This window comes from Cryptomeria japonica, chromosome 11 (genome assembly GCF_030272615.1).
Source record: "Cryptomeria japonica chromosome 11, Sugi_1.0, whole genome shotgun sequence".
NCBI classification, from domain to species: Eukaryota; Viridiplantae; Streptophyta; class Pinopsida; order Cupressales; family Cupressaceae; genus Cryptomeria; species Cryptomeria japonica.
In genome coordinates this window covers 624,841,302-624,985,480 of record NC_081415.1, presented here as the reverse complement: position 1 = coordinate 624,985,480, position 144,179 = coordinate 624,841,302, and positions in this window count along the sequence as shown.

Sequence of the window (144,179 nt, the reverse complement as noted above, 5' to 3'; positions counted from 1 at the left end):
TTGATTGGATTGTACCTCTCCCTTAGGGTTTGATATGGCATCATGTTATTTTCATATCTTTGTGTGAGATTCATAACATTCATTTTTAGATTTATAATTATGCTTTAGATCTCTAGTTCAATTGTGATTTGAAGCATTTACACTTACATTTGTTAGCAGTGGGCCAGCGTCCCTCGCGGGGATTCACGACATGGTTTAACAACCTCCTGTGGATTCTATAAGTCTATTGGTTGTATCGGGCATTTATAGGTCGATCTTTTGGTGCAATGGAAACGCTATCTTGTAACAAGTGGTATCAGAGCTTGGTCATAGGCTCGAATCATGCAGGCAACAACGAGTGACGCTGGGAGGGGGATTGTTGGCCATGGGCTAGCATCCCTCGCGGGGATTTGCAACTTGGTTTAACAACCTCCTATGGATTCTATAAGTATAGTGGTTGTATCAAGCATTGATAGGTCAATCGTTTGGTGCAACGACAACCCTAGCTTGTAACAACATTTACAATCAATTAGAGTTTTATCTCCAAAGCAGAGGGTAGAACTCTAGATTTACTTTCTTGTTCATTTAGGATCTTGCATACACACAAGATTCTTGAACACACATTTTCAATACATTATTATCTATTTGTAGAGGTGGAAATCACCAAAACAAGGGGTTTGAATAAGGTAAAACCTTATATAGCCACCTAGACACCATTTTTCAAGTTATAGCAAGTACAGGAATCTGGCAGATGTATGAATTTTGGGCTCGACAGAAGACATAGAGATAGTCTCAGGGCCAAAATCTGATCTTAGATCTTAAAGATAGGGGTGTGGCACCCTGAGATAGGACTAGGGCATGGTGCCCTGGTCCCGAGGGTTTTGTAGTTTGATGCAACTATAACAGGTAAAAACCCTCAGAAGAGTCAACTAACTTATGCAGCGAGAGAGACACAATGCAAACAACAAGAAAACATAAAAATTCATATAGACATATCATATTCAAACCATATAACTTTCGGAAATCATCTGGTAATCATTAGATTATCATCAAAGAACATCCAGTAGTTAACCAGTTACATGCAGGCTTCAAGCCAGATACAATCCAATCACGACTCTAAGAATGAGTTAGATCACAACGTGCAAATCTCAATCCTTATTCTCAGTTCTACTTCCTCTACCCCCATAAATGATTAAACAACATCATATTTATACCCACCAAAACATATTCGGGTCAGCCTCAAAAGATTACATTCACCAATGCAGGAAAATGAAACGTGTAATTAGGTCAGCCCTAAGATTTTAGAAATCTTTCCAGAAAATAACCACCAAGCGATGCGGTTCAATAGGAAGGTCAGCCACATGCCAAGGAGCATTGGACAAGACACAAGATAGATCCACATGCCAAGGATCACATCGGTAATGAAGGAAAACCAATCGATAAGCACAAGACCTGTCCTGGGAACCTAGAAACAACCAACCGGAAGCGATCAAATACCGAAGAAGAAATCAAATGAACTAGAAATCTGGAATCAACCACATGAAACTGCCAGGAAACTGCAAACAAAATTTTCCATGAAGAACAAGCAACTATCAGTACACACCAGTAAGAATAATGAAACTGCACAAAGAACTAAATAGGAAAGGAAACATTTTTGGTTGATGCAAAATTTCTCATCGACTGGGGATGCTCCTGCATCAGACAACCTAGGTAGAAAAAGAAGATATTCCATGAGAGGAAACTCATGAACATCTAAAAGGATTCGGGATGAAGATCCCATGCTCATATCTAATCCTAACATCTTCTTTATCTGCTAATCTCTGCTCTATCTCTCTCGGTGCTTCAACCAAATTCTCGAACCTATGACCCTCTTCGTTTCTCTTTCTTTGCTTCAGATCTACACATTGCCTTTGTTTTTTCAATTTGATTTGGTTCTGCCACAAGACCTTATCTAGTTTGTTACCATCAGCTCCCTATCATCCAATTCCATTTGTCCATCTAACTCATCTGTCAGATCCTTCTGCCAACTCATGTCACCCTCTGATATAATCTCTGCAACTGGTTCCATCAGATCTTTCTTCAAAACCTCTGGTATAACCTATGCAACCGATTTTCTCAAACCTTTCAGTATAACCTCTACCACCGGTTCCTTCAAACCTTGCGGTATAACCTCTACCGCTGGTTTCCTGCTTCCTCTGAAGACTCAAATTCTTCACCTCCTTCTCTTTCTCCTTCAAAGAAATCAAAGTGAACTTATGCCCATCCTTTTCAATAGCAACTAGGTTTCTTCTCCTATCATCAATAACTCCTCTATCATAGTGCCAAGGTTTTCCGAACAAGACATGACAAACATTCATTGACACAATATCACATAAAACTTCATCTCTGAAAGGCCCAACATTGAAACTCACCCAACACTGCTCCTTTATCTCTAACTTCTGATCATCTTGTAACCAACTTACCTCATAAGGACAAGGATTCTCAAGCCTCTTCAACCCAAGATTCTCAACCATCTCCCCAGATACTAAATTATCGATACTTCCACTATCTACAATGACCTTGCAGCACTTACACCTGATTTGCATACCATTCGGAAAAGACTTTGCCTTTGAGTAGATCTGGTATCCTTTCTTCTAAACATAAGGGATTCTCCTTGCTCTGGTGCACATTCAGATCCAGTATCATCCTGTTCTTCACTTTACACACAACTTCTTGCCATTACTTTTTTAAATTCATAAGATCCATGTTCAATTTCTCCACACCTAAAATATTTGCCAAGAAATTCTCTACCGGTATTGCTGCTACCTTTCCTTGGCACCTTTTGCTCCAATTCTTTACTCCACTTAAGCTTTTCCTCCTCTTATTCAACTAGTTTCTTCATACTATCATTCATCTTGAATTTCTCCTTTCCCTTATTTGGTTGTCTTCTTCTCACCTTCTGCTCAGCCTTCAAAGCATAATGGTAAGCTTCTTTAACTATTTAAACCTTCAACATACTCATCTCATCTTGAATGTTAAAATCAAGTCCATTGATGTACCTCGCCACCTTTTCTCTCTCCATCTCTCTATGTCCAGATGTGATTACCACCTTGTAGAATTCCTTAGTATATTCCTTTACAGTCATCTTCCTCTATTTTAGGTTCTGCAACTTCTCGAACAACTCCAGTTCATAGTCTCCCAGTATGACCTTGGCCTTTAACCTTGCAACCATTTGTCTTCAATTCACCATTCTCCACTCTGTCTTTCTGCAACTCTTTCCACCATAAGGCAGCATGCCCTTTCAACTTGGTCTATGCCAACCAGACTCTCTGTGGGTCCTTGACATGCTCAGACTCAAAGTAGTCCTCCAACTCTCCGATCCAATCGATTAGATCCTTCGGGTTCAACATTCCAGAAAAGTTAGAAACCTCAAATTTATGCACTTTACTTGCTTGCACATCTTCTCTTCGGAATATTTCCTCTCTCATCTTCCGGCCCTTCGACTTCCTCAAGCTCTTACCGGCTTCCTCATACTCATCCTTAGAGTTAGGGTTTCTTTGCAAACTGGCCAAAGCATTCTGGATTTCATTCCTCAATTCATTCTTGAAGTCTTCCATCATCTATTCTACCCTTCAGGGGTTTGTTCTCCTTAGCAGAATCTCTCCTTCCACTCTGGTGAACTGCCTCACCTTGGCGATCTGACTACCGATTTCAATTGCCTCCCCTCGGCAATCTATGGAACACCCATGCAGCCTGCCTCTAATCGGCGATCTGTCCACCTCAAGGAATGCCTCAATGATCACAAATGATTCTTCCACCAACCGGTCCATAACCAACTCTGATACTAATTGATGCAGCCGTAACTGGTAAAAACCCTCAGAAGAGTCAACCAGCTTATGCAACGTGAGAGACATAATGCAAAGAAAAGAAAACATAACAAATTCATATAAATATATCATATTCAAGCCATAGAACTTCTGACAATCATCCGATAATCATCAGATTATCATCAAAGAACATCTAGTAGTTAATTGGTTACATGTAGGCTTCAAACTAGATATAATCCAACCGGGACTCTAAGAATCAGCCGGATCACAACATGAGAATCTCAATCCTTATTCTCAGCTCTACTTCCTCTGCCCCCACAAATTATTACATAACATTATATTTATACCCATCGGAACATATCTGGGTCGGCCTCAAAATATTACACTCACCAATGTAGGAAAATGAAACATGTTATTAGGTCGACCCTAAGATTTAAGAAATATTTTCGGAAAATAACAACCAAGTGATGCGGCTCAGTCGGAAGGTCAACCACATGCCAAGGAACATCGTACAATACCCAAGATGGATCCACATGTAAAGAGTCATGCTAGTAATGAATGAAAACTAACCGGTAAGCACAAGAGCTGTCTCGAGAACCCAGAAAAAGCCAACCAGAAGCGATAACATACTGGAGAAGAACCCAAATGAACTAGAAATCTAAAATCAACCACATGAAACCACCAAGAAATTGCAAGTAAGATCTGCCATTAAGAACAAGCAACTACTGGTACATATCAGTAAGATTACTAAAACTGCACAGAGAACTAAATAAGAAAGGAAATGTTTTTGGTTGATTCAAGATTGCTCATGACTGGGGATGCTCCTAAATCATAGTTTTAGGTGTCAAATCTACATATCAAGCCCTCAAGACCTCAGATTCAGAAGATCAAATTCTTGTAAGCAGAGGGACAGGGGTGCCTAGTGCCCTAGGATCTTTTAGTTTTGCATCAAGTGCACCTTTGAGTCTGTTTTTCAATCCTTCTTTTACTATTTTAGTTTCAATTTAGGCAGAAACTACATTTTTGGTTTATGTGCACTTCATATCTCATCTCCTAGCATAGTTGATCATTGCATTTTGCACATCTCCTCTTCATTACAACAAAGGAATAGAAACCCTAAGAGATATTCTTTGACCCTCTCTCTCTTACAAGAAGTGTTCAAAGTGAAATATCTCCCTAGGAGCTTTTGTATTCCAATATGTACACAACAATGGAATTAGGTCATAGCTACTTGGTTCCATTTTTATGCTCCACACTTTGCATTGATTGTTTTTCACATTCATATGTTGCCATCAATGCCAAAGGGGGAGGTTGTTGGATATTATTGAGAAGTTTGCTGGAATAATGTGTTGCCATTGATGCTAATATATTATTCTGTGTACTCTAGTGTTGTAGTCAGATTGGATGAGTTGGCTCGATCACTATGTTGTAGATGAGCTATTGTGGTTTAATGGGTTTTGATATAAGTATCTCTAGTTGATTCAGCTAAAGTTTTAGTGATCCATATGGTGATATGATCGAGTTATGTGATTTTCTATTAAGGTTGGTTTTCCAATTGTCAGTAGTGTTCAATGTTCTAGATTATGCTCCATATTGCTTTAAAAATGCAATATCTTCGTTTGCAAATTTGGTAGAGTGTTTGGGACGTTCATATGTTTCCTCAATTCAGATGGTTTGTGATTTGGAGGTCCACAAGTGAACTTTTTAGTTTGACAATCATCTCACTGTGTGTTCTTGAGGTTGAGTATAATGATGATGAAGATTCTAGCATGTGGTGATGTTGTAGTTGTTGTTGTGGTAATTCACATTTCTTGTCGATGTTTCTATATCGCGTTCTATCAGTGTTGATAGTCCACATTGATCGTTGTGTGCGTTATTGATCATTTTATTAATCCAGTGGTGTTCTTCATGTTATGCAACACTCATGTTGATCATAGCATGTTGCGGATGTTCGAGGCGTAATTCTTGATGTTATTTATTGTTTGTGGTATTCATTTAGGTCCAAACTATGTCTTAGCTGACATTGTTTTGATTTGCATGTATTGTTGTAGCGTGTGAGGTTATTGCTTTGTAATTTGTGATGAGGGTTGAGCTGACCTTGAAATATACATTGATGATTTGTTTAAATATATAAAAGAATTCATTTGAGAGATGTACCTATGTGTGCAAACATCGATTTGATATTTTAGTAGCATAAGAGAAGTGTGAAGAAGTGTGAATAAATGCAAAAGAGTAGAGTTTTGTGTTTTGTGCTTAACTAGAACTGTAACCAGGCATATGGGTATGTTAATTTATCAATTCATGATTCTTTGGATGTAATACAATTGTTTTGTAAGGCAGTGAGCCTTGCCAAGGGTTGTAGCCCTTCTTGTTTTGTGATTTGAGCAATGAGCTCTAGGCAGTGTGCCTGAATGCATGTGCATTCCCCATTATAATATTTCACTTCCTCCTAATAGGGTGAGGGTATTATCTCATTGTGGGTAGGTTCCCACCATAGTTTTTCCCTTAACTGAGTTTTCCATGTTAAAAATGTTGGTGTTATGTGTGTTATTGATGTGGTGTTGATTTATGCTTTCATTGCTAATTATCAGATCTGAATTTACGTTTGAGTTGTGTAGAATTTTTGAGCAAATTCATTCACCCCCACCCTCTCATTTTTTTGCATTGTTGCCAACAATTTGTACATTTGTCAGGATTGTATATCAACACTTTATTAATTATCCATATAGTAATTTGAGAAAAGTATCAATATTTCCTTCAAATTTATGATTATACTTGCCTCCATATTTTCTAACATGTTGCCAATTTATTTCCATTTAATATGTTTTTCTAGGCTTAGTGATCATAATTTCATAATGAGTAATCACCTCATTATGCATCATCATTACCCAGATTATAGAGGTACTCCACAAAATATTGATTAATTTATTTCCTTGCATGTTTAATTAAAATCACTTTCCTATCATCGATCAAAATATTCCATGTAAGAGGGGGTATAATCCTATCGTTCTCCCAATAGTTGCATTCAAAATATTATAGGTCTTCATTAGCCAAACCAACAACTAACATATTTCCTTTCCTGTATCTATGTTTAACTCTCCATTATGGTAATAAGTAATGAGTCATCTACTATCTTCAATAAGGTTTCATATTTTCCATAGGGGGTGTGAGGAAGATTTTAAGAGATTGACTCCAATCTTAGAATCACCTTCAATTATCACTTTCTAAAAACCATATGTAAGGACCCATTTGATTCCCCACCATAGAAACAATGCGTTTGTTTCATTATTTTTCTTTATCCACTCTAAGATTTTTTGGCTACATCCGTCAAAGTTTAATTTGATCCATCCCTTTTCAAGCTTTCTCCATTTAATATGTTACCTTAGAATTATCTTAGTGATTTTGTTTTTGTCCATTTGGCAAGTAATTCCCCAATTCAATTTGAAAAATAACTCAACATCGGTTGGGGGGTAAGAAACTTATTTACATTTCAAATGGTTAATAATTTCTCTTTTCCCATTTTTGATCATTTGTAGGAGGTCCTTGTTGTTCTTCATATCTTCCCTAAAAATCCATTTTTTTCTTTTCTTCCAAATTCTCTAGGAAAGAAATGTGAGAATTTGGTTCCATATTCTTTCATTACAGGATGTTTGAACGATATATTATCCCTCCAAATTTCAATAAATCTTCTTTTGGCTACGTAGTTAACCCAATTAACCTGAAAGGAAGACAACACATCATTCTAGACTTCTCTAGTGACCTTACACTATAAAATTAAATGGTCCACTGACTTCTCCTTGTTGTAACGTAAAATATATTTATTAACTAGATTGAAGCCCCTTTTAAAACTGTTGTCAATACTTACATTTTTATTGTGATTTTCTATCCACCAAAAATGAGTAATTTTAGGAGTGACTTTTTTTGTTCTAGATTAGAGTCCATCTAAAATTATGTTTTCCTTGGTTTTGCTCTATCATGCAATAGGCTGAAAAGATAGAGAAGATGCCTGAAGGATTGGGTCTCCAAATGGCTTCATCCATTTTGTTAATATTAAAAAAGCAACAGTCCCTTAAATGTTGCACAAATTGACTTTTGACTACATCAGTCATGAAGAATTGCCAAGGAAAAAACTTCTATTTAGGTTGTCTCTCATTCCAGTCAATATAATCAAACTATATAATGCCAAAGTGTCTTGATGTGGGGCCTTTGAAGGTAGTGAATATAGGTATAGACTCAAGAGCAACATTACTAATCCAGATATCATCCCAAAAAGTAATTCATATTCTATTTCCCACTTGCTATCTGATTCCTTGACTTAGAAAGTTTTTAATATTTAATATGTTATTCTAGATTAATGAGCTGGTGATTAAAGATCTATAATTACTGATATTTATGAGCCATCATATTTCATATATAAATACATTTCACTTTAATTAATTGATCAAATATCTTACATTACAATATATCTTTTATTTTTTATTAAAAAAATAAAAAATTATGTTTTCCTTAATTTGAATCTAAACAACTCTAGATAATAAAAAATTATTAAGATATTGATGATTGTTTAAGACATTTTGAAGTGTTTATGTTTTGGCTAAACCTTATTTTTAAACAGTTGAAAATAGCTATGGCTTACCCAACCCTAAACGCCAGCCAGATGTATATTCTAAGTGTGTTTTCAACCAAAAGAAGAAACAAATAAGTAAATAAATAGAAGCAATATGAAACAAATAACGGAAGGGGGAGTTTTTCAAAAGAAGTTTAATCAAGGAGCTTTTTAAAGGAAGTTGAGTCAACGAGTTTTTTTAAACAGAAAAAACATCGGGGAAAAGACATCTCACAGAAGTTTGGCAAAAGTTAGCAATGCTATAATAAGATTCCTATTATAATATTCAGAAGAATTTGAAGCACAAAATGATTTTCAATAGAAAAGATAGCGAGAAAGAATAAGAATATGTGCAGAGATGAACATATGTTGTCTGTAATAGGAATCATATGATTTAGTTATGGAATGTGACCAACTTCAGAATTCCTGTCTATTTCAAAATCTGTGATTAACACCAAACTAAAAGTTAACGTTCTGACGTATGCCTTGCAATGCAGTTGCATGTGGATTGCTGGACATAGTTCATGATGACCACATATAATAAAAAAAGAAGTTGGTTGATCATTTGAAGAGTGAATTTTAAGATTGAATATTTCTTGTAAGTTTTTCTTATGGGTATTGTAGATCACATTCTATTCATGGTAGGATGAATAAAAGGATAACAAAACATAGATTATATTAAAATTATTGATGATTAAAAAACTTACACCAAATATTCAATATAACACTATGAACTGTAGATTGCTTGGTTCTATTAAAAAACAGGCAAAATTTATGCATTTTAAAGTATTTGCACTATACATAAGTATCAGTAATGATGTCAAGTCATATTCTTAAGCATGTCATCGTCATTCACAGCCAGAAAAGCCCAGTATAACTGTTTTTTATGCTGGATTTATATACATTCTATTCTCCTACATGACAAAAATTCAGAGAGACGTACAGATGGATTGGTAGAACATACAGCTGCGAGCAACTTTCCTTATTAATGGGCTTTTCACCATATGCAGCCTCTTTTCAACTTTACGCTCAATTTGAATTGTTTGTCTTTCTTTTGAGAAGGCTTTTCAACTGGCTCGTCTATCTCCGTCAAGATTACCTAGTCGTTGCAGTGAAAATGGTTTCAGCTGGTACGTACCCCACAATTGTCGTGGACTATACAACACAAAGTAATAGCAATATATAGGCTAGGCTCTATATTTCCTATTTGGGAAAACTTACAATTCCATATACCTATTCTTATACTTATGCCATTCAAGTAAGTTCATTTGGGTTTGCTTATTTTACCCGAGATCGAGGGGTCGATTCCATAGAGGCCACTGTATATTCTTCCGACATGATCACCGTGCTGGAAGAGGTTAAAAATCAGTACGATTCGTCTTCAACGTACTTTGCTGGATAGATCTTAGATGTCGAGAGACTTTTCCTTACAAAGATTATTGGGGAGTGTGCCCGGTTTCTTAAATATAAATAGTAAAATAGACCCGGTCGTCAAAGATGATTGTTTTGAGAGGAAAGAATCCTTTCATTTTTTCAATAATTACATCATATGAAACATAAGGAATATATAGAAAACTGTTTTAGTGAAATAACAAATTGTTTAATGGTGAAATGGTTGATTGTTTTTTTTTAGTTGTTTTATGTTTATTTTAGGTGAATAGTGTAACTGGTTGGTATTGAGAGTATAAGTTTGGGTTACACAAATGATCAACTTCTTTTTATTAGAGTGAAGGATTGAAGGATAGATATTCTCCTAAATTAATCTCACATGGTCTTTGGCCCCATCTCTTATTTATTGCAATTTGGAGGGATTCAAACATTCGTGGGTGGCTTAATCAAGGAATATAACATCACTCTTATCAATTATGTTCAACCAAATGAACTGCAACTCTTTGGTATTATAAGTAAATTTAATCTTCTATGTTTAAAAATGGCAAATAGTTGTCTTTTTTATTAACAAAATAATATTTTGACTATTGAACCATCTGATATTCTAGAGAAGGGGTTGTGCTTAACCAAGAGGGTTTAGTTTATAATTTTTCAATAAGCATCATAGTTGTAAAGAGGATTTACATCTTAGAATTGAGCCACAAAAATAATGCTATCGAAGAGATATTTTTGTAGGTTAGGGCATCAACAACTTCTCTAATTGTGTTATGTGTTATCTTGCATATAATCATGTTGTTGATAACCATTTTTTTCTCATCTATTTGTGGATGGAATGTTGTGCATTCTCTATTTATCATAGACCATAAGGAAGCCAAAAAGTGACTAGGAAACCTACTATTTATATCATATGCAGTGGCCTATGGTAGGTCAAATGATATTGTACATATCCAAATAACATCTTGTAATAAATTTTATAGGGACCCATTATTGCAAGGCATCTAGATAAATCTATCAACCTCCACACACATGCACACACACACACACACACGAACATACATATACATACATCTATATAATACATTCATACAAACATGCATACACATACATGTATACATACATACCTATGTGTGTGTGTGCACACTAGTGCTCCTAGGGAGATGTAACATGAATTCTATTTGAGGATACTAAGACTAGAAAATTTAATATGAAGCTAATTTAGCATGACAAAATTCTTGCCCCATTCTTTGAACCTTTGATATTTTATGGATATAGATCTTTATATAACTATTTATCTTTTTCCTTTCATGTTATGTACATAGATAGCATGTGAATGGTGCAATGGTAAACATGTTGGTACAAGTGACATTGAACACATCATATGTAGTTCATTATTACTTTTTCCTTGTTTCATCTATGTTTTTTTTTTGTTACTTTGTAAGTGTTTGAGATGATGCAAATGACCAAAGTGATTGTTAATTAATCTCATCACATGGAAATAAATAATAAAAAATTTTGTGTTAAATTTTATTTGTTTTTTTGTATTAGACCATACATGTTGTGACTTACTTCTCTATTATCTTTTATTTTAATTTTTTCTAGATTATTTATTAAGTATTATTTGTTGAGATTTTTTTATTTTTCCTTTTTCTCATATCTTATAAATTTCTCATATCACCTTCCATATTACATCATGTGCGTTGTCTCATATCCTTGACATGTCATGTTTCATCATTTAGGTGCATCCCATTTATGGTAGTTATTTTAGTGAACTGTGATTATTTTAAATTAAAAATTATCTCATGTATCATATCTTTCATTGCATATCATGTATCATGCTTATATTCTATTATGTCTACATGATCCATTAGACATCTTTTTACATCACATTCATTTTTAAATATCTATATTATGTTGATCACGTCTTATAATAATTACATGCTTATATCTTGTGATCGTATGTCTACACATGTTTATGATTATATCTTATAATCATGTGCATGTTTATGAGGAACACACTTGATCATTTTAACATCTTAATTTTCTATAATTACATTTAACCTTATCCAGCATTCATGTCTCATTTCATTTATTACTTTTCTTAATTGTGGAAAGAATTAGTGAGCATCTTAATTTTTTTTACATGGTTTAAAGATCATATATTACTATATTGTTAATAATTTACTACGCGATGATATTTTGACATTTTGTAAGATTAATGGTTTTAGTTGATCATATATTATTCTTTTCTTGTCTGATTCCTTGCCTTTGTTGTATGTAATCAATTGGGAAGGGAAGAGTCATTTTATGAGTATGCTTGGAATGACTATCTCATGATCAATTCCATTTTAAAATGAAGCCACTCTATTTTTAATTTGATATCAAGATTATTTCTAATATAAGTAGCATACCTTAACCACTTTTTTACTTTTTAATTTTTGATCTTTTAGGTTTCAAGAAAGTTGTAGTTCAACATATTACTCACCAAAATTCTCATTTTGTATGTTTGAAGATGGATCACTCATTATAATGAACATGTACCACATTGATACCCTTATTTGTACACATTATAAGTGTTTGATCTATATTTTAGTTTCATTTTGATTTCTTGTTTTACTTGGCTTGCATCTTCATAGTAGTTGAGATGCAAGTTAAAATGAGAAAAAAAAAATTAATAATGAAAAATGCAAATCTTATACATTTTCTTTCTTTTTGGTTCACATTGACTAGTTTATTCATAGTATAATGACTAGCATACAAGTGACACATTTAAGAATAAAAAATAAAAAATAACATGACCTCTTTATTGAATCCATCTTATACACAACCCTAAGAATTGGTTCCGACATTCACTACACCGATCCATTTACTTGAGTGATACTTAAAATCATGGAATTGGAGGTATTTTGTTGAACTCTTCCATCTAATTATTATGAACCAAGTTAAATTAGATATTTATTATTTTATGTGTTAGAGTGTTTCACTTAAGGACAAACCTTACTTTAAATCATATCACCCATAAATAATAAATAATTCTTATTCCATTTTACAAGTGATCAGTCAAGAAGTATTCATAGAACACTAACATCATATCATTTGGTTGGATCACCATACTCACCATACTTAAGAAAGACTGCATATTTGTCTATTATATCGGATCTTTTATTCTATATTGTTGAGTTAGTAAAAATTATTTCACTAGAAAATAGGATTAATCCTCTTGCCTAACAAAATCGTAAACAACATCTACAAACAACATCTTTTTTAAATATAAATAAAAACACTAAGACCAAAAAAGATTCAAAAATTATATTTAACAAAATCAAATCCATATATGCGGATTTAGATCTGCAAGCAGATTTAAATTGCACTTGTAGAAATCAGTAACATAATTACGAAAGTGACCGAAATCAATCAAAAGTTTATATTTATATAAGAATGTTTGTTTGATATCAAAAAGTACTATAATAAATCAATGAATCCATTCCTACGAGCTATAACAAAATATCTTCATGAACTTTCTAACGAACTCTATTTTTTAATTTAGGTCCCATACATATAATTCAATGTCACTGTCAATTCATCTGGTGAATCTAAAATAATTATATTTAGGAACGAATCTCCACCAGAGCAATAAGATGGATCCATACAGGGCTTTCCAGCAACCCACTCCACCTTTCAATCAAACTTAACGGTATGAGATGTCAGAGTGGAAATTTGGTCCAATAAGCTAACGACCATATGCCTCCAAGAGTTAATATGTGGAACAGTCCAAGGTATCAGAGAAGAAATTAGAAAAATCGAGCACCATCTTCATTGATTTATTCATCATTTGTTCCAGTTCTAATTGGATGTTAGCTTTATGCTTTGCTTTTTTGGTACCTTCATGTTTTTATAAAACTATGATTCTTATTGTTTTTTTGTTTATATGGATCTGCAGGTACTGTAAAGATTTTGAATTTTATAAAACTAAACATAAAGTTGTTTATATATAAATTCCAGTTAGGAGTCCAGATCAGTTCATCTGGAAACAACGGAGTTGTTAGTACGATAGCAAGGGAAACAATGATCAATAGTATGAAGAGAATAATGAAAAAAGACGAAACTATTAAAGCATAGCATGGCAGTCAGTTGTTCTAAACCTGTATTTTGTTCGCTCATCATTTCAATATGATAGTCAGGGTGTCACATATTCTTCTAGGGGATATACAAAGAATAAACCCTTCGGACAAGGCAATGTAATTACTATATCACAAACTCCTAAGGTTCTAAACCACATTTCAACAAAGAGAGAAGTTCTCTATACTATCTGAAAGCTATTATAGTATTCTACAAAGTATATAAGAATAAATTTATTAACCTTTTAGAAATTAGATCATTACCTTCAAACAAGTCATAACTAAGGTAGTATGATGCACAAATATTTAGTCAATATTATCATGTTTATGATATCGAAAGATGTGTGCATCTTTGACACATTGTCCAAGAACATATAAAAGATGGTACCATCTAGAGAGTTGATAAAAAGAAGAATATGAATAAATCAGTTATGTATCTCATGGAATAACATCATGCTTTTGTCTCTTTCTCTTCTCCTTAAAATAACCTGAATACGAATAAATCAGTTATGTATCTCATGAAATAACATCATGCTTTTGTCATGCAATGTAGCTTGTAGAAATCATGGTTTGATCAAATCATCTTATGGTCTCAAGAATAACATAGAGCTTGCTAGCCATACTTGTTAATGTTGTCTTTAGTGTGTTTGAATCTCTATTTGTTTCATTGTATTTTTCCTAGTATGTTTAAGAACCGAATACACAACTTAAATTATCAGTCTTATGTAAGATGTCTCAACTCTTCTGTGAGTCTCTTCCTTGGGGTCAAGTCCACATAAATTGAAAACTTTCCATCCTCTAAACATCCTAGGTAAACTTCTTTTAATCTCATGATTTTCTACTTTAGCTTCTGTATCAAGTATAGTACATACACTTGCTATAGTGGGGGTAATGTGTAGTGTCAAAAATTACATACCCCTACATTTTTACACTGCGAAATCCTCCCTTTAGCTTAGTAAAATCTATTTTGTAATTTTCTATAATTTCTTCAAATAAATATAATTCCAATGAATTTGTAATGTCCTATGATTTTTGAGTTTGAATTTCTCATGGTAAGTACAATGTGTGGACATCTACACAACACACTAGCATCTCGCCAAAATGCATAATTCAATAGACTATCGGAGCATTACAATTCCTAGAATATGCTAGCATAACATAGCTCTTTTAGCTAGTTTGAATATTGTAAACAATGACACACATTCAATCTTGGGGTATTTAAGGCTTCCATTTTCAACATAGAAGATTCAATTTATCATTCAGAAACTATCTCATTCAAACACTCTATGATTCAAGATCTCATGCATACAAATCTCTTGTAACTTGAATGTTTGAACACAAAAATATTTCATACTATATCTATCTCGAACTCTTGCATGCACTTGCTTTGTAGTGTCTTGGTGTAGGATTGCCTTTTGGCACTATCTATCTATATAATTCACGTTGATACAAGTGATTTTGAACAAATCATATGTAGTTCATTTTTACTTTTTTCTTGTTTCATCTATGTTTTATTTTCTGAGAATTTGAGATGATCCAAATCTTTGAGTGATTGTTAATCAATCTTATCATATGGATAAATCAAAAAATATTTTTTTGGTGGTGAGTTTCATTTGGCCTTTTGTATTGGACTATGTGCATTGTGATCCTACTTACATCTCTACTATCGTATGTCTCCATTTTAGGATTTTTTATGTCGTATATGTTGTAATTTTTCTTTTTTCTCATATTTTCTTATAAATTTATCATGTCACCTTCCATATTACATCATATTTGTTGTCTCATATTCTTTACATGCCATGTCTAAATAATTAGGTGCATTTCATTTATGGTAGTTGTTTTAGTGAACCTTGAAGATATTAAACTCAGAATTATCTTATGGATCATATCATTTCAATTTTTACACATCATGATCATGCTTATATTCTATCATGTATACGTGTTCCATTAGATATCGTTTTACATTGCATTCATCCTTAGATATCTATATTATGTTGATCATGTCTTATGATGATTACATGCTTACATATTATGATCACATGCTTACACATGTTTATGAGGAACACACGATCATTTTAACATCTTAATTTTATAAAATTACATAACCTTGTCCAACATTCATGGCTCTTTTCGCTTGTTAATTTTCTTCATTGGGAGAAGCATTAGTGAGTATCTTATGTACTTGTTTGTACATGGTTTAAAGATCACATGTTACCATGTTGTTATATATTTACTACATGATAATATATTTGCACTTTATATGATTAATGGTCTTAATTGATCATATATTTTTCTTTTCTCCTTTGAATGCTTTCATTTGTCGTATGTGACCAATTAGCAAGGGAAGAGTCATTTGATGAGTATGGTTGCAATGACTATCTCATGATCACTTCCCTTTTTAAAATGGAACCACTCTATTTTTTCTTTGATTCAATGTTTATTTCTATTATAGGTATAATATCATAACCACTTTTTGCCTTCTTACTTTTTGATCTTTTAGATTTCAAGAAAGTCATAGTTACTATGTATTTTAAATTTTTAAGATATAAATTTGACTAAAATTTTCATTTTGTATGTTTTAAGATGGATCACTCATTGTAATGAGAATGTACCAAATAAATACTACTATTTGAATACATTATAAGTGTTTGATCTATATTTTAGTTTCATTTTGATTTCTTGTTTTACTTTGCATATATCTTCATAGTAGTTCAGATGCAAGTCAAAAGGAGCAAAAAATTTAGTAGTTGAAAAATGCGTATCTTATACTTTTTCTTTTATTTTTGGTTCACTTGGATTAGTTTATCTATAATATAATAACTATTGTACCAGTGACATATTTAAGCATAAAAATTAGAAAATGTCACGAGACTTTCTTTGAATCCATCTATATACAACTCTGAGAATTGGTTCTCACATTCACTAGACGCATTCATTTACTTGAATTAAAATTTAAAATCATGAAATTAAAGATATATAAATTATCCAAAAAAAATCAAAATCAAAATTAATCTTTATTGAACTCTTCCATCTGATTACTATAAACCAAGTTGAACTTGATATTTCTTATTTTATGGTTTAGAATATTACATTAAAAGATAAACCTTACTTTACATTACATCACCCATAAATAATCATTAATTCTTATTCCCACTTTGCAAGTGATCACTGAAGAAGTATTAATAGAGCTCACCTACATTGCATCATTTGGTTGGATCACCATACTTAGAGAGACACTGCATATTTGTCTATTGTGTCTGATCTCTTGTTCAGTATTTTTGAGTTAGTAGCAATGATTTCAATAGGGATGAATCCTCTTGTCTAACAAAATCTTAAAGAATTTCTACATACATCATATTTTTGTCAATACAAATGAAAACACTAAGAAAAAAAGTAAAATATACATTTAACAGAACTCAAATCCATATCTACAGATTTAGATCTACGAGAAGATTTAAATTACACTTGTAGAGATCAATACCATAATGACAAAAGTGACCGAAATCATTTGAAAATTTATAAATATAAGAATGTTTGTTTCATATATAAAAAAAAAGTACATTAATAAATTAATGAATCCCATGAACTTTCTAACTCACTCCATTTATTAACTTAAATCCCATACATATAATTGAATGTCACTGTCAATCCAACTCGTGAATCTAAAATAATTAGATTTAGGAATGGATCCACCAGAGCAATAAGATGAATCCATGCAAAGCTTTCCAGCAATCCACTCCAGCTTTCAATCATATAAAAATCAAACTTGATGGTATGAGATGTCAGAGTGGACATTTGGTGCACTAAGCTAACGTCCATATGCCTCCAACATTTTAATATGTGGGTCAGTGCAAAGTATCAGAAAAGAAATTAGAAAAATTGACCACCATCTTCAATGATTTATTCATCATTTGTTCCTGTTCAAATTCGATGTTAGCTTTATGCTTTGCTTTTTGGTATCTTCATGTTTTTATTAAACTATGATTTTTATTATTATTTGTTATTATTATTTATATGGATCTCCAGGTGTTGTAAAGATTTTGGACTTTTATATGAATATAACGTACCTACAGCTATGTTGCATCTCCGTCTTTGTAAATCCTTTCTAGAAACCATATTTAAGGACCCATTTGATTCCCCACCATAAAATAATGCCTTTGTTTCATTATTTGTCTTTATCCCAACTTGTTTATCGTAAATCTCTATTATTTGTCCTTTGTCATCTCTTATTATACCTCCTTTTACGGCAGCTCTAGGAATTTTTGCTACATCCGTCAAAGTTTAATTTGATCCATCCCTTTTCAAGCTTTCTGCATTTAATATGTTACCTTAGAATTATCTTAGTGATTTTGGTTTTTTCCATTTGGCAAGTGATTCTCCAATTCAATTTGACAAATAACTCAAGATCGGCAGGGGGCTGAGAAACTTATTTACATTTCAAATGGGTAATAATTTCTCTTTTCCCATTTTTGATCATTTGTAGGACATCCTTGTTGTTCTTCGTATCTTCCCTAAAAATCCATTTTTTTCTTATCTTCCAAATTAATGTTTAAAAGATATATTATCTCTCCAAATTTCAATATATCTTCTTTTGGTTATGGAGTTAACCCAATTAACCTGAAAGGAAGACAACACATCATCCTAGATTAATATTTGCATATGTTATCTCCTTTGACTTAGAACATTTTTTTGCAAATATTAAAAAAGTTCTAAGTCAAGGGATTAATCTAGAATAACATATTAAATATTAAAAAAGTTCCAAGTTATCTCCAAATTTTAATTTTTTTGATCCTCTAATTTTTTGGTAATCATTTCTCTTTACGGTTGGAAGTGGGTGACTTTGCCATGAGGTTTCGTATCATAATGGTTTGAATTGGTCCTTCTTTTGAATCATTTTGCATTATGTGCATTCTGCTATTGAGGGAGTTGCTTTAATGATTGGAATTGTTGTGAGATATGAGGTAGTTTCATCATTTGGTGTGTAGCCTCTTGCTCATTGTTTTCTCTTATGATGAAAAGATAATCATGATCTGATTATTTTGTTCTTGTTATATTCCAGATGGTGTGCAAATATGGTATTCATTCTATTTCTGTATTTTTTCTTTCTAACACAAAATGCTCTGCATTTTATGGAGAGTTCTTGGCAAAATCGATGGATGGTGACTTTTTTTGAGGAATTGGAAAGTGCAGTTAATATGGTGGTGCAGATGGTTTCTTATCCTGTTGTTACTATTGTGGTTTTTGCTATGGACTATTCTGTGGATTGGTCTCATCTTGCTTCCTGAGGGTTTTCATCATCCTTCTCTATTTCTTATATGGATGGGCATATGTTTGCTCACCATTTTTGTGCTGGTAGGATTGCTTATTCTTGGTTCCCTTCTGGCTCTGTGTTTTGTTCTCTTCAGAGCCTTGGATTCATGTGGTATATAGACAGATTGGTTATTGGGATGGCAGCACTGCTTATGTTTAGGCAGCGGTGGTTTCATTTTGGGATGTTCTCTTCTTCACTGGGTCTCACAGCTTCCTTTATATCTAATGCGGTTGACTATGTAACTGGGGTTTTTATTTGGGATGCCTATGGGTTTTTGTAATGGGTAGATTGGTTTTTGTTCTTTTGAGCAATACTGAAGGGTTTTCTTCCTGGTTCTTTCCCTTCAGTGCTCATTGAACCAAACACCATGTAAAAAATATATAAAGATTTAATATAATTTTATTGGTTCATCCACTTTTATCAAAAAAATAAATAAATTATGTTTTCCTAAATTTGATTCTAAATATAACTTTAGATAATAAAAAGGTATAAAGATATTGATAAATGTTTAAGACATTTTGAAGTGTTTATGTTTTGGCTAAACCTTATTTTTAAAAAGTTGAAAATAGCTATGGCTTACCCAACCCTAAACGCCAGCCAGATGTATATTCTAAGTGTGTTTTCAACCAAAAGAAGAAACAAATAAGTAACTAAATAGAAACAATATGAAACAAATAACGGAAGGGGGAGTTTTTCAAAAGAAGTTTAATCAAGGAGCTTTTTAAAGGAAGTTGAGTCAACGAGTTTTTTTAAACAGAAAAAACACCGGGGAAAAGACAGCTCACAGAAGTTTGGCAAAAGTTAGCAATGCTATAATAAGATTCCTATTATAATATTCAGAAGAATTTGAAGCACAAAACGATTTTCAATAGAAAAGATAGCGAGGAAGAATAAGAATATGTGCAGAGATGAACATATGTTGTCTGTAATAGGAATCATATGATTTAGTTATGGAATGTGGCCAACTTCAGAATTCCTGTCTATTTTAAAATCTGTGATTAACACCAAACTAAAAGCTAACGTTCTGACGTATGCCTTGCAATGCAGTTGCATGTGGATTGCTGGACATAGTTCACGATGACCACATATAATAAAAAAAGAAACTGGCTGATCATTTGAAGAGTCAATTTTAAGATTGAATATTTCTCGTAAGTTTTTCTTATGGGTATTGCAGATCACATTCTATTCATGGTAGGATAAATAAAAGGATAACAAAACATAGATTATATTAAAATTATTGATGATAAAAAAACTTACACCAAATATTCAATATAACACTATGAACTGTAGATTGCTGGGCTCTATTAAAAAACAGGCAAAATTTATGCATTTTAAAGTATTTGCACTGTACATAAGTATCAGTAATGATGTCAAGTCATATTCTTAAGCATGTCATCGTCATTCACAGCCAGAAAAGCCCAGTATAACTGTTTTTTATGCTGGATTTATATACATTCTATTCTCCTACATGACAAAAATTCAGAGAGACGTACAGATGGATTGGTAAAACATACAGCTGCGAACAACTTTCCTTATTAATGGGCTTTTTACCATATGCAGCCTCTTTTCAACTTTACGCTCAATTTGAATTGTTTGTCTTTCTTTTGAGAAGGCTTTTCAACTGGCTTGTCTATCTCTGTCAAGATTACCTAGTTGTTGCAGTTAAAATGGGTTCAGCTGGTACGTACCCCACAATTGTCGTGGACTATACAACACAAAGTAATAGCAATATATAGGCTAGGCACTATATTTCCTATTTGGCAAAACTTACAATTCCATATACCTATTCTTATACTTATGCCATTCAAGTAAGTTCTTTTGGATTTGCTTATATTACCCGAGATCGAGGGTTCGATTCCATAGAGGCCACTGTATATTCTTCCGACATGATCACCGTGCTGGAAGAGGTTAAAAATCAGTACGATTCGTCTTCAACGTACTTGGCTGGATAAATCTTAGATGTCGAGAGACTTTTCCTTACAAAGATTATCGGGGAGTGTGCCCGGTTTCTTAAATATAAATAGTAAAATAGACCCGGTCGTCAAAGATGATTGTTTTGAGAGGAAAGAATCCTTTCATTTTTTCAATAATTACATCATATGAAACATAAGGAATTTATAGAAAACTGTTTTAGAGAAATAACAAATTGTTTAATGGTAAAATGGTTGATTGTTTTTTTTCGAGTTGTTTTATGTTTATTTTAGGTGAGTAATGTAACTTGTTGGTATTGAGAGTATAAGTTTGGGTTACACAAATGATCAATTTTTTTTTATTAGAAAGGATTGAAGGATATATATTCTCCCAAATTAACCTCACATGGTCTTTGGTCCCATCTCTTATTTATTGCAAATTGGAGGGATTCAAACATTGGTGGGTGGCATAATCAAGGAATATAACATCACTCTTATCAATTATGTTCAACCAAATGAACTGCAACTCTTTGGTATTATAAGTAAATTTAACCTTCTATGTTTAAAAATGGCAAATAGTTGTCTTTTTTATTGACAAAATAATATTTTGACTATTGAACCATCTGATATTCTAGAGCAAGGGTTGTGCTTAACCAAGAGGGTTTAGTTTTCAATTTTTCAATAAGCATCATAGTTGTAAAGAGGATTTACAACTTAGAATTGAACCACAAAAATACTGCTATCGAAGAGAAATTATAGTAGGTTAGGCCATCAACAACTTCCCTAAATGTGTCATGTGTTATCTTGCATATAATCATGTTGTTGATAACCATTTTCTTCTCATCTATTTGTGGATGGAATGTTGTGCATTCTCTATTTATCAAAGACCATAAGGAAACCAAAAAGTGACTAGGAAACCTACTATTTATATCATATGCAGTGGCCTATGGCAGGCCAAATGATATTGTACATTTCCAAATAACATCTTGTGCTAAATTTTATAGGGACCCATTATTGCAAGGCATCTAGATAAATCTATCAACCTCCACACACACATGCACACGCACACACACACAAATGAACATACCCATATACATACATCTATATAATACATTCATACAAACATACATACACATACTGGATACATACATACCTGTGTGTGTGTGTGTGTGTGTGCTCGTGCTCCTAGGGAGATGTAACATGAATTCTATTTGAGGATATTTAGACTAGAAAATTTAAGATGAAGCTAATTTAGCATGACAAAATTCTTGCCCCATTCTTTGAACCTTTGATATTTTATGGATATAGATATTTATATAACTATTTATCTTTTTCCCTTCATGTTATGTACATAGATAGCATGTGAATGGTGCAATGGTTCATGTTGGTACAAGTGACTTTGAACACATCATATGTAGTTCATTATTACTTTTTCCTTGTTTTATCTATGTTTTTTTATTATTACTTTGTAAGTGTTTGAGATGATGCAAATGACCAAAGTGATTGTTAATCAATCTCATCATATGGAAATAAATAATAGAATTTTTTGTGTTAAATTTTATTTGATTTTTTGTATTAGACCATACATGTTGTGACTTACTTATCTATTATCTTTTATTTTATTTTTTTGTAGATTATTTATTAAGTATTATTCGTTGAGATTTTTTTATTTTTCCTTTTCTCATATCTTATTTATTTCTCATATCACCTTCCATATTACATCATGTGTGTTGTCTCATATCCTTGACATGTCATGTTTCATCATTTAGGTGCATCCCATTTATGGAAGTTATTTTAGTGAACCTTGATTATTTTAAATTAAGAATTATCTTATGTATCATATCTTTCAAATTTTTGCATATCATGTATCATGCTTATATTCTATTATGTCTACATGATCCATTAGAGATCTTTTTACATCACATTCATTTTTAAATATCTATATTATGTTGATCACGTCTTATAATAATAATTACATGCTTATATCTTGTGATCGTATGTTTACACATGTTTATGATTATATCTTATAATCGTGTGCATGTTTATGAGGAACACACTTGATCATTTTAACATCTTAATTTTCTATAATTACATTTAACCTTATCCAGCATTCATGTCTCATTTCATTTATTACTTTTCTTAATTGTGGAAAGCATTAGTGAGCATCTTAATTTTTTTTACATGGTTTAAATATCATATATTACTATATTGTTAATAATTTACTACGCGATGATATTTTGACATTTTGTAAGATTAATGGTTTTAGTTGATCATGTATTATTCTTTTCTTGTCTGATTCCTTGCCTTTGTTGTATGTAATCAATTGGGAAGGGAAGAGTCATTTTATGAGTATGCTTGGAATGACTATCTCATGATCAATTCCATTTTAAAATGAAGCCACTCTATTTTTTATTTGATATCAAGATTATTTCTAATATAAGTAGCATACCTTAACCACTTTTGTACTTTTTAATTTTTGATCTTTTAGGTTTCAAGAAAGTTGTAGTTCAACATATTACTCACCAAAATTCTCATTTTGTATGTTTGAAGATGGATCACTCATTATAATGAACATGTACCACATTGATACCCTTATTTGTACACATTATAAGTGTTTGATCTATATTTTAGTTTCATTTTGATTTCTTGTTTTACTTTGCATATATCTTCATAGTAGTTTAGATGCAAGTCAAAAGGAGCAAAAAAATTAGTAGTTGAAAAATGCATATCTTATACTTTTTCGTTTATTTTTGGTTCATTTGGACTAGTTTATCTATAATATAATAATTACTATACCAGTGATGCATTTAAGCATAAAAATTAGAAAATGTTACAAGACTTTCTTTGAATTCATCTATATACAACTGTAAGAATTGGTTCTCAAAGTCACTAGACGCATTCATTTACTTGAATTAAAATTTAAAATCATGAAATTAAAGATATATAAATTATCCAAAAAAAAATCAAAATTAAAATTAATCTTGATTGAACTCTTCCATCTCATTATTATAAACCAAGTTGAACTTGATATTTCTTATTTTATCTGTGAGAATATTGCATTTAAAGATAAACCTTACTTTACATTACATCACCCATAAATAATCATTAATTCTCATTCCCACTTTGCAAGTGATCACTGAAGAAGTATTAATAGAGCACCTACATTGCATCATTTGGTTGGATCACCATACTTAGAGAGACACTGCATATTTGTCTATTGTGTCTGATCTCTTGTTCAGTATTTTTGAGTTAGTAGCAATGATTTCAGTAGGGATGAATCCTCTTGTCTAACAAAATCTTAAACAATTTTTCCATACATCATATTTTTGTCAATACAAATGAAAACACTAAGAAAAAAAATAAAATATACATCTAACAGAACTCAAATCCATATCTACAGATTTAGATCTACGAGAAGATTTAAATTACACTTGTAGAGATCAATACCATAATGACAAAAGTGACCGAAATCATTAGAAAATTTATATTTATAAATATAAGAATGTTTGTTTCATATAAAAGAAAAAGCACATCAATAAATTAATGAATCCATTCCTACGAGCTATCTTAAAAATATTTTCATGAACTTTCTAACTCACTCCATTTATTAACTTAAATCCCATACATATAATTGAATGTCACTGTCAATCCAACTCGTGAATCTAAAATAATTAGATTTAGGAATGGATCCACCAGAGCAATAAGACGAATCCATGCAAAGCTTTCCAGCAATCCACTCCAGCTTTCAATCATATAAAAATCAAACTTAATGGTATGAGATGTCAGAGTGGACATTTGTTGCAATAAGCTAACGTCCATATGCCTCCAATATTTTAATATGTGGGTCAGTGCAAAGTATCAGAAAAGAAATTAGAAAAATTGACCACCGTCTTCAATGATTTATTCATCATTTGTTCCTGTTCAAATTCGATGTTAGCTTTATGCTTTGCTTTTTGGTATCTTCATGTTTTTATAAAACTATGATTCTTATTATTATTTGTTATTTGTTATTATTTATATGGATCTCCAGGTGCTGTAAAGATTTTGAATTGTATAAAACTAAAAATAAAGGAGTTTATAAATTGCAGTTAGAAGTCCAGATCAGTCTATCTGGAAACAATGGTATTGTTAGTACAATAGGAAAAGGAAACAATGATCACTAGTGTGAGCAGAATAATGAGAAAAGAAACAATTGTTAAAGCATATCATGGCAGTCAGTTGTTATAATCTTGTATTTTGTATTCTATTTTGGATTTTTATATGAATATAACGTACCTACAGCTATGTTGCATCTGCGTCTTTGTAAATCCTTGAATGGCTCCTCGTAATCATAATGTATAAATATTCACATGTCATCTTCCATCACATAGCCACAATAATGTGAAATTTTAATATGCACAAGTTCATCTAGGTAGCGATATAATAAACGACTATACAAATGACATGGTTGAGCATCATTTTGATTTTCAATTATGCTCAATAATGGATTCAGTTTTGGGTATGGCTCATTGTAAAGATAGCAATGATTATATTTTTGATGATAAGGTTTTACATAATAGTTAATATGGGTCATTATATGTTATAGGTTGTGTAGATGGCATAGAACGAGATAACATCTTTATAGATCTATCATGTCAATTTAATAATAGAATAGATGAATTATCGTCAAATTATCATACCCAACAATAAATATATACATGTTCACAGTTACTACCCAAAATGACAAATAGAATATTGGTTGAAACTATGGGATGTATTATTTTACTTCTAAAGGTTGATCCAAAGAATGTATACATTTTTTCATTCCATTTCTTCTCTAGAGAGATTCAGCATTTTACTTGGTTAACCATGGGTAGAATAATGATAGTAAAGTAGTTAAAATTAATAGATATAATACAAGCTTTACATCTTTTTGATTCGCAAACTTTTGCTAAGAAACAAAATGGTCTCCATATAGAAGATAATTTAATTTTTAGGATGTGTAGAAATTTATAAAGAAGAACAATGACATGAAATATAAAGAAAAGAATCAATAATTTACAAGACATAATAATCATATAATGATGGATCCAAATGCTTTTATATGTAATATTATAAAGTCCTAATCCACATCAAGTGATTGGATATTTGCATGTCTTTAGGAGCTCCTTACGTTCACCCTATTACACATGTGCCATGAAAGAATGGTAATAAAAAATAAGTAGTGTATGATACATCATGCTACATATTCTAAGGGTATTACAACTACATGCAAGCCAAATAAAGAGTCAAATTTTAAGAAAGTTCAAAGTACATAGATGAAGCTAACTCCAAGGAAACATGAGCAATTTCACCTATTTCAATTATTTTTAGTAGGGAAACTACTTCGTATAATGATGAAATCCATATACTTGAGGATATTGAAATTAAAAAAGTTGGGAATAGGCTAATTCAGTAGGGCCAAATTCTTCCCACCTTACCTCTCATATTTTATTGATATAGATCTCTATATAACTCTTATTTATTTCCATTCATGTTGTGTAATTTAATGGGCATAGTTAGCATGTGAATGATGTAAACATTACATTTATTGTCAGTTTTTTCATGTGTTATCTATGTCTCTTTTTTGTGTTATTGCCTATGGTTTTTGGATGATGTAAATCATGGAGTGATTATTAATCATATTCTTATCATGTGGACAATAATGTATAGTTTTCTTTTTGGTGATTTTGATTTGGCATTTGTTATCACGCCATCCACAATATGAGACTTCTTATATCTTTATTGCCTTATGTTTCCATTTTGGATTTTGAATTAAGAATTGTGTGTTGTTAATTTTCCTTTTCTCATGTGCATTTATACATTTAATTCTCATTTCACCTTCCATACTAGTGATGTGTCTTTTCCAATGTTCTTTACATGTCATGTTTCACCAATTGGGTGCATCCTATTTATGATAGTTATTTTAGTAAAACTTGATGATATTAAATTCACTATTATCCAATGGGTAATATTTTTCAATTTTTCTTATATTATAGTATTGTGCTTACATGATCTCATGTATACATGTTCTATTCAACACATCCTTTTATGTATCACATTAATCCTTACATGTATATATCATGTTGATCAAGTCTTGTGATAATATCCTTACCCATGTTTATGATTATATCTTACAATTTCATGTGCATGTTTATGAAGATCGAACTTTATCTTATAACATATTAATTTTTTATAATTGCATCATCTTATCCAACATTCATGGCTCTTCTCACTTGTTACTTTCCTTCATTTGGGGAAGCATTAGTGATTATCTTGCCTCCTTGTTTATACATGGTCCAAAGACCACGTCTTACTATGTTGTTACATATTTACCACAAGATGATATCTTTTCATTTTATATGATTAGTTGTTTTAATTGATCATATCTTTTTCTTTTCTCATTTGATTCCTTGTATCCATTGTATTTAATCAATTCGGGAGGGAAACATCATTTGATGATTATGGTTGGAACGATTATTTAATTATCACTTCCATTATAAAATTAAGTCACTCTATTTTTTCTTTGAGTCAAATCTTATTTCCATTATAGGTAGAATATATTATACATTTTTGCTTTCTTACATTTTGATGTTTTAAATGTGAAATAATTTTTAGTTACTGTATATTTTATATTGTTAGGATGCATTATTCACTAAAATTTTCATTTTGTATGTTTTATGGTAGATCATGCATTCTAAAGAGAATGCACCAAATTGGTACCCTAATTTGTATACATTTTAAGTTTTTGATATTTTTTTTAGTTTCATTTTCATTTTTTTTTAATTAAATGCATGCATCTTCATAGTAGTTCAATACAAGTCAAAATAATGAAAAAAAATTAATCATGAAAAACACATACATTACTTTCCCCTATCTTTTTGGTTCACTTTCACTAGTTTATTCATATTGTACCAAGTAGTGTAAAAGAAAGACATCTAAGAAGAAAAAAGAAAAACAACATGACTTTTTCTTTGAATCGATCTATACACACCCCTAAGAATCAGTTCCCAAATTCACTACACCCATTCCTTTACTTGATTTAGAGTTCAATTCATGGAACTGATGGCATGAAACTTACTCCAAAAAGTAATGATAGAGAGATGTCATGGAGCATAGAGGTAGGAAGAGGGGATAAGGGGTCGTGAGGGTTTCTTTTAAGGAGGGAGGTGTTGCAAATGGGTAAAATGATGATGCAAGTGGGGGTGGATCTTCTACTCAATCCTTGTCTGTATGCGGTATGTTAGTTGCAAATTTTCTTGGTGCCAATGTTGTGGCTTTCTCTGCAACCCATTCGTCTTTGGGTTGGATGGTTATTTTCTCTTCGTGGGAGCTTTAGATGGTTGTCATGGATGGAATCAACTTACTTGGGTTAGGACTTATGCATATGCATTTTTCTTCCCTTTTTGGCCCTTTTTAGTACTTTTTCCTTAGCTATTTTGGAAGGATGGTTCATGGATGTTGTGGTATCTTGTAGGAGAGGCTTCAGGGTTTGTTGTGGTTGTAGGATATGTTTCATTGACCTGTATGGTTTCCCTCTGCTTCTTTGTGCATTGGAAGAAAAAAATGGGGACCTTGTTGTGGATGTCCTCTAGTTTGTGCCTTGTGCAGTTGGGGTTGTGGTTGAAGGTCTTCTGGCATCTTGTGATCCCATTTTGGGGGTATTTTCTCTCTGCTCTCTTTTCCTATGATGTTGTAGAGTGACTATAGGGGTTTGATGCCCCACTTTATTTTTTCATGGTGTTGCCCCTATTTTCCTAGTCTATGGTGGATTTATCTCATTATTTTACATGTGGCTATTATCTTTGGCCATCTATGACTATTTTTCCGGCTACTAGGTCTTTTGTGGGTATGCATTATTTTTAGGGACCCAATGCTTCTTTTGGTAGATCTATTAGGGTTTGGTCCCTAGCTATCATGGTTGAGGCTTTATCTACCCATTTTCCAGTTAGCCTCTTGTTAGCTTTGAGGGGTATGTTTTTCCTTAATGCTTTTCTTTTCATCCCCAATTTCATTTCCCTTGAAAAAGCTTCCCAAAGTTTAAGTTTTTTGGCTCTTTTTCTCTTGGAGCCTTTTTTCAGTGGGGCTCTTTGGTTTTGGTTAAGGGTTCAATTTGGTTTTGAGGAACTGTCTAACCTTGTGTGTTTAGAAGGAGATCTCTAGTTTCACAATTCTAGACTTCTTATATAGGCTCATCATGCTTTTTTCTATTCCTCCACCATGACACTTCTATTAAGGTGGATTCTTATCCTATTGAGGTGGATAACCTTGTTGTGGGTGTGGCCAGGTCTTGGTTATCTCTAGTTCTTTCTTCCCTTTTCATGGATCCTGTGGAGGTGGAGAACATGATTGTAGGAAAGGTTGGAAGATGCAGTTGCATTGCTGATATTGATGCCTTTCATCCTCTTCTCCATCATTATTCTTCTATGGAGGTGGAGAGTTGGGTGGGGTTTGAGGCTTTTGTTTTGAATGGGACAGTTCTTTAGCTTGAGTTGAAATTTTTGGGATCTTTTCCAAAACACATTATTTGAATAAGTTTACTGTGTAATATTTTTATGTTACTGAAGGTTAAGGTTATGGGAGCCTAGTTAAAAACCATTGCTAAGATTAAGGGAGCTTGGAAAAATCCTTTACTCAAGACTACTTGAGTAGTTAATGTTGTTGGCTTTGGCATTTGGTACTTACAACTACTTCTTTATTTTTTATATTTTGTGTATGGTTGTGGGTCTACTGTTAGTTGTGTGTGTTGTATCTAGTTACATCATTATGTAAGTGGGATCTAGATCCCCACCAAATCTAAGGGTTCTCAGTCCCTTCAAAACCTATTGTATAGGGTTTTAGGTCCTCTCAAAACCTTTTTTACCCTTAGTAAAAACCTTTAAAAAATTAAAATTGGTCTTTGTTGAACTATTTCATCTACTTTCTGCATTCATCAAGTTGAGCTTAACATTTGTTAATTTATGTGCTAGGATGTTTTTAATTAAAGTAAGTGGGGAAGGGCCCCAATCCATTATAGATTAGAAATGAACTTTCTAAACAATAGGTTGTTGCATGATAGAACAATAGAGTTACTCAAAATGTAACTAAAATACAACACAACATTGCTAACAGAAACTGAAACTTTCCTTGGAGAAGAACAAAAATCTAGGAAATTGTTAATCAGAGTTGAGACCCTATAGTGTGCCCAATTGGACAAACTGAGTTTTCTAGGCTAAGAGGGATTGACTCATTTTCTTGTGGTGAATAATAGGTCAAGAAGAAACATATTTTTCAGGAGAGGCTAAAGGAGCAGTGTTGGAGGGACCATCAGAGGAAACATATGAGTCAGTCAGGTGGGCCAAAAAATGCTAAGGGGGAACATAATAGATAGGGGCCAAAGAGTTAGGAAACATAGATGGAATGAGGCCAAAACATGAGGGAGCACTAGAAAGGACCTTAGGAATGACCATACGAGCAAGAACATCACAATCCATTGAAACAAAGGCCACCAAAATAGGTACAATGGCCAAAGAAGGAGGTACAAAATCCATATGAGACTTTGAACCAAAATATAAGTTAGCAGGAATAATTGTGATATGGCATCATTCAACATCTTTCCACCAAGTACCAAAAAAATGTAGGCAAGAACCTAGGGGGCACGCAAAGGCTAAATACCTTGTAGAAAAAACAACATATGCACGAAAAATGGATCTGTTTTTAGTTCAGGATCATTATCCATGGCAACTCACTAACCTTTAGTGAGATCTTAGCAAGAAGTGGGTTAGAAAGGTCAAAGTCCACCCAATTCCTAGTGTAGGAAGTATGGGAGAAAAGCCATGTATAATGGTAAACTTTGATGAAACTAGGTCAATCATATTACCAATATCTCTATAGGCAGTGTTGCAATAGAAATGGAGGGGACGGTGGGGATGTGTTACCTAGTTAGGGGAAAACTCAATAGGTTCCACCAATGGGTTGAAAGAGGGTTATCAAGGGCGGAAGGATAGAGCATGTGAACCATGTTTCTAGACTCTTATGGTTAAAACCAAATCCCTATCTTTAGGAAAGTCAAAGAAAACAACTAAGTAGCCACAAGAACACGAGTAAATCTCAACTTTACTTGAGATCAATGGGTTCTAGTGCTCTATTATCTAGGAATGCATTGTAGGGAGTGAGGACCACAAGTGGTTAAACCTACCAATAAATGACACCTTTTCAAAATAGGAAATGCAATCCAACATCACATGTCCAAGCAACACCTCCTAAATATAGAACACACAAGGGAGGCACTTTGCAATTGGTCTAGAAGGCCCCTTTGATTGTTTGAGGAGTAAATCTGCAAATGAATTCTTAAGAGAGGAGTTGATAGATGCATCTTGGATGACAAAGAAAATCAATGGCTACCAGCAATATTTTCCTAGAAGGTGACACAAGGTACGAGTTGGAGATGTCTACCACCAGTTTACTCCTTGTAACCAAGAGAAAAAGATAAGCATTTTAAATTAAAGAGTAGGAATCCATAAACGAAAGAGGACATAAAATGTTATTATACGCTGAAATGTAACATTTAAAAAAAAGCTTACCTTACTTTTACATCATCCATAAATAAACGAGACTTCTCATTATCACTTTATAAGTGTTCACTCAAAAAATATTCATAAAGCACTAACATTATATCATTTGATTGAATCACTATATACATCATCCATAAATACCAGACTTCTCATTGTCACTTTTTAATTGTTCACTCAAAAAATATTCGTAGAGCACTAACATTGTATCATTTGATTGGATCACCATACTTGAAAGAGACACTGCATATTTGCCTATTGTTTCTGATCTTTTGTAACGTATTGTTGAACTAATAAGAATGATTTCACTAGGGACGAGCCGAAGATCTTAAACAATATCTAATATATCATCTTTTCGTAGATACAAATGAAAACACTTAAGACCAAAGGAAAACAAAAATTATATTTAACAGAATTCAAATCTTCAAGCAGATTTAAATTGTGTTGCAAAGATCAGATCACTAACCTAATCACAAAAGTGACCGAAATTATTCAGAAGTTTATGAATATAAGAATGTTTGTTTGATATTAAATAGTCGTCTAATAAATTAATGAATCATTGCTACGAGGTATTGCAGAATATCTTCATGAACTTTCTAACTAACTCTATTTTTTTAACTTAGATCCCATACATATAATTGAATGTCACTGTAAATCCAACTCATGAATCTAAAATAATTATATTTAAGAATGAATCTCCAGGAGAGAAAAAAGATGGGTCCATGCAGGGCTTTCCAGCAACCCACTCCACCTTTCAATCATATAAAATTCAAACTTAATGGTATGAGATGTCAGAGTGGAAATTTGGTGCCTCCAAGAATTTAATATGTGGAACAGTCCAAGGTATCAGAAAAGAAATTAGAAAAATCGACCACCATTTTCATTAATTTATTCATCATTTGTTCCTATTCTAATTGCTTGTTAGCTTTATGCTTTTCTTTTGGGTATCTTCATGCTTTTATAAAACTATGATTCTTATTATTTATTTATATGGTTCTGTAAAGATTTTGAATTTTATAAAACTAAAAATAATGGAGTTTATACATTCCAGTTCAAAGTCCAGCTCAGTCCATGTGGAAACAACGGAGCTGTTTGTACGATAGCAAGGGATATAATGATCGAGAGAATAATGAGAAAAGACGAAACTATTAAAGCATAGCATGCCAATGACTTGTGATAACATTGTATTTTGTATTCTATTTTGGACTTTTATACAAATTTAAGGTACCTCTAGCTATGTTGCATCTCCTCTTTTGTATATTCCAGTCCTAGCTTCCAACAAGAAATCGTATGGTGATAGCTGTAGAGTTATAATAAAGTGCTCATAATAGGGAGTTCATATATTATTCGAAACGAATGTATATATTATATATATAAACATATCTTTAGCATTGTAAAAGATTTTTTATTTGGGATGTTGTATGAATTATAAATTTTTGGTTTGTTTCAAAAATATCGTGTGTCTATATAAATTCAAGTGCAAGAATATAAAGTTGTACTTGAAGCTGTTTATCTATAAATCTTGTTAGATAGTTAGGCAATTTGTCATGTATTATTGCTAGGGTCTTTCTAACAATCATTTCTAGTAGAGGTCACTCTCCATCTTGTGAACATTATTGACATAATAGCTAGTCAACACATGACAATCAATTGGCCCATTCTCAAGTCTCTTCAACATTAGTAAGAAGAGATTATGCTAAAAAAGAATGGTCATGGCCTCCAAGACACAACTTAGATTCATCATCACCTATTTGTGGTTGGATTCATGCTTGAGAAAATTTTAGCAATTTTCCTTGGTTAGCTCTCGTTATTTTTCATATTTGTGTTTCTACTAAAGATAATCAATATGATAATGATAAAGATAAAAATGATGGATGAGACTTGACTATAGACACTTTAGACACCACTTATGTATGGGTCAAATCAAATGACTAGGATCAAGCACCTCTTCTTATTGATATTTCTCTCTCTATTTATTGGCTATTTGTAATTACTCTTTTATACATTCTAATCTAGACATGACCCATGTTAACTTTTGAGCTATATGACTTCTTTTATTCATCTTTTATTTTAATGTGTACCACAATATTTATAAATGATATTATAAATATTATGGATACAATTATTTAATTATAAATTAAAATATTATTTTAAAATAATATATATTATTTTAAAAAAATATATATTATTAATTATTTAAGATATACAATATATTTTTAAAATTTTGAGTTGGTGACAATAGGACCATAACTTTTTAACATCTTAGATTTTAAACTTATGATGTTCAAATAATTCAGTAAGCCCACACTATATGTTATCCACTTTCATATAGTTTCTTTACTTTGCTAATATTAAAATGAGGGCTTAGCCTATAATTATTAATTGCATATTTTTGGTAACTCAGATGATGTGGTTTTTTGTAATCTTAATTTTCAATAGAAGAATAATGATTTCAAATTGATTGTATTTAATATTTTATAAATTAATTAATATTTTTATGATGATTAATATTTTCATGAATATTTACGAGAAATTTTTTTTTTAATAACCCTGTGGTATCCCCAGAAGATACAACAAGTGTTGGCCCCATGCAACTCGACTTAGTGTCTAAATAGACCTTGCCTAAACCAACCACATGCCATTTAACTTGAAGAAACATGAATTGATCTTGGGACCTATATGAGAAGAACCCAAAGCCCTTAACCAACTATGTTGCTCCTTATTTAGACTAATATTTATAAAAAAATATTTTTGATCAAAGTGTTTTATATTTCTTTTTGAGAAAAATGCAAGCTCTAATATCAAAGGTTGAAATTTCAATCTCTATCCAAATAGTCAATTTATGACTTCAATGGATGAGATACAAGGATTTGAATTATACAATATGAAAATCTAAAACTTATATCCAAATCTAAATACTAGGTTGTCTTAAAATGGAATTGCCATTATTAGATCCATCTCCTTTATGATCTTAAAAACAATCCATTGTATTCTGTTTATCAATACTACCTTTTGCGAAATTATAAAGATAATAAATCATGCATATCATCACCATAAGATAGAAAAAATAAGGTACAAATATTGATAAGCCAATTTGTAGAACACTTCATAACCTAAAATATTAACTAAAACACTGCACATGTTCCAACTCGTAGCACTAGAATCAGCAATGTGGATAAATGCAAAGCATCTTTTGGATCAATCCTAACAAACAACCACCCTACAAACATACTGCATATTCCAAACAACATTTGCTACAACACCAAGGACTTGAAGAATAGGAGTGCAATGTCCATATTAAATACACATTAAATATCAAACTACAAGACCATACTTGTATACATGAAGAGATGATGAGCATTCTCCTAAAAAAAATTCAATATACTTACCTACATCTTCAACCTTCACCAAATTATAAAGACTAGAATGTCCTTGTAACATCATTTGCTCATTTAAGAGCAACAAAGGAGCTGACCCATCATCTTGTAGCATACACAAGATCATCACCATCACATCCACTTCATAACCATTCTTATAATATTCACATAAATAAGATATCATCATGATAACAACTCTTTTATCTAAACATGGGAATCAACATTATTTTTATTCATCAATTCATTATCACAATCATCATCATCAAAGAATTATTAAACATAGTGGGTATAGACATTCACACCATTAGGTTGAAAATGAACCATAAATGTCATCACATCTTTACACAACTATATACACAACTGGACATATCATGATGAAAGAACCATCACCTTAGCACTTATCTAGACTCTACATTAATGCCAACACAATACTGATGGTTAACATCAATGAAAACACCATGGACAACACATAGACATCAATGAAAATATAATATGTAATATACTCTTTCATCACAACAACGTTTAGGTGAGATTCATCAACCAATTACACCTTCCCACCATTAATCTATCAACCACACATCTTCTTATGCATGACTTGCCAAGGTTGTGACAAAATAATCTTCTTCAGCCTAAGAGGATTTTTCAAAGTTAGAACCAGAGAAATCCTTTTTATCTTTCATTTTCCTCTCCTCGAATCTTTTTTGGAAATTCGTAGATTTGTTGTAGTTCAAACATTTCATCTTAGAATTTTTACTAGGAGACTTAGATCTCCTTGAAGACTCATATTTAACCTTATTGTCCTACTTCTTGCCTTTCTCCATCATTCTACCACAAGAACCTAGGGCCTCCTTAGCCATATCAAAAGATTTTCTTCGCATCTCTTAAAAAAAAAATGAAGCAATCACATAGTTCATCTTGAAATTGGTTGGTGTGCTTCCATTGTTAGTCACAAGGTAATCCTGTAGTACCCCTGCCCTAATCAATTTCTAATCTTGGTTTGCCCTGAGTTAGTTTATCATATTATAGTGTTATAGTCAAATGTTTTGATTTTAGTGCATACCTGTTAATGTGGTTTTCACACCAGTTTGTATGCAAGTTCATTAGTTTTCCTATTTTGTGTTATAATATCGAGCTAACACTTTCATTAAATTTATATATGCATGCATGTATGACTCTTGGTTGCATGAGATTTTAGATATAGTGCCGCATGGGTGCGAGGTTTGTCTCCACCTGGATTCGCAGGTTTGAGTGTACCTCTTTGGTCCTTAGAATTTGGATTAGGTGGTCGTAAGACCCTCGTTTGACCATAGTCATGCTTAAGTGAGCATCGTCAGTCATCGTTGGTATTCCCTTTGGTTGGGTTTGCAGGTCGTCTGTCCGTTTGGCTTCTTGGGTTGCTTGTTTTGTGTGTATGGTTAAATTGAGTAATTAGTCCTTAGTATTTAATTTCACTAAATATGTGTTTGTGCATTAAAGATTATTGGACTAAATTAAATAGGGTTTCTTTATGCGATTATCATTAATTTGAATTGCTCGATTTAAATTAGGAGCAAGTTCAATTAAATGGTTAATTTTAATGTTAAATTTAATATGTTTACACTATTGGAAAAGAAAGATTTAAATTTAATTGAAATACAATTAAGTTAATCTTGTTGGCTTTTTGAAATAGAAAGGTTAAATTTCAATTATTTGAGAAAATCAATTTTTAGATTGAAAACCAAGTTAATATATTGATATAGTTGGAAAAGATTGAGTTTGTGATTTATTTTAAATAAAAATATTTTGATTCCAAAAATAAAATTTTGGTCAAACTTCTCCCATTTAACCTAGGTTTTGGGAAAAATATGGGAGATTGATTTTTTTTTTTGGAAAATATTTTAGATGGAAAATTTGGGGATTTTGGAAGGAGAAGGATTTCTTGAGCTATAGGTTGGGGCTCTCCATTAGATCCTTTCCAGGAATGCTTATTGAGGTAGGAAATTTGTTTATCAATTTAGTTATTGTTTAAATTTAAAAAAAAATGGGCTTGAATGTTCTTCATGCAATTTTGGTTTCAAAATTCTCCATTGATTGCCCAAGATGAAGAATTATAATGGAATTAGTTAAAGATTGGCTTATTGCTCGAATCCTTGCATGAAAAATGAGCTTCCTTATGCGCAAAAAGATTATTTATTTGGATGGTTATTCCAAAAATTTCTCTGATTTTGAAAACCTCTATCATTCTGAAAATATTTATTTTAAGTCTCAATAAGAGACTGGTTTTTTTTTTTAAAATGGGGGTTTGTTTAAAAAAAAAGAGAAATATAAAACAAAACAAAAGTATTAAATCATAATAGATTTTATGAAATATTAAAAAGAGGGCATTTATTTGGGGATTGGAGGAGCGGGGAGCAAAGGCTCATCCCGGCGCCTCCTTCCCCTACGCGGGTCTGCGACTAGCTACGACCCCCGCGGTGGCCGCAGGGAACTGCAACCCCCACGGTGGCATCGCCCGCGGCTAGGGTACAACCGCCCCCAAACCCCCGTAAAAGGGAGGTGGGCCCAGCTACCTTATCGCTACCCCCCATTATTTTGGCTTTTTAAATATTATTATTTTAATAAAAATTATAATTTAATATTATTAAATGTAAATTTTAATTAAGTTTTTAATTAAGTTTAAGTATGGGATTTAATTAATAAATTATGATTATTGGAAATTAATTAATTGTATAAGTGGCAATATAATTTAATTAATTTTCAAATTGTATTTTATTATTAATGCATATTTTTCTAATTAGATACTTAATTTGTTATTTGCTTATTATTAATTGTATATATTTTAATAATTGCGGATTAATAAATATATAGTAATTAATATTTAATTTTGGTAATTTTCTATATATGCACAAGGAAATAATTGTTAAGTAGGAATGGACTATCTTTATTTGGATTCCTTATATGTTTAAGTTTCCTTCATCCGTATAGTGTAACTGGGCTTGGAAAAGATGAAATTGGAGAGATTGTTTTTGAGCCAGTATGAGAACGATGTTTTATTTGAAGAATCAATATCTTATTTAGTTGGTTAATGATTATTTAATTATATTCATGTGAACTTAGTTTAAGAACTCATAATGATGCATCTATGTATGTTCGATACTAATGAACCCCAGGGAGTTAGAAAACCAAGTATCAAATTGTACCTAGATGAGGTAGATACCTGCAATCAAACTTAGATCATTTAGAAGACTTGATCGACATTTAATGTTTAAATCAATTTCAAAAAAGATTGTATCTATTGGTTATTTCCTATGCGAGTTTAATTTTTGTATTTGCTTTTGCTTAAGTAATGGCAAGTCGTGCTTTGTTTGATAGGACCCTGTCGTATGGAGTGATTTGGGGTACCCGTTTGAGTACTCAGTCTCGAGTTTGACTGTTACTTTGTGGTGGTGTCGTAATTGGTCATATCCTTTATGCAGGTGTTGAATGATGATACGTGGTTGACCATAGCTGGTCAGGTCTCTGGTTAGAGTACCGTCTATCAGAGCACCTCATATGAGTCGTGTTTGACCAAATGGTTGTTCCCTCCATTTTGAACTCCATTTGCTTGACCATGTGTATTCCTTTATTTTTGAGTTCGTCTGAGTATAGTCTAGTGTCGTATGGAAAAGTCGCTTTCGATTGGGGGCCATTCCCAAAGTGGCTACTGGGTAACCCATCGAAAGTGTGTCTAATAAGTGCTAACCTAATAGTATATTAGAGTGTTGTTAATGATTCACTAAGTAAGATAATTGTGCCTCACACATGGGATTAGTGCTAACATAGACTCGACATGCTGTGAGAAGGCCTGAAATGGAAAACCATCATTCTTGTCTTCATGAAAGGATGTGTGGGTCCACATGAGGCTTGGATGGGCCGGAGGTTCAGATTAGGTTGCCAGGGTAACCCAGTGTATGAGGTGGAACCTATGAAGACCTGTCATGTTAACCATACTAGGTTGTGTGATGACATGTGTCCCTACATTCGCTACTGTGTGGTTGTATTGTCTTGATAGGAGTACCTTTGTGGAGTCGTCTTATTTCTTATGCCCCTGTGAGAACCTGATTTCATGCTAGACCTTGGGTTGCGATGTCTTAGTTTTGTGGATGCTCTAGTGGACATTTGTATTTTCTTCGTTTATGTTTCAGATGGATCCTTTCCTTTCCAGGGATCAATTATGTATTTATTGACTGATGTGGTCGTTTGTATACTGGTTATGTTTCACCTTGATGGCAGGATGGTAAATAATGAGAACCTCATGTATTTTTAACTTTATTAATTATCAGATGGGTCTTTTAGTTGAGTAGACCCGGAGATGTATCCCTTTAAGGGTGAACTCCGAGATCATCTTGGTGTTATGTGATGCTTTTGTTCTTATGTTTCATGTTTAGTGTTAGCATGTATGAATGGCATTTTGATAGAATTTATAAGTGGATAAGATGAAATTAATTTTAAATGCATGTATGCAGTCCTCTCTTGAATGCAGTAAATTGGACCATTAAAGAATGTAGCTTAGGATAATGGAATATATTTAGTTATTGTTAAGGAAATTAAGTATGCATGGAAATATCTCATTAGTTTATGATAAAATTCAAGTGTGTTGTTAAATTAGATGCATGACTTAAATTGTAAATGAAAGTTTGAATGACGGGTATAGACAAATCTTAATGGATGAACCTTATATTGTGATCTATATTTTCATCTATCTGAAAGAAATTATCCTTGTTTAATAATTATCTCGTTATAAGATAATCAACTTATTGGATTTATTAGTGTGAGTTAAGTTAAATGTGTAATTAAGTAATCATGTTGGGAAACTCTGTAGGTGTTAGTTGATGTCTTCTGCTATGTAATCTGAATTTTGATATCTCGTTGTATCTTAATGTTGTGTTTATCTATAAAAAAAAAAATTATTGCACTCTATTCTTGTGTTTTAGCTTTATCCCTTCGGGGTTTCCTAGTGGGGCATTACAAATCCCATGAGTCTAGTAAATAAAATAACGGAATAATGCATTTTTCTTGTTCATAAATCTTGATATCGGTAGAACCCAGATGGGAAACTAGCATGCTAAAAACATTCATGTGATCTACAATAGATCCTCCTTCCTCCATCCTTAGAGAATACAACTTCTTTCTCTGGAGTACCTAATTTATCAAGGATTTTCACTAATAAATACCACCAAGCTTCTTCTTGTTGGCCATTTGGTGGAATTGATTGTGTTGCATTAATGTTTTGTCATTGATGTCAACACTAGCTATTTGGATGCTTTATTGACACCCTTCTAGTCTTGGTAGGATGAGTGGTTTCTGGTTGCTTTGGATAGGGCATGATCTGGTAGACTCTGATACAATCTGGTGATGGAATTGGCTTGTTCATGATACTCATACTCATATTTGGTCAATTGGTTTTGGTCTGGTGATTGGATGCTATCCTACTTGCTTAGAAGATTGGTTTCTAGTTTCGGTGAGGGTTTCACCGGAAGAGGTTTTGGTCAAGATATTTGATGAGTTTCATAAGTGGTGTTGGTGCAACTTACGGTGGAGTCTCAGGATGTTGTTGGTGATCATGTTTGAGACTTGGCATTTTGAGATCATTACTAAAGCGTGTGGACCTATACTTGGTCTCGAAAGATCTAGGTTATGGACCGACATTGATGTAACATGTGGATAGGACCTATTAATGTATTTCTACGATATCTTATATTATTTTTTGGTCTAAGGCCAACATGGTTCGTAATTACATAATTGGTTTATTGTCTAGTGTTTGACCTAATTGTTTATGGTCGAGGGTTTGTATATATAGATGTAAGATCTCATTGTAGATCATCATGGTTAATGTAAGAGGTCATAGTCAAGGAATGTAATGTATGAATAATGTAATATCATTCAGACAGAGGAGGTGGTCAATCATTGGAGATCCAATTGGGTTTGTGTAAGAGGATTTAGTCCTCAGGTATTGAGCTTAATTGGAACTGTACTCAGGGATAGGAGATGTTATCTTTTGTAGTTCAACACTTCTTCGGATTGTAGTTTGGATTCATATGTAGTTAGTGAGGCTCCTTTTGTGATGAGCAGATATCTGTAGGTTGTTGGCCTTCCTGAAAGTACAGGCCCCTTCATTGTAAATTACGTACTAACTACAGAAGTATTATCTGACTGTGGGTAGACTTCCCACTGTGGTTTTTCCCTTTACCAGGTTTTCCACGTAAAAATATGGGTGTTGTGTGGATGTCTTTCATTCAATGATTATTATTTATGCTTAATTGGATTAACTACTATTTTGGTATTAATGTTTTGGGTTCCGATATTAAAGTTTAAATTTCTAATGCTTTCGATAATCTGTAAAGGAAAAAATAAGAGAGTCAAACTTTATTGCATTTTCTTTAGATGAAGTTACAGCAGTAGACAATACTTCATGGGTATGCATGCATGTTTATACTGTAAAGAATCATACCCGCTAACCTCATCTACTATCTATTTCTAAAATGAAGGAGAGTGTGACAGCGGAACATTTATTTCAACTAGTAAAGAGAATTTTAATTGAATATGGAGGTATGGATGACATGACGGTTGCCAAAAAAATGGTTTGTGTTGGAGTAGATGGAGCTTCAGTAATGCGAGGTCACAATTTTGATCTTTGTACAAAGATTGAAACTTCATTTGCACCATACATTACTACAATTCACTGCATGAATCACAAAATGAATCAAGCTTTTGGAATTGTGAGCAAGTTTGCTTTGGTAAAAAAAATTGAAATTTTAATCAGAGAGCTGTACTGACACTTCTGTCAAAGTCCCAAGCAAATTTTTCATGTCAGCGACCTGGAAAATGGCGAATATTTTGTACCGACTGGGGGTGGCCATGTCGCAAGAACATTATCATTTTTTGTCAAATTCACATCTCAATCGCCATATATTTTATGTAATTAAATGTTTCTATGTGAGGATTTTGCCAATACAATATACGATGGACACATGGTAAATTTTTTTTTTTTGCCATCACTCTTTGAGGTTGCCTTAATAGAAAACCATAATTCGCCTATAAGCATGTGAAGGTTTGTTAGCTAGGAGGACCCAATTCACTTGACATTTTACCAACGTGTTTCTCCATTGACCCCAATGTTCGCCAACTATATTGTATTTGCCAATTATTTAGACGACCCATAATCAACTTGAAAATTACATAAGTCGTGTTATAGTTACGCGAGATTCACCAAATATTTGTATACCATATAAAATTCCCACAAAATTTTCCATATAAGGATTGGTATAAATAGATGCAAAGATAAGATCTATCTCTAGACAATCTGGTAGGTTCTAGGCTTTGAATTCTGATCAATAGGGAAGTTTCAGACTAAGAAAAATCATTGATGTTGACTGCATTGGTTATTTCTAGTGACCTAACTTAGGTGAGCGATCATATTTTTGAAGTGCTATAATGTTATTATGAATTTATCTATATTTTTTTGCACTATTGAGTCCATTTTTATTTAGTGGCAACCCATTAGTGCCAAGTGGTCAGTCGGGACATTCAAACCTTAGACATCTAGATTGTAGATCATAGTGCCAATGAAACATATATTATACTTTATAGTCTATTATTGCTTCTTCAACAGTTGATATTTTTCTGGCAGCCTTTATTTCGTTGGAGATGTCGAACAGGAAGAAGGGTAGGAAACCTAAATGTTGGGAAGGCCATGAGAGGCCAACAAAAAGAAGAACATTGTCTTTGTACATTGGCTTTGGAAAATATTATGGTGAAAATCAGGAAGGTACATCATCCCAAGTACAAGTACAAAATTCGCAACCTACATCACATGTTGAAGACAACGACAAACCTAATATCTCACATCAGGATGATCTTGAAGAAGATTATCTAGTAGATGCCCAAGTTAGCCAAAATGATACAATTGACTTGGGTGATAATGCCATTGATGATAATGCACAGAAGGGGAAAAGAAAAGCTAGATCAAAAAAGGATCGGGAGTGGGATATGTCAGTGAGGAATTTTCAAATTAATTGGGCATCAAAGTATCCACTCATTGAACTAGTTGAGAATCCAAATGAAGGTGAGCCTCCAATAGAATGCAGGTGTAAGATTTGCACTTGGAAACATAACAAGGAAACTAGGTTGTAGCTAAAATTTGACACCATAGAAAAGCATATGGGTAAAGTGTATGAAAAACAAATGATAGACGGGGTTGAGAAATCAGTGATAAGATAGAAAACAAAGGAGGAATGTAAGCATGTGAGGAATTCCGAAGAGTATTATTTTCATGAGAAAATATAGACGAAGTCTGCTGAAGTTAAAGGTTCTATTGAAGCTAGTTTGGAAAAGCAATGCAAATAGAACAACTAGGAAAAGTTGTTCAGTTATGCGTTATTTTTTATATTTTGAGCAGAGGGCGTGCTATGACATATTTCTCATCAATTAGTGGTTTATTACACTTTTTGAAAGTTCCTAACTATCCTAATAGACACTGGTCAGTAAACAGTGGATGGGAATGAGCAAGTTGTCTTGCTGAGGTTGAAAAACAAGATGTAAAGGAGAAAATAAGAGAGTCAAACTTTATTGTATTTTCTTTAGATGAAGTTATGATAGTAGACAACTTCATGAGCATGCATGCATGTTTATACTGTAGAGAATCATACCCGCTAACCTCAGCTACTATCTGTTGCTAAAATGAAGGAGAGTATGATAGCGGAAAATTTATTTCAACTAGTAAAGAGAAGTTTAATTGAATATGGAGGTATGGATGACATGACGGTTGCCAAAATATTGGTTTGTGTTGGAGCAGATGGAGCTTTATTAATGCAAGGTCACAAGAATGATCTTTGTACAAATATTGAAACTTCATTTGCACCGTACATTACTGCAATTCATTGCATGGCTCATAGAATGAATCTAGCTTTTGGAATTGTGAGCAAGTTTACTTTGGTAAAAAAATTTAATCAAAGAGCTCTACTCACACTTTTGTCAAAGTCCCAAGCGATTTATGAAATTTCAACACTTTGCTGATGAAATAATTGATGGGAACAAGATTCTCAAGGATAATGATACCAGATGGATCTTTTTGGATGGTCCAGTGCATTGAGTTTTATCAAAATATCCATCCTTGATTGGACTATTTCACACAACTCGCGATGAATCAACTCAACCAAAATTTCCTAACCTTCTTTGGAGGTTAAGTAATCTAGAGACACTCTTAACTTTAGTAGCTCTTCTGCTCATGCTATAGGAAATGAGGAATATTATGAAGGCCTTCCAAAAAAGAGCTCTGTATATTACAAAATATGCTATGCTACATAAGATGACATGCATGACCCTCGACAATCTCTATCAAAATTAACCAACACTATCTGATGAAAAATTTGTTAATTGGCAGACACTCACAGATTTGAACAATCCTAATAACTTTTTACAAATCGGTGTAGATAGGGAGGTCTGTGCCAATGTATAGGGAGTTGAGATACCAATGTACTTGTATGCCACAATCGATCCCGAGGAACCAAAAAAGTGCCCCAGGAAGCAACTAGCAAGAGTTACAAGGGAATATTTTGACAAGATTGTTGAGACTGTAACTACTTCTATGAAGAAAATTGCGTACGACCTTTCCTCATGAATTAGAAGTAGATTCCCTCCTGACAACCTACTCGAAGCCATGTCTATTTTGTTTCCTCAATATTGGAGCCTCAAGTGCAGCTGAGTTTTGAAGTAAGCTACTGATTTTGATAAAATAATTTTGCATATCCAAAGAATTGAACAGAGTAACTATAAATGGAATATTAGATGAAACTCATCTTTGAAAGAAATCATCTCATTTTGCATACACTATGAGAGAGCAATATGGGACAAAGGAGAACCCCGTGAAGAGAGATCAGTAACAAGGCTTTAGAAATATATAGTTGAGAACGCAAAATTGCACGATTCAATGCCAGAATGTTTGAAGCTTGCTGATTTATGTCTTACCATGATATTGGGTTTGGTGGAAGATGAGAGAGTTGTTCAGTGCTTTGGGGTTCCTAAAATCAAAGCTAAGAAACAAACTAGACAAAAATTTGGAAAATTGCTTGAGGCTCTATACATCTAGGTATGATGTCCACACTTTTCCTTACGATAGGGAATTACAAATCTGGAGGTCCAAATGTGAAAGAAGTGGTATGGGAAACACTTCAAACCAAAGTGCCAGTGGGACTATTGAATCATATATTGGTAGCATTGAAATTTAATTCAACGAAAGTATGCAAACTCAGAGTGAAGAAACCACAGACAAGAATCAAGAAAGCTCTAAATTTGATGAGGATGAATGGCAATTGTAAGAGATTGGTATTTATTAATCTTATTACTATATCTCATCATTCATATTACAAAAGCATATTACTTTTTGCAATTAGAATTTAATATTGATTTGTAATTGTATTTTTTAACTTTCTATTTCTAGATTTAAAATAGCATAATAAAATCTACCATAATGCATTTATTGATACAAAGATGTTTATTGTTTATTTAGACATGTTTGAGAACTTAGATTTTCATTAATTCTTTCAAAATATAGCCATATGATACAATTCATTCAATAGTAATACACCAATCTGTGTGATTCTCCATTCAAAATTCAATACAAAGTTTTAGAACCCTTTGCAAATGACTCTGAATTCCCTTTTATAGAAACAAGGGAGCAACAATAGCTTTAGGTCAAATTGCAACATGTGAAGACTCAACATCAAAATCACAAACTCAACACAGATTTACATGCCCATCACAGGCCAAATTGGAAATTTAACAACTGCTACATGTCTGATGTCTCCTGTTCAAAAAATAGAGTTCAAAATTAAATATTAATTCACACCATGACAAATTAAATATAAATAATAGCAGTGCCCAAAACCTAGTAATCAGAAATAGAGAAATGCAGAAATGTTAAAGCTTGGGAGAATTTGAGAATACAAATTTATAGGCTGAAGTTTTGCACTATGCATCATAGATTCATAGGCTAGATTAGCAATTTAGCAATAGTGAGTGCTGGTTTTTTCCTATTCATAAAACAGAGTTATTTCAAGTGATGCCAAATTCCAAACAAAAAAAACATAAAACCTTTAAATTAAGAGTAAAAGAAGAAAATTATGCAATACATACTACGATTCTTAAGATTTCTATGCCAGTTTTTATAGGGTGCTCCACTCTTCATCTGATGGAAGGTCAATATTATGTAAACTATGGAAAGTCAACTGCAACTTTGTCGACATTCCATATTTAGAAGAGTGACTTGACATCACTATTTCACCCACTACTGAATTTAGAGTTGTAAATGGTTGGATAAATTCTAGAAAGCTTTGGGGAGTTGTGTCCTTAGGAAGCAAGTCTAAATTAGACTTCATTTTTATCTCCATGCTTTTTTTGTAAGCTTCTTTTCCAATAAATTTATTTGATGGGTCAACAGTCTTAGGTAAACCAAGCTTAATCAAATTAGTTTTCTTTTCTTGCAGCTTCAATATCTTTTTGCCACATTTATCCATAACTTCTGATGTTTTCTTTAGTTTCTGGCATTTTTGAATGATAGATGATTTCTTAACTGTGGCATCAATGCGGCTCCTAATTACCTTGGGTGACAAGTAGCTATCACTGGTATTGTAGACTACTTGCAAAATCTGTTTTGCCATATCCTCTTTTGAATAAACATGTATGCACTTCTCAAAGTGCCCTTTGATTTTCATATAAATTACTCTCAGACTTTCATTCAATTCAAACCATTCACACAACTTGTCACTCCTCTGCATTATTTGCCACCAAATGTTTTCTTGTATAGAACTTGTTGTATTTTTCATATTATCTTTCAATCTATCCTCCAAAGTTTTAATTTTATCATTTGCATTGTGCAGGTCTTCTTTCATTTCTCCACATTTCTTTCTTTCTTCCTCTACTTCCTCTTGCAAATGTTTTTCTTTTTCCTTCTCATGATCCAGTAGGTCCTATGTTTTTCTTATTTTGGTAGTAGACTCACAAATTTTGTATAATTTTTGAAAATTGCCTCTTTTCTCATCAATTTGTTTACTGCTTTTAGCCAGTTTTTCTCTCAGTTCCTTCAACTCTGCATCCATCTTTTCTTGCTCTGCAATTTCTACTACAGAGACTGAATTTTTATCCTTTTTTGTAAATCATTGCACTTATTATCTGTTGCTTTCCTCTTTGATTTTTTCATTTGCCAGGTCTGCCTATAATTTTTCTATTTGTTTCTCCAGTTTATTTTTTTCTCTCTCCCCCTTTAGCAGTGAAGTGTAGACCACTTTGTTAATCCTTTTTGACACACTAATTTTGTCCACATTATGTACTTTGGAAAAATCTATTTGGAGGTTTCCAATGATAACTTTAAGAAACCTCCCCTCAAAGAAAGATATAAAATATTGGCGAATTTTTATTTATTTTAGATAAAAATAATAATTTTTATTGGCAAATATTTCATTTTTTAAAAGAAAAATATTAATTTTATTAGCGAATTTTTTTACATCAAAATTTTTTGGTAGAAAATCTTGGCAAATCTTAGAAAATAACACAAGTATGCATTAATTACTATTGCAAATAATTTCATTTAAAAAAATAAATTCCTATAGAAAAGTAGATGCTTAAGGTGGAAATCATTAATGTGTTTAAAGGGTAAACACTACTTTATTTAGTTACTAGCATTAATTTAAATTAATCTAATATCCCTCTTTGTATTTCATTAGATAAAATGTACTTAAAATTTGTAATACTCATGGGGCCCAAAATTGTTGTTATACTATTGATTTCCATTGAAGCCAACAATTGAAAAGAAACTCAACTCCCATGAGCATTACAACTTGTAGGTACAATTTACCTCATGGAATGCAATGATGGTCATTAGATTATATTTTGAATCAGTGGTGGCAACTAAATATTACTGGTAGAACCCTAAAGTAACTAATAATTATGATGTATTATTGGTGAATTAATTTTTTTTTACAATAAATAATAAAATTTAAGTGAATCTGATTCAACCACTTATTGAATATTTTGGCGAATCTTTGAGTTCAAAAATTTAATAAAATAAATTCTTTGGCAATTTAAATAAGACTGATTTTTTTAATAAAAATGTGGTGATTTAGGTTACCTTTAAACTTGAACTATTAGCCAAATTTTGATTTCTAGATTTTAAAAAATAGCCAATTGGTGAATTTTAGCCACTAAAAAAATTACTGGAGGTTTCTAACTTGAAATTCAGAGGGATCTATCTGACTGTGTGGTGGGCTTTTATCTTTAGTTGGGGGCATAACAACCATGAACTCCATCATATCTTTGTGTGGGTCATATGTTGGAAATAGCTTGTTCCTTGCAGGATGTTCGTCTAAAACTTCAGTCAGGACCACCCTATGAAATTCTCTTTTTTTCTTTATTTGCATTTGTTGTGTTTAAATTTTTCATAGTAATCATGAAATTGAAAATTTCAGCTTGTTGAAGCAATTGAATGTTTGAAAGGTGACATAGGAATAATAGAGGCTCCAATTCCACTTATGCTTGTGGTTTTAACTAATGCATTACTAGGATTACCAACAACCTTTCCTGATCCTCTCCCACTAACACTTTCATGTGTAGTTTTCATAATATTTTGTGGTGTGTGATCTAAAGCTATAAACGATTGATTTTTAGTGTCAGTGGCAGTTGATATAGGATTTTGAATAGTATGAGTATCTACTAGTAGCCTCTTGCGAGAGATATTTTGTTGTAGCCCTTGTCCAACACCAAGACAACTAGTATCAATAGTAGTACCCATGCCAACCCCACCAATCACAACGGTACTTGACTGAACAATAATAATAATACTATCCCCAGATTCCCCACCAGTGGTAGTGGCACTTGATTCACCACCAATGGGAATACCATGATGGGGTGGTGGTTGTGGATTTGAACCTGAAACAACTATAGGTGGACCCTAAGGGTAATGAGTAGTACCTTTCCGTGATGAATATGAAGAATCAAGTCCAATGAATGGTTTAACATGAGCTTTTGATTTTGAATCTGATGGAAGTTTTACCTCAAGTGGATACCAAATGCCTTCTCCTCTAGGACCTAGATCACCACCTTCAAAACCCATTTTTCCCATAATGTTTGCCCCTTTGCTATATTTTTCTTTCTTGGAATCATTGACTCCACCTAATATTTTAAGGACCATAGTAGTTTTTGGAGTGGGCTCAACCTCATACTCATCATCATCTTACTCATGTCATATGATGCTATGGGATGCTCCATATTCCAAAATTTTCTAAACTCTTCATCCTTGTCGATGGTCTTAAAATCTGTATTGGTCTTTGGTTCACTGAGATTCTTCCTCATAGTCCAAAAATCATTTATTTTGGCTTGAGTCCAATAACTCTATTTACATTCTTGCAAAACTAATTTGGGAATAGATTTGTTAGATGGATTAGCAGATTTTTGGTAGAAATTGTAGGACCTCCTATTTTGGATGCCCTGGCCCTCCTCTGTTGTCCTCTGTGTGTGCAAAGCCATAATTTGTGATGACATTTCTACTATTGAAATGTTATTGTCAGCGGCAATTTTCTCCATCTCTTTTTTTTCCTCATCCTAGGAGTCCATGTTTCTAAGCTTTTCTAGCAATGGTTTACTTTCATGTTGAAATAACACTAAAGATTTCCCATTTTTCTTAAGCCTTGCTTGAACTACACCGATTGGATCATACTGCCAGAGACCCTCATCACCAAAGATAAAAACTATCAAAAAATCATGTGTCACATTGAATGCTTTTCTCTCAAATGTGAACACTCCACATGAGAAAGGTAAGGAAAGAAATATGCTCTTCTTTTGCTGACCATGGAAGTGCCTATTTGTGCTCTCCAACTATCGTACATATTCCAATGCAAATACCCTCTCTGTCACATGTACTGGAAGTTTGTATGGTTTTACTGTTCATCCATAAAACCTTAACATAGTGAATTCTTCCATGAAGAGCCAGTCAGCCAATTGTATTTGACTTCCGAGTTGAATGAAATCTCTACAAGATATAGGCAATTTAGGCATTGGAGTGCTTGTAATTTCATTATACATTGGTGTGAAAAAGAAGTCTACAAAATGGTTGTAGTTCTTTCTGTTATCATGTATCCTTATCTTTGGTATCCATTCATATATTGGACACTCTGTTCTGTTCTGAGTCTTCTCATCAATCTTATAGTTCACAATTTCAAGATTGTTGGTCTCGAATATTGCTCAATACTTGGATAGAAGGAGATAGCATAAGTAGGATGAGAACCTAAATGTCTTACATGGACCTTTTTTGATCATTAGTAATTTTTTTTGCATGGATTGAACAATGTGCTCAATAAAATTATATCTTACTAGTTGACCTACACAATGGATACTGAAAATCATTTCAAGAAGGCTTGCGCCCACTTCCCTATCATTTTCCAATCCCAGGAAATATGACAACAAGGAAATAGTATCCCCAACCCATGGAACAAAAATGTTAGAATCAGAAGAAGGCTTATGATTCAGATCCAACAGAGTACCACGCTTTATTAGAGCTTTGATAAATGAATCTCTACAAATTGGATCAAGACTCTCATAATTATCTACTAGCTTTCCTAGGTCAATTTAGATGTTTGAGTTTTGTGCTTAAAACCCTAGGTTCAACAAACGAGCAAATTCTCCCATGTTTATGGATAGAATTTCCTCTTTTGTATTTTTATTGACAATTTCTTTTCTATCTTCATCATAATTTTTGGTGTAGAGCATGACAAAATGAGGGCAAGGGAATACTCCAAGTAACACCATGCTTCCCAATCCAACATCCCATGATGTGATTTTATTTGTTCTTAGTTTTAACATTGAGTTGAAAACAGTAAATTTTGCCTTGGATGGATCTGCCACCTGAATAGACAATGCATATCTAATATCTATGATACACTTTTCACCATGGATAGCAGGGTCATAAATATCATGGTATTCATCAATGAAACTTGGTGTTTTAACCAGTTCGGTTAGGTACATTTTTTTTTTCACTTGGCTTCTTGTTGAACTACTGCTTCCTATTTTCCCCATCATTGTTATTTTTAATAATTCAAAATAATGCTAGATACAAACCTGAAAATGCTAACTCTCAAATTGGACCACGAGATTAAAAAAATTAAAAAAGGCGGGATGTGTTCTAGATTTTACCCGAAATTTCTATTTCACTAGATTGGTGCAGACAATCTCTGTTGTAACTTGCATTCCTCAATCTAGTAGTTGTTTCTGAATCTCCCTCGGTTTACTAGTTTTTCCATGAAATGAAATTAGATTATGATTTATGAGGCACTTATTTTGAAAACTTTGGAAAGTAAAAAAGTAATACTTAGGGCAAAATATCTAGAATCATGTTGTAATTTTATTAATTATTATTAATTATTAGTAATATAAAAAAGAAAACATTCAATATTAAATCTAAAATATTAATTTAAAGTTTAAAAAAATTCTTTAAAAATATATTTACGATATATAATTTTAAAAAATAGTTTATAAATATATATAAAAGGTCAACATAAATTTAGTGTAATATAGATTTTAATTTAATTTAATTTAATAAATAAATTAAAATAAAGACTAAAAATATATATAAAAGTTCAACATAAATTTAGTTTAATATAAATTTTAATTTAATATAATTTTAATTTAATTTAGTTCAAATTAATTTAATAAATAAATAAAGACTATTAAAAAATTATATGATTGTATTTACAACAAAGTTTATAGCCTCTAAGCTATTGATCTAGTTGAGTCTAATCTTGTTCTCTAATTGAGTCTAGAATCTTGAATTTTCTTCTAATGACCTTGGCCTTGAGTCTAATAATGTGGTGAATCTTATTGATAAACTTGCACCTCCTAAGGACCTATGCAATATGCATTACCTTTGACCCTAGTGAGACTATTGAAATTTGAAACACCTGATGGCCCACTATAAGTCTATATATCACTTGCAAAGATCAAAGACATACTCTCATGAGAGGTTCTCATTGATGATTGATCGAACATGTATGGTGAATGTAATAACTTAAGAATATCTTTATACTTTACAATTGTATGAATTAACATATTGATATGATAAATTTGATTTAGTGGTTAAGATCTTTGATGGTTTCTCTTGTCCTACTATAGGTTCTATTACTCTTCTCGTTAAGGTTGGTACTAAGGGCTTAGATGTCATTTTTGCTATCATTCATAAATCCTACTTCAAATCAATTTTGTGTGAAGTTAGGACATCCTTTCCCTTGGTTCTCTTCCATGAAAGCGATCCCATCTACCCTTCATAAATGTCTCAAATTTATTCATTATGACAAAAGCTTAATTATAAATCATAGCATGTACCCAGTGCCAACCCACACATGCACTAGTTCAAAACTTCAACAACAAGTAAGTTGGACTTTTAGTTTTAATTCACTTGTTTTTCACGAGATAAACTTCTTTTTTTATATATATTTATTAAATTATAATCACCCATAATCAATGTACAAATAATTAATGGAACAAACTGATATTTTTTTTTATACATTAAATATAGAGGAAGAAGGATTACGTAAAAAAGATCACAGTATTAAATTTATTTCCATTGTTTAATAAAATATTGAAATAACTTAGCTCATAGACAAAAAGAATTTGAAAAACTTTCATTAATAAAAATAAAATAGAAAGAATTTTTATATCCATAAGACTCTAAGAGGCAAACTGAAACAAACTAGAATTTGAAAAATTATCATTAATATTTATGCTTTGGAAATTTACAATTTTTACGTCTGAGACTTGAGTCCCTCAAATACTTTAAAGCCAAAATGAGTGAGCCACTGAGCCTGCGAGGTTTCGAGGACATAGGCAAAAAAAACTACTAGGGGGACAGGGCTAGGGCACAGGTAGTGGATGGTTTACAACTTTACCCTAAGAATCTGGCCCTCCTTCCATGTAGAATTCTTTAGAGAGCATAAGCTGAGAGAATTCTTGAAGCCACATTTAGTTTGTAAAGTTGTGCAGGAGAAACCATTTCTGGAGAAAGTCCCTGCCGATCCGCATCCATTTCCTGTAATGAGTCAAGTGCTCCATATTCAGGTTCAGAAAAAATGGTTGCCTGGCCACTAGCACTATTTGGTCAAGGAGGAGAAGCTTGGATAATTCACTCACCCAAGGGACCCCCACCCCTACTTTAGCAAGGACGACAACAATAATGTCATCTCCAAGGAAGTCTTCCTTAAACATCTTCCTCAACAACATCAACATATCCACCTTGTCTCCTCTGAGGTCCAGAAGAGATGCGAAGAACTAGGATGTAATTTTCGTGTTAACATGATATCTATTTTGTTTTGCAGAAACTCTTTGCCCAGCACCATCTGCACAACCTCATTGGTGAATGACCCAACCTCTTTGTAGACTGATTGGAGGGTTGGGTCTCTAACGGAGCCCTGAAAAGCCCTCTGGTGCTCTGCAAAAATGCTTCTCAAGAGGATGAGAGTTTCCATCTTGAGAAATCAGATTAACAAATTAAACAACCTGAGCCTATAAACCTAAACCAGAGGAAGAATTTAAATACCGTGAGCTCTGACGATTTATCTACCAAATGGCAAAGGCTAATTGAAGATGAAAGAACCAAAGATCATATATAAATAGTTGAAGCTCTTGATTGTAATAATTAATTCTCTGACCATATTAATTTCTTTAAATTTTTTTAAATCTTTCATATCTCTACAAATCTTTCCCATAAATGCACTAGTGTGTGAAATTGGAAATAACTATAAACCAGTACCAAGTTGGCAACTACCACATTGGAAGTCATGGGGACATAGTGGATTGCAATTAGTGAATGGATATATATTAAATGACCAAAATTATCGATCGTGACATTTGACATGTGTCTATTGAGTCCAATTCCATTTCAGGCACTTTTTGGTGAGCTATGTTCTCTTCTGAAAATTGGGCCAAAATAAAACTTCAGCCATTGATCTACGATCATCGAACGGTTTAAAATCATTGATGGATTTTAGGTATGTGTCACCCTTCACATGTCAAAGAGGCCGCGCTTATTGATACATCATCCAGAGTTCGGACTCAATGTAATGTACTGATGTGATGTGATGTGCCTTGTCTATTAATGGCAATGAATTCATGAAATCGCCAATAAATTATATATTTTTCCATAAATAACAAAATATTCGCCCAAACAAATTAAATAATTTTCAAGCGGTGGATAAAAATTGCCAATACATTTAAATAATTTTTCATTCAGAGTAAAAATTTTCGCCCATACAATTATATATTTGTTCCTTTTAACAAAAATTATTCGCCTCCTACAATATATATTTTCCCCATAGAACAAGGTATTATTCGCTAGAAATTTATGGAGTTTTCATACCCTAGAAAAAAATGGCCAATACAAAATAATTTTTTTCCCTATTTTAAAGAAAAATTTCGCCATCAATATGAAAATCTCCTAGCGAAAATAATGTGATTCGCTAGGATTTTACATAGTTGCCCGGGGGGTGGTTTCTTATAGTTATCCCTGACTCACAACAATAACTAGGTTGTCTAGGTTTTGATGCCAATTGAAATGAATCAAAGTGAGGAATAATTATTCGAAATTCTTAATCTAATAAGAGAGTGAATGCAAAAACAAAAATTACAAACCCTTGCAAATTATATAAACACATACAAATTCAGATAAATAAACAAATAAAACTATAACACCATATTTACATGAGAAAACCTTTTCAATTAAAAATCCACACTCCAAAAGCAAGACTCAATTGTATTAATGGCAACAACCCATAGGGTTAGTGCAGGATCATGGGGGGCCAAAAAGTGGCGATGTAAAAAAAAATAGCCTTTTCCACTCGCCTAAAAATGCAAAAAACAGTGTTGACTTTTTGCTTGGCCTCGGTGTCAGTACACCTTGGCATGGTAAACACCTAAGCAAATCAAATATCGGATAAAATTGAATATTCCGTTAAATCGGATATCCGATATTTATAGGTAATTTTAAATTAAAAAATAAATTATATAATATATAATGGAATATAATAATATATTATATATTACATATTATATAATATAATATATTATTATATTATATAATATAATAATATATATTATATAATTATATATTATATATTATATAATATAATTTTATTTTAAAATAATTTAACTATAAAAATCCGATATCCAATAAAATCAGATATCAGGTTTTATCGGATATTCGATTTTGTTGGATATCCAATTTTCAGAGACAATATAAAAGGACTGTGACAGCCCGTGAGTTATTTTTCACCCATGGGCTATGCGATTTTTTAAAATCCGATATCCGATTGGACTCGATATCCAATTTTTTGACCCAAATTTACAAAAAAAGCCATTAAAAGGTAGAATTTTAATTTTTTTTCATCATTTTCATTCAAATTTATGTATTTTTTTAATGTTTATTTGTTTTTCCATTCAAAATATGTTTCTTTCATGAAAACTAGGTTTTTTTAAATCAAATACAAAATTGTTCGAATTTGTTAAGTAAATTCAATTGTTTACATTCAATTAGGTTAAAAATAGTGGATAACAACGAAAAAATTGATCAACCACATCTGCAACAACCAAACCCTCTTGCACAAAACTCTCCTTTGCCCAACCCCCCCTCAATTCAGGATTTAATTGCACAAAATTTGAACCAATTGAGGGGGAATGCAGATGTCTACCGTAGGATCCCTCACCTGAACGCAATGTTTGATCCCCTCATGTCGATCATAAGAGTATAGAAACTATCACTAAGGAGCACAATGTCTCTCTTCTGTGGCGCAATTCTATGAGGGAACAGTATGCAGATGGCTTTCTGTATAAGGAGATCAAGGATCTCAAGATATCAAAAGCCGCTATCGCCGCATTGTTTGTGAATTGTCGCACTGGTCAACCCGTATACCCCTTCCCCCCCCAAAAAAAAAATTCTATTAAATGGTGCACAAATGATGGTATTGTGAAAAACTTTTGGGATTGTTGGTGGATGGTTTTCGATAAACCACCCAAAAACAATCTTGATGTCCCCTTCTACTGCATCAAAAAATTGTATGTTGAGGTTGTTTTAGGAAAACATGTGAAATACTTTGACATCCAACCTTTCCAGGGTGTGGGTTTATGTACGCCCCAAAATAGACCTAGGACAGTCAGAGTAGTTGAGGGCCCATATGTCCCCCTTCCACCTGTTGATCCCCACCTCCAATGTAGCATCTAGATATCATTTGTGAGGCAACATCATAGATCATATCAGCGATTCACTCTTTGAGTATCCTTTTGGTTTCTCAGGCTGGGGCAGTAGCTCAACCTACTTTTGATGGTAGTGGTGAATCCGGTGACGCTGACACATCCTCCTTAGATCCACACATTTGTGTGCCCCATAGTTGTGTCATGTCTGGGCACGTATGCTTGGGTCGAGTTGGACAACCTGTTGATCCTCCTGCGTACACTACAGATTATGAGGTGCATGAGATGCATGATGCACTAGATGTTATGACATAGACTGGAGGATACCCTGGAGATTCCTCACATGCTAGAGGCGAGGAGGCACCTTCATCATACATTGATGATGTAGTGGTAAGATTTGGATTTTCACAGTTCATTCTATATTTTAAATGAATATTTATAATCTAGATAATATTATGTACTAATTTTTATTTACATGGTTTATTTAATAGTTGATGACAGAGGAGGAGTTGACACAGATCTAGGAGGGCACCTTGACAACCATTTAATTTGGCCTTGACAACTTTACGGTACATATATTATTGCACCTAGTCATTTGTATTTTATTGTACATACATGCTCATCATTTATATTGGTATTAATTAGATTATGTAGTAACTTGCATGTATATCTTATTTTACTCTTGTAGGACACAAGTAGCACAAGTGTGGGGCTGTGTGATTCGGGATCTGGTAGTGCAGTTGGAGACAAGGGAAAGGTAATTGAATGCAAATATGATTGAATGAATAGTTTAAATAACTAATAATGATTATACATGTCTAGACATAGATTGATAATTTCATATACTTGTTGTGTATATGTACAGAGAATTATTGGCTTCATATCCTTGATGACTATGATAGCCCTGAAAAATTAATGGCATGAAATTTTCAAATTTTAAGTCCAAAACATTGATTTTTAGGTTTTACTTGTATCCTCTGGGAACGATTCAAGGTCTAGGGTTTACGGTTTATCAAAACTTCTTACATTTAGTGAAGAAAATCCTAGCGATGATATATTTTTCTATTAATTTTTTCCCACTTAATGCTGAGGGTACCATTTCCATGAGCAGGGCCATCTTATTCCCTAAGAAAAATGTTGATCAACCAGTTCGTGAAATAATAATTTCCTTAAGTCAGGAGCATGAATATTCCTTAAACCGGTCCCCTTTTAAATATTTATGCCCATGATTGTATTTTCATAATTTGAAAAGGTCCTAAATATGATTACTATCTGTTAAAGAAAGGATAGATCCAATGGCTAGCGCTTCCCCGTGATCAAATGTGCGAGGATTTTAATGACCGCAGCATTGCGAGATGGTGCCACGTGTTATCAGCAAAAACCAATAGGGTTAGCAGCATAACCGATTGAAAGTATTGTGTTACTAATTCCCAGGCAGTAAAGATCGATCTACTAATGGTCCAATCAATTTGCACGTGCTTAGAAAGAACAGAGATGTTTTATCCTGAGGTAAAAGGTGCTCTATTTTTAAGTTGAAGATGAGTTGATGGGAAGTATGTAAAGCAGTAAACATTGAACAGATCGGACAGACCTCGTATTCCTGCAATCAAAGTTGCAAGGAGATTACAGACTACAGCATCACGAGATGATGCCATGTGTCTAGGGCTGATCAAGAAGGCTTATAGGGAGGTTGCTGATGGAACTTGGTTGAAGGATGATATGGCATTGTTCAGTCAGGATTTTGTGTGTCCACAGATATAGTTGTAAAGTCAGGCAAAATGAATGGGACTCAGACTTGTCAATTCAGGATTGATTTAATAGTAAAAAATGATAGCTTAGAGATGTGAAAGGATTTGGATAAGCTTCCAATTCAAGTGTAACGAATCACGAGTTCTCTGATGAATTTAGAGATTTTATTGTTGACAGAAATCCTGAAGCATGAGATTGTACATAGAAAAAAGGAATAAGATTAGAATAAAATCATTCGAATCAGGTGAAACTTGATAGAAGAATGCAGTAGATGTGATATGCATGAATTATAGTGTCCATAGCTGGCAGAGTAAATTCAGAACACTAGAGTGATGATGTTTTAAGAACAGGCACTACTTGATGAAGTATTGTTTAACTATAAATACAACAAGGTGGGGATCGAATTGGTAGCAGAGTATGAAGCCTTTTCATTTTCTTAGTGCAGTTTTTCTTTCTACAGAAGAAATGATATTTGACAAAGCTTATAGATGGAGGGGTGAACTCACAAAGCTGGTTCCCACTTTTTGGTACGACCTGATTTTTACTGAAATCATACACTCTTTAAAAAATATAATGATTTAAGTTTTAAGAGGTCCCATTTGAAGTAATTAATTGAAGAGAGTTAAAGCAAAGGCTCTTACATCAAAATTTCTTAGATAGAACCTTTCTACTTCTAAATCATACTTGCAATGGAGTCTCCTTTGCATCTATCAAATGCTGATAAAACACCAATTTTACATTAGCTTTTGGGGGGTCAAATTAATTCATTTAAAAGTTTTTTTTTAAAAAGTATTTAGTCCTTATTATAAGCTTTCCAAATAGTATAACTTTTAATATATTTAATTTCATTAATAGATTTTTATTTAATTTCTTATGAATGTAGGTTTCTCATCGAACATGAACTTCTTTGTTCAATGCATTGGGAAAAATAGTAAACTAATTCAAAAAAATTCTGAAAATATCTATGCACTAGGTATTGGTGTTTTCTTTCTAACCAAAAAAAGAAAATTGAATTTTGATATATATAGAACAAGTTATGTGTTCAAACGTACACCTATATCCAAAGTATAATTAGTTGAACTTCAAAACTTAATAAAATAAAAAATATTCAACATATCACTATCAAATAAAGTGCATGCCTTGGGTATTGATGTTACAAACCAAAACTCAAAAGAATTAAGTTTTTATCATTTATAGAAAAAAAATTATGCGTTTAGGGATACACATCACTTTTAAAAAATATTGTTTGCTGTAAACAACTACTTTTTGAGGGAGATGGAAAAATCAATAAAATTTTATTCAAACAAATTTGCAAAAAAAATATTTAGAATCTAAAAACAAGATGTTAAAAATTAGTAGTTTATATCATCTTCAAATTCTTAATGGTTTAAAAGTTATAGGTGTTAGAAAGTGAAGGTTTTTTTCAAAATATTCATCTAAGTGTCAAAGTTGGTTAAAAAGTGGGAACCAGTATTGTGAGTTCACTCGGAGTTGCAATATACTTTGTGATACCAGATGGATTTTTTCTCTCATGTGTGACTATATCTATTGTCATAGGGGATGTGAAAGTGGGGAGGATTTCCAGAGGGGGATTGAAAGCCTTTCTCGTGAAGAAGGGCCACACATGGAACAGTCTTTGTGTCTACTCGGTCTCTGGGTGGCAGAGAGTTCTAAGAAAGAACTTGCAGAGAAATAAAAAGGGAACATGTCTGGGTAGGGAGCAGAAACAATCCATCCATGTACCTGCTTGGAAGCTATGACCCCTCCCCAACATATTATGTTTCCCCTCTAACTTCACCTCCCACTACCTCTGATCCTAGGTATGAAGGTTGAGTTCCTCCTCTAGCTTGAGGGGCAACTTTACTTATTGTTAGGATCCTGTTTCCCTTTCTAAGGAAGGGAAATTCTCTATGGGACAAAAATGCAACATCTCACACTCCATCCAAAGATGTCAGGGCGATAATTACATGGCTCAAATGTTTTTTCTCTTACCAATTTTCGGTTAGAAAACAATGATTCACAAGTGCCATCGCATGGACGTATAAACATTCGGTAACAAGAAATGTGTATAGCCTCTAAGGCTTAGTTTTGTTGACAAGTGTCTCATGGCCTAAAGCTTGTCGGTACCTTGTTCTCTATAAAAGGGAATTCAAGGCCATTAGTTAGGGTCTGAATTTTCTAAGAAGGATCTTTGTAAAATAGATATTTTCTGTAGGGTTAGGTCCAAAATAGTTCTAGAGAGTTGTAGTTTTATTTTGCAAAGCAAAAAAGTAATAGAACAGTTGCAAGTTCTCCCTTTTCAAGTGGGTCATTCTGTATTTGAATTTTTTTGGCCATCATCTGATAAAAGATAGCTTATGATATTAATGCAAATATATTTTTCCTAATCTTTACTCTCCTATGTGCAGTTTTGTCTTCTTTTAAGCAAATGGGATCAAGGGTTTCATTTGTTTATTGCATTGTTATGATGTATGTATTCTTATATTAAATGCTTTAGTCCAAGGGGTTAATTAAAATGCTTCAATGAGATTACAAGGGAAATAAGGCTCGCCACAGGATTTGATAAGCAGATCAGATGAAGGATTATAAGAAGAACAATATTGTAAGGCTGTATTATTTCAGGCTAGACCAACTATTAAAAGAAGTATTATCAAGTTTAAAGTAACACTTTTCATAGACTCTGTAACCCAAATGAATAAGGCACTAGTATCCGCTATCAAATCTGATTAGGTTATCAGTTTCCGGTTTTATCTTCTTTATGATCTCTCAGAATGAATCTAATAAATATCAGAACAATCGTTTGCTAAGATTTATGTATTTTCTAAAATTTGTCTCACCCTCTCTCATACTCGAGCTTAAGGTTGAGGATCACTAAAGGATTTTCCATCCTTGAGAATTCTCCCTTTCTGTTGAGTCTTATTATGAGATAATCTCCCTTGTTTTCAGTAAGTTTCTTGAGTATTGTTGTAGAGAGCAAGATATCTTACTAAAGGGATCACCATCCCTGGTTCTGTAGAGCCTAAAGCGCAGAAGGACTTTTTGTCCTTGTTATTGTTGGTCCAAGCCTGATAGATATTGATAGTTGGAGGTGGCTCTCCATAGATATTTGGAGAAAATCAGCCTGGTCTCTGCCTTGTAAGGAGTGTAAAACCGTCATCCATTTTGGGAACCAACAAAAATTGGCAACTCTGTTGAGGATGAAAGGAACTGTAGAGAATCTCAGGCTAGAAAAATTTGCTAAAACATAGTGGATATTTTTCCCATGGAGTGAAGACACTTCTTAATCTGTCCCTTGTCGGTTTGAGTCAATTCTCATAAATGTCGCTGAGAAATATGCTATAGTTCTTGTTCTATAAAGAGTACGGTCCAAATCTATATGTTTTTCAAGATTATATGTAATACCTCATAGTTGTGAGTGGCAACTCTGAGACACTGAGATCTATGCACTAGTGTGTGTCTGCTTGAAGAAGAACTAAGAAATTTGTAGGAAGGACGAAGAATATTCGATCTCTTATGATGAAGTACCCTAACAAGTTGAGGATAGAATCTCTAAGGCCATTTGATGATAAGGAAGTGTTGTAGTGCTGTGTTGAAGCAAATCTGACCTGTGAAGAAATTTTAGTTGTTTGAGTATTGGTCCTCTATAAGAAGGTGGCGACTCTGTCAAAAGATCAGTGTTAAAGATTTCAAGGATTAAAGGTGATTTTTTCAAATCCTAGGTTGAAGAAGGCAACAACGATTTCAGCATTTCCAGGTATTTAGATTTTCATGATTCAAGTGTATTTTCATGAAAATTATAAAAAAAATATTCCCTAAATAGTGGAAGAAGTACTGAGGAAGGGAATGGTAGTGATAATTTTACATACTCCTGTGATTCAATTATTATCTTTCTATATAAGATTAGATGGAGTATGTTTTGAGATTTCTAATGAAATAATTCAAGAGAAGGGAAATAAATAAGGAGATGAATGAAAATATGTATCATGTGCCTTTTTTTCCTTATGAAATGTCAAAAACAAATGTGAAATCTATGTCGAGTCATCATAGAGATTTATTTAGGGAAAGATATAAACCATTGAATTTTGATAGTATAGGTTTCCCAAATCCTTTTCCTGTAGGGGTCAGGGAACAATTACTAGGATTTAATGGGAAGAAATTAGAATCAACACGACATCATTTGCAGGAGTTTTCTGAATTAATTAATTTTTTTGAAATAAATCAAGAAGATTTTTTCATGAAGTTGTTTGTTTAGTCTTTGAGGGAAAATGCCAGAGACCAGTTCTCCTACATCCCAGTATGCTCTATCTCATCATGGGATGAGTTGAAAGTGGAATTAATTGAATAGTTTGGTGAGAGAATTGATCCATGATCAGTTATGAAAACATTCATGGACATTCAGAAGGAAGAAGATGAGTTAGTACCTGCTTTTAATCTTAGGTTTGCTAGGGCATTGGACAACATTCCTAGCAGTTTGATGCAGAGGAAAGAAAAAACTTCTTCCCTATCTGCATATTAAAATATCAATATCCATTTAAACTCATTCTTTAGAGGCAAACTAACAACTTCTTTCAATCATCTCTTGATTAATATCAACTTAATGCAATAACCCATATTCATGTTTCACATTTCAATCTTTAAAGTTCCCAGTCATAGACCTATATTCTGTCATTCATCACTTTTGAACCATCTATTATTTTTCAAATCCCTTTGGTGAAATTGTATATAACTAGCCTTATTGAAACATATCCAAAAATTAGGAGAATCCAATGGTTAGATTAAAAGTTATGTCCTCTGCACCGAGACCCAATACTGTTGTCCCCAAATTAGACATGTGCATGCTCAGTCCGTCTAAGGCATCAAATATCTTTCGCAAAAAATAACCAAAAGACACCAAACCAATTTCATATAAAATATATATGAATATATATTCATAATATGTAATCCATTAAATTTTCCAATGATTAAATCATGAGATAATATCAAACCATTTCCTGCAGCTCCATTGAAGATAGTTTAAAACCAGTTTTCACCACAATCTTCATAACTTCCATAAATATAAATAAAAATGACTCAAACCAAATGGAAATGAGAGAGGATTCACATATCTATCCAATGAATCTATTTAGAGGTCATAATAATTCCATATGAATCCGTACCATATGCTGCAACATGACTCCTCTCAAAAAACCTCAAATCTGCAATCAACAACTTTCACCAAAAATATCATAACTTCTTCATTTCTAAACATAATCACTCCAAATAAAAAGGAAAAGAAAGGTAATTCACATATCTAACTATCCATTATACATTTTACAAATGTTCCCAGGCCATACATGGTCGTACAAGGCCTGGAACCAACATAAAAATTGGAAAGCCAATCAAAATAACAATAGTAGAATGCACCAAAATGTATCAAAATGTTCTCCTTTCTTTCCTTTTTTTTCTTTATGATTTGGAACGACCATAAAATGACTTTTTATAGATTTTTGGTTAGTTTTGACCTTACAACTACCTCTCATAACCAACTTTTAACCCCTTTCAACTTTTGTTGCATTTTTGCAACTTTGCTTGACAACATTTTATTGTCAAGTTGACAACTTTTACACTTTTGAATAAATGACTTCATGGCTTTACAAAACACATCACATGACTCTTAAAATGACAACTAAATGACAACTTTATAATTTTGTTTTCCCTTAGGCATTACATTTAATTTTATTACATTGAATATCATATCCAAACATATGGATTAAAATATCTCTCAGGATCTCCTCCAATGTCTTGATGTCTAGGTGCTTCTGCACCACAGTTATAGACCTGTTGGTGTAAATACTTATTCATCTTGGATATTATTACACCTTACTTAAGTTTTCTTAGGCACATGCATTTCATAGTAGTTTGGGTATGAGACACTTGGGTGTTTGTGCCACATTGGGATAATTTGTGTAGGAGAATTTCCACCTTTTATGATGTTGATCTTGTTGTTACACTCCACATTCGGTGGGTGATCCACCTCATGTGGAATATTATATTGTTTCTCCTACCTACCCACACCTATTTCCTACCTACCCTTGTTTCTTATTGAGCCACGTGTCATGTTTGTGTGCTCACATATCCCTAGCCTTGCCTATATAAGAAGGCTCATCTACGTTGTTTGTGCGGGCAATATATCTATATCTTGTAATGATCAAGTTGATCATAATTTGCATCTTGATAGAATACAGTTTATTCCTATCATCTATTTTGTCTCTCTTATTTGTTCTTTACATTTCCTCTTGATCTTGGCAAAATCTCCCATGGTATCAAAGCCATTAGAGTGCCATTGGTTTGCCAATAGAGAGAAATTTGGGGTTTGCATTTTGGAGCTTTCTATTGTAGGTTATTATTGGAGCTTGTTGGGTCAAATGTGAGGTCACTATTGGATTGAGGAGGTTCAAACAATTAAGAATCGCCTTTTATTTTGCCAAATCCAACATCCAAGGCCAAATCTAGAGCCATTTGAAGGTGGAGGGTGGTGACTTGTCCTAACACTGATCTGCAATTTTGGAGCATTTTTGGCCAAATCCGCCATCGCCATTGCACTGAGAAGGCCCAAAAACCCCAAGATCGACTATCAGTTTGTCAAAAGCGGCCTCCGTCACCCCAAGTTGAAAAAACCCTCCCCTTACCGTAGGTGGTACCTGCGGCCACCTCCGCAGGGTACCTATGAGTACCGCAAAGTATTGCGGCCCACAGGCTCTGCAGTAACCATAGGCCACCTGCAGTGGTCCCCACAGGGATGTATTTAATTTTGTTTTTTAAAGTTTTTTTAAGTTTTTTTAAGATTTTTTAAGTTTTTTAATAAATCAAAAGAAATTCTTTTTTCTTATTTTTCTAAAATAAGTTTTTTTAATAATTAAAAAAAAATATAATGATTTAAGTTTTAAGAGGTCCCATTTGAAGTAATTAATTGAAGAGAGTTAAAGCAAAGGCTCTTACATCAAAATTTCTTAGATAGAACCTTTCTACTTCTAAATCATACTTGCAATGGAGTCTCCTTTGCATCTATCAAATGCTGATAAAACACCAATTTTACATTAGCTTTTGGGGGGTCAAATTAATTCATTTAAAAGTTTTTTTTTTAAAAGTATTTAGTCCTTATTATAAGCTTTCCAAATAGTATAACTTTTAATATATTTAATTTCATTAATAGATTTTTATTTAATTTCTTATGAATGTAGGTTTCTCATTGAACATGAACTTCTTTGTTCAATGCATTGGGAAAAATAGTAAACTAATTCAAAAAAATTCTTGAAATATCTATGCACTAGGTATTGGTGTTTTCTTTCTAACCAAAAAAAGAAAATTGAATTTTGATATATATAGAACAAGTTATGTGTTCAAACGTACACCTATATCCAAAGTATAATTAGTTGAACTTCAAAACTTAATAAAATAAAAAATATTCAACATATCACTATCAAATAAAGTGCATGCCTTGGGTATTGATGTTACAAACCAAAACTCAAAATAATTAAGTTTTTATCATTTATAGAAAAAAAATTATGCGTTTAGGGATACACATCACTTTTAAAAAATATTGTTTGCTGTAAACAACTACTTTTTGAGGGAGATGGAAAAATCAATAAAATTTTATTCAAACAAATTTGCAAAAAAAATATTTAGAATCTAAAAACAAGATGTTAAAAATCAGTAGTTTATATCATCTTCAAATTCTTAATGGTTTAAAAGTTATAGGTGTTAGAAAGTGAAGGTTTTTTTCAAAATATTCATCTAAGTGTCAAAGTTGGTTAAAAAGTGGGAACCAGTATTGTGAGTTCACTCGGAGTTGCAATATACTTTGTGATACCGGATGGATTTTTTCAATCATGTGTGACTATATCTATTGTCATAGGGGATGTGAAAGTGGGGAGGATTTCCAGAGGGGGATTGGAAGCCTTTCTCGTGAAGAAGGGCCACAGATGGAACAATCTTTGTGTCTACTCGGTCTCTGGGTGGTAGAGAGTTCTAAGAAAGAACTTGCAGAGAAATAAAAAGGGAACATGTCTGGGTAGGGAGCGGAAACAATCCATCCATGTACCTGCTTGGAAGCTATGACCCCTGCCCAACATATTATGTTTCCCCTCTAACATCACCTCCCACTACCTCTGATCCTAGGTATGAAGGTTGAGTTCCTCCTCTAGCTTGAGGGGCAACTTTACTTATTGTCAGGATCCTGTTTCCCTTTCTAAGGAAGGGAAATGCTCTATGGGACAAAAATGCAACATCTCACACTCCATCCAAAGATGTCAGGGCGATAATTACATGGCTCAAATGGTTTTTCTCTTACCAATTTTCGGTTAGAAAACAATGATTCACAAGTGCCATCGCATGGACGTATAAACATTTGGTAACAAGCAATGTGTATAGCCTCTAAGGCTTAGTTTTGTTGACAAGTGTCTCATGGCCTAAAGCTTGTCGCTACCTTGTTCTCTATAAAAGGGAATTCAAGGCCATTAGTTAGGGTCTGAATTTTCTAAGAAGGATCTTTGTAAAATAGATATTTTCTGTAGGGTTACGTCCAAAATAGTTCTAGAGAGTTGTAGTTTTATTTTGCAAAGCAAAAAAGTAATAGAACAGTTGCAAGTTCTCCCTTTTCAAGTGGGTCATTCTGTATTTGAATTTTTTTGGCCATCATCTGATAAAAGATAGCTTATGATATTAATGCAAATATATTTTTCCTAATCTTTACTCTCCTATGTGCAGTTTTGTCTTCTTTTAAGCAAATGGGATCAAGGGTTTCATTTGTTTATTGCATTGTTATGACGTATGTATTCTTATATTAAATGCTTTAGTCCAAGCGGTTAATTAAAATGCTTCAATGAGATTACAAGGGAAATAAGGCTCGCCACAGGATTTGATAAGCAGATCAGATGAAGGATTATAAGAAGAACAATATTGTAAGGTTGCATTATTTCAGGCTAGACCAACTATTAAAAGAAGTATTATCAAATTTAAAGTAACACTTTTCATAGACTCTGTAACCCAAATGAATAAGGCACTAGTATCCGCTATCAAATCTGATTAGGTTATCAAATTCCGGTTTTATCTTCTTTATGATCTCTCAGAATGAATCTAATAAATATCAGAACAATCGTTTGCTAAGATTTATGTATTTTCTGAAAGTTGTCTCACCCTCTCTCATACTCGAGCTTAAGGTTGAGGATCACTAAAGGATTTTCCATCCTTGAGAATTCTCCCTTTCTGTTGAGTCTTATTATCAGATAATCTGCCTTGTTTTCAGTAAGTTTCTTGAGTATTGTTGTAGAGAGCAAGATATCTTACTAAAGGGATCACCATCCCTGGTTCTGTAGAGCCTAAAGCGCAGAAGGACTTTTTGTCCTTGTTATTGTTGGTCCAAGCCTGATAGATATTGATAGTTGGAGGTGGCTCTCCATAGATATTTGGAGAAAATCAGCCTGGTCTCTGCCTTGTAAGGAGTGTAAAACCGTCATCCATTTTGGGAACCAACAAAAATTGGCAACTCTGTTGAGGATGAAAGGAACTGTAGAGAATCTCAGGCTAGAAAAATTTGCTAAAACATAGTGGATATTTTTCCCATGGAGTGAAGACACTTCTTAATCTGTCCCTTGTCGGTTTGAGTCAATTCTCATAAATGTCGCTGAGAAATATGCTATAGTTCTTGTTCTATAAAGAGTACGGTCCAAATCTATATGTTTTTCAAGATTATATGTAATACCTCATAGTTGTGAGTGGCAACTCTGAGACACTGAGATCTATGCACTAGTGTGTGTCTGCTTGAAGAAGAACTAAGAAATTTGTAGGAAGGACGAAGAAAATTCGATCTCTTATGATGAAGTACCCTAACAAGTTGAGGATAGAATCTGTAAGGCCATTTGATGATAAGGAAGTGTTGTAGTGCTGTGTTGAAGCAAATCTGACCTGTGAAGAAATTTTAGTTGTTTGAGTATTGGTCCTCTATAAGAAGGTGGCGACTCTGTCAAAAGATCAGTGTTAAAGATTTCAAGGATTAAAGGTGATTTTTTCAAATCCTAGGTTGAAGAAGGCAACAACGATTTCAGCATTTCCAGGTATTTAGATTTTCATGATTCAAGTGTATTTTCATGAAAATTATAAAAAAAATATTCCCTAAATAGTGAAAGAAGTACTGAGGAAGGGAATGGTAGTGATAATTTTACATACTCCTGTGATTCAATTATTATCTTTCTATATAAGATTAGATGGAGTATGTTTTGAGATTTCTAATGAAATAGTTCAAGAGAAGGGAAATAAATAAGGAGATGAATGAAAATATGTATCATGTGCCTTTTTTTCCTTATGAAATGTCAAAAACAAATGTGAAATCTATGTCGAGTCATCATAGAGATTTATTTAGGGAAAGATATAAACCATTGAATTTTGATGGTATAGGTTTCCCAAATCCTTTTCCTGTAGGGGTCAGGGAACAATTACTAGGATTTAATGGGAAGAAATTAGAATCAACACGACATCATTTGCAGGAGTTTTCTGAATTAATTAATTTTTTTGAAATAAATCAGGAAGATGTTTTCATGAAGTTGTTTGTTTAGTCTTTGAGGGAAAATGCCAGAGACCAGTTCTCCTACATCCCAGTATGCTCTATCTCATCATGGGATGAGTTGAAAGTTTAATTAATTGAATAGTTTGGTGAGAGAATTGATCCAAGATCAGTTATGAAAATATTCATGGACATTCAGAAGGAAGAAGATGAGTTAGTACCTGCTTTTAATCTTAGGTTTGCTAGGGCATTGGACAACATTCCTAGCAGTTATAGACTTGTTGGTGTAAATACTTATTCATCTTGGATATTATTACACCTTACTTAAGTTTACTTAGGTACATGCATTTCATAGTAGTTTGGGTATGAGACACTTGGGTGTTTGTGCCACATGGGGATAATTTTTGTAGGAGAATTTCCACCTTTTATGATGTTGATCTTGTTGTTACACTCCACATTCGGTGGGTGATCGACCTCATGTGGAATATTATATTGTTTCTCCTACCTACCCGAACCTATTTCCTACCTACCCTTGTTTCTTATTGAGCCACGTGTCATGTTTGTGTGCTCACATATCCCTAGCCTTGCCTATATAAGAAGGCTCATCTACGTTGTTTGTGCGGGCAATATATCTATATCTTGTAATGATCAAGTTGATCATAATTTGCATCTTGATAGAATACAGTTTATTCCTATCATCTATTTTGTCTCTCTTATTTGTTCTTTACATTTCCTCTTGATCTTGGCAAAATCTCCCATGCTATCAAAGCCATTAGAGTGCCATTGGTTTGCCAATAGAGAGAAATTTGGGGTTTGCATTTTGGAGCTTTCTATTGTAGGTTATTATTGGAGCTTGTTGGGTCAAATGTGAGGTCACTATTGGATTGAGGAGGTTCAAACAATTAAGAATCGCCTTTTATTTTTCCAAATCCAACATCCGAGGCCAAATCTAGAGCCATTTGAAGGTGGAGGGTGGTGAGTTGTCCTAACACCGATCTGCAATTTTGGAGCATTTTTGGCCAAATCCGCCATCGCCATTGCACTGAGAAGGCCCAAAAACCCCAAGATCGACTATCAGTTTGTCAAAAGCGGCCTCCGTCACCCCAAGTTGAAAAAACCCTCCCCTTACCGTAGGTGGTACCTGCGGCCACCTCCGCAGGGTACCTATGAGTACCGCAAAGTACTGCGGCCCACAGGCTCTGCAGTAACCGTAGGCCACCTGCAGTGGTCCCCACAGGGATGTATTTAATTTTGTTTTTTTAAGTTTTTTTAAGTTTTTTTAAGATTTTTTAAGTTTTTTAATAAATAAAAAAAAAATTCTTTTTTCTTATTTTTCTAAAATAAATTTTTTTAATAATTAAAAAAAAATTCCTTTTTTTCTTATTCAGTTTAATAATTTTTTTTGCATAACAAAAAAAAAAACTTTTTTTCTCTTTAATAAATTTTTATTAAATTTTTTTTTCATTTCATTTTTTTTTGCATGGGTTTTAATGGATTGTTTTTATTTAGATTTTTAAAATCTTTTAAAAAGTAAAACATCATGGAATAAGTTAAATTGGGAACACTTTTTTTCTTGTCACTTCACACCTGTCTTGTAGTGCTTCCAACCGGTAGTCAAGGGGGGTTGATTTGCTCCTTTATATCTCTTGGCCACATCCTAATCAAATGCATCTTTTTCTGCAGTATTCTATAGAGCTTCTTGGTGGCATCATCTTCATCTTTCCAGATTTGCACTATCATGTTGTATGCTCTTGCTTGAGCTATGTTGTACTCGCACTATCATAAAGTGCCACACCTCTTTGTATCTTTTCATTGTTGACATATTTGATGTAATCCTCTTGTACATGTATATTGGAAATATCTTGTGAGACTTGGTGCATGGCTCCAGTTGAGACTTAGATTGTACACATTTGTGCATGGCTCCCATGAGACTTGGATTGTACCAATATTTCTACTATTTCTAAGTATCCAGATGATGCTCACAACAAGTTGTCTCCATGCCCGATCTTCATTTTGTTGCAGCGAGTGATTCATCGTCATCGACTTGGTACTTGGTTTTGTCACACTTTGACATTATTGGTGCAGCATTGGCTCTCTTTCTTCCTTATGAGGAGGTATTTTGGTCATTATCATTGGACCATCTTTGCAGGAGATTTGACATTGAGGGGGGCCTTCATGGTCTCTTCTTCTCTCTTATGGCGGGGACATAGTTTTGTTCTTCTCATTCATCATTGAGAGCATTGTGTTCTTTTATCATCTCTCTTTCCTCACTTTATGGGAGATTGCATTTACACATTGTACATGGGTACCTAGCATGGCCTCATAGCTGGGACCCATCTTGCATTGCTTAGTTGCATTGTAGACTTTAGTGCATTCCCCTAAGTTGCACTTAAGGGGGGGTGTTGGTGTAAATACTTATTCATCTTGGATATTATTACACTTTACTTAAGTTTACTTAGGTACATGCATTTCATAGTAGTTTGGGTATGAGACACTTGGGTGTTTGTGCCACATTGGGATAGTGTGTGTAGGAGAATTTCCACCTTTTATGGTGTTGATCTTGTTGTTACACTCCACATTCGGTGGGTGATCCACCTCATGTGGAATATTATATTGTTTCTCTTACCTACCCTTGTTTCTTATTGAGCCACATGTCATGTTTGTGTGCTCACATATCCCTAGCCTTGCCTATATAAGCAGGCTCATCCACATTGTTTGTACGGGCAATCAATCTATATCTTGTAATGATCTAGTTGATCATATTTTGCATCTTGATAGAATACAGTTTATTCCTATCATCTATTTTGTCTCTCTTATTTGTGCTTTCCATTGCCTCTTGATCTTGGCAAAATCTCACAAGACCAAATGATGCAGTATGTCTGGTTGTTTATTTGGTTGTAGTTGAAGAGGAAGGGAGTTATTTGCTAAGAGATAAGGATCCTATAACCTTGCATTAGGCTTATAGGATAGCAATGGAGATTTAAAACAATTTAAGATATGGAATCCCTAGAGGTTATCTATCTGCAAGGGTATATTATCCTAAGATGTTGGAGTTTGAAGCAAAGCATGAATCTTAAATTAAAGGACCATGTCAAGACCTTTGTATCCCTACTGATTACATTAGCCCTGTTATTAGTTATGATATGAACACAAATGTTAGTGCAGAGAACTTGTCCTAGATAGTGATTATTCCTCATATTAATGAAGAAGAGGTTAATGAGAAAGTGTCTGATATATTGGATGTAGAGACAAATATGGTGTCAATCACTTTACTAAAGGACAAAAACAATGATTTCTCCAGGGAGAATACCTCACAGGGAATTGATTTGCAGTCTTGTTTTTCAAATAGATATGACAGTGAGTATGAAGAATTGGAAAGTTTTATATCTGAAGCAGATGCAAGTTTGTAGGACTGTGATAATAAAAATTTAGATAATGAGATACCATCATCTTTTGATGATAAGATTTGTGAGGATTGTATTGTTGGGTGTTGTTCCAGTTCAGATTTTGATTCCTGGCTTCTTGATAAACCTGAAGATGATATCATAAATAACTTTAGTGAAAATATCAATTCATTGTTTGATGAAGATGCAGATGAAGATCATTTGGTGCTCTGTTATAATATTTTTGAGAAGGGTTTTCATGTTATTCTCAACCCTTATATGGAGAAACAAATGAACATTTGGAGATTATTGCATCAACTTTTGACATAGAATATTGTGAAGATGAAGGTGTAATATCTAATTCAAAGGTAGGTAACAATGAGTAGTCTTTCCCTGTTGTTGATATTGTTGACATTAGAATCGAAATAGAGAAAGAAAATGAAGTATGTGAAGGGGTTTCATCTGATCCTTTCTTTCCCCTTGATAAAAACTTGCTTGATATGATCAGTAAGAAGGAGGATTCTTCAGAGAGTCCTTATTTCAGTAGGCAAGTTGATAATGCAAAAGAGGCATGTATTTTCAATTATGTGCCTGAATATGAGATTTTCCTTTTCCAACAAGATGATGTATTTGCAGAAAAGGATATCGGTTGCAGTCAGGATATGTGCTATGTTGAGTATACAACATATATGTCACAAAATAATAGATGTTCTATATCATTGCATAATTTTTTAGGTTTCTAGTAGTAATTGCAGTGATAAAATTAAGCATAGTGGATAGATAAAAATAGCCAGCAAATTTGAAAAATTGTTTTCCACTTATGTTATTAGGTTATATTTGATGATTTCAAAAGAAAATCATGTTTATGATAGAGGAAACTACTAGTTGACATTGGTTGATGGCTTTGGGTCATCACACTTGGTCTAATCCTACAGGCCACAAGTGAATTGGGGTAGAGTGGTTTTCTTTGACTCTATTCCCAATGGAGTTATAAATAAATCCCCTCTTAATTGCTCATTCATGGACAATTTTGAGGTTCTACTTTTCTTAAAGTAGCTATTATCCATTAGCATTAGTTAGGTTTGCTTTGGTAGTGTAGTTTTTTTTTGTTGAAGTTACCCTGTCTAGGTAATTTCTTTTGCATCTGCCTTGCAGTTGGTCTGCTTTACTCAAATATTCTAGTCTCTCACTTAATTCTTGTGAAATGAGCATCCCCAACTAGAGCCATTGATAGCCCTGAAAAATTGATGGCATCAAATTTTCAAATTTTAAGCCCAAAACATTGATTTTTCAGGTTTTACTTGTATCCTCTGAGAATGATTCAAGGTCTAGGGTTTAGGGTTTATCAAAACTTCTTACATTTTGTGAAGAAAACCCTAGTGTTGATATATTTTGTTGTTAGTTTTTACCACTTAAGCCCGAGGATACCCTTTTCATGAGTGGGGCCATCTTATTCCCTAAGCAAAATGTTGATCAACCTATTCATGAAATAATAATTTCCTTAAGTCATCCGCAGGAAATTCCCTATAACTGGTCCCCTTTTAAATATTTATGCTCGTGATTGTATTTTAATAAGTTTAAAAGGTCCTAAATATGATTAAAATATGTTAAAGAAAGGATAGATCCAAAGGCTAGCGCTTCCCCACGATCAAAGGTGCGAGGATTTTAATGACCGCGAGATTGCGAGATCTGGTGTCACATGTTATTAGCGAAAACCGACAGGGTTAGCAGCATAACCAGTCAAAAGTATTGTGTTACCAGTTAGCAGGCGGTAAAGGTTGATCTACTAACAGTCCCATCAATTTGCACGTGCTCATCATGAATGGAGATGTTTTATCCTGAGGTAAAAGGTGCTCAATTTTTAAGTTCAAGAAGACTTGATGGGCAGTATGCAAAGCAGTAAAGATTGAACAGATCAGAAGGACATCATTTTCCTGCAATGTAAGTTGCAAGGAGATTACGGACAGCGGTATCACAAGATGATGCCATGTGTCTGGGGCTGATCAAGAAGGCTTACAGGGAGGTTGCTGACAGTGTTAGGTCCCAGAGACAACTTAGAGGGTGGGGGTGAATCAGTTGTCTAATAAATTCAAACCAAAAACTAATTAACCAACTTAATGCTTAATACCGGTAAACCAGTTAAGTATGTCGGTAGACAGTGTTAATAGTAAATTGCTATACCGATAATGATTAATGCATCAAACATAAACATAAACTCATCCACAACACATGACACCAATATTTGTACGTGGAAACCCTGTAAGGGGAAAAACAACGATGGGAAACCTTACCCACAATCAGATGATACTACTGTAGATAGTAAGTGTACATAAATGGGGTCTGCACATGTAGAAAGGCCAATAGCTTAGAGCTCATTGCTCAATCAAAAATGGGAGTCACACTGACTACAGTTGAATGCTTAAATCCAATAAGAATGTACTGCACAAAATAGCATCTTCATATGCTGGATTCAGTACCGGTGTAATGTTGATATGCTTCTAAAAAAACCTAACTTCACCTTCAAATGATGTCTTCATGTATATCCCTGCTTGATCTCACATATACCTTCACTCAATTCTTTTTCACATTCCACACTTGATCTTACAAATAAGATCTTACATTTATACCATACCCTAAGACCAATTTTAGTAGGTCGGCTCTACAAGATATTACAATGAAAACATTTTCCATACAATATAATATCTGATGCAATAACCAATTGAACATGTTGGCTTAATGCATTTATAACAATAATAAATTATCTCCTTAGCATGCCATGCTGATCTGGAAAAGATAAACCTGTCGGTGTAACGCTAGATAACCTGGACCTATTTGCTGATAAAAGCAAATATGAAAATATGAATATACCAATGATTAATTCTTCAAAACAAAGTGTCCACATGATGTCTTCAACATTACCAAGTGTCTTTCGTATCATTCCAGGTACCGGTGAACAATATATCCTACCGGTGAACCATATACCAGTAACTGTTGCAGAGTTTACTTGCTTGTCAGTGAATGTTGCTGGATCTTCAAAGTAGGTGTTGACATCAATGACAAACCATACCAAAATACCAAAAATCTCCCCCTTTGGCATTGATGGCAACACAAGATGGAAAAACCATCAAAGTGCCAAAATAGAAATGCCAAATACAAAAACCAACAATCTCCATTTCTCCCCCTGGGAGTAACATGTGTTTATCCAAAGATTTATTTTCAATACCAATCTCTCATACCAATTTCTCCTTAAATGTGTTTTTCAAAATATCTTCCCAAAAATATAATGTGTTTTTCCATAGATATCTCTCCCCCTTTGACATCAAATGCCAAAGTCACAAAAAGTCAAGTTCATGCAAAATACCAACTACTCCCCCTGAGAAGTAGCTTCCTCATCAAATACCAGAATAAAAGATTTGTCTTTTTAATTCTGTCGGTTGATGACAATCATCAACTGTCTAAGTCTCTACTGGTGGTGGTATGACTCCAAGCTGATCTCTGAGATATTCAAAAGTCTCCTTAGGCAAAGGTTTTGTGAAAATATCTGCAAGCTATTCTTTAGCATTCACATAAACTAGTTTTATCTCCTTTTCTTCAACTTTTTCCCTTAGAAAATTCAGTTTGATAGAAACATGTTTTTTTTAGAATGTAATACCGAATTCTTAGATATATCAATTGTTGTAGTGTTATCACAGCATATAGCAATGGGTTCCTTGCATTTTACCTTTATGTCTTTCAACATTTTCTTAAGCCATAATACTTGTGTATAGTTAGTTGCTGCTGCAACATATTCTGATTCTGCTATTGATAAAGATGTACAACTCTATTTCTTACTCAACCAAGAAACTAATCTCTTTCCAAGAAAGAAAGCTCCTCCAGTGGTGCTTTTTCTATCATCTACATCTCCTACCCAATTTTCATCTGTGTATGCACATAGATCAAAATTTTCATCTTTAGGATACCATAACCCAAGATTTGTTGTGCCTTGTAAGTACCGAAAAATCCTTTTTACTATTGATTCATGATTTTCCCTAGGATTAATCTAAAATCTAGAAACAATACATACTACATTCATAATATCAGGCCTGGTTTGTGTCAAATATAGTAAACCTCCTATCATAGATTTGTATCTAGTTGGATTAATAGGTGTAGATTCATCCCTTTGAGATAATTTGTCATTTGTAGTCATAGGTGTGCTTACTGGTTTAGAGTTCTCCATCCCAAATTTCTTTAGTAATTCTTTCAAGTACTTGGATTGACTAAAAAATATACCTTTATCAGTTTGAGAAATCTGCAAACCTAAAAAGAATTTTATTTCTCTAATCATAGACATTTAAAATTCTTGCTGCATTTCAAGAGAAAATTCCTTACATAATCCATCTTCTCCTCCAAAGATTATATCATCAACAAATACTTCAATAATCAAGATGTCATCATTAGTTATTTTGTAGTATAAATTTCTATCTACATTTCCTTTAGTAAAACCAATCTTCAAAAGATACTTATCTAACCTTGCATACCAAGCTCTTAGGGCTTGTTTCAATCCATACAGAGCTTTTCTTAACTTGCAAACCATATCATTGTCATCTGTTAAAGAAAATCCATCAGTTTGTTCAATATATACTTCTTCTTCAAGATCTCCATTCAAAAATGCACATTTAATATCCATTTGATAAACTTTGTAGTCCTTGTGAGCTGCAAAAGCCAAGAATAATCTAACTGCCTCAATTCTGGCTACCGGTCCAAAGGTTTCATTGTAATCAACTCTTTCTTTATGAGAATATCCCTTACACACTAGTCTTGCTTTATTTCTGACAACCTTACCATCTTCATTAAGTTTGTTTCTAAATACCCATTTAGTTCCAATTACATTTTTATCTTTAGGTCGGGGAACTAATGTCGAAGTATTATTTTTCTCAATTTGTCCTAATTCTTCTTCCATAGCTTAAATCAAAAATTTATCTTCACATGCCTCATTGATAGATGATGGTTCAATTTGAGAAATAAGACATACCTCTTCATTTGCCAATCTTCCTCCTGTCATAACTCCTTTAAATTTGTTTCCAATTATCTGATCTTCAGAATGATTCAATCTTACATACCAAGGTGTCTTAGTTTGCTATTGTTCTTCAATTATTGTGGAATCTTCTGATGATACCGGGGTAACTGGATCTTCATTTTGTACCGGTGGATTCAGTATAGGTTCATTTGTCACAATTTTTGTTGCCGGTTTAGAGTCTATATATCTTGAAGTTCCTTTGAATTGTTCATCAATCTTTACATTTGTACTCTCAACAATTTTCTGCGATCTTTTATTAAAACATCTATATGCCTTGCTCTTAGATGAATAACCAAGAAATATTCCTTCATCACTTCTAGGATCAAATTTGCCAATACACTCATCTCTTCTAATATAACATTTACTTCCAAAAATTCTGAAATACTTAAGAGTAGGAGTATTACCAAACCATAGTTCATGAGGGGTCTTACCGGTTTCACCTTTGATGTGAACTTTGTTGAATGTATAGACAGTAATGCTAACTGCCTCTCTCCAATACACATGTGGTAGATTTGCTTCTAATAACATACTTCTAGCTGCATCCAAGATAGTTTTGTTTTTCCTTTCAACAACTCCATTCTGTTGTGGTGTTTGAGGTGCTGATAACTGTCTTCTGATTCCATTCACTTCACAGAATGTATTAAAGTCCTTAGATGTGAATTCTCCTCATTGATCTGATCTTAAGCATTTGATTTTCTTATTGGTTTCATTTTCAACCATTGCTTTGAATAGTTTGAACTTTCCAAGTGCTTCTGATTTCTCTGCAAGAAAAGTAGCCCAACACATTCTAGAATAATCATCAATAATTAGCATGAAATATCTATCACCTTGTAAGCTTCTAGTTCTATCTAGACCACATAAATCAGTGTGAATTAAATCAATAGCATTATTTTATTTTTTTGGAATACTTTTGAAACTAGCTCTAACTTGTTTTCCAAATTGACATTCCTTACAAATTGTATTTTGAGGTTTCACATTTTTAGGTAGATCTCTAACTGCCTTAGAAGTACTGATTTTTACCATGCAATCAAAGTTTACATGACATAGTCTCTTATGCCATAACCAACTTTCATCTATATGTGCAATTAAGCATACCTTTTCACTATTATTCAAATGAAAGATATTGCCTCTAGTCTGATTACCGGTTGCAATTTCCAAACAAGTTTTATTCATGATTTTACATTTTCCATTTTTAAATTGTAACTGAAATCCAATCTCAACTAATTGACCAACACTTAAAAGATTATGCTTTAATCCTTCAACATAGTAGACATTGTCAGTGTTATGCTTACCTTCAAGAGATATTGAACCTTTACCTTTGATTGAATAGGGTTTGTCATCTCCAAATCTTACTAAACCTCGATTGTATTCTTGAAAGTTCAAGAATTTACCTTTGTCTCCAGTCATATGATGTGAGCATCCTGAGTCAATAATCCATTCATCCTTTGCTTCAACTTTAGCTGCTAGGGCTTGTTCTACCGGTTGAGCAGTAGGTGTCAGTTGATCTTCTATTATAGCAACAAAAACCCATGCGTTGTCTGCTGGATCCTCATCAGAATCATCAGTCACACCTTCATCAGCAATGCAACAAGATTTATCTTTGTTCTTTTTAAATTTGTATCTCTGATATTCAGGATTAGGCTTGTATGTTCTTCTAGCTTCTTCTCTTAGTCTAACATGTCTATCAGGGCATCTTGAAGCCATATGACTAATCTTATTGCAGTTAAAACATTTAAAGGGTGCTTTACCTTCATACTTACTTCCAATTGGACCTTTTGGCATTTTCCTTGCGAATAGTGCTTCAAGTTCTTCAAGCTCTTCATTCTCCTTTCTAGATTCTTCAAGTTCTCTTGTGTAAAAGGCTCTCCAGTCTAATTTGTCAAATGATGGAGCAGATGATGTTGATGCTTTAAAGGCCAAATCAGTTTTTATGGTAGTAACAGGACCAAATTCCTCAATTTCAAATGCTGAAAGTTTTCCAATCAATGTATCCCTAGTTACTGATGTATTAGGCATTATTCTCAACTCATTTATAGTAGTAACCTTCATTTTATATGCCGGTGGCAAACCTCTTAATATTTTTGAAACAATTTCATCCTCACTCAAGGCTCCTCTACAACATTTAATACCTAAAACAATTTCATTTACTCTTTCCATAAAAGCAGAAATCCTTTCATCTTCTTCCATTTTCAGATGTTCTTACCTGACTCAGAAGCTTTCAATTTTTGCAATTTTGACTGTGGAATCTCCTTCATTCAGTGTTTCCAAGTGATCCCAAATAGCTTTAGCAGTAGACCTATCTGATAATCCCATGATTTGTTGATCTGATAATGTGCTCAAAAGTGCTTCTCTTGCTTTGCAATCATTCTCTTCATCTTTAGCTAAGGTAGTTGGAGCAGTCTGACCAGCTAGAGCAACAGTATAACCATTCTTAGTAACTTCCCAGATGTCTTTACCAATGCAATTCAGATGTGTCTCCATTCTGATCTTCCATATCCCATAGTTGGTTCCATCAAGTTTAGGACTGTCCTTCCTAAAAGAATTAGTAGACATTGGATCTACTCAAGTTGTTAAACTTCCGCAAGAGAGGACTAAGCTCTGATACCAATTGTTAGGTCCCGAAGACAACTGAGAGGGGGGGGTTAATTAGTTGTCTAATAAATTCAACCCAAAAACTAATTAACCAACTTAATGCTTAATACCAGTAAACCAGTTAAGTATGTCGATAGACAGTGTTAATAGTAAATTGCTATACCGGTAATGATTAATGCATGAAACATAAACATAAAGTCATCCACAACACATGACACCAATATTTGTATGTGGAAACCCTGTAAGGGGAAAGACCACTGTAAGGGGAAAAACCACTGTGGGAAACCTTACCCAAAATCAGATGATACTACTGCAGATAGTAAGTGCACATAAATGGGGTCTGCACATGCAAAAAGGCCAACAACCTAGAGCTCACTGCTCAATCACAAAATGGGAGTCACACTGACTGCAGTTGAATGGTTAAATCCAATAAGAATGTACTACACAAAATAGCATCTTCATATGCTAGCTTCAGTACTGGTATAATGCTAATATGCTTCTACAAAAACCTAACTTCACCTTCAAATGATGTCTTCGTGTATATCCCTACTTGATCTTGCATATACCTTCACTCAATTCTTTTTCACGTTCCACACTTGATCTTACAAATAAGATCTTACATTTATACCATACCCTAAGACCAATTTTAGTAGGTTGGCTCTACAAGATATTACAATAAAAACATTTTCCATACAATATAATATCTGATGCAATAACCGATTGAACATGTTGGCTTAATGCATTTACAACAATAATAAATCATCTCCATAGCGTGCCATGCTGATCTGGAAAAGATAAACTTGTCGGTGTAACCCTAGATAACCTGGACCTATTTGCCGATAAAAGAAAATATGAATATACCAATGATTAGTTCTTCAAAACAAAGTGTCCACATGATGTCTTCTACATTACCAAGTGTCTTCCATATGATTTCAAGTATCGGTGAACAATATATCCTACAGGTGAACCATATACTAGTAATTGTTGCATAGTTTACTTGCTTGCCAGTGAATGTTGTTGGATCTTCAGAGTAGGTGTTGACATCAATGACAAAACCATACCAAAATACCCATAGATAGAACTTGGTCAAAGGATGATATGGCATTGTTAAGTCAGGATTTTCTTGGTCCACAGATACAGTTGGAAATTCAAAGTGCTAAGTTGGCAAGAAATGGCCATTAAATTTGCCAAGTTAGATGAGATTTGTGGCTGAGTTTCAAATGAGAAGTTTGGAGGCACCGGTCGTAGCTTGCGGGAAGAGGTAGAATGAATGGGACTCAGACTTGTCGATTCAGGATTGATTTTACAGTAAAAAATGATAGCTCAGAGATGTGAAAGGATTTGGATAAGCTTACAGTTCAAGTGTGATGAATCATAAGTTCTTTGATGAATTGAGAGATTTTCTTAATCACAGAAATCCTGAAGAAGGAGACTGTACACTGAAAAAAGGAATATCAGAATAAAATTGTTTGCATCAAGGGAAACTTAATAGAAGAATGCACTAGATGTGATATGCATGAATTCTAGTGTCCATAGCTGGCAGAGTAAATTGAGAACACCAGAGTGATGATGTTTTAAGAATAGGCACTACTTGATGAAGTATTGTTCAATTATAAATACACCAAGGTGGTGATCTGGTAGCAGAGTATGAAGCCTTTTCATTTTCTTATTGCAGTTTTTCTTTTTGCAGAAGAAATGATGTTTGAGAAAGCTTACAGATGGAGTTACAATATACTCTATTATACTGAATGGATTTTTTCTCACATGGGTGAGTATGTCTATTGCCATAGGAGATGTGAAAGTGGGGAGGATCACCAGAGGGAGCATGAAAGCCTTTTCTCATGAAGAAAGGTGACGTATGGAACAGTCTCAATGTCTACTCAACATCTAGGTGGCAGAGGGTTCTGAGAAAGAGCCCATAGAGAAATGAAAAGGGAACACATCTGGGTAGGGAGAGGCAACAATCCATCCATGTAACTGCATGGAAGTTGTGACCCCTCCCTAACATATTATGTTTCCCCTCTAACTTCACCTCTGACAGCCTCTGTTCTTGGGCATGAAGGTTGAGTTCCTCCTCTAGCTTGAGGGGAGACTTTACCTCTTGTCGGGATCCTGTTTCCCTTCCTAAGGAAGGTAAATTCTCTATGGGACAAAAAGGAAACATATTACACTCCATATAAAGATGTCAGGGTGATAATGACATGGCTCAAATGGTTTTTTTCTAACCAAGTTCTGGTTAGAAAACAATGATTCACAAGTGCCAGCGCATGGACATATAAACATTTTTTAACAAGAATTCTGTATAGCATCAAAGGCTCGGTTTTGTTGACAAGTGTCTCATGGCTCGAAGCTTGTCACTCCCTTGTTTTCTATAAAAGGGGTCTGAATTTTCTAAGAAGGATCTCTATAAAATAGATCTTTTCTATAGGGTTAGGTCCAAAATAGTTCTAGAGAGTCCTAGGAAATAACAGGGAATGTAATGTTATTTTGTAGAGCAAAAAAGTAATAGAATAGTTCTTATTGGTGTAAATAATTATTCATCTTGGATATTATTACACCTTACTTAAGTTTACTTAGGAAATGCATTTCATAGTAGTTTGGGTATGAGACACTTGGGTGTTTATGCCACATTGGGATAGTGTGTGTAGGAGAATTTCCACCTTTTGTGGTCTTATCTTGTTGTTACACTCCACATTCAGTGGGTGATCCACCTTATGTGGAATATTATATTGTTTCTCCTACCTACCCACACCTATTTCCTACCTACCCTTATTTCTTATTGAGCCACATGTCATGTTTGTGTGCTCACATATCCATATAGCCTTGCCTATATAAGGAGGCTCATATTCATTGTATGTATCATCGCTTGATGATCCAGTTGATCAGTATTTTCATCTTGATAGAATACAGTTTATTTCTATCATCTATTTTGTTTTCTCTATTTGTGCTTTCCATTGCCTCTAGATCTTGGTAAAATCTCACATGGTGTCAGAGCTGGTCCATGTCTCACATGGTATCAGAGTCATTAGAGTGTCATTGGTTTGCTAATTGAGAGAAATTTGATGCTATTTAGGGTTGTGCATTTTGGATTTTTCTATTGCAGGTTATTATTGAAGCTTGATGGATCAAATCTGAGGTTACCATTGGATTAAGGAGGACCAAGAAAGTCAATTTTGCCTTTTGTTTCATCCAAATCAGACTTTGGAGGCCAAATCTAGAAGCATTTGAAGTTTGACACTGTGGTGGAAATTTTCCAGAAATTATAATTTTGCAAACAATTTTCAAATAGCTATATCTCACTCATCTAGACTCATTTTTTCGAGCAAGTTTTTTTGTTTTGGGGTAGAATTTTGTGATCTGTACAGTGGTGTAGGATTTTTTTGATTTTTAGATACAAGTTTTTCAAAAATTGTGAAATCTCGATTTTTACAACTTTGGAGGCTTCGTTTGAGCTCATATGGACTCCTTTTTCAGGTGCCATCTTTTTTGAAAGCGCATATTTTTTCATCTACTTTCATAATCTGCCATCTCTTTGTAGTGATTTCAAGTAGAAATTGTACTTTTAGTATTTGGTACTTGCATTTTGCTTGGATCTCAGTTTAGATCACTAGCAGTATTTGTTGAAGTCTCTTAGATTTCATTTTGAGAAGTTGTAAATTGAAATCAGAAGTCCACTTTGCCTTGTTTTGCAAGTGGCCCATTGTATACTCACTCAGTATAAAGTGCCAAAATCACCATTTTGGGGGGGTGTCTTGTGTGATTGTGCTTCTCTCTATCTTGTGTTTTCTCATTTTGGTGCTATGGGTTGTCCTAAATTTCAACTTTTAACTCCTCATAATTATGCATCATGGAAAATTAAGGCATGGAGTAAACTAATGGAAAAAGAACTCATTCATTATGTAAATGAAACTATTACAACACCACCTAATCCTAAGGCTGATCCCAATGCTCAAATTGAATGGCTTACTAAGAATGCTATGGCACTTGGAACACTTAGAAAGTATGTATCAGATGACCTCATTTTCCACATCGATAAGTGTACAACAATTAAAGAAACTTGGGATATTTTTAATAAATTATATGGTCAAGTCGATGAGATTAAAGCCTACAAGCTTGATAGTGAACTCACAACTTTGGATCCCAAGGATTTTGATACAATCCAAGATTATGACACAAAAGCAACTGAGTTAAGAGAAAAGCTAAAGGATTGTGGAATTGACAAAAAAGATGCTCAATTGGTTTATAAATTGTTGGACAAGCTTCCTTCAGAGTATGCAGCCTTTGTATCTAGCTTTCACACCCATAGGTTAGCTCAAGGTTACTCATACACTTCTCCCTCATTTGATTCATTCACGAAGATGTTGATACTTGAGCAATCTAAGTTGACTATAATGGGGATTCTGAAATCTTCAAAGTCACAAGCTTTGGTGGCTAACAAAGGGAATGAAAGTAATCAAGGAAAAGGCAAGAATAAAAAGCAACCTAAGTCTAAACCACAACAAGATGGAGCACAATCTTCCTCTCCACAACAAGGTGATTCACCATTCTCACCTAAGAGGAAATCATATAAGGATAATCATTTTTGTGGATATTGCAAGAAGTCAGGACATGATGAAGATCATTGTTATAAGAAGGATATTGATGAGTTGAAGAATCTTCTTAAGAAGAATAGAATCAATCTACCTTCTAGAATGTCTACATCGACTTCTTCTTTCGAGGATAAAGGAAAGGATCACTCTTTTGGGATAGATAAAGGAAAGGGACAAGCTCTTTGTGCTACTACAAGTCATTATTCAGGGAGATGGCTTCTAGATTCAGGGGCTTCTCATCATATGGCATCTTTGTAGTCTATGTTTTCTATATTTGAGTCTTGCCACATGCCGTAGATTTTGATGGGCAATCATACATACATGCATGTGATTTGGAAAGGATCTATTGCCATTGGGGATAACTCCTTCAATGATGTGTTGTGTGTACCCCACTTGACAAATAATCTTCTTTCCATCTATCAAATCACACATGGGGTAGCTAGAAAAATAGTGGAGTTCACACCTGATTCAGTTATCATTAGAGACTTGGAGAGTGGAGGTATCATTGCGACTAGGGTGGTTGATCATGCATCTCGGTTGTACTGTTTTTCAGATTTTGGTCCTATTGATAAGGTTGGTTCTTTCTATGTTGATGATTCATATTTTGAGGAGAACTTTGGGCATTTGAACTTGGGGATTCTCACATGTGACCTCATTCTTGAGCCTTGCATTTCATCTCCTTCTATTGATATCACACCACCTATTGCACCTGATGATGCAGGTAGTGCGACAGTTTTACCTTCTTATGATTCAGTGCAGCAGGATATTTCATGTTTTCTAGCTTTAGTTGATTGGGATGCCTACTTGATAGACATTGTAGGTTTGTTTATGGATTCCTATATTATAGATTTGGGAGATACCATTGATGACATTCATCTTCTCTTTGATGAAGATGATCCTTCTTTGATTGTTGCGAGGGATCACTCTGACCCTCTTGTGCATTCTCTACATGATCAATCTTTAGAGGTTGACATGATTATGGATACTTTTGTACAACACTTGGAGGAGGTCTCTTTATCTTTTGAGGATGCATATGAGTCTTTGGATATTGTTCTACATTCATCTCCACTAGATCTTATAGTGCCTTTTTCAGCAGTGTGGCACAGTTTACCACCTTTGGAGGGGGTACCTTTCAGCATTGACATGGGGACACTTGAGCAGTTTTTAGAGATTCCTTTCATCATGAGTATTTTTTCTCCATCTTCCTTTCATGGTTGGGGAGACTTTTTGGATACACCTTTGGTTTTATTTCTTCCTAAGGGGAGGAATGTTGTTTGACGTTCATGGAGCAGTTTCTTCATTCATCTTCGAGCTTCTATCATTGGTGCATATTCCAGATTGAGGGGGGGCTTCCAATTCTCTCTTCTTCTTCTCTCATATCGGGGCTACTTTTTCCTCACATGGGGTTTTGTTCTTCACATACTTCTATGAGAGTTCTTTGTATCTAGTTTTCATCTCTCTTTTGGGGGAGGGTTTTTTCCCATTGGGTTTTTCTCTCTTTCCCCGTTTTGTGAGAGATCTCATTGCATTGGTTTGCATGCATTTGCATTTGTACATGGGTACCTAACATGGCTTCGTAGCTAGGACCCATCTTGCATTGCTTAGTTGCATTGTAGACTTTAGTGCATTCCCCTAAGTTGCACTTAAGGGGGGGTGTTGGTGTAAATAATTATTCATCTTGGATATTATTACACCTTACTTAGGTTTACTTAGGAAATGCATTTCATAGTAGTTTGGGTATGAGACACTTGGGTGTTTATGCCACATTGGGATAGTGTGTGTAGGAGAATTTCCACCTTTTATGGTCTTATCTTGTTGTTACTCCACATTCAGTGGGTGATCCACCTCATGTGGAATATTATATTGTTTCTCCTACCTACCCTTATTTCTTATTGAGCCACATGTCATGTTTGTGTGCTCACATATCCATATAGCCTTGCCTATATAAGGAGGATCATATTCATTGTATGTATCATTGCTTGATGATCCAGTTGATCAGTATTTTCATCTTGATAGAATATAGTTTATTTCTATCATCTATTTTGTTTTCTCTATTTGTGCTTTCCATTGCCTCTAGATCTTGGCAAAATCTCATAGAGGTTCCCCTTTTTCAAGTGGGTCATTCTGTATTTGAATTTTGTTGGCTATCATCTCATAAAAGATAGCTTATGATATTGATGCAAATATATTTTTCCTAATCTTTACTCTCCTGTGTGCAATTTTGTCTTCTTTTAAGCAAATAGGATCAAGGGTTTCATTTATTTATTGCATTGTTATGATGTATGTATTCTTCTATTCAATGCTTTAGTGTAAGGGGTTAATTAAAATGCTTGAATGAGATTAAAAAGGAAGTAAGGCTCACCATAGGATTTGATAAGCATTTTAGATGAAGGATTATAAGCAGAATAATATTGTAATGCAGTATTGTTTCAGGCTAGACTAGCTATTAGATGAAGTTTTATCAGATTTTCAGTAACACTTTTCATATACTCTATAACCCAAATGAATAAGGCACTAGTATCCACTAGAAAATATCATTAGGTTATTAGTTTCTAGTTTTATCTTCTTTATGATCTCTTAGAATGAATCTTATAAATATCAGAACAATCATTTCCTAAGATTTATGTATTTTTTAATGAGGTTCACCTAGTTTGCTTAAGACTTCACCTAGTTGGTGTTGCTCAGTTCCACCAACTCACCAAGCCTATTTTCTCTCTAAACCTCCAATTTCTTCTCAGTCTCTTCTAGGGCTTGAATCTTGACCATTCCAATGTTTTTTCTTCAAGTGTTTTGGCTAGGAACCCTACCAATTCACAGTGCTTCCCATGTGCTCAATTATGGCTTCTTGGCTTCAACTTATCAAATTGATCCCCCTATTGTCATGAGTTGATGCAGAGGTGTGGAGGTGTCTTCTAAATTTTTTTGAATGCATTTAGGGTCGATTTGAGGTTTTCAACCATTAGCTTCCTTACCGATTTCAATATTTTGCCTAGAAAAGGGCTACAAAGAATTTGCCCTATTGGGCCTCCTAAAACTGGTTTTCTAGGGCTTGAAGGAAAACAATCCAAAAGACCCCCTGTCAAGTTTGGTTTTTCTTCAATGATTCACCTAACTTCAAGATATTTTTGTGGTTTTTGCTTCTTGTTTCACCATATAATATGCTAGCCCCAAAAGTGAGAGTCTTGAAGGGTTTCTAGGTCATCTAGCCAACAGTGACTGGTCAAGTTGGGGTTTGTGCATTGGAAATTTTTTCCCAAATTCATGGATCCCTCCAAAATCTTAGATGGTGGTTTGACATACACCCCTGCACTTTGCACTTCAATTTCACCTTATTTCCTCTAGCGGGGTTGCTCCTGGACTCGCGTAGAACAAGCTAACAGTCACATTGAAACTCATCTCCAACACTTGTCCCTACCTATGTACAATTTAAAAGTGGTTTCCCTTCATTCCCAACAATTTGTGATGGCAGCACGTGTGGAATTCATGGGGCAACCATTTTTTACATAAACTGCTATATACAAGGCAAAATTGGTTGTTTACCAACCAAAGCCAGAAAACACCAAAGTAGACTATCTACAAAGCTTGAAATAGAACAAAAAACACTATAACACACTATATAAACTCAATCCATTTCTGGATCAATGGATTCAATCCATTTTCAATTACAAAATGAGTAAAATTAAGCCAAAATGCTACCAACTAGTCTAAAAATGAGTAGTTTTAGATTGTTGAACTTACAAAACACATTCTCCAACCTTGGTAACCATGCAAGATAGGGTACTTATATCTTTCCCCACGTGTGGAGTCATCCTAGGGCATTGGACATCTCTAACTCCATCGCTAACCAATTCAGGACAAAAGTTGTCATGACAACTTTCAAAAGTTTTCATGACAACTTTTTACAATTTTGCACTTTTTCACTTTTTGGTCTTCCCAACCTATGAGACCTATTATAATTCATCACACATGACTTTTAAAACATTTCTAAGACTAATTTAACCCTCCCTAATTCCTATACCAAGTTTTGACACTTTTGACCATCAAGAAGGTCAAGTACCTACTCAAACCCACATTTACACAAAAATGCAAACCTAAGAAGAATGAACTCAACCTAGGCCTACATTGACTCAAAACAGTAACTCTTGGACCCTCATGGGGTACTTATTGACTACTGACTTGGCTAGGGTATGTACAAGCCAAAATTCAGAAAACTAAATAGTCTAAGTCCTAGGTGCTCCTACACCATTCTCCCAAACAAAAGAAAATCATGTCACCTCCTTGGGAATTATATTTTGATCAATTCCAAGCTCCTTAAACTCTATCTCAAGAACCCATGTAGATTTAGTATCATCCATACCCTTCCATTTAATTAGGTGCTCCCAATAGGCTTGATGCCTTGTCTTCTTGGCGATCCTTGAACTCAACACCTTCTTGGCCTTTGGATTTGGTTTGGCTGGTAACTGAAGGTTGTTCACATCATCTGATACCTTTGAGTCACTACAATCTAAACCTTTAATTGGTCCCTTGTAGGAAACTAATTCTTCTATGTTGAAAACCAGTGACAATCCTATGTCACTAGGTAGATCCACCTTGTATGCATTTTCTCCATACTTGGCTAGAATGGCACATGGACCTATCCTTCTCATTTGCAACTTGTCCAACACTCCTTGCTATAGCCTTTCTTTGTTTAGGTGCACCATGACAAGATATCCCACTTGAAATTGGAGGTTCTTCCTTCTTTCATCTACTTTTTGTTTGATTTTGCTTGTGTTCTCCATCAATTCTTGCTTGACTGATTCATGGACCTTCTTCATTGATTGAGAAAAGTCTTCTACATATCCACTTCTTGTTGTTGCACTTCCTAAGCATCTCAAATCCAAAATACCTCTTGGGTGCACACCATAGACCACTTCAAAAGGGTTCTTTCTGGTAGTCATATTCATGGTGTCATTACATGCATATTCATCTTGTGAGAGTACTTGATCCCATGTCTAACCATATTCCTTAGTAAGGCACCTTAATAAGTTTCCCAAGCTTCTATTCACCACTTCGGTCTGCCCATCTATTTGAGGATGGTAGGCTGATCCAATAGAGAGGTTGGTGCCAAGCTTGTGCCAAGGTGTCTTCCAAAAATTAATCATGAACTTTGAGCCCCTATCTAAAACAATGGTCATGGGTAAACCATGTATCCTCACTTCCTCTTTGAAGAACAATTGAGCTATTTGGCATGCATCATGAGTAGTCTTGCAAGGCACAAAGTGAGCCATTTTGCTAAATCTATCCATAATGACATAAATGTTGTCATATCCCTGCTTTGTCCTTGGTAAATCTACTACAAAGTCCATACTAAAGCATTCCCAAGGTCTATTTGGTATGGGAAGAGGTTCGTATAAACCAGCATTTGTAGAAGTACCCTTGGCCTTTTGGAAAACTATGCAAGTCTCCACATAATTCTTCACATATTGATTCATCCTTGGCTAATAGTAGTACCTTTGAACCAACTCTTGAGTCTTATTGACTCCAAAATGTCCACTAAGGCTGCCATTATGCTTCTCTTGTATGAGATTTTCTCTCATTGAGCCTCTAGGCACACAAAGCTGCCCACCTTTAAACAATAGCCCATTTTGCAAAGTAAAATCAGAATACTCACTATGGAAGTGATTTTGATACCCCTTACACACCTTGTAGGCATTTGAGAAGTCTTCATCCTCTGGGTACAAGCCTTTAAAACAGTCAACACCTATGCTTCTCAATTGGATTTTTCGGACTGTCAAAAGTCTCCTACTTAATGCATCAGCTACCCGGTTTAACTGCCCTTTCTTTTGCTTAATGTTGAATGTGTAGGCCTGCATGTACTCCACCCATTTCATGTGTTTATGACTGAGTTTGTCTTGTGAGTTTAGAAAACTCAATGCTTGGTTGTCTATATAGACTACAAATTCTTTAGGGAGGAGATAGTGTCTCCAATTCCTCAAAGCCTGCACTAAAGCATATAACTTGAGATCATAAGAGGAGTATTTCCTCTTGGCATCACTTAGCTTCTCACTATGGACAGCTACTCATCTTTCTTCTTGGCTTAGGATAACACCTACTACAACATTTCTTGCATCACATTCCACTATGAAAAGTTTCTCAATACTAGGCAACACTAGCACCAGTTGAGTAGCTATCTTCTCCTTCAAGGTTTCAAAACCTTTGTTTTCTTCTTCACCCCACTAAAAATTTTCCTTTATTCCACCTCTAATGGTGTCTAACATTGGTGCACATATAGCATTGAATTGCCTAACGAACTTCCTATAGTACTGAGCTAGTCCATGGAAGCTTCTCACCTCTGTTGCTGACTTAGGAGTAGGCCAATTTACAATGGCTTCAACCTTGTTGGGATCCATCTTTAGGTTTACTTGAGACAACACAAACCCAAGGTAAACCAACTCCTGCTTAACAAACTCACACTTATCCAAGTTCATGGTTAGATTTTCATCATACAATATTTTTAATACATCCTGCAAGTGATTAATACGATCTGCTCCATCCTTATTGAAAATGAGAATATCATCTAGATATACCACCACAAATTTACCTATAAAGTCCTTCATCACCTCATTCATGAGTCTCATGAAGGTTCTTGGAGCATTGGATAAGCCAAATGTCATTACAAGCAACTCATAAAGACCCTTTGTTGTCTTAAAGGCAGTTTTCTATTCATCATCCTCCTTAATCCTAATTTGGTGATATTCACTTTTAAGGTCAATCTTGGTAAAGTACTTGGCTTCCCCTAAAAAATCCTTTATGTCTTCTATTCTATGAATTGGGAACCTATATCTGATGGTGATCCTATTTATAGCTCTAGAATCAGTACACAATCTCCAAGTAACACCTTTCTTTGGGGCTAACACAGTAGGGACATCACAAGGGCTAATGCTTTTCCTAATTAGGCCTTGGTCTAAGAGCTCTTGGATTTGCTTGGCAATCTCTACATTTTGTTGGGGAGTCATTTTATAAGCTTCCTTATTAGGCAAGGATGCTCCGCGAATGAAGTCTATTTGATGGCTTATGGTTTGTTTAGGAGGTAAGATGGTTGGTTGTCCATCACTTACTATGCCTTTGAATTTGTTCAACAAGTCTTGCACCTCTATTGGCAAATCTGGTTTCTCTTTCTTGTCTTCCTCTTTGGGCTTCATTACTAGTGCAAACCCTATACCCTCACCTTCTTCAAGTGTCTTCAAGAATTTATTTTCAGTTACCAAAAGAACATTAGGACTTGATGCCCTCTTTTCACCTTCCTCAAGGATAGACTGAATCTTGAATGTGACTCCATCTTTCTTGAATTAGTATGCATTTTTTGCTCCATCATGGATAGCTTGTCTATAAAATCTCCATGGTCTTCCCAATAGAAGATGGCATGCATCCATGGGTAGGAAATCACATAACACCTTGTCCTTATACCTCCCAATGGTAAAATCCACCCATGCTTGCTCATTGACTAGGACATGTTGGCCTTTTTTCAACCAAGTGACTCTATAAGGATTGTTGTGAGGTATCCTTTGCAATTTGAGCTTACTCAATGCTTCTTCTGACATAATCTTGTCCGTTGACCCTGAATCAATGATCACTTTGCAAACTTTGTCCATAATCTTGCATTTGATCCTAAATAAGAACCTTTTATGGCTTGGCTCTTCTCTGACCGGTTCTTTGATCAAAGTTCTCCTTATCATCAAGTTGTCACCTACCTCTGATTTTAAGGAAACCTCTGAAGTCTTGTTGCTTGAAGACTCTTCTTGAAGATAGTTCACTCTTCTTTCACTACCATGTGATGATGACCCCTTCCTTGGACACCTATATGCTAGATGACCAAGTTGGTTACAATGGTAACACTTTATTATTGAAAATTATTAGGAACCTCTACCTCGGCCACTAGATCTTCCTCTATTGAATCCTCCTCTATTAGTGCCACTTTCTTGTTGCTTAGTGAGTTTAGACTCTCCTTCTATTCTTTATTTAGAACTTCTTCCTCCAAAGCCTCCCTTATGGCCTCTATTATCTTTCCCTCTACCTCCGCCCCTATTATTGCTTGAGTCATGTCTTCTTTTCAATTTTTCCTCCACCTTAAGGGAAAGTTGATAGGTTTGATGGACTGTTTTTGGGATCATTAAACTAATTTCTTCTTGGATATTCCACCGTAGGCCATTTAGGTACCTAGCAACCTTGAGACTCTCTTCTTCCACCGCATGAGATCTAAGGCTAAGTTTGTGAAACTCCTTCATATAGCTACTCACATCAATGTTTTTTTATCTTATGTTTTGCCTCTTCCTATGAATTTGCACTTCATAGTCACCAGGGAGATAGACTTTTTTGATTTTGACTAACATCCCATTCCAAGAAGAGATGGGTGGTTTGCCCATTTTCTTCCTTTCATCTTGCACAAATTTCCACTATGTGAGAATACCTCCTCTCATCCTTGACTTCACTACCTTGACTCTCTCAGCTTCAGTTATGCCTTCACATTCAAAATGGTTCTCCATGCCTTCTATCCATTCTAGGACCACTTTTGCCTCCATCTTACTAGTGAACAATGGCAATCGTTCTAGTGATTTACCACTCAATACCTTGAATGCCTTCAGGAAAGGTTCTTGATCTAGGATAGGATCAGGTTTAGGTATTTTGTCTATCTTTGACACTTCTTTACCCTTCCCTTCTCCTCCTTCTACCTTTACAAACACTTCATCTGCCTTGGTTTCTACCTCTCCAAGCTTACTCTCCAATTCTAGCAACTTCTCCTTCAAGAGTCTATTCTCTTCCTGCTGATCATCCACTTTCTTTGCCAACTCTGCATTATTCATCATGCTATTATCTCCTACATATTCTATTGAGGACATCTACTCACCTATCCCAAATCTTATACCCTCTGATACCAATTTGATGGGGTTCACCTAGTTTGCTTAATACTTTACCTAGTTGGTGTTGCTCCATTCCACAAACTCACTAGGCCTAGTTTCTCCCTAGACCTCCAATTCCTTCTCAGTCTCTTCTAGGGCTTGACTCTTGACCATTCCAAGGTGTTTGTTTCAATTTTTTTGGCTAGGAACCTTACCAATTCATAGTGCTTCCCATGTACTCAATTATGGCTTCTTGGCTTCAACTTATCAAATTGACCCCCCTACTGTCATGAGCTCATGTGGAGGTGTGGATATGTCTTCTAACATGTTTTGAATGCATTTAGGGTCATTTTAAGGTTTTCAACCATTAGCCTCCTAAAACCGGTTTTCTAGGGCTTGAAAGAAAATGGTCCAAAAGACCCCCTAGCAAGTTTGGGTTTTATTCAATGATTCACCTAACCTCAAGATATTTTTATGGTCTTGGCTTCTTGTTTCACCATACAATATGCTAAGCCCAAAAGTGAGGGTTTTGAAGGGTTTCTAGGCCTTCTAGCCAGCAATGACTGGTCAACTTGGGGTTTGTGCATTGAATGATCTTGTCAAGGCTTCTCCTTTCATTGGAAACTCTGTCCCAACTTCATGGACCTCTCCAAAATCTTAGATGGTGGTTTTTTATACACCCCTGCACTTAGCACTTCAATTGCACCTTATTTCCTCTAGCTAGGTTGCTCTTGGATTTGCCTAGAACAAGGTGACAACCACATTGAAACTCATCTCCAATGCTTATCCCTACATATGTACATTGTACAAGTGGTTTCCCTTCATGTCCCAACAAGCCATGATGGAAGAACGTGTGGAATTCATGGGGCAACCATTTTTTACATAAACTGCTATATACAAGCCAAAACTTCCTGTTTACAAACAAAAGCAAGAAAACACCAAAGTAAAATATCTAAAAAGATTGAAATTTAACCAACAATACTGTAACACCCTAGAAAAAATCAATCCATTTTCAGATCAATGGATTCAATCCATTTTCAATTACAAAATGAGTAAAATCAAGCCAAAATGCTGCCAACTAGTCTGAAAATGAGTAGTTTCAGATTGTTGAACTTACAAAACACATTCTCCAACATTGGTAACCATGCAAGATAGGTTACTTATAGCTTTTTCCATGTGTGGAGTCATCCTAGGGCATTGGACAATCCCTAACTCCATCGCTAACAAATTGAGGACAAAAGATGTCATGACAACTTTTTGCAATTTTGTACTTTTTCACTTTTTGGTCTTCCCAACTTATGAGACCTATTCTAAGTCATCACACATGACTTTTAAAACATTTCTAAGACTAATTTAACCCTCCCTAATACCTATACCAATTTTTGAAACTTTTGACCATCAAGAAGGTCAACTACCTACTCAAACCCACTATTTAGACAAAAATGCAAACCTAAGAAGAATGAACTCAACCTAGGTCTACATTGACTCAAAACACTAACTCTTGGACCCTCCCAGAGTCGTTATTCACTACTGACTTGGCTAGGGTTTGTACACACCAAAATTAAGAAAACTAAATAGTCTAAGTCCTAGGTGCTCTTGCACCATTTTCTAAAAATTTTCTCACCCTCTCTCATACTCTAGCTTAAGGTTAAGGATTACCGAAGGATTTTCCATCCTTGAGCATTATCCCTTTATTTTGAATCTTATTATGAGATAATCTTCTGTGTTTTCAGTAAGTTTCTTGAGTATCATTGCAGAGAGCAGGATATCTTACTAAAGGGATCACCCTCCCTAGTTCTGTAGAGCCTAAAGCATAGAAGGACTTGCTATCCTTGTTATTGTTGGTCCAAGCTTGACAAATACTGATAGTTGGAGGTGGATCTCCATAGATATTTGGAGGAAATCAGCTTGGTCTCTGCCCTGTAAGCAGTGTAAACCCATCGTCCATTTCGGGAACCAACAGACTACACCCACTATACCTGAAGATGATGAAGAAGAAGAAGAAGAAGAGATGCCTCAAGTACATGTGTTTATTTTATTTTGTGTTTAGTAGATATAATTCGTTATTATCATTGAAAATTTTATGCTAACTTGTATCAATCTCATGTTTGTGAACATATGTAGGTTGTGTATGAAAATATTGAAAACATACTTCCTCTATCAAAGACATACATCAAGAATCTTGCAAAGCCAAAGAGAAAATGTGGAGATGAGGTAAACAAGAATAGTTCAATTATAGTTCATTTTTATGTTAAACTTTTGAATGTGAGTTATATAATATAACTAATCTTAATCGTGGTTTGTTTTTTCTTGTGCAGGATCCTTCAGAGCCGAGTAGTGCGGTGAAGAGCATCGATTTTGATGATCCATCAGTATCTTAGAATGTTATAGATAGTTTTGGGATGCTTACATGTCTAGTTGGCATGTATATTTTGTATGTGGACATACATTCACGTATATAGATATACATTTTGTTTGAGTTGGCATTTATTCCATATTTGTGTATGGACATACACTTGTAATCATTTGATATTTTCATAGATATAGAAGTTGATATTTGATCATATAAATTGTTTCTCATGTGTGCCTGGTGTTATCATGGAAAAATTTAATCTTCAATCCAATAATTAACAATTCTTAATAATGGTTATTTAATGAACAATACAATTCATTTCATTTCATCATAAGTGTTGTTTGTATAATGAACAATATAATGCATTTAATGAACAATACAATAAAATTAATTTAATGAACAATACAATTCATTTAATGAACAATATAATTCATTATTACCCTAGGCATGCTCCTATTTTTTCACCCCCACTCGATTGAACGCTCAGGGTCATACCCTACCGGCATCATCCCTTGAGCACCAGAAGTGCTAAAAATTGTCAAACTTTGGCAGCTTCTAACTCAGAATATGTGGCACCTATGAATGATCCATTTGAACCTACGATGCCATGAGAGGGATCCCTACAAAATCCTATCTCAGTTTTTCAATTTTTCCTATGGTTTTGTTAGGGTAACATTTTTTCAGTTGGTGAAAAAATCGTCACTCATTCAATCGAATGTTGTCGCGTTGCTAATTTATCATTCTGTTCATCATGATAACAATCCATCAGTTCTAACATGTCCAATTAGGAATTATTAGCCTATGCATGCTCCTATTTTTCCACCCCCACTCAGTTGAATGCTCGGGGTCATACCCTATCGACATCATCCCTTGAGCATCCTAAGTGCTAAAAATTCTCAAACTTTGATGGGCCTTAACTCAGAATTCATGGCACCTGTGAACAATTTGTTTGAACATACGGGGCCACAAGAGGGGTCCCTACAAAATCTTATCTCGGTTTTTCAAGTTTCCCTACAGTTTTATTAGGGCAACATTTTTTCAGTTGGCAAAAAAATCATCAGTCTCATTCAATCGAATGTTGTCGCATGGTCACTTTCTCATTTTTCTCATCGTGATAACGAACTATCGGTTCCAATATGTCTAGTTAGGCATTATTACCCTATGCATTCTCCTATCCCCCCCCCACTTGGTCAAATGCTCAGGGTCATACTCTACCCGTGTTGTCCCTTGAGCACCCTAAGTGCTAAAAATTGTCAAAGTTTGATGGGCCCTAACTTGAAATCCGTGACACTTGCAAATAGTTCATTTGAACTTACGAGGCTACAAGAAGGATCCCTACAAAATCCTATCTTAGTTTTCAATTATCCCTTTTGTTTTATTAGGGAAACATTTTTTCAGTTTGCAAAAAAATTGTAAGTCTCATTCAATCGAATGTTGTCGCATGGCCAATTTCTCATTCTACTCATCGTAATAATGAACCGTCAGTTCTGACATGTCTAGTTAGGAATTATTACCCTATGCATGCTCCTATTTTTCCTCCCCCACTCAATCGAACGATCACGGTCATACCCTATTGATGTCGTCCCTTGAGCACCCTAAGTGCTAAAAATTATCAACCTTTGACGGGCTCTAGCTCAAAATCCGTGGCACCTACGAACGATCCATTTGAACCTATGAGGCCACAAGAGGGGTCCCTACAAAAGCCTATCTCATTTTTTCAAGTTTCCCTACAGTTTTATTAGGCCAACATTTTTTTAGTTGCCAAAATAATCATCAATCTTTCAATGAAAAAATATAGATAAACAAGCATTACACCATAGACACATAATGATCATCAATATTTCCATGTATTATATACACATAATTACCATTACACTTGCATGTGACATCCATGAATGAATATGAAAACATGATTTTTCATCATTATCAATACAACTACACCAATGTACTCTTGTACAAATACATTGTATATCATCAATATAACTAAACCAATTTTCTCATGGACATTGGATATCATCATAAAAAAGTTACATCCCACTTCATCTACATCAAACATCCTCATGTCCTAAGAGAAAATCTTACGTACAATAATGCCTGCATATAAATGAAGACCAAAATAAGCAACCTTTTTATGAGAAATGAATGTGCTACAAGAAACAAATTATAACACTTAATACAAATTATATTGTCAAATTATAAATAGATAATTTGAAACATTTTTAAGATGTACAAGATTGTACAATTATGAAACTTACCAGTTTCTCTACAAAGTCTACAAGCATAACTTTCAAGAAAGACACATGTTGATTAAAGCCCTTCTCACTGCATTTCTCTACATGGTTGAAGATGATGGTAGATATTGTCATTTCTAAATGGAAATACATTCACTTGACTTAGTGTTTATGAACAAAATGTAATCTCATTAATGCACAAAGGAATATGTACCATCACCAAGAGTAAACTAGTCAATGATGAATGATCTAGCATGCACCTGTATTTTTAAGAATTGTTAGTCTACACATAAATGCATGCATGACCATAAAGGCTTTATGATAATCACTTCAACTGAAATGCATGATAATAAATGAAAAGGTGAGATTATATACCATAAAAATATTTCCCTTTGAATTATTTCAAGAGAACCCACTATGTTGACACAAAAATCATAATGTGATAGTGGTGTATATCATCAAAAAGACCTGCATGAGCATAAAGGTTTTAAGATAATTATATCATCAAAAAATACCAAATAGTGTTGTCTAATATCAAAAATTGTAAAGATCATCAAATGCATGATAATAATCCCTGTGGCAAAAATAAGTCCCTTTCAATTATATCGACTGTACCTGCTATGTGCATGCAAAAACTGTGTTGCCAATAAAAAATGTTCATCAATAGACTTGCATTTTGAACACATCCTTAATATACATGTAACAAACTTGAATATTAAGGTTTCATGATCATTGTTTGAAATGAAATTCATGATAAAAAAAGGCACCATTAAAGACCTACTACTCAAGTATGCCTGAAGGGTCATCTCTTTGCTTAAGATTATCCAGTATTGCTTCATGATCAATAGTAGTCACTATCCATAGGTCTTTGGTCTTCGGTATTTTCTTTATGTTTCAACAACTTGAAATTTGTACTTATAATAAGGTGTGAATACATAAGAATGGTTTTGTGTCTCTCATAGTCTTCAAATGCAAGTATGCCATTCTTTCTAATCATGTATGTTTGCAACCAAGTTCCCACAACAACAACCGAACCTGTAGGATATGTGAACCCATCATCATCTGTCACTAGTTGTGTTAGCTTTTGTTTTCTCTATACACATCATGTCAACCAATATTCTGATCTCTCTTCATTCCCTTGCGGTGTAACAACTGCAAAAACATGTCATGGCTGTACAAGATCTGATAAACGGTCATACTCAAGTGAACTTTTCATGTTTTTATTTGACAAGGATATTGTTTGAGATAAAGGAGTTAGATATTGAGGAACCCACGTATCAAACCACTCACTTGAATCACGCTGATCCCAATCACACCGAACACAACTCTAACAAAAACAAGCTAAAGCTCATGTCCAAATGGTCCATGTACTTGCATCTAAGCTAAGAAATGAATGCATCTTTGAAGAATATTTAATTGTTTGTCAATCCAATCTATATCCCACTGTGTGCTCCTCAACCAACCAAAATAATTTGGTCACTACTGAATCAAGAGTACCTCCATGTGACAATGCTAAACTACACCAATCAATAATAGAACGTGCATCAGAGAAATTTGCACATGAAATCCTCAATTGCTCCTTAACTAGAGCTCTCTTCAAACATGCATCTGCTCCGTCATGCTCCCTCTTCCCATGCACTGCCTAAAAAAAAACCAAATATGAGGTATACGCCTCTCTACATGCATTATACTCAACCAATAAAACATACAGGCATTCTTGAATTGACCCATACAGTTATCTGACCATATGATATGTGGATCAATTGCAATATCTTTCTTATGCAAGAACTCAAAAAAATTCTTGAAACAATGTTGAACATACTCAGAGGAGTGTGATCTATCATGACTCATATAAAAATCATACTCCCTGATTATCTTCCTTTCCTCTTTTGTACTACCATGAGCATGTCTATATGTAATGTGAAGAAAAATAGCAATCTGGATTGAATTGTAGTACTAAGACTGTACCTTTTTCTGTGGTTGCAATGTATGTTAGGGTTCCCACAGATACTGAGAGGGGGGGGTGAATCAGTATCTGATCGGTAATGAAATTTTCTTAAAACTGAATATGTAGAATATAAAGTAACAGTATATTGGTATGCAAGAATTAATGTAAATAACATAATCAAAAGCATCCACATGAAAAGAATACCATAACACAAGATGTTTAATGAGGAAACCCGGTGTGGGATAAACCTTGGTGGGATTTGTGACCCACAATATTCACTTACTGGCCAATGAGAGAATATTACTTACAATAGGGGCCTGCACATGTAGGAAGGCCAACTGCCTAGAGCTCACTACTCAATAAGAAGTCACACTGACTTACAATGAGGATTTACCCAAATCCAATATTTTGTACTGCTTTACAATAGCATCTTCAATGCCAGATTCAGTACCAGTTCTTGCTCTATTCTTTACATATACCCTTGACCTACATTTCGCACATTAGGTCTGCAGTATAATTTATTTATTGCTTTTTATCCATATCTTACAAATTCCTACAATGATCTCTTTTATATACAAGAGTCATTTTACAATTTGCCATGTCGGCTTACAATGATAAACAAAATATTACATATCAAAAATCCTGTCGGCCTCTGTACCGGTATACATCTTTTCTTTTGTGCTAGTGTACATCTTCTATGCCGGTGCCGGTGTAGATTGATTTTGTTGATGCCAGAGCACTGTTTTGTTTGAGTAATGCTTTTCCAGTATAATGTCTTGCCGGTGCCATAGGATTGCAAGGTTGCCTGAGTAATGCTTTGCCGGTGCCATAGGATTGCAAGGTTGCCATCAATGACAAAACCTTCAATCACACACAATGTCTCATTGGAGTGTCCATGTGCCAACAATCTCCCCCTTTGGGATTGATGGCAACACTCATGAGAAATTTCAAAAAGATATCCAAAAATGTGTAGACCAAAAAATGTTACCAAAAATGTGAGAGCTCCCCCTGAGCATGTGATCCCTGTGTTTTGAATTTTCTCATCTACTACTCCCCCTTTGGCATCAATGACAAAGGTTAGTAGATTTTGTAGTTGTACCAATTCATAACCTCAACCTTGTAGTTGGGTAGTTATTATCTGAAGAATATCTCCCAAAATTAAGTTTATGCCATCCATAAACTTCTTGCTCTCCTTTATTGCTATCTCAGTTCTGTATACTGTACCGGTGAGATGCTGCAAGTGCTCTGCCAGTGTTTTGCTACCCTGTGTTAGTGCCTCTGAGATTTCCTTATGCAGATATGCTAAATAGTCCAATCTTGGACTTAGTTTAGATCTCAAAAATTTTGCCTTGTTTATTATTTTCTCTTTTTCTCTTTCTAATTTGAGTAGTTCTTCCTCAAAATTTGTTATCTTTTCCTCAAAAACTGATAATGTATCAGGTGAGTTAACAAAATTATCAGCAAGTTTATTGATCTCTTCCTGTACCTTGCTCATCTTTTTGTCTACATCCGTGGTCAAAAAGTTTATCTTACTTGTATCTTTGTACAAAGTTTTGTACTCTTTCAATAAATTGCACAGTTCCAGTAGAAGTGTGTCAAATTCCCTATTACACTTCTTTATTCCTTCCTCAAAGAATTTCTGTTTCTCTTTTTCTACACTTACCTTTACAGTTTCTACCTTTGTTTGCACAAAATTTCCAGAAATATATTTACAAAGTGTATCCAACTGGCCTAAAGAATCTTTATTGGCTATATTACAATTGGGAGCTATTGATTTCAAAACTAGAATTGAATCATCTATCGCTTTATAGGCTTGTGAGCTATAATCAATTATTTTCTTGATAGATTTGAGCAATACCTCTATTACATTTGATGGTGACCCAATAAACTGAGTGCCGGTGGAAGTGACCATGCTGGTATTGACCTCTGGTAGGTCTGTTTGTGTCTCCATCTCTTTAAGCACAGTTTTTCTTGCATCATTTCTTACCGGTGGCATCTGTTCGGGAGCCTTTAGCTCTATTGGTTGCTCTGTTTGTGTTCCAAATTCCACCTTTTTCTCTGAATTTGCTACTGGTTGCTCTTTGTTTCCTGTTGCTGGTTGCTCTTTGTTTCCTGTTGCCAGTTGCTCTTTGTTATCAAATTTATCTGTGGTATCCTTATCTACCACTATGTTGATTTTTTGAGTATCAACATTTACAGTATATAGGACTTCAGGATTAGGATTATTATCCTCTATGTCCATGCTCTTAGCTGCCGGTTGATCTTCTGCAGTTGTTATTTTTACCGATGGAGTATTTAAAGGAGGTGGGGGTAAGTTGTCTCTAATCTTGATACTTGGTGGTTCACCAACTTTACTTTTCCCTTTGTCCTTTTGATATACCAGAATGGGCTTGGGATTCCTATATTCTTCTTGTTTTTCTTTTTCAACCAAGAATATATCCCAACCATTTTCTGTTTCCTCTGAAACTTTTGTAACTCTACCTGCCATTAGTGAAATTTGCCGGTGTGCAGTGGAAAAAATAGTCCGATTGGCCTAAGCTATCAAATCATCAATTTCCTTAGGTGAGTTGACCGGGTATATTGCAAGTAATTTTTCTATTTTAATTTTCTTATCCAACTCAACTATTCCTTGCCTTCTGGCCTCAAGTCTTTTATATAATTCATCAGGAATTTCATTTAGGACTTGCATCAAAAACTTTTTATACATGTCCATGTGTAATATAACACTTTCCTTGACTTGTCCTTTCTCATCATCTGATAGGGTGTCATAGATTTTCCCTATGTTTTTCAATTTACCTTCCTCTGTGATCTCATTCAGTAATATGTCAAAAGGGGCCAAGTCAGTGTTTGTCTTCTTCTTCTTTTGGGGGTCAGCTTTTTCTTAGGTGTGGCTTTCTTGACTGGAGATCTTACAACTTGTTGCTTCTGTTTTGTCCTTCTAGGTGAAGGAGTGGATACCGGTGAGGGGTCTCTTTTCCTAACAACTCTTTTGAAAGTTGCTGGCATATCTCCTTCTGAGGAGGTATCTACCGGTGATAGATGAGTTTCAGGCTGTTGGGCTGCCAACTCTTCTTCTGTTATGCCGGTTTTATTTAATACATCATCTTTTATGGCTTTTGCTTGCCTGGTTCCTTTCCTCACAACTGCCTCAACTTTCTTTACTAACTCTTTTTAGATTGAATTTGACTTTTGATGGTCTCAGCACTACCAAATACTTCTTCCTTTGGTTCATTGGGGGCTTCCAGAAGTACTTTGGCATAAGTTTCCACTATGTTGTCATCTATTTCATACCCCATCTCTGTAACCCAGATTGTTCTTGGGATGACTGCTTCCATCCAGATCTCATCCTTTTTTATTACAAAACATATGTCATCCTTGTATTTGTTGACAATTTCCTATGATAGTCTGATTCTTTTATTCATTTTGACCTTTAGTGCTTGAAAATACTCATTGATATTCTTTTCTCTGTTTTCACCCATGTTGTTGAATGAGTCAGATAATTGTTTTCCTACCGGTATGTCAAATCCAAAATCCTGATAGCCTATACCGGGAGCCTGTTTGGTTATATGTAACATTAAGCATACAAGCAAGTTTCCAAATCTAAAGGTTCCTTTCTTATCCTTCTTGATTTTTGCCAAATTGTCAATTAACTCATCTTTTAACCATTCACAGATATCAATTTTTGCATTGTCCTTAACCATGTCATAAGCACTTTTTATGCATAAACTGGAAATAGAGTTAAGCCTATTTGCATGAGTTGCTTTGTAACCTAGAATCATGCTAATTAATCTCACATTTGTATCGGTCATATCATTAACCCTTAATTATATTTTGTCAGATGTTGCACCAGATAATTTCATTACTAGGTCATTGGAGACCTTCTTGGTTTTGTCAGGTCTGGTACCGGTGGAAGGTAACCCTATTACTGCTTTCACAGCTACCTTTGTAATTTTATGCACTGAGTCAAGCCAAAAGAATGAGCCATGTACCCTGTTAAGAACCATCCTAACCACTTCCTTGGGAAATTCAGGAATGCAGAGGATTTCAGTGAATCCTAGGGTTTCAACAATTTTATGTTCAGGTTTCACATTTCCAGCATTGTCACATATAACAGATTTATACATGTTTTTGATTTCTTCATCACCTAATTCCTCTATGTTGCAATGAATATACATTCTAGGGTCTTCTGCATAAACAACACCCTTTGGAATTTGGGAAAAAGCACCTATGTTGTCATCTTTCTTAGCTATCTCGGGAACTAGCTCAAACATGGGCCTAGGTCATTTTATAACCTCGACTATTATAGGGTTTGCTATGAATTCAGGTGCAGAGGAGGATGCCATGATGATAAATACCTTTTTCTACCTTTGGATGGATTGATTTCTGAAGTGCTTTGCCTCTTTGCTTGGAATGCCTTAGCTCAGAAATCTTCGCGCTCTCTGAAAGTTAGAATTCACAGTGAAATGAAATGGAGCCAAAAACCTTATTTTATAAAGTCTTTTCTGCTACCTACCACATTAATTGTTTGTCGGTAATGTATTAACTCAACTTTATTTGTCGATAATGAAGGATTTTCAACTTCTTTTCTCTAACCGAGGGAATAATGGCACATGTGACATTAAATTGCCAAACCCTCAAGATAATTTTCTTCAATTTGATGAAGAACATCATGTCGATGGAGCATTGCTCTATCCTGCTGGTGGAGCATCATATTGTCTTGCTGGTGAAGCATTTTTTGTTTCTACCAGTGGAGGAGTAACCCCAATATTTAGATCACCTTTTCTAATCCATTGCTTTGAAAATTCTTGCTTAACCTCTTCAACCTTTTCTTTACCTTTCAAGCTAGTACTTTTGTTATCTACCGGTGTACTTTTACTTCTACAGAATTTAGCAATATGACCAATCTTGTTACATGCATAACAAGTTACATTATTTTTCTGAATAGCTTTCCCATAACCTATGCCGGTTTGTGTTTTGCATTTATTTGATAAATGACCAAATCTTCCACAAACATAACATCTTACATTCATTCTGCAATTTTCAAAGTTATGACCAATTTTGTTGCATTTGGTGCATTGACCAGTGAGAGGATTGATGTTCTGATAATTCCTAGATCTACATTCATTTGCCCTATGACCATATTTATTACAGTTAAAGCATTTTCCATTGAATTTGTAAGTATTAGAGGGTCTTACCGGTTTGCTTTGATCCTGGGTATTTGCAGTACTAGAGCTTTCTCCAACTTCAAATCCAACTCCAGAAGTGTCACCTTTGGGTTTTTGATTCTTCAATAAGGTACCAAGTTCTTCTAAGCTTTTCTTGAATTTTTCTTTGTGTTGATTTGTAGTTTCCAATTCCCTTTCCAAGATCCCTTTTTATCTCATTAGTTCATTTGAGTCATTTTGAGTATGCATTAGATCTATCTTCAACATGTCATTTTCATAGCTAAGTCTTGTGTTCTCATTTGCTGCATCACTTAGTCTTTTGGTCAATTCTTCTTCATTCTTCTTTCTGTCCTCAATCTCTTTGCAAAATCTCATAGTCATATCCTGCATTTCATTTTTTGTTGTCATGATCTTTTGTTTCAATTTGCTTATCATATCATTTAGTGATTCCTTTTCATCATTTTCATTTTGCAATTTTTCACAAAGTTCTCTTCTCCTGTTTCTTGTAACAGTAAGATTTTCTTGAAGTGCCTGAATAATGTCCTAAGCTACTTTTAAATCATCTTCTAATTTGATATTTTTTAACTTCTCTGCATCATAGTCAGTAAGAGCTCCTTCAAGTTGCTTCATCAGATTTTCCATCTTTACCAGTGTCAAGATCTTCCTCAAGCTTTTAGGCTTCTGAAAATAGAGGACCAAGCTCTGATACCAATTGTTAGGGTTCCCACAAATACTGAGAGGGGGGGGTGAATCAGTATCTGACTGGTAATGAAATTTTCTTAAAACTGAATATGCAAAATATAAAGTAATAGTATACCGGTATGCAAGAATTAATGTAAATAATAGAATCAAAAGCATCCACATGAAAAGAACACCATAACACAAGATGTTTAATGAGGAAACCCGATGTGGGAAAAACCTCGGTGGGATTTGTGACCCACAATATTCACTTACTAGCCAATAAGAGAATATAACTTACAATAGGGGCCTGCACATGCAGGAAGGCCAACTGCCTAGAGCTCACTGCTCAATAAGAAGTCACACTGACTTACAATGAGGATTTACACAAATCCAATATTTTGTACTACTTTACAATAGCATCTTCAATGCTAGATTCAGTACCGGTTCTTGCTCTGTTCATTACATATACCCTTGACCTACATTTTGCACATTAGGTCTGCCTTATAATTTATTTATTGCTTTTTATCCATATCTTACAAATGCCTACAATGATCTCTTTTATATACAAGAGTTATTTTACAATTTGCCAAGTCAGCTTATAATGATAAACAAAATATTACATATCAAAAATCCTGTCAGCCTCTGTGCCAGTATACATCTTTTCTTCAGTGCAAGTGTACATCTTCTACGCTGGTGCCGGTGTAGATTGATTTTGTTGATGCCGAAGCACTATTTTGTTTGAGTAATGCTTTGCCGATATAATATCTTGCCGGTGCCATAGGATTGTAAGGTTGCCTGAGTAATGTTTTGTCAGTGCCATAGGATTGCAAGGTTGCCATCAATGACAAAACCTTCAATCACACACAATGTCTCATTGGAGTGTCCATATGCCAACAATCTATAGTTCTCTGCAAAATCAAACACCAATATAATAGTTCCAATTGGGAAAGAGTTCTTACACATCCTGAACTGTTGATCCAACCATTGAGACCTATGGGTGTGCCTTGCATACTTGTAGAAAAGATTTTCCTTAAAATCCAAAATAAAATCAGAAACACTCACTTCTCTTGAGACTAATTCACATCTAGAACCTTCACCTCCACTCTTCAAAGTATATTTCACTATCTCATATCTTTTTTTCTCAACATAATTCTTTCCAAACTCGTGTTCACTTCCCTCATGAAAACATGAAACAAAGTTTGACAAATCACCACATTGTGAGAACTTCTCATTCAAACAATCATTTTTATAGAAATAGCAGTCATCATCTCTAGGGCATAAAAATAGATCTTGCAAGTCTCTTGATGATCTCAAAAATAGCATTCCACCACACTCCTACAACATCTCATTAGTATGGATCGTAGAATGAATATAGCATAAAAGTTCATGGTACATTGAAAACTCCACATGGTAATTGCGACAACAAGTATTACGAATCTTAAGAGGTACACAATAAAATGTCTTCAAAGATTCAGAGGCCCTTTGTTATATTTGCAAAGTTGGATTTACTTCACAAAATGTTTTGTACAACATTGTTTGGCTTGATTCATATAAATATTTGGGATGCGGTGTGTGGTCTTGGTTGCCGATCTTAATTTCAAAATGTCATTTACATTGGATGATACTCTAGAATTAGAGTGCCAAAATTTTTGAATCTCCTCCTTCACATTGTTAGTCAAATTTCTTTGAACATGTGGAAGCCTCCCACCAAAATCCCATGTATCACATTGAAGTGGATCATCAAGTCTTTGTCTTTGTGCAAGTGCTCTATCCAAACTTTTATGGTTTATGTTCAAATCAACACAAGTTTGTCTCATTTGATGAGCCTTCCTCAATTGATGGATTACTAAGGAGGTAGTAATCACTCTTCGAGTCGCTCTGTTATCTCTTTCCTTGGTATTATTTCCAAGAGAATTGAGAGCATCAAATAGATTTTTGGCAATAATAGAATTTCTCCATATCTTCTTGTTCATATGAATCTTCAATTAGTTTAGTAATGGTCTCATCTTTATCATCTTTAGAAATTGAAAAAAAAGTTGGCATTGCTCGATGTCTTATTGCTAAAATTTTGGTCGGTAAGTTGTGTAGCATACAATCGAACGGTTCTTGATGACCACTTGCCTTCAAGATTCACAATAATCTTCTCAACAATTTCAAGTAACCATTTTCAGGTTCTTGAAGGTCTTGGATTTGAAATTTGTCTTTCATCCATGAGAGGTTCTTCATTTCTAAAGTAATTAGGTGTTACATATTGTTCACTTGGCTGAGCAATTCCACCTTCAATGTCAAAGTTTTCCACATTTTCACCTCCAATGTCAAAATTTTCCACATGTTCACCTCCTATGTCAAAAATTTCTACATTTTCTCCTCCAATGTCAAAAAATTTCATATTTACACCAAAATTATGGACACCTTCATTGTCAACTCCCAAATATTCACTTTCCATTCTCACGTCATGTTGAGCATTTTTATTATCACTTCAAACATTTTCAACATATTCATAATTTTTACTTTCAAAATCTATATTTTCATTTTCAATAACTTGTTCAACATTTTCAAATTAAATTTTCTCTTCACTTGAAGTAACATTAAAAATATTTAACATAACTTTTCTTCTCCTCCTATGATCTTCTCTATCTCTTTCTCTATACACTTCAATTTGGTCATTTGAAAGTTTTCTTTTGCGTTTTGACTTCCGACGACTATGACTCCACATTTACCTCCACAAAGATGGTCCTAAATGATTGACAATGTAAGATTTGACATTAAGAATCTCTAAAAAGCACAAATTTGTCTCAACTTGTCTGAAAACCCATAATTGTTGACAGAAAATAGAATGTGAAGAATGTGGGCCATTGGAATCTACAAAATGGCCCACAAAGTTGTTTTTTATTTACAAAAATCGGATATTCGATAGAATCAGATATCGGATTATATCAGATATCCAATTTTAATGTATAAATTTGTGGTCCCAAAATTTTTTTTCATTGCCACCTTTTTTTTTACTATTGCCACATTAATGGTAGTGGTAGAAATAGGATATCCAATAAAATCCGATATCTTATTTCTGTAATCATATTTTAGAGAGAGAGAGAGATTATGAGGGAGGGAGAGAGAGAGAGAGATAGAGATTAGGGGAGAGGAAGAGAGAGATTAGGGGGAAAGGGGGAGAGAGAGAAAGAGAGATTAGGGGAGAGAGAGAGAGAGAGAGAGAGAGAGAGATTGGAGGGGGAGAGAGAGATTGGGGGAGAGATAGAGAGAGAGATTAGGGAAGAGGGAGAGAGATTAGGGGAAAGGGGGAGAGAGAGAAATATTAGGGGAGAGAGAGAGAGAGATTAGGGATCATATGACACAATATGGCCCCTTAGGACACAATATGACCCATAACGACATAATTTGGTGTCTTAATGGGTTATATGGTGTTGTAAGGGGTCGTAGGACACAATATGACCACTTACCTGAGACCATATGATTGCTAACACCATATGGTGTCATAAGGAGTCATATGGTGTCTTAAAGAGGTCATATGACACAATATGATCCCTTAGGACACAATATGACCCATAATCACACAATATGGTGGCATAAGAGGCCATATGTTGTCCTTAGGGGTCATAAGGTGTTTCATGACCCATTAGGACACCATATCACCCCTAACGACACCATATGGTGTCATAAGGGGTCATATGACCCATAACGACACCGTATAAAGTTGGAAAGAGTCATATTGTGTTTTAAGGGGTCATATGGTGTCTTGAAGGGGTCATATGACATAATATGACCCCTTAGGACATAATATGACCCATAACAACAATTAAGGGGTTATATGGTGTGCTAAGGGGTTGTAAGACACAATATGACCCCTTATGACACCATAGGACCCATAATGACCCAATATGGTGTCATAAGGGGTCATATATTGTCCTTAGGGGTCATATGGTGTCCCATGACCCCTTAGGATATCATATTATGCTTAACGACACAATATGGTGTCATAAGGGGTAACATGACCCATAACGACACCGCATAGAGTCATAAAGGGTTATATTACATCCTAAGGGGTCATATGGTTTCTTAAAGGGGTCGTATGACACAATATGACCTCTTAGGACACAATATGACCCATAACGACACAATGCTTTGTCTTAAGGGGTTATATGGTGTCCTAAGGGGTCGAAGGAGACAATATCACCCCTTAGGACACCAAAGGGCTCATAATGACCCAATATGGTGTCATAAGGGGTCATATGTTGTCCTTAGGGGTCATATGGTGTCCCCTGGTCCCTGAGGACACCATATGATCCCTAACAATACCATATAGTATCATAAGGGGTCATATGACACATAACCATACCGTATAGAGTCGTAATGGGTCATATTGTGTCCTAAGGGGTCATATGATGCCTTAAAGTGGTCATATGACACAATATAACTTCTTAAGACACAATACAACCGATAACAACACAATTTGGTGTCTTAAGGGGTTATATGGTATCGTAAGTGGTCAAAAGAGACAATATGACCCCTTAGGACACCGTAGGACCCATAACAACCCAATATGGTGTCATAAGGGGTTATATATTGTCCTTAGGGGTCATATGGTGTCTGATGGCCCCTTAGGACACCATATGACCCCTAACAATACCATATGGTGTCATAAGGGGTCATATGACCCATAAACACAACATATAGAGTCGTAAAGGGTCATATTGTGTCCTAAGGCATCATATGGTGTCTTAAAGGGGTCATATGACACAATATGATCCATAACGACATAATTTGGTGTCTTAAGGGGTTATATGTTGTCCTAAGGGGTCGAAGGACACAATATGACCCATAACAACCCAATATGGTGTCATAAGGGGTTATATATTGTCCTTAGCCCCTTAGGATGCCATATGACCCCTATCGACACAATATGGCATGATAAGGGGTCATATGACTCATAACGACACCCTATATAGTCGTAAAGGGTCAAATTGTGTCCTAAGGGGCCATATGGTGCATTAAAGGGGTCATATGACACAATATGAGCCTTTAGGACACAATATGACCCATAACAACCTAATTTGATGTCTTAAGGGGTTATATGGTATCCCACGGGGTTGTATGACACAATATGACCCCTTATGAAAACACACAACCCATAAAAACATAATATTGTGTCATAAAGGGTCATATGGTATCCCATGACCCCTTAGGACACCATATCACACCTAATTATACCATATGTTGTCATTAGGAGTCATATGACCCATAACAACACCGTATAGAGTCATAAAAGGTCATATTGTGTCTTAAGGGGTCATATGGTGTCTTAAAGGGGTCATATGATACAATATGACCCCTTAGGACACAATATGACCCATAACAACATAATTTGGTATCTTAAGGGGTTATATGGTGTCCCTAGGGGTCCTCGGACACAATATGACCCCTTACGATACCATAGGATCCCTAACAACACCATATGGTATCATAAGGCATCAATGTTGTCCTTAGGGGTCATATGGTGTCCATGACCCCTTAGGATACTATATGACCCCTCACGACACCATATTGTGTTATAAGGGGTCATATGACCATTAACAACACTGCATAGAGTCGTAAAGGGTCATATTGTGTCCTAAGGGGTCATATAGTGTCTTAAAAGGGTCATATGACACAATATGACCCCTTAGAACATAATTTGGTATCTTAAGGGATTATATGGTGTGCTAAGGGGTAGTAGGACACAATATGACCCCTTAGGACACCATAGGACCCATAACGACCCAATATGTTGTCATAAGGGGTCATATGTTGTCCTTAGAGGTCATATGGTGTCCCGTGACCCCTTCAAACACCATATGACCCTTAATGACACCATATGGTGTCATAAGGGGTCATATGACTGATAAAGACACTGTATAGAGTCGTAAAGGGTCATATTGTGTCTTAAAGGGTCATATGGTGTCTTAAAGGGGTCATATGACACAATATGACCTCTTAGGACACAATATGACCCATAACAACACAATTTGGTGTCTTAAGGGGTTATATGGTGTCCTAAGGGGTCATAGGACACAATATGATCCGTTAGGACACCATAGGACCCATAAATACTCAATATGGTGTCATAAGGTGTCATATGTTGCCTTTAGGGGTCATATGGTGTCCCATGACCCCTTAGGCCACCATATGACCCCTAACAACAACATATGGTGTCATATTACCCATAAGGACACCGTATAGAGTCATAAAGGGTCATATTATAAGCTAAGTGTTCATACGGTATCTTAAAGGGGTCATTTGACACAACATGACCCCTTAGGACACAATATGACCCATAAAGGCATAATTTGGTGTCTTAATGGGTTATGTGGTGTCCTAAGGGGTCATATGGCCCATAACGACATCATATAAAATTGTAAAGTGTCATATTATGTCCTAAGGGGTCATACGGTGTCTTAAAGGGGTCATATGACATAATATGACCCCTTAGGTCACAATATGACACATAAAACCACAATTGGGTCTTGTAAGGGGTCATATGGTGTCCTAAGGGGTCGTAGGACTTAATATGGCCCCTTTGGACATCATAGGACTCATAACGACCTAATATGGTGTCATATGGGATCATATGTTGTCCTTAGGGATCATATGGTATCTGATGACCCCTTAGGACACCATATGACCTCTAATGACACCATATGGTGTCATAAGGGGTCATAGTGTTTCATAAGGTGGCAAGATGAACCATTATTACAATATAAGCAATGCCAATATTGGTTACAAAATTTTGACACCTAAGGGGTCATATGGTGTCCTAATGGGTCATATTGTGTCCTAAAGGGTCATATGGTGCATTAAAGGGGTCATATGACACAATATGAGCCTTTAGGACATAATATGACCCATAACAACATAATTTGGTGTCTTAAGGGGTTATATGGTATCCCACGGGCTTGTAGGACACATTATAACCCCTTATGACAACACATGACCCGTAAAAACCCAATATGGTGTCATATGGTATTCCATGACCCCTTAGGACACCATATCACACCTAATTATACCATATGGTGTCACAAGGAGTCATATGATCCATAACAACACCGTATAGAGTCATAAAGGGTCATATTGTGTCTTAAGGGGTCATATGGTGTCTTAAAGGGGTCATATGACACAATATGACCCCTTAGGACACAATATGATCCATAACAACAAAATTTGGTATCTTAAGGGGTTATATGGTGTCCTTAGGGGTCCTAGGACACAATATGACCCCTTAGGATACCATAGGACCTCTAACAACACCATATGGTATCATAAGGGATCAAATGTTGTCCTTAGGGGTCATATGGTGTCCGATGACCCCTTAGGATACTATATGACCCCTCATGAGACCATATGGTGTCATATGACTATTAACAACACCGCATAGAGTTGTAAAGGGTCATATTATGTCCTAAGGGGTCATATGGTGTCTTAAAAGGGTCATATGACACAATATGACCCTTTAGGACACAATATGACCAATAATGACACAATTTAGTATCTTAAGGGATTATATCATGTCCTAAGGGGTCGTAGGACACAATATGACCCCTTAGGACACCATAGGACCCATAACGACCCAATATGGTGTCATAAGGGGTCATTTGTTGTCCTTAGAGGTCATATGGTGTCCCATGACCCCTTAGGACACCATATGACCCCTAATGACACCATATGGTGTCATAAGGGGTCATACGATCGATAAAGACACCGTATAGTGTCGTAAAGGGTCATATTGTGTCTTAAGGGGTCATATGCTGTCTTAAAGTGGTCATATGACACAATATGACCCATAACAACACAATGTGGTGTCTTAAGGGGTTATATGGTGTCCTAAAGGGTTGTAGGACACAATATGATCCCTTAGGATATCATAGGACCCATAAATACTCAATATGGTGTCATAAGGTGTCATATGTTGTCCTTAGGGGTCATATGGTGTCCCATGACCCCTTAGGACACCATATGACCCCTAACGACACCATATGGTGTCATATGACCCATAATGACACCGCATAGAGTCGTAAAGGGTCATATTATATCTTAAGGGTTCATATGGTATCTTAAAGGGGTCATATGATACAACATGACCCCTTAGGACACAATATGAACCATAAAGACATAATTTGGTGTCTTAGTGGGTTATGTGGTGTCCTAAGGGGTCATAGGACATAATATGACCCCTTAGGACACCATAGGACCCCTAACGACACCATTCATTGTCATAAGGGGTCATATGACCCATAACGACACCATATAAAGTCGTAAGGGGTCATATTGTGTCCCAAGGGGTCATATGGTGTCTTAAAGGAGTCATATGACAAAATATGACCCCTTAGGTCACAATATGATGCATAAAAACACAATTGGGTCTCGTAAGGGGTCATATGATGTCCTAAGGGGTCATATGACTCAATATGGCCCCTTTGGACATCATAGGACTCATAATGACCCAATATGGTGTCATAAGGGATCATATGTTGTCCTTAGGGATCATATGGTATCTAATGACCCCTTAGGACACCATATGACCTCTAATGACACCATATGGTGTCATAAGGGGTCATAGTGTGTCATAAGGTGGCAAGATGAACCATTATTACAATAGAAGCAATGCCTATATTGATTACAAAAATTTGACACCTAAGGGGTCATAGGATACAATATGACCCCTTAGGACACAATATTACCCTTTCCCCTCCCTCTCTCTCTCTCTCTATCTCTATTTCTCTCTCCTTTCCCCCTCCCTCTCTCTCCCCTTCCCCCCTCTCCCCTAATCTTTGACTCTCCCTTCCCCCCTCCTCTCTCTCACCCTCCCTCTCTCCTAATCTCTCTATATCCCCCTATTAGGATAACTAGTGAACAACTGAGAGGGGGGGTGAATCAGTTGTTAACAGATTATATCAATTAATCCACTTAATAACCTTTAACTAGATTAAGTACCAATAAAGTAGAAACAAATACCGGTAAATAATACAACTTAATAATTAAACAAATAATCAATGCAAAGAAACCATACCACATAATACCATGATTTGTACATGGAAAACCCGGGAAGGGAAAAACCATGGTGGGAAGCCTAGCCATAGTCAGATGATACTTCTCGAGAAAGTATGTGATATAATGAGGGGCTTGCACATGTAGGAAAGCACACTGCCTAGAGTGTACTATTCATTACAAAAGAGTCTCACTGACTACGGAGAGGTTATAACCACCTCAAGATAAATGGACAACAATCTAGAGCAATGAATTGTCAGAGATAGCATCTACGATGTCTGATTACAGTCCCAGTTAAGGTCAATACTGAAGGCCTTTAGCCTCTTCCTTAATCCCATTTCATGATCTACAATGAGATCTTACATCATTTTATACCAAGCCTAAGGCCTAAACCAATTAGGTTGGCCACCTAAAAAATATTACAATAAGATCATTACATAAATCCATATTACAATGATATGCCATGTCTCCTTAAGACCAAAACAACAATAACCAATCCATAGAACATCTCAAAATATCTCGGTAATGTGTAGAGTACACATTAACATGATACTGGTCCATAACCTAAATAGGCACCGAACCTATTATGGGTCCACCACGCTAAATAAATGTCTTCAATCTATTTGAAACATGATCAAAGAACATCTTTAGCATCCTGAAATCCATGTAGAAGCTACACCAACACCACTTATGCATCCTGTCAAGATTCCTCAGTAAAAGCTCTACTGGTTAAACCTTAAACAAATGTCGGTAAGGGTTTACAAGAGTGTATAATAGCATCCGATCACCAAGTCAATACCAATTGACCAAAACATGCTCCAGGAACATGTAACGCATAAAATCAAACATACTTCATTGATCCAAACATGCTAGAAGTGTCCAACAGATAGTCTCTTATGTCGGTAACACTAGATCTTCTACCGATAACCAAAGTCTGTCTACTGATAACCAATCATAACAGATAATGTTGACATCAATGAGAAAACACCAATGCAAGACATAATCAATTCATCCAGAATGCCCACAATCTCCCACTTTGGCATTGATGGCAACACTAGATTTGAAAAACATCTAATTACCAAAAAATGCCAAACCACTCTCCCCCTGCGGAAGACAACCAACAGTCTCCTAAATATCAATAACTCTCCCCCCTGTGAATGATATCCCTGTAAAGTTCTGAAATTATTTTTCACATCACTATCTCTCTCCCTTTGACATTAATGCCAGAAATCTGACACAAATATCAAAGCAAGAATGTAAACCTCTGAATCTCAAAGCTGACTACCCCCCTGAGTAGTTGCACCACTCATCAGTGTTAGAATGAATAGTATCTCTGATAATGCATGCCAAACTAATGACAAATTGCATCAACCAAGTCTCTATCAGAGGGGTAGAAACCCCTAACCCGTCTCTCAAATACTCAAATGATTCCTTAGATAGTGGTTTAGTGAATATATTTGCAATTTGTTCTTTAGTGTTCACATAAACCAATTTGACTTCCTTTCCTTCTACCTTTTCCTTTAGAAAGTTATACTTTATTGATATATGCTTCATCTTAGAGTGAAATACTAGATTCTTAGATATGTCAATAGCTGCAGAGTTATCACAGTAGATAACTACTAGTTCATTATAATTTACCTTGATATCCTTCAACATTTGCTTCATGCATAGGACTTGAGTGCAATTAGTTGTTGTTGCAACATATTCAACTTCTACAGTAGATAACGAAATGCATGACTGTTTTTTGTTGATCCATGAAACTAGTTTATTTCCAAGAAAGAAAGCTCCACCAGAAGTTCTGTTCCTATCATTAGTATCTCCTGCCCAATCTAAGTCAGTATATGCACATAAAGTGAAATCATCATTTTTAGAATACCATAGACCATATTTTGTTGTTAAAGCCGGAATATCCTCTTCACTGCATATTGATGATTTTGTTTAGGATTACTTTGATATCTAGAAATAATACTTACTGCATTCATAATATCCGATCTAGTCTAAGTTAAATATAGCAAGCCACCAATCATAGACTTATACCTTGTCAGATTTACCGGTGTAGAAGTATCCTTGATAGATAATTTCTCACTTGTCACCATAGGAGTACTTAACGGTTTGGAATTATCCATACCAAACTTCTTCAACAATTCCCTGAGATACTTAGTTTGACAGATAAAGATGCCTTCTTTAGTTTGAGTAATCTACAAACTTAAGAAAAATTTCATCTCACCAATCATGGACATTTCAAATTCATTCTTCATGTTTTTAGCAAATTCCATGCACAATTTATCTTCTCCTCCTAAAATGATATCATCAACAAATACTTCAATAATCAAAATATCATCATCAATAATTTAATAATATAAATTACTATCATCACTACCTTTAGTAAAACCAAGCTTCAAAAGATATTTGTCCAACCTTGCATACCAAGCTCTAGGAGCTTTTTTCAATCCATATAAAGCTTTCTTCAATCTGCAAAACATATCTGTCAGTGAAAATTCATCAGGTTGTTTAATGTACACTTCTTCAACAAGTTCACCATTAAAAAATGCACAGTTAACATCCATTGATAAACCTTATAGTTCTTATAAGTTGCATAGGCAAGAAATAGTGCAACAACTTCAATTCTAGCTACAGGTGCAAATGTCTCACCATAATCAATTCCTTCCATTTGAGAATATCCTTTACAAACCAATCTAACCTTGTTTCTTATAACTTGACCATACTCATTCAGTTTATTCCTAAGAACACATTTCATTCCAATAACATTCTTATTTTTAGGCCGGGGAACTAAAGTCCAAGTTTCATTTTTCTCTATCTCATGTAATTCATCTTCCATAGCCTTTAACAAATGTTTATCCTTACAAGCTTCAATAACAGATGGTTCAATTAGAGAAATAAGACATACCTCTTCATTTGCTAGTCTTCTTCTTGACATAACTCCCTTGTTCCCATCCCCAATGATTTGATCTTTAGAATAATTGAATCTTACAAACCATGGTGTTTTCTAAACTTTAGGTTCACTGCTTTGATCATTAGTCACAGTTGAATATTCTGATTGTGTCAGTGTAACTATTTCAGTTTCCTATACCAGTTGAGGCATTGCTGATTCAGTTATGATCATTTCCACTGCCTGTTCCCTGTCATATGATATAGATTGATTTCTATACTTCTTATCCACTTTCACATTAGCACTCTCCAAAATTTTCCGCAATCTTTTGTTATAACATCTATATGCTTTTCTCTTAATTGAATAACCAAGAAATATTCCTTCATCACATCTAGGATCAAACTTTCCAATTGAATTATCTCTTTTGATATAGCATTTACTTCAAAAAATTCTGAAATATTTAATAGTAGGTGTATCTCCAAACCATAATTCATAAGGGGTCTTATCGGTTTCACCTTCGATGTGAGCTTTGTTGAATGTGTAGACTGTTGTACTCACTTCTTCTCTCTAGTAGATGTAAGGCAATTTTGCTTCCATCATCATAGATCTTGCTGCATCCAAAATGGTTATGTTCTTTCTTTCCACTACTCCATTTTGCTGAGGAGTCTGAGGTGCAAATAACTATCTCCTAATTCCATTTGTGTCACAATAATTGTTAAATTCATGAGAAGTGAACTCACCGCCTTGATCTAATCTTAGATATTTGATTTTCAATCCAGTTTCTGTTTCAACCTTTGCTTTAAAGATCATCAATTTCTAAAAGGCTTCAGACTTCTCCCTAAGAAAGATCACCCACATCATTCTAGAATACTCTTCAATAATCAACATGAAGTATCTATCACCTTGAAAGATTCTAGTCCTTGCTGGACCACATAAGTTACTATGAATCAAATCAAGTACATCATTAGATTTATCATGTATGCTCTTAAAATAAGTTCTAACTTGCTTTCGCAATTGACATTCCTTACATACCAGATTATGAGTCTTCATCATCTTAGGTATATCTCTAACTACCTTAGTTGAACTAATCTTAACAATACAATCAAAATTAACATGACACAACCTCTTATTCCATAACAAACTCTCATCAATATGAGCAATCAAACATGTCTTATTACCAATGTTCAAGTGAAAGATGTTACCTCCAGTCTGAATACCGGTTGCAATCTCCAAACTAGTCTTGTTAATGATTTTGCATTTTCTATCTTTAAACTAAAGTTGGAAACCCTTGTCCACCAATTGACCAACACTTAAAATATTATGCTTTAAACCTTCTACATAATAGACATTTTCAGTATTATGCTTACCATCGAGAGAAATAGTACCTCTACCTTTGATCATACAGGCTTTCTCATCTCCAAATCTGACTTGATTGCCATTGTATTCTTATAGGGATAGAAATATCCTTTATCTCTAGTCATGTCAATGTGAACATCCACTATCAATTACCCATTCATCCTTGCCAAGACATCTAAGATGATTCTCCATTCAAATTTTCCATATCCCATAAATTGTTCCATCAAGCTTAGGGATTTCTCTTCTTAAATAGTTGTCGGTGGATTAGTTGCCATCAGATCTACCTCAAGGGGAACTTAAGCTTCAAAAAAAGTTGACCAAAGCTCTAATACCAATTTTTAGGATAACCAGTGAACAACTAAGAGGGGGGGGGGGGGGGGGTGAATCAGTTGTTAACATATTAAATCAATTAATTCACTTAATAATGTTTAACCAGATTAAGTACCGGTAAAGCAGAAACAGATATCGGTAAACAATACAACTTAACAATTAAACAGATAATCAATGCAAAGAAACCATACCACATAACACCATAATTTGTACATGGAAAACTCGAAAAGGGAAAAACCACCGTGGGAAGCCTACCCACTGTCAGATGATACTTCTTGAGAAAGTATGTGATATAATGAGGGGCCTGCACATGCAGGAAGGCACACTGCCTAGAGCATACTGCTCATTACAAAAGAGTCTCACTGACTACAGAGAGGTTATAACCACCTCAAGATAAATGTACAACAATCCAGAGTAATGAACTGCCAGAGATAGCGTCTACCATGCCTAATTACACTCTTGGTTAATCTCAATACCTAAGGCCTTTCACCTCGTCCTGAATCCCAATTCGATCACCTATGATCAACCAAAACTCCTTCGCATATAATATTGCATTTCAAGACCACGACACTTCTTCCACATTCCCATTTGATGATCTACAATGAGATCTTACATCATTTTATACCGACCTTAAGGCCTAAACCAATTAGGTGAGCCACCTAAAAGATATTATAATAAGATCATTATATAAATCCATATTACAATGATATAACATGTCGGCTTAAGACCAAAACAACAATAACCAATCCATAGAGCATCTCAAAACATCTCGGTAACATGTAGAGTACACGCTAACAGGATACCAGTCCATAACCTAGAGAGGCACCAAACCTATTCTAGGTCCACCACGCTAAAGCAATGTCTTCAAATTTTTTGAGGCATGATCAAAGAACATCTTCAACATCCTGAAATCCATGTATAAGCTGCACCAACATCACTTATGCATCTTGTGAAGATTCCCTAGTAAAATCTTTACCGGTTAAACCTTAAATAAATATCGGTAAGGGTTTACAAGAGTGTATGATAGCATCCGATCACCATGTCAATACCAACTGACCAAAACATGCTCCAGGAACATGTAACATAAAATCAAACATACTCCATTGATCCAAACATGTCAGAAGTGTCCAACAGATAGTCTCTTTTGCCGATAACACTAGATCTTCTACCAGTAACCAAAGCTTGTCTGCAAGTAACCAACTAGAACAACTAGTGTTGACATCAATGACAAAACATCAATGCAACACATAATCAATTCATCCATAATGCCAACACCCTCCTATCTCTCTCCCCTAATCTCTCTCTCTCTCTCTCTCTATCTCTCTCTCTCTCTCTCTCTCTCTCTCTCTCTCTCTCTCTCTCTCTCTCCCCTATTCTCACTCCCTCCCTTCCCCCTCTCTGCCCTGCCCTCCCTCTCCCCTAACCACTCTCCCTAATCTCTCTCTCTCTCTCTCTGCCCTAATCTCTCTCTCTCCCTCCCCCCTTCTCTCTGTCTCTCTCTCTGCCCTAATCTCTCTCTCCCTCCTCCCCTCTCTCTCTCTCTCTGCCCTAATCTCTCTCTCTCTCTCTCTCTCTCTCTCTCTCCCTCTACCTAATATCATATACTAATTTATTTATAAATTAATATATTAATAAACAATAGATTAATTATGTGCAAATTTAGTTATTGAATTTACTTATTAAAATCAAATATCCGATTTTTGTTGTACAAATTTCAAATTTCAAATTTTGGCTTGGGAATGCTTTGGGATTTCGCTTGGAAGTGACAAGCCTAGAAAGTCAACTGAAAAAACATGTTTTCCAGTATTCCTTGATATTCTAGACTTTACACTAGTGGCTGACGAGTTTTCTTATAGAGAAAATTGATAAAATGAAAAGCGTTTTTTATGGATATTCTTAACTTTCCAACAATATAAGGCTTGTCTTATTTTGAATTTAATAAATAATTATTATTTATTTTCTAATTGAATTTTGACAAAAATCCTGATTGATAGACTGATTGAAAAACACTAATAGCTTTCAAACAATATAACATTTTTTGAATCTAAAACATGCATCACATCCTATGCTTTGTCTACTATAGGGAAAAATTAAAAATTATTAAATTTCATAAGGTTTTGAACAAGTTCAGGTGGTCAGACGTAGGAGTTTCTAAATTTCTAAAAAGTTGTAGTTAAAAATTCATAAATATTTATTTACTTTATAAAAAATTATAAAAAAATATGTGTCACATCCGGACATGAGTCTAATACTTATATTATAAATATTATAAGAAAAATATTATGATTTGATTGTGATTAGGGTGGTCAGACATACACCTACTTCTTATGTTTTTCCTGGAATTTTAGTACCACTGCATTGAAATTTGAAATTTTCATCAAATAGGATTTTTTTTTTTCGAAAAAGAACTAGTAGCTTAGAAACTACATTCAATTTTTTATAGATTCTCTTCTTACATATTTTAAAAATAATGTTCACAAATTATTCAAATTTTCATGTCAAGTTGCGTAACTCTAATTTTCTGAGATTTCATTGCCACTTAAGGGCTTGTTATGGCACACCATGATCCTGCACATACCCCACAATTACAATACAATGCACAAAGTCAATTCTCTTGAGGAGTAATTGCAAAAGTAAAGAACTCTAGAGAAAATATTGGCACAAAACAACTTAGAATATATCGAACCTATCATTCAAAATACATTAAGAAGGAACATATTTATAGAGATAAACATGAGCAAAATGCACCCATTGTTTCCAAAACTAATCCATACGCTCAAAAGGTAAGTGGTGTCAAAAATAGCAAGTTGCCCTTTTTATGACACATTGCACATAGAAACCTTCCAAACCACTAACTCATGACTCATCCATAATCGCCATCTTTTGATACACAACACATTCGCCACTTGTCAAGAGTGAAGTACACAATAAATACTAGCTACCAAAAAATAACAGTCCATGACTCTTCCAATGAACTAGTAATTATCATATAAAATACAAGAAACTATTGTAGTCCCAACATAGCAGCCTATGACACTAGTCCCCTAAATTTTAGGACTCCCAGAGTGGGTGCAATAAATAAAATAATAAAATAAACATGTTAGGATTCTAAGGTTTGAGGTCCACCATAATCCCAACACATAATACCACTTTTTTCTTGAACTGTTGACCTTTATGTCTTAGTACAATACTATGATACTTGAGTTTGACCTTGGTTTTGCTCGATATTGATCCCAAAATTTTAATTTTTGACATACAATTCTTTTTCACTCCTATCAATTCTATTAGCTTTTGGGAGTTGACAAGGTATAAAATTTGTGCAACATGTTTCTATGTGTTGTTATTTAAATAAATTCAATGTTGTAACTATTTCATAAGACAATACAAAGATAAATCATTTTATTTGTACTTCAAATTAGAATTTTAAATGAACACATTGACGTCAAAATCACAATCCAAATCTAGGGCATTTTCATGCTTGAGAATGATGTTTGTGAATATTTATTTATCCATAAAGCTTGTTTGGCAATGGTGTTGACCAAGAGGAACTTGAACCATGGGATTCGAGAGTGTCTTCAAAGGTATTTCTAAATATTGCCATCCTTAAACACAAATCAAATATTAAAAATTGAAGGGAAACTAGTTTTAAATGTCACAACGCTCTACAAAGACAATTACTTTGATCATAAGAAGCCCACATTTGACTTACAATCTATGTTTATATTGTTACGATATTAAGATAGTATACTCCCCAAAAATATCAATGTTTGAATATTGATAATATAATTATATGCATCTTTAAAATTTATATTTTATTATTGATTTTAAAAATTAAACACAAATATCTTCTTCACTCAATTTTACAAATCTCTTTCAATTTATCAATTAAAAAAAACCTTCTGAAATGAAACAAATTCAAATTAATTAATTATTACTTAGATTGATACTTTTATTTAATTAGCAAAGGGGATTTTATTCTATCACACTTATGATCTAAGAGCCTGTTCACATAGAGAAAAATATCAAAATATAATATTAATTAGCTTAATTAATTAGCACAGATATTCTAGGAACACCTTCTTTGACACTTTTGTTTTTCATGGTTACTTAGGGAGAGGAAGAACATACCTTCAATATGAGTCATTCATATGAAACAAAAGTACATTATTCAAGAATGATCTTGTGCTGTCAATTCTGTATTAGCTGTTATGTTTGTCTCGCTGCTTCCTTCCGTGACACTTTTGCTGTGAAATCGCTCAATATCACCATCTTCAATAATAAAAATGAGGAAAGTGAAGGCTGGACGCGACATAACTTCTCAGAGTTTCCTTTTCCTGTCTCCATTGTTTTTCAAAGAAGATTCTTCTATATCTAATCTTACATTGTCTTTTACCTTCACCTGTCGTGGCTTTTAGTAGTTTTTGATCACTTTCTTTTTGAAATCATGTATTCAACGATTGTAATGGAAATGTCGTTTCAACCGAAAGTGACTAAAGAGAGGGGAGGACAAAGACGCTTTCATCAATCTTCTTTTTCAACTTTTATGTTCATATTGGATTTGGAATTAGAGTTGGGTTCTTTCCTTTTGAGCCGTTGCTTTTGTTGGATTGTATGGCTGTCCGGCCTGTGGATATGGCGCAATAAAAGCGATTCGACTGCTACTACTGCACGATTGATTGTCTGCCTTCCTAATCCATACCTGCTTATACCCAAAGCTTGGTAATGCTTTTTACGCTACTAGATTCTGAGCGCTACTCTTGTAATATGTTCTTTAACATACTTCACCTATTTTACAAAAGTTAGGGTTTTGTTAAAAGTTTTGGCTTCGTAGATTATTGGTGTCAATATTTTGTTTTAGATTTTAAATTTAAATTTTATTATAATGTAATGGTTAAAATTGTTATATAGTGGGTTTTGTCATAAAAGGTTTTTTTTTTTATTGTAGTGTTATTGTCAAGTTTTCTGACCAAATTTTTATTTAGATGTTATTGTTAAGTATTCATGTTGGTGATGAGGTCTTTCATTTGTGACCTCACCAAATCATAGATGGAACCAAAATCATTTACTACCAAAACTTATAAAAAGTATTTGACTTTAATTTTTCAATTATATTGTCTCCTCAGATGTAAAAAACTACAATATCTGTATAAATGAGAAGAATTTTTTAATAACTGGAAAGGCATTTTGATAAAGCTAAACATAATTTATATTTTTTAAATCTATTTGAATTTATTGTAAAATGTGCATATAATAAAAAAAACTAAATATTTAGGTTAATTAAATTAAATAAGTAGTATGTAAAAGATTTAAATAAAGTTGTGTAATTTTTAAATATTGTAGAAGTTTGTACATGATCAAATTGATAAATAGGACAAATGCATTTAGTTCGAGAAATGTTTACAATAGATAATATTCTATGATATGTGTTAATAACCAATATTTAGATTTGTATTTGTTTGAGTCTCGACAAATTGTTAAATTCACATTTCTTTACTCTGATTCAATATTACACCTATAGAATTGATCCCTCTTTCTATAGCCTTAAACCTCTCTTGCAACTTTTAATTAGGAATACAATCTCCTCAAAACTAGTTTGCCTTTAATATCTAAAATTAGTAGTATTGATGAGCGTTATTTAATTGTGTTATGTTTGGAAGGGTAGTGTCATAACCCTCTGCAAACTTTTAATTTTATCATAATCATTTTTAATTTAAACAATGACTAAAAGAATAGTGGTAAGACTATGATATAGTAGCAAATTACTAAAATGTGAATTCTATGGTAATATCTTCAACCTAAATTAAAATTTAATTTTATAACATTGTTTGACAATGAGTAAATGATTAAAACAATAATAAAAAATTATAATTGCTAAATAAATAGATAAAGCACAAAAGTACTCAAATCTATTATATAAACAACCATCAAGGCGAGAAGAAAGAATCTCTTGAGAGGTGAGATTAAAATTCAAGCAAAATAGACAAAGACTTTAACTAGAGCTTGAAAGTGATGGGAAACAAAGGTCCTTTCCACAAAAAACTAACTCTTTCTTAACATGAGGAAAAGGGAGAGAAGAGAGTGCATGAAATTTCCTTTGTCTACAAACAACAATTCAAACAATGTAATCATCCAAAGTCCCACTATGAGCGAAAGAGAGAGGATGGTTCCCTTAGGAGGAAAACTAATACATAAAGGAGAACAAGGTGAAAGGAGGCCAATGTCCTCTAAAGAAGATTTGATTGAAACAAAATTGAAAGAGAAGTAGGATGAGAGATCATAGAAGGAGGAACCACCATAGAGTCCATGTGATAGGATGAGGCCACCCCTAAATCTATCCCATCAAAAACCTAAGAAGAGACATTGTTCAAAGACAAGATCCTCAACAATCAAAACATCATCAAAATCATTCTTCCACCAAATAGTTGGGTCATTATGGTTCCCATAAGAATAATCCAAAGCCAAATGAATAGTACAAAAGCAAGAAAATCAACAAAAAGGGATACCTCATTTATCCAATGGTTCAGACTAAGGTTCATCACCAACCACTAAAACCAATGCTCCATGAAGAGGTAAGGTGAGATCAACATCCACACAAAAATGAGTGAACATAGAATAGCCCATTAAGGAATCGGACTCACCAACCTTCAAAAACATACCAATAGAGTTTCCAATGGTATTAATAACAAAAATTATCCAAAACCGAGAGGGAGAGATTTAGAAGCCACACCTTCATTGAATACAAATTAAGGGGTTCAATAAGAGGGTTCAAGGTACCACTCAAAAACATAAGAGAGAGAGAGATAATTCTCTCACCAAGCCCACAATTAGCCCAAGATAAATTATTATCCAAGAAAAGGAAGAAATAAAGAAACCTTTAAGGTAGGAGAAAATTTCAAACTTACCAATACCCAGTAGTTGGAAAGAAACCACAACTCCATGATAAAGATCGTAGATCAGAAGGCTAGAGATATGAAATTCGATAGAGAAATGCCATACAATGGTTAAAATTCTTCTTTTTTTACCACATCCTAACTAGAGACCACTATCAAGGGGATTGGTATAATGGAGTGGATGAGAAAGAGCATCAAACCCAAGTCACACCTAATAGTAGCATCAAGCACACACAAAAATCATAAACACAATAAAAGGAAACATGGGTACAACCATAATGGAGTAGGGTGGGAGACTCAATTCAAAAATATATTTTTGTAAAAATTTTAATTATTTAAGTTAAATAAATAAATATTTTTTTTCTTTAATTTTATCTTGACTTAAACATACAATTTTTTTTATTTAATTTAAGTTATCTTTTATTGTGCTAAATTTTCAATCTATTAAGAGAAACAATTAATATTGCCATGTAATTCAAATCCTATTTTTAATTTCAAATGAACTATCCATGACCCTATGAACATGCTAACTTACATGTCAAGTCTAAATTAAGAGCATCTTTAATGCTTGAAATTGGAATTAAATTTAAATGTTTTTAAAATTATATGTTATCGACATAAATTTATTTTTTCACAATAAAAATTATATTTGAAAAGTCTATACTTATGGGGCTTTCTTCACATTGCAAGCCTCTCTAAATCTACACAATAAGTGTTGTTGTCTTAAAGAAAGAACATTTATTTGATATTGAATAATGTATTAACAACCAATTAAATAACAAGAGAATCATACAATCATAAAATTACATGTTATACAAGATATACATGGGCAGAACCCCTTCAGGTCAAAAACCCCATAAAGCATCATTTTAATAAAAGACTTACAAAATATAGTCTACCATAAATAGACTAGACTTGAGGATACTTCTGCTTACTTCCACATGGCTAATAATACCTTGTGTGCATAGTGATGTATCTCACTTATAAAACTCCAAAAGCACACTATCTGAAATGATTTAAACCTCCTTAAATATAGGAGGAAAGGGTGGCAACATTAGTCACCCTTTTAAATAACCGTCATTCATAAATAATTAATAATCTAATAGCATTAGATTGCAATTATCTTGATAAAGCATACAATATATGTTTTTATAATGTTATAATAGAACACTAATTTAGTTTTTTAAGTGTACATGACTACTAATAACATAATGCTCTATCACGTTCCTAGTGAATGGATCCCTAATCATGTCGCACATAAATAACACAGTAGAAGTTTAGACACATGATAAGGAAAGAAGACATGAAACAATCTTTCATTTTTTATTCCTTTTTTTAGAATCTGTAATGGTCACCAAAATGTAATGGTGGGTGAAAAATGTGTGAATGAGAGATTAAGAGGAAAGCTACCCTTTCCCTCAAAGGAAAGCTGAGAGTTTCACTATGGATTTCCCTACAAACACTTTTCATGCATTACATTGGAAGACGGAGGGAAAACTCACTAGATTCTACCTCCAAAGAAGAAGATAGAATTTTGAATGAAATGAGAATGATAAGTTAATCCCCTCTTCTACTTGGAATGGAAAGGAATTGATTGAATTATGTATAAAAACTAAGGGTAAAAGTGACAAAGAATTTCTTATAAATTGAGATCGAAGCATGGGATGAAGTTATGCACTTGGATCTGGTAGTAATATGTCGAGATGAATCCACCCTGTGAATTTGAGGAAAAGTTGCCCAGATTGTGGTGAAAGTGTACACGATTGTCCGAAAAATCCATGAAATGAATAGGGTTTTTCTGCCTCTCCAAATAGAGTCCAAATCCAAAAGTACAGTTGTGCACCTGCAAGCTACACATAGAAAAGAGAGGAAAAGGGGTTGGGATTGGGGGTTTACCTTTACGTCAAAACCCTATTTTGGAATTAACCAAGTAATGAAAGACAGTACTTGCAAGTAAATGTAAATGGTAGACTCAAATCTAAATAACCTCAAGGGAGGTTGTGATAGAAATGTTGATAGAAATGGATCTCTTCTTCAATGGTTGTATCCTTGACTTGAATGTAACACCTAGCCTTGAAGAGAAACTTGAGATGCTCAATTCTTGAAAGGGATGCTTGAATATTCTTGAATTATTGATCCCCAATTCTGACCTCATTGAACATATTCTCTTTTTTTCTTTCTTTTTAAAATGAGAGGAAAAATGTAACTTTTATACTTGTCTATTTACAGTTAATGAAATAGATTTTCGTCATAGGCCAACATTGGGGAAGTTTTCTCGCTCACTGCACAACCTTCTATGGAAACTCAGGAAAGGTCCTGACCCAAAATAGGGTAGGGACAGGGGTGCCATGCCCCTATCTTGCCCTTTTCTCGAGGGTAGAGTGTAGACAAGGTGGTGCAGAGGGCAAGGGAGAAGCATTTTTTGGGGGTTTAGTAGTCTTCGGTCTCTTATCAGACTAGCGGATTCAATTCCACATGCATGAGGACCCTAATGTGGTCGAAAATTGCTAGGGTTTCAATTTTATGACACCACATTTAGCCTCCACTTTAGCGGGAGTATGAGCATATGCCAATACTGTCAGTAACATACAATGAAACAAAATTGAAAGAATTTTACCACGTCAAGGAGGCAAGATACGCCAAGTCCCCAGTGGACCTAGGATCTTACGACTTCGATTGAAAAAGTAAAAGGGAATATCGAGAAGGGAAAACCATGACTTCAAGTAGCAAGGTTCCCCTCACTATGAGCCATGAAACAAAGGATACCAAAGATTAAAAATTGAAACAAAGTACACTAAGTAACTCTAAGTATCAAGAAGGAAAATATGAGTATAGCGTATGCCCCCATGTTAAAGCAATCGTGCATGACTTATCGGGAGCGATTTATTTAAGGTAGGATACACCCAAGAGAGAGAGAAGAGAGGGAGCATGTTATCACAAGGATTTATCCCCCAATCAAGGAATAAACCCAAGGATAATGAACACAAAACAAGAGGTAGTTTCACTTTCCTCGGGGTTAGTATGTTGTATGATAACTCCTGTATATCATATATGCATGTGCATATAAGAATCATCATTCCCCAAAGAAAGGAAAGTTCCTCGGAAGAAAGGGAAGATACGAGTCTTTTGAGTCAACATGAAAGAGACCAAAAGAGATCTTAATGCTTTGCACCATCCTCAAGTAGACAGTACGAGGATAATAGAAGAATAGGGATACACATAGAAGAATAGTCACAAAAGAGAATGAGAGGAGAGGGAGAGAAAGTCTATGGTGCTAATGTTAAAAATCTAGGATGACATCCACCTCTTGATCTTGTTGATCACTATTTCAAGAAGGTGAGTAACATTGAGCACAACAGATGGAGCTATCACAAGATCCAAACAAGAACTATGCTCATGTGGTAAGTCACTTTGTTTGGTTCTAGGAGCTAGGATTGAGGATTTTGAAAATTTAGTTGATAAATGCTTCTCAACATCAACATATTCATAATCACTATTAGAAGAATTAGGAGTTGTATTTCCATAATGAATAACATTTTCACTCATTTCTTCATCAAGGTTTATAGAATGAGGAGCTCACACATGAATAGAAGTAAAACCATCACATGTTTTTTGCAACTTATGATTTGGAGATGTAGGTTGAACATCTTGCTTAGGAGAAAAGGGAATCATGTCAACTATTAGAGTTCTAGGAGATTGAATAGTTTGAGGGATACCTTCACGAGCTTGAACCCGACATCTTTGGTAGTATTCTCTCACATAATGATTTTGTCGAGTCCTAGTGGAAGGCTGGGAAGATGAAGGATGATTTGGTGAAGGAGGAATATTTGCATCATTGATAGTTGAAGGTTTAGGTTGAGCTCTTTTATGTTGAATAAGGGGAGAAGTTGGCCTCTTCTCTCTATAATAGGATGGAGGTGGAATTGTGCCATACAAAGGAGGAATATTAGGTGTAGGAAGGAGACCAGATCCATCGTGAGGAGGAGGTACGGGTCTAAGCTTAGGAGGAATATTGTTTTGTTTCTTAGGAGAAGGCATAGACACATCCATAGAAACAGGTTGAGGATCTTGCTTAGGATGAAGATTAGTTCTATTCGTGAAGCAAAAAACTTCATCTTGAAGAATGATAGGAATGTGAAGAGTTGGGGATCTAGGCTGACTTAAAGATAATATCATATCTTTCTTTCATTTTTGATAAGATTGAAAAAGAGCATCACTCCTTGATGGAAGAGATTGAAATTGCTTAGGCTAAGAGAAATTAGTAGGAACACTGAGGCTTCTTTCAGATGGTTTAAATAGGCTATGGTTCACAGTTATGGTTTTGTCATTGTGAGGAAATTTCAAACACTTATAGATTGGAGAAGAAATAGCCTTCATCGAAGATAGCCAAGGATATCCCAGCTTCACACAAAATTTCTTAGAAGAAGGAATGATAAAAAAGTTAAAATCCATAGATTTACTATGAACTTCAATAGGAAGGGTGATAAAGCCAATGGTAGGACAAGATAATCCATCAAACAACTTCACAACCACATTAGAAGCATCATATATTGGTTTATGCAATCGTAAAGTGAAAAGATACTCCTCAGTGATGACATTAACAATGCAAGAGGGATCAACAAGAGGTCCACGACAAGGGACATCCTTCACCTTCACAACTATGTATAAAGGGCCATCGGGTGCTCTAATGGTCTCACTAGGGTCAAATGTAATATAAGAATCCTTAGGAATATCTTGTTTTTCTACCATATTTACCAAGTTCAGAGCCATAGAGGTAAATTCCTCAAAAGTTAATGAAGTATTCACAATATCAATCACGTTAGAAGTATGAGAAGGCAAGGGATCAGTGAAAATATTAAGATTTTGATTAGCAGGAGCTACTGATTTATCTCCTTTATCATTCACACATGCCACAGATGTAGTATTATTATCAACCAAATCTTGAATCTTATTTTTCAATGCGAAACATTTCTCAGTATCATGACCAGGCTGATGATGAAATTGACAAAATGAATTTTTATCAAAATAAGGGGATGCAAGTGTAGAAGGATCAACTAGTTTTATCGGAGGAACTTTGATAACATTTCTTTGCAACAACTAAGATAATACTATGTAAAGATTCATTCAAAGGAGTAAATTGTCTTTGTCTTGGGAAAAAAATAGAAATAGCAGGCACACCTATTGTAGCATTCACATTGTTGTTGTTGATTGTATCATTGAACTTGATGAAGCTTTTTGTTGCTTTGAACTTCGCAAAAGGTTGTTGAGCACTCTCCCCCTTATCACTTGGATCCATAGGAGTGGATTTCTCCATTTGACTCATAGCTAGTTGATAATTGTGGAGTGTTGCGCACAACTACAGAAAGGAAGTAAACTCAAACAAAAGAAGCTTTTCCCTAATATCTTTTTGCAAATAAGAAATGAAAATTCTTTGAATATCATTATCTGGTATAGGAAAAGAAATTTGAGACACAAATTCTTATATCTACCAATGAAATCAGTCACTTTTTCTTTAACACCTTGTTTACAATGTGTTAAATCAATCAAAGTGATTTTAGGACCAATGTTGTTTTGAAATTGTTGGATGAAAGCATTTGCTAGTTGTTGAAAAGAAGTGATAGAATAAGAAGGCAACGAGCAATACCATTGTAAAACCTTATCTTTTAGCATTCTTGTAAACAGTTTCGCAAGAAATATTTGATCGTAAGAAAAATCAGTACACAAGGTTTGAAATGTTTTGGCATGCCTAAGAGGATCACCTTTTCCATTATAGAGTTCTAATTAAGGGACATCAACATATTTAGGTGGTGAAAATTTAAATATTAAAATAAAGTGGGCTCGCAACATCAAAGGTGGGAAATCTAATCTTGTATTAACTCATAGAAGAAATTTGTTGTTGTAAGGAAGACATAGTTTGAGCAAGACTGTTAATTGTCACTTTAGTAAAATAAATGATGCTAGACATAGTTGATTGAGAAGGTGGTGTGATGTTATTGAAAGAAGGCATGGACTAAGAATAAGGTAGTGGGACATTATAATAAGTAGGCATAGGTGATGATTGTGTAGGAAAAGGGACACTTAAAGGAGGAACAAAGTTGTTGAAGGAATTACCCCCTTGTGTCACATTGATTGTGTTGAATAGTTTATTTATAGTGACAATAAACAAGGAGTTCATGTTGAAACTACAGAAGTTTTCTCAAAAAATGATTAAGTGTACCTTTAAGAAATTCCTATAAGGACCATTGAAAATGTCATTGACATTAGGTTCACAACCCTTATCGGTCGAGCTCAACCATCGGATAAGCCCAACCAACTCTTACCGAAAGGCCTAGTTTCACTGAAAAGGACATGCCCATTGTGCCAAAGAAACGGTTCAACATTTCCTTGATAAAATATACCATCGAAGAGATTATATATGTGATTAGACCTGAAAAGGATTCATCGAAGTCATTTGTTTCATGGAAAAATACATTAAAGAATCTAGCGGCTATATTATTTCAAAGAAATGTGGGCCTCGAAGAACCGATACAGCAATACGTTGACAAAGTAAAAGGGGACACCGAAGAAGGATTGATCATCGGTGAAAGTTTTTTTGATCTTGGTGAAATGAAGAGTTTCATCAAAACGGTAGTATCGAGTGAGATGAGAAGACCACTCATCGATGATTAATTATCGATGAAAACTCAGATGTCGAACAATGTTAGGTCCCGAAGACAATTGAGAGGGGGGGGTGAATCAATTGTCAAATAAATTCAAACCACAACAACTTAACCAACTTAATGCTTAATACTGGTAAACCAGTTTAATATGCTGGTAGATAGTTTAACAGTTAATTTCTATACCGGCAAGGATTAGTGCATGAAAAATAAAGATAAAGTCATCCACAACACATAACACCAATATTTGTACGTGGAAACCCTGTAAGGGGAAAAACCACGGTGGGAAACCCTATCCACAATCGGATGATACTACTGTAGATAGTAAGTGTACATAAATGGGGTCTGCACATGCAGAAAGGCCAAGCACCTAGAACCCACTGCTCAATCACAAAATGGGAGTCACACTGACTACAATTGGATTGTTAAATATAATAAGAATGTACTGCATAAAATAGCATCTTCATATGCTAGATTTAGTACCGGTGTAGTTCTGATTGTCTTCACAAAAAGCCTCCTTCAATCTTCAAATGATGTCTGCATGTATAGCTCTACATATTCTCGCATATACCTTCACACAATCCTTTTTTTGCATTCCACATTTGATCTTACAAATAAGATCTTAGATTTATACCATAACCTAAGACCAATTTTAGTAGGTCGGCTCTACAAGATATTACAATAAAAACATTTTACAAACAATACAATATCTGATGCAATAACTAATTCAACATGTCAGCATAATGCATTTACAACAATAATTAATCATCTCCATAGCGTGTCGTGCTAATCTCGAAAAGATAAACTTGCCGGTGTAATTTGGACCTATTTGTCGGTAATAGCAAATATGCAAATGCTAATGTACCCAAAAAAAACTCCAAAATAAAGTGTCCACACGATATCTTCGACATAATCAAGTGTTTTCCATGTTATTCCAAGTTCCAGTGATCATTATATCTTGCCTATGTACTAGATATCGGTGACTGTGCATGAGTCACTTGCTTGCCGGTGAATGTTGTTGATTCTCCAAAGTGCTAGAGTTGATAAGTGTTTAGTAGGTGTTGACATCAATGACAAAACCATACCAAAATACCAACAATCTCCCCCTTTAGCATTGATGGCAACACAAGATGGAAAAACCATCAAAGTGCCGAAAGAGAAATGCCAAATACCAAGAACTAACAATCTCCAAAAAGAGATCATAACCAGAAATCAAAATACAGATACATAGAGTAATAATCTCTCTCAAACAACAATCTCTCCCCCTGGGAGCAACATGTGTTTTCCTTGTGTTTTTCTATACCAGTCTCTCCCCCTTTGACATTAAATGCCAAAGTTCTTACCAAGCCAAGTTCATATACAAAATACCAATCAATTTAGTATACCAACTACTCCCCCTGAGAAGTAGCTTCCCATCAAAGCCAAAATAAGATTTTTCTGTTAATTCTGTCGGTTGATGACAATCATCGACTTCCTAAGTCTCTACCGGTGGGGGTATGACCCCAAGCTGATCTCTGAGATATTCAAAAGTCTCCTTAGGTAGAGGTTTAGTAAAGATATCTACAATCTGCTCTTTAGTGTTCACATAAACTAGTTTTATTTCCTTTGCTTCAACATTTTCCCTTAGAAAATTTAGTTTGATAGAAACATGTTTGGTTTTAGAATGTAATACCAGATTCTTAGATATATCAATTGCTACAATGTTATCACAATAGATAGTAATAGGTTCCTTGCATTTTACCTTTATGTATTTCAACATTTGCTTAAGCCATAGTACCTGTGTATAGTTAGTTGCTGCTGCAACATATTCTGATTCTGCTGTTGATAAAGATGTACAACTTTGTTTCTTACTCAACCAAGAAACTAGTCTGTTTCCAAGAAAGAATGCTCTTCCGGTGGTGTTTTTTCTATCATCCACATCTCCTACCCAATTTGCATCTGTGTATGCACATAGTTCAAAGTTTTCATCTCTAGGATACCATAATCCAAGATTTATAGTACCTTGTAAGTACCAGAAAATCCTTTTTACTGCTGATTCATGATTTTGTCTAGGATTACTTTCAAATTGTGAAACAATACATACTGCATTCATAATATCAGGTCTAGGTTGTGTCAAATACAGTAAACCTCCTATCATAGATTTGTATCTAGTTGGACTAATAGGTGTAGATTCATCCCTTAGTGATAATTTGTCATTTGTTTTCATAGGTGTGCTTACTGGTTTAGAGTTCTCCATCCCAAATTTCTTTAGTATCTCTTTTAAGTACTTGGATTGACTCAAGAATATACCTTTATCAATCTGTGAAATCTGCAATCCTAAAAAGAATTTTATTTCTCCAATCATAGAAATTTCAAATTCTTGCTGCATTTTAATAGAAAATTCTTTACATAATCCATCTTCTCTTCCAAAGATTATGTCATCAACAAATACTTCTATAATCAAGATGTCATCATTAGTCACTTTATAATATAAATTGTTGTCTGCATTACCTTTAGAAAAACCAATCTTCAAAAGATACTTATCCAATCTTGCATACCAAGCTCTTGGAGCTTGTTTCAATCCATACAAAGCTTTTCTTAACCTGCAAACCATATCTTTGTTATCTGTCAAAGAAAATCCATCAAGTTGTTCAATGTAGACTTCTTCTTCAAGATCTCCATTCAAAAATGCACAATTAATATCCATTTGATATACTTTGTAGTTCTTATGTGCTGCAAAAGCCAAAAATAATCTGACTACCTCAATTCTAGCTACCGATGCAAAGGTTTCACTGTAATCAATTCCTTCTTTCTGAGAATATCCCTTACACACTAGTCTTGCTTTATTTCTGACAACCTTACCATCTTCATTAAGTTTTTTTCTGAATACCCATTTGTTTCCAATTACACTTTTATCTTTAGGCCGAGGAACTAATGTCGAAGTGTTATTTTTCTCAATTTGTTCTAATTCTTCTTCCATAGCTTTAATCCAAAATTTATCTTCAGATGCCTCATTAACTGATGATGGTTTAATTTGAGAAATAAGACATACCTCTTCATTTTCCAATCTTCCTCTTGTCATAACTCCTTTAAACTTGTTTCCAATTATCTGATCTTTAGAATGATTCAGTCTTACATACCAGGGTGTCTTTGTTTGCTATTGTTCCTCAGTTACTATGGAATCCTTAGATGATACCGGGGTAACTAGATCTTCATTCTGTATCGGTGGATTCAGTGTAGGTTCATTTGTCAAAATTTCTGTTGTCGGTTCAAAGTCTATATACCTTGTAGTTCCTCTGAATTGTTCATCAATCTTTACATTTGTACTTTCAACAATTTTCTGCAATCTTTTGTTAAAACATCTATATGCCTTGCTCTTAGATGAATAACCAAGAAATATTCCTTCATCACTTCTAGGATCAAATTTGCCAATATACTCATCTCTTTTGATATAACATTTACTTCCAAAAATTCTGAAATATTTAAGAGTAGGAGTAATACCAAACCATAGTTCATGAGGGGTCTTACCGGTTTCACCTTTGATGTGAACTATGTTGAATGTATAGACCATTGTGCTGACTGCCTCTCTCCAATATAGATGTGGTAGGTTTTCTTTTGATAACATACTTCTTGCTGCATCCAAGATAGTTCTATTTTTCCTTTCGACAGCTCCATTTTGCTGTGGTGTCCGAGGTGTTGATAGTTGTCTTCTGATTACACTTACTTCACAAAATGTATCAAACTCCTTAGATGTAAATTCTCCTCCTTGATCTGATCTTAGACATTTGATTTTCTTACCAGTTTCATTTTCTACCATTGCTTTGAACAGTTTGAACTTTCCCAGTGCTTCTGATTTTTCTCTGAGAAAAGTAACCCAACACATTCTAGAATAGTCCTCAATGATTAGCATGAAATATCTATCACCTTGTAATCTTTTAGTTCTAGCTGGACCACATAAATTAGTGTGATTTAAATCAAGAGCATTATTGGATTTTTCTGGAATACTTTTGAAACTAGCTCTAACTTGTTTTCCAAATTGGCATTCCTTACATACTATATTCTGAGGTTTCACAATTTCAGGTAAATCTCTAATTGCCTTAGTAGTGCTGATTTTCACCATGCAATCAAAGTTTACATGATAGAGTCTCTTATGCCATAACCAACTTTCATCAATATGTGCAATTAAGCATGTCTTTTCACAGTTATTTAAATGAAAGATATTACCTCTAGTCTGATTACTAGTTGCAATTTCCAAACCAGTTCTATTCATGATTTTGCATTTTCCATTTTTGAATTGTAACTAAAATCCTTTCTCAACTAATTGACCAACACTCCAAATATTATGCTATAATCCTTCAACATAGTAAACATTGTCAGTGTTATGCTTACCATCAAGAGATATTGTACCCTTATCTTTGATTAAACAAGCTTTGTCATCTCCAAATCTCACTAAGCCTCCATTGTATTCTTGAAAGTTCAGGAATTTACCTTTGTCTCCTATCATATGATGTGAGCATCTTGAATCAATGATCCATTCATCCTTTACTTCAACTTTAGCTACCAAGGCCTGTAATACCAGTTGAGCAGTAGGTGCTGGTTGATCTTCTGTTATAGCAACAAAAACCCATCCATTTTTTGGTGGATCCTCATCAAAATCATTAGTCACACCTTCTTCAGCAATGTAACAAGATTTGTCTTTATTCTTCTTAAATCTGTATCTCTGATATTCAGGGTTAGGCTTGTATGTTCTTCTAGCTTCTTCTCTTAGTCTAGCATGTCTATCAGGGCATCTTGAAGCCATATGACCAATCTTATTGCAGTTAAAACAATTAAAGGGTGCTTTACCTTCATACTTACTTCCAACTGGACCTTTAGGCATTTTCCTTGCAAATAGTGCTTCAAGTTCTTCAAGTTCTTCATTTTCTTTCCTTCTTTCTTCAAGTTCTCTTGCATAAAAGGCTTTCCAATTAGATTTGTCAAATGATGGAGCAGATGATGTTGATGCTTTAAAGGCCAAATCTATCTTTATAGTAGCAACAGGACCAAATTCTTCAATTTCAAAAGCTAAAAGTTTCCCAATCAATGTATCCCTAGTTACTAATGTATTAGGCATTGTTCTTAACTCATTTATAGCAATGAATTTCATTTTATATGCCGGTGGCAATCCTCTTATAACTTTTGAAACAATTTCATCCTCACTTAAGGTTCCTCCACAAGATTTCATACCCAAAACAATCACATTTACTCTTTCCATAAAAGCAGAAATCCTTTCATCTTCTTCCATTTTTTATATGTTCATACCTGACTCGGAAGCTTTCAAGTTTTGCAATTTTGACTGTGGAATCTCCTTCATTTAGTGTTTCCAAGTGATCCCAAATAGCTTTAGCAGTAGACCTATCTGATAGTCCTGTGATTTGTTGATCTGATAATGCGCTGAAAAGTGCTTCTCTTGCTTTGCAATCATTTTCCTCATCTTTAGTCAAGTTGGGTGGATTGGGCTGACTCTGAGTAGGAGCAGTATAACCATTCTTTGTAACATCCTAGATGTCCTTTCCAATGCAATTTACATGTGTCTTTATTCTAATCTTCCATATTCCATAGTTGGTTCTATCAAGTTTAGGACTGTCCTTCCAGATATAGTTAGTAGACATTGGATCTCCTCAAGCTGTTAAACTTCTGTAAATGAGGACTAGGCTCTGATACCAATTGTTAGGTCTCAAAGACAATTGAGAGGGGGGGAGGGGGGGTGAATCAGTTGTCAAATAAATTTAAACCAAAACAACTTAACCAACTTAATGCTTAATACCAGTAAACCAATTTAATATGTCGGTAGATAGTTTTAGTAGTTAATTGCTATACTGGTAAGGATTAGTGCATGAAACATAAAGACAAAGTCATCCACAACACATAACACCAATATTTGTACGTGGAAACCCTGTAAGGGGAAAAACCACATTGGGAAACCTTATCCACAATCAGATGATACTACTATAGATAGTAAGTGTACATAAATGGGGTCTACATATGCAGAAAGACCAAGTGCCTAAAGACAAAATGGGAGTCACACTGACTACAGTTGGATGGTTAAATCCAATAAGAATGTACTGCATAAAATAGCATCTTCATATGTTGGATTCAGTATTGGTGTAGTTCTGATTGTATTCACAAAAGCCCTCCTTCAATCTTCAAATGATGTCTACTGTATAGCTCTGCTTATTCTCACATATACCTTCACACAATCCTTTTTCGCATTCCACATTTGATCTTACAAATAAGATCTTACATTTATACCATAACCTAAGACCAATTTTAGTAGGTCAGCTCTGGAAGATATTACAATAAAAACATTTTACAAACAATACAATATCCGATGCAATAACTGATTCAACATGTCGGCTTAATGCATTTACAACAACAATTAATCATCTCCATAGTGTGCCATACTGATTTCGAAAAGATAAACTTGTCGGTGTAACCTAGATCTATTTGCTGGTAACAACAAATATGCAAATGCTAATGTACCAATAAACAAAACTCCAAAACAAAGTGTCCACATGATGTCTTCGACATAACCAAGTGTTCTCCATATTATTCCAAGTGCCAGTGATCATTATATCTTGCCCGTGTACTAGATACTGGTGACTGGCATGAGTCACTTGCTTGCCGGTGAATGTTGTTGATTCTCCAAAATGCTAGAGTTGATAAGTGTTTAGTAAGTGTTGACATCAAAGACAAAACCATACCAAAATACCAACAAACAAATCATTTCAGGAAATAGCAATGGGCTGGGATTCACTGAAAAGGAAAGAGACAAAACTCTTGTTAGAATTAACCACCCAGGATAGGAAGGAGTGGGACCCATTTCGATGAAAAAAAATGTTTCGATGGAAGCATAAAGCATAGTGGCAAAAGCAATAATCACACCGAAACGAAGGTGGGTTTGATTTGAAAAGGTCTTTCGATGAGAAAGAAATGAATGGTGTTGAAGAGCAATATTTTATCGAAGTAAAAAAATATCATCTTCCCTGCTACAGAACCTCAAAGAAAGGGAAAAGGAACCATTAGATGAAGCAATTACTCCCTATCGATAAATCATTCCAAAAATAAATGAAGTCTAGTCGTCATAAATTTAAAATGAGTGAACTCATGACCGTTGCACAATAGATGGATGTAGCTGATGAAACTAATGCAAGATCATAATAAAGAAACAGGATAGAGGGAAATTCAAGCAACATTGGCTAGAGAATTCACTGAGAGTTTTTTTTTTCAAGGAAGAGCACAAAGCCTAAAGCATCAAGTAAATTCCCCATTTCTAGTCCCCATAATTATAATGGAAACTTCTTCGTCTAAGAAGACTAGGGCTAGGAAGCCAAATGAAGCATATTCTGCAGAGGAAAAGCCAAAGAGGAAAAAGAAGGAGGGTCATCCATTAGACCAGGATCTATTAGATCAATTTCCTGCCTCAAGCCACCGATCAAAAAAGATTAAGTCAAAAGATGAAGGCCTAGAAGAAAAATTTGACAAACTAGGAGACATCTGGACAAAGATTAGAGGGCATGAGTTGTTCATATCTGGGTATGTGTGAAGAAACGCTCCAGAGCCTATAAATAACTTATGGAAATTGAATCTTGGGAAGCTGGCGGTACCAAATATCTTTGTGAGTGTCAAACTTATGAACTCTCTGGCTAACAATTATGATCCCAAGACAAAGACCATATATGATTATATGGGAAAGCCGATAGTGTACATCACCAGGGAGATTATAGAAAGTGTATTCGATTTGGACTAGGGCTTTGAAGAGAATGTAGACACCAGTAGGTTCACCCAGGAGTATTCCAATATGGAAGATATCTATAAAAGGTGGAAACTCCCCACCCATAGACTGAAAGTTGTAGGGTGAATAGTGCCATTTTGTGGAGCAGATAAAGCTCCTTTTGATGTCAATATTTTCCTCACATAATTTTTACTGTGTGGCCCAGGTCTTAGGAATTGAAGCCCCCCCCATCGTTAATGGATATGGATATGATAATCTCTGTAGACATACAATCAAAGGATCCTAGGATGTTTGCCTTTGCTGCTTATCTATTTGAGGCTATGAATTACGAGTTGGAAAAGTTGAAGGGAGATATGGTCAATGTCCACTTCAAGTATTACTCTCTCCTCATGCACATATTACTAAGTGTTGGGTATGATAACGGATTATGGACGGATTGGTTGTGTGTCAGAGCTTATGACAAAGCCAGAGTGAGAAAGCATGTGCACTTATGGTTGTCTGCATGGGATCAGAGGTACAACAACAAACAGTATTGGCATTTCAAATAATTCTTTGTTAAGACACTATATAGATTACTAGGGAAACCATGTAATCACTCCATATCTCCAGAGGTCTAGAGATTCCTTAGGCCCAAGGAATTATGTGAAGACACCACAGTTACACATAACTTGGGGCATTGGTATTGAATTTTGGATTATACTCAAATAAGGGTGTATGGGTTTGAAGGAAACCCTTATTTATTGTCTATCATGGTGCCTAATAGAGTGGCTTACCTTGAGATTGTTACGAAATTATCAATAGCTAGTGCCAAATACTTGACGGATCATGGAAAGCAGTCCATAGTGCCTAGGTTGTTGGTTTTCTCAAATTTTATTGTCAAGAGTTCAAAGAGCTATGGCTTGTTGCAAAACAAGTTAAGTTACTATAAAATGGTAGAGGGTGATCCCAGGCAAAAATATGATCTCAAAGGTTACATATAGGAGGCAAGAGCACCTTAAAAGTTGAAGGCTGGAGAGCACATCCCATTGATTCCTCATGATTTCATAAGGAATATGGAAAGGCAGGAAACCATTGAGAGAAGGATGAATTATGATAGAGTGTCGAGAGCATATGAGTGGAAACTTGGCCGAGGAAAGACAAATTAAGGTATCATGCAGGGAATGGAGGACCCCTTCGCTAGAGCCAAAAAACTTATGGAACATGAGTTGGGAATTTTAGAGGGTGTTCTTGCATATGGTTTTAGGGACATAAAATAGAATGTCAGAGATACAAAGCCTTTGGCACATATGTCTCCCTAATTTGACACTGAATTTATTCCAATTGATTCACCAAGGTAAGAGTATCCACCTAGATATGGACACGATGAACAAATGAATCTAGCAACTGGCCAATATGACATCCAGGAATTCAATGATGTCAGGATGTTGGAGCATCAATATTTTACTTCCGACAATAATTTTATTCATACCAAGGAATTTAGTATATTCTTGTACTAGTACAAAGGGGCATTAGTCAGGGCTAACACTAAAGGAAGAACTGAAAAAGAGATTCTTGGGATACTCCAAGAGGAAGTGGACTGAGCCATGAAGGAGATGACACCTGAGAGAGGAAGATTGTTACTCAAGGATGTTGGGGTGCTCATATACCCAGGATGGGATATGAGATTTGTCGTATTGTTTGATGGGATTTTAAAGAAATAAGGGCCAGACAAGAAGATTATGCTTGAAGAGGTAGATAAGATCTTTATGGGATGAGGATATGATCCTGATAAAAAATCTCTAATGTTGTGGGCTCTATATCCCAAGGAAAAAAGACCCTTTCTCGTGGACACTGATCAAACCTATGGGCATCTAATGATCCAGTAGGCTAGGAAGACTAATCCTAGAGTTACTACCAAACTAAATCTGGATGTGGCAAAACTCAATCAAGATCAGATTGAGTTTCTAGTCAGAGAGAACAATACTTATAAGGGATTGTATGAAAAGGCCAATGAGGAAGTACAACGGCTACAAGAAAGACTACTGTAGTAGAGCTCTTCTCCAAGTGTTAGTGTACTAGACATGGGACTTGAGACAGACCGGAAGGTCATGGATGCTCTAACAGACACTATCTACTGGAAGACTAAGAGTGAGAAATTAGTCAAACAAGTGGAGAGTGTTCGACAGAAAACAAACAAACTGGTTAATGATATCATAGAGCACAGGTTCAAAACCATGTTGATACATGCAGATCAATATTGGAAAGTATATACTGGGACTGTCAAGGCACAAAAAGAGCATGAAAGACTAAAGGATTGATTGCAGAAGGTGATGAACACTGTGAATACCATGACACCTGAAAACAAAGTAGAGGGGATGGCATACTTGGAGAAGCATGATAGATATGTAGATGCCTTGAGAAGAGATCTCCAAGCACTAGATGATGGGAGCATCTCACGAATGTTGACAATCTACAAGGAGGGAGAGTTGATATCACTAGAGAAATGGCGGAATGAGTTAGCTGGTATCAAAGAACGAACCATCTTAGGGTTGGACCGAGAGATTTGGCACCTACCATCAACCAGATAATCTTCAAGTATATCTCAATGGGTGAAGAATTGAAGAAGTGGAATGCTGACACCAAGGGCTATAGGGAGGATGATTACATAAATCATTTAGGAATTCTTAATCTATTTTTGTTTAGCTTTGTCAAGAATGTACAAACATTTTGTTAATGTTGGGAAGAGACATGACTCTTCGTGAGGGACAGGTTTTGTTCTCATGTATAAGAGAGTTTTTTGTTAAAAAAAAAAGAGATAGTCAACGATAGATGTCCAATATACTCTGGCAGTTTTTATAAATTTTGAAACTCTATCGATATAATCAGTTTTTTTTCCTTTACATATGTGTTGTGAGTTGTTTATTTCAATTGGTAGTTGTTCTATGATATTGTCTCATAGAATATAAGGTTGCTTGTATCTTCCTAGTGAAGTTTATTTTCCTATTGCTATTAATTTGAATAAAAGGCATACTTGTGGATTGTAACTGTTCCAAGCAAGTCTTCCTTGAATGGTCTCTTAAAGTAAGAGTTAAATTCATTCGAGCAAATTATAGTATAATATTATTAGAATGGATCTTTTCGAGGAAATGTAACTGACATATCTACCTGGGGGTGATTTAAAAATTCTTTCATAGAAGCATACATTAAGTCCTGTTGAAGTAATAGACTATGTGGCCCAAACAAGAGGAAAGGCACTGATCATTCATAAACAACAACTTTTTTACCATATCAATTACCTTAAATTTAAAGCAATAGGAATAGTTGAGTAGGGTATATAGAATCAATTAGCAGTAGTGTATACATATAAATGTCAAGCAAAAAGATCGAATAGCTTTCACAACAACAATTTTGAACTCATCTAAAAGCCACCTATACTAGGAACCTATGCCATTCTGAGATAGAGAAATATTTAGATCAAGATACTCAATCTGCTATAAAAAGTATTAATCATCAAAAGTGACTAATGAATAGGCATACCCGTCTAGGTCTTGCAGAGCCTAAAGTGAGGGAGTTAGTAGCCAAATAGGTTCACTTTATAAATTGGCCAATTTAATTGGAGGGTTTGATCATAGGAGTTGAGATTTCCTTAGAAACAATCCAATCTGTTGATTTGAGATCCAACATATTGGTTGAGGGATAATAGGAACACTTACTGAAGATATAGGTAAAGATGGAGAATTTAATGAAGAAGAGGGATTGCCCCCATGACTAATTGTTTTAGGGATGACAGTTTGAGTTGGAGTAGCCATGGTGTTGGAGGTAAAAGTAGGA